Source organism: Cyanistes caeruleus, chromosome Z (assembly GCF_971803275.1).
Source record: "Cyanistes caeruleus chromosome Z, bCyaCae1.hap1.1, whole genome shotgun sequence".
In the NCBI taxonomy this organism is placed as follows: domain Eukaryota; kingdom Metazoa; phylum Chordata; class Aves; order Passeriformes; family Paridae; genus Cyanistes; species Cyanistes caeruleus.
Window position 1 is genome coordinate 20,901,962 of NC_141732.1, and position 139,205 is coordinate 21,041,166.

A 139,205-nucleotide genomic window follows, 5' to 3' on the forward strand; every position below is an offset into this window, starting at 1 on the left:
TCGAGGAGGTGTCGGTGATGATTCTGTTTTACTTGTGCATAGTACAAACCACATTTTTTTACAGATAACAGTAAAGATCATTCTATGCAGAAATACCCCATTCTATGCAGAAATACCCCATTCTATGCAGATTGGGATAATTCACCTGTGGCACAATGATATGTCAGAGAAACCCAGGTCTGGTGCAATAGCAGAGGCCTTGGAAAGCAAAGATGCATAATATGATGCAGAGGAGTTCAGGCATGGGGCGATAGAAAGTGGGGAGCAAGCTTGGCATGGAGAGAGACTTTGCAGCTATAAACAACTCTCCTGTGATCAGTTAAAGAAATGCAGACCCAGAGCTGGCCAGGACTGGTTTTAAAGATAACAAAAAGAACAAATAAATGACAACTGCCATATGTAGAGACCACCATATACAGTAATTTTGGATGTAGCATGATGCTACATACCCCTGATGAAAAAGGATGATGTAAAAAAAAGATAATGTTAGCAAATGTGTACAGGTGGCCTCAAGTGGCTCCTGGAGAGAGAAAGAAGAAACCAGTGATAACAGCATCGTTTTCCTCTTGAATGATTCATGAGGGTGACAAGTTCTGACACTTCTCTCTCTAGGGGCCCAAATCTGTTGACTTCAAGATGCAGGGGAGCAATGTGAAGATGAGTTCTAGGAAAAGGGGGATAAAAACTGCAGAATGGGGTGTTTCAATTTTAATTTTTTTATTATCAAGACTTTTCCATATAGAAGTGATTTGTCTGAAATACTATTAATTCATGTTCTGCAATAATTAGACCTAGATCACAGAATCAAAGAATCATTAAGATCAGAAAAGACCTCCAAAGATCACTGAGTCTAACCTTTGGCTGAACACCGCTATGTCAGCTAGACCATAGCACGAAGTGCTATGTCTGGTCATTCCTTTAATGCTTTCACTGAGCCTCTTTGGTGCTTAACAACCCTTTTAGTAAAAAAATTGTTCCTGTTGTCCAGCCTGAACCTCCCCTGGCTCAACCTGAGGCTACCTCCTCTTGTCCTGTCACTCGATGCCTGGGAGAAGAGGCCTACAACCTTATTTCGTGTAGCTGTAGAGAGTGATAAGGTCCCTCTGAAACTCCTTTTCTCCAGACTAAACCACCCCAGCTCCCTCAGCCATTCCAAAAGAAGCCACTGGCAGACTGTTGTGTGCAAATTCTCATTTGGATATGTCTTCAGTATTGGATGTTGACCACCCTGCACTCATCTTCAAATGGACATTGAGCTTACTTAGGGCTTCCAGCAGGGGAACGCAGCTACCACTCACCCTTGACCAGTGACCAGTATTACTGGGGAGGCTGTCCTCATTGTTCAAGCACACAACACCAGGAAGAACACACATGGAATGTCAAGGAAGAAAGGGAACACCTGCCTAAGCTAGCCAGATCAGTCAGACCAACCCATGCAACCCATGGCATATCAGATCCCACAGCCAGATCACCCTCATATCCAACAGACGATTAAAGATTCGTGAGCTAGTCTTCCAAGATTTCCACCATCCTAACAATACATTTATAACTTCACTCGTTACTTGTGATTCCTCTGTCCCACAAGCAGGATTTTGAGTACAATACTGCAGCAGCTGCCAGGCTGTAGGGAGTGAAGCCACCTCAGAGAGACAGGGTGCTGACTGCAGCAGGGGCGCAGCAGGGCCTGCGGCCTTTGCTGAAGGCTGCACTCTGATAATGGTGGTGGGGTCAATGCCAAGGTGACCAACAACAGTGAGAATGAAAAATCACCAGACCTCAGCAGCCTCCTGTCAGTTGTAAAGAAAATTTGATCTTTTCTGGTTTTTGAAAGCACAGTCAGAAAAAGCTTGTCCTATTAAGTCAGATGGTTTCCTGTACAAGGCTGAGATATAGATACAGCCTAATTAATCAGAAAACAGTACAGCTAGACCTCAAGGACAGGTTATCTGGCCTGCTAAAACCAGTTTTGAAACTGGTTTTTGAAAACAGAGCTTTTGAAAGCCATCTGCAGGGTTAAATTGTGATAATAATGTACCCATTGTTCTCACAATAGTATTTACATTCTCTGTTGTCTGTGAAGGATTTGAGTATTAGCATGTATAACACTGTAAAATAGATTCATAAAGGCAGTTAACACATGCTTCTAAAAGACATTATTTGTGAGGAAAATTTTCTCCCCAGGTGCTCCTGTCTCGAGTCCCTGGTGTATTAAAGGATAAAGACCATTGTGAAGACATAAACAGCAGCGCATTTTGGTGCTGTTGCAGCTGTTTTTGTTAGGCACCTGTTGATTGCTGTGATGGGGGCAGGTAAACCTCAAAACATCCAGAATGTTTTTACCCATGTTCAAAGACTAGGCAAATGCTTAGCAACTAAAAATTAATCACCATTATTCAGGCCTTATGTATGTCACACCACATGTCTGATACTGCTTGATATTCACAGGACTGACTGGCTCAAGACCACTGTGATAAAAGAAAAGAGAAACAAATTTGCCAGGTTTGGCCCAAAGTATTATTTCCTCCTTCTCTAGGTCAAAGCCAGTCTGTTGTGGTCCTCCCAGACACTTGTTATTGATTTTCTAGAAGGGTGTTACCTGTTAGGTGACTGCTGTCTGATTTCTTCTAATAGTTGCACACTGGCTATCTCTGTCTTAGTTCTACTGTTTTTATACAACTGCACCAAATAAACTTTACAGAATCTGCAGATCCTGATATCAGTCCATCTTTTGGTATGTGTGGCTGCCATGCACACAGAACAAAGCCACAAACAGGTCTGATGCATGGGGTAGGTAAGAGAGGGTAAGAGATAAGAGAGGCAATAATTTCAAGTTCATTTAACAAAGCATGTTAAACAATGCACAGGTTTTGGCTGCAGCAACACCATGACTCAAAATAATTTCAAGCTAGTCTAGATCCAACCTCAGAAATACACAGCTCTGTCTGGATTGAAGGTCAAGAGATTCCACTGAAAGAGAAAGAACAGAAATCCTCCCTTTCACCAAATACCTCCCCCACAATCTTTCACACCCCAATTTCAGAAGAGTTTGGTGAAACTTTGGGCAGAACAGAAACATGAAACGTGTCCTCAGAATCTAGCACAGGTTTTCTGAGTTAATATATTTTGTTCTCTGACTCATCCCTTTAAATCCCTTTTCATTAATCAAATTCATCCATGCATGTTTGGTAGAGAAAAACATGACATCACTAATTCAAACACCAACAAAATTATTTAAAATTTTTGGGATGAAGCTAAATACATTTTTTTAAATTATAGATCAGGGAGTATGGCAAAAAAAAAAAGAGGGTTTCTACTTCTTAGAAAAAGGTCTTATTATACATTTCAAAAAATTACTTCAGCTTTGAATTGAAGACGGAGTCTTCCGTCTCCACACAAAATAACTGAAACACCTATAGGCTACAGGATTTAAAATTCTGTACTTTTAATTGTTTTGGGTTTTTTTAATTCCAAGTATTTAATTTTTTAATTCCAAGTATTGTTTGAGTTGTCTTTTGTCAAGTGTCACACCACAGAAATGCTAAAGGGCATGTCATGCATTGCATTTGTTAACTGTAAGGATTTAAAGAACATTATAATCTCCAAAGCAGCTTGCACTATAAACAAAAAAATAAGAAAAGAACTGGAGTTTCAGATGGATGGCCTGTCTCACCTGGCCATCACCTGATCTTTAACTTCTGGGAAGATCAGTGATGACTGTGTCAGGGAACAGCTTAGCCAAAATAAAAGAAGGGAACCAGGCAACAGTAAGTGTTTCTAGAGATAATCCTAGCTTGGGGCTGGTAGGGTTTGACCAAAAGAATGAGACTTCAGTTTATCTCCCTTATTTTATGCAAGCTCATGCATCCTCAGTTTTACTCCACAACATTTTGGGTGTAGTCAAGGAGAGTTGGTCATCAGCTCATTCCCCCAAACCAGTACTCTGCTCATAAGACATATTTGGAAGAAAGAAATCTTCTTTATCCTGACTGGACCCCAAAAGCCTCTTCAGATCCCTCAAAGTCACACTGAGCTCCCCACCATCTTTTCTTACCATTACTTCTTTCTGCTACAAAATTCAGTTTACATTTGCCAGCAGCAAAGGAAGGAAAATTTAATATGCTCCTATTACTACAATAACAAAATACATTTTTTTATCAACAGTCTAGAGAATACCTGTAATATTGTGGGTGTGATTTACTGCACCTTCAGGAAAACATCTTACAGCTAGCAGCAGCATTCCTCTGTTTCTCACTTTCCACCAAAGCATGCTAATCTGGCATTATGTCCAGCTCTGGTGTTAACAGTCACAGCCCTGCAGAGATGAGCACTTTCAGTTTTAAAACTAGATCTGGATTACAGAAACTGGTAGCCTCCATTTCCATTTTGCAGTCACAGTCCAGCAGACACTTAAAATACAAGTTTTCTCCTCAGCTGGGACTTTGTTCCATGAAATATAGTTGAGTGAACTTTTGATCTTTCTCAAAAGAGCTGTACTGAACCAGTTCAAAGCAATGTGTTATATAGATTCACAGTGGAATTACTATGGGATCTTTGTTCCAACCTTGCTTCAGGTTTTTTCTCATTTTTTCAGAATGGGTGTATACCAAAAGTAATTAAAGATCTGGAGGCTTCTTTGCAAACTGATTTTGGAAAATGGTGCCCTTTCTATCTTGATACTTGAGTTCCTTCTTTTTGACAAGGCCTTGTAAGATAAGACATATTTTCAGTTTAACCAGCTGAAACTGAAGAACTAAGAGAATGTATGGTGCTGAGTATAAACACATGCTAAAGTACCTTCTTTACACTTACAAAAGGTACACAACATATACAAGCAAGGAAAAAAAAAAAAAAAAGGAAGATACTTTCTCAAAGGCTGATCTCAGCCCTCATAATGATCCTCATAATGAATCAGGTGGAACTCTTGCTGCTCCAGTTTTCTCAGACAGAGCTCCATGAAGTGATCTATCTCAGTGCACTTCCTGCAAGCAGGGCACCTCACTAGCAGAAATCCCTTTATGGTAAGAATGATCTACGGACATACTCATTTTAAGCTAACACAGGTAATCTACTGATGAGATCTACTCGTCTTTATGTGTTTATAGTGAGATGGAAGATGTGGAGATCAGGCCATGATATTTCATGGCAGGACCATGCACAGTCCAGGTTGATGTACATGCTGTAAATATCAGACCTACAGAAGAACAGTTCTTGGGGGATTATTTGTCAGTGTTAGGGTGATAGCTGATGGTGTTGGGGTGAAGACAGCTCGTGGTACAGCCCCAGACAAAACGAGATGCTGCCCCTCACTGGGCAGGGGCTGCTCAGGGTGGCTGGTGGTGCTGGCAGTGTTACAGCTTGATAGGGCTGGGGGCAAGGGGCTCCTTGCGCCACCAGCAGCCCCCATTCTGTCTCCTCTGGGCACTGACTCCCTCCTGGCCTTTCCAAGCTGTGGTGATCCTGGAGACACTTCTCAGGCTGGGTACAGCCCTGCTGAGCTCTGGCTGACCCTATGCCAGCTGGGTGAGCTGCACAGGCAACAACACTAAGCTTCATGTGTCAAGGAGTCAGCACAGACCAGGCTCCCCAGGCACAGGGGTGTTTTTGAAAGTCTTATCTTACATATGGAGAATGTCCTTTGGACTTCTTTGGTCAGCTCTTTTTTCCCCAGTTTGTCATCAGAGCTGCCCTGTAGACAAGAGATTAGAGATAACCTGCTGTGTGATACAACAGCAGCAGTTTGGAGTTAGGCTGAGCTGCAAGCTTTTCTATTGGCATCACTTTATGAAGCAATGAAGTTATTTTGGCAAGGTAATTCTTTTTGGGGGTTAAGAAGGGAATAAAGCTGTGAAAGGTGACAATCTCAGAATCTGTGCAGAAGTTAAGCTTTTCCAGTCACCATGGTAACTTGCTTCTAAGCCAGAAACAGGGAGGGAATGTATAATTTATATCTTCAAACTGGCCTGCCTTGTTGAAACTATATTGTGTTGAGTTGGACCCACTTCAGTAAAACTGTTCAAAGAAACAGGCCTGCATTTGATGTGAAATACCATAGACATTAATCAGAGTAATTAATTTCTGCACTCTGCAAATAGCAATTGTAAAAAATGAACTTACCAAGTCAGAGTCAAAGTGGGTTTGTTGGGTTTTTTTTAAGGTGGCACAAAAGATGGATTTGATATTTTTCAGAAGGTGAATTAAGACTCCAGTTGTTTGCTAGCACAAGGGCATGAAGACTACTTACCTCTTAAAGCAAGTGTTTTGTGGTGCAAGGAATATTTTCTAGGCCTTCTGCATTGATCTCTTTGACCCTGTAGCTGTGTTTGCATCAGGGAAAGAAATTGCTAATAATGAAGGCAGTGTCTGAAAAATATGATTAGGAAAATGTTACTGAAAACAGTAGGAAAGGACATGATTTCTCTCTTCTTGTCCATTGTCACTGTCCACTGTCTCATCCACTCACCCAAATTAGAAAGGAAAAGAGCTGGTAGTTCTGGGAGAGGCAGGTGTCTCAGCCCATGTTAGAGGGGTTGTAACCAGATGTTTTTAAGGTCCCTTCCAACCCAAATCATTCTATCTGTGTAACTTTATATATACCAGTAAGAGCTTTCAGAAAGAGATTTTCCAATGTAACATACAACTCCTAAAATGTTATATTAGATCTCTTTACAAAACATGTCTTATTCCATATCTACCTACTTTACTTTGTTCCATATATAATTTACTTTACTTGATGACCTGTACCTTTTACTACAGACTCTCTTGCAATTCAGGAAACACTGTGGGTCAAATTCAAGTATTCATCAGAAAAAAACCTGTTTTCAACTTTTACCAGAGATCTAGTCACTACCTTATCCATTTCAGAAAGCACTGGGGATATGCCTACTTAGATTAGGTGTCAAGAATGCTTAGATTTTTTTCTGCTATAACGAATATTAATTTTACCTCATTTAATTCAATATTGGTACTGAGAACAGTATTGTGAAAGTTGTATCTTTCAAGTGTGTTTTCATTTCATGCTCTTGATTTGGTCTTTTATTATAAATGCTCACATTGTAATTCATGATTAAACTATGGTGAAGTCATCAGTTGTGATTGTGACCAGACATTTGATTTTGACACTTCTATGATTTGCATTATTTAAAGGAAGAGCTCTTGACACCTGAACACTGCTGGTGCAGCTAATCCAGTCACCACATTTACTGCAGCCAAGGCAAGTGATTCATGAGCTAAACTGTGAACAAAAATTAACTTTTTGACTGTTGTATCTGCCCTAAAAAGTAAAACAATAAAACAAAACTTCATTTGTTTTAAGCAAATCTTAGACTTTACCTATAATGGTTCAATTGCAAATATCTTTCAGCAGAGAAGAGCACTGATGCCCACCCACAATGTGATGTTTTAAATTTAGAAACACTCTTCTTCTGTTACCATAGAAATCATTTAAGTTTCCAACAAAAAAATTATGGGGGAATTTAGGGAAGATTTAACAGATGCTGTTAAATTTCATCTATTTTGTTTTCAATGCACAAAATACCCTCAGAGTCAAAAAACAGTCAAGGATTAGCAGAGGAAGGATGTTTTTGAAATCTTTAGCTCTGCCTGAGAAAAGTCTAGAAAAAAAGAATTGCTGGTAGCTGTCTTATCCAACTCCTCTGTGTCCACCTGTCTTACACCATTGGAAGATGAATCATTCAGCTCCCAAGATCTGGGTTAGAGAATTCACTTTTGGGATGAACAGGGTAGAATTGGCCTGAAAAGTGTTTTACCCCCAAATCTGCCTTATTTGATACCTTAAGACCTCTTTAGGTACACAATGGCCTTTCCAGCAAGAAAAATTCACATCAGAAATATACACAGCTATAATAGCTTTTCAAAACAGCCTCTGTGTGACTAATTTGGATAAATAAGCATTTGTGGATATGCTTGTGAATCATCTCATTATAGTGAGATTCCATGTGAACCACAAGGTCTTCTCAGCAGGAGCAAGTTTTGATCAGAGTGCCTACAATGCAGAAGGCTTTGTATTCAAAATCACCTTCAGCACAGTAGAAATTTGAAAATGTCAGGTCCAAGCACCATTTTATTTAGTGCTGAGGTTCCCACTGATTTTTATACAGTCTGGATTTGATGCAGTGCTTACACAGGACCAGGTTCTTTTCTGTTTCTCACCCCACCCAGCCAGGGAGGAGGCTGGAAAAAGGACACCACCAGGACAGCTGACCCCAGCTGACCCAAGAGATATTCCACACCATATCAGTATGTGAAGTGGAGGCAGAAAGAGGAAGTGAGGGACATTTGGAGTGATGGAATTTGTCTTTCCAAGTCACCATCACCTGTAATGGGGCCCTGGTCTGTTGGAGAGGGATGAACACCTGCCTGTCCGTGGGAAGCAGTAAACTAATTCTTTGTTTTTCTTTCCTTGTGTATGTGGCTTTTGCTTTACCTTTCTCTTTACCTTTTGCTGTACATTTTACACAGTCTTTATCTCTACCCATGCATTTATTTTTAACTCTGATTTTCTCCCTTATGCCACCAGAAAGTCAGGAAGAAAGAGGAGAAGTGGGAAGAGCAGAATGAGCCAGTGGCTGTTGGGAGCTTCATTTCTGGCTGATTTTAAACCATTTAAACCCTTCTTTCTTTCAAAAGCATAAACCCAAAAAAACAGCACTGTACCAATTGCTAGGAAGAAAACTAACATTAATGCAGCCAAAAAAACAGGGCACCTGAGATAAATGAACAATTTCATATGCCTCAGAAAGTCCTTTAGTACTTCAGAAAGAAATCTGGTGCAGTGCTGCTCTATAAAGCTGCCCTATAAAGCTGCTCTACAGTAATAGATATCTTTAATACTAAATAAAACAACATGCTGGCATGGATTTGAATGCTCTCATGCACATGGTTATCTGCTAGAGATCACCAGTCAAAGTCAGAAATCAATTGTGAAAGAAATAGGGAGCTCTGAAAACCTCTGAGGAGTAGTGGCTAATTAGTAGTTTTCAGGTCTCTATTCTTAAGCACTTATGATTGTACCTTGTCCCTCTCATGACCACTCTCAAACTCAACATTCTCCAGAACACACACCCACACACACACACACACACACACACACACACACATTCATTAAGTGAAAGGACTCAGAACCTCCCAAACAGAAAGAGACAAATTACAAACTCAGATGCTGCTGCTGTTCTCAAATGATTCTAAATAACCCAATCCTAAATATTCAGCACCTTACAAGTATTTTTTGTTGACAGTCTTCCAATTACTGACTAATGAAGAAGGCATTCTTTTTAAAATACTTTTTCAAATCAGTCTTTCAAGGAAAGAACTGATTATCATGCATAATACCCCTTAGTGAACACAGTGAGTTACTTTTAGAGGGAGGCAAATATTTAATTAGATTTGTATATATGGATCCCCAGGTGTATTGTTGATACAGTTTCTTACAAACTTGTTCAGTGTGTGTCAACAAAGGTCTGCACTGAAAGTTTTACAATAATTTATATTTTTGGCACTCAGAGCTGAGTTTGCTGTGACATGGAAACAATTCAGAAAGCACAATCAGTATGTGAATGCATTGGGTCTGGTTGACATGGAGCTGACCTTCTTCACAGCAGCCCACAAGTATTACTCATGACAAAGCCCTGCTTTTCTGGAAGCAGCTAAACAGCTCCTGGAAGTCGCAAGTGAATTCCTCTTTTTTGATTTGCACTGCCCCAACATCCGTTTTTTACTTAATATTTTATTTTAAGGGTTAGGATTAGATTTATGGTTGGGTCACAATTTTCTGTCTCTATTAAGCTGTAATTATCTCACAAGTCTCCTTGCCTTTCTTCTTCCTCTTCCCATGCTGCAGAGCAAGCAGCTAGCAAGCAGCTGTGTGAGCATTTGGTTCTTAGTTATGGCTGGTCCACCATGGTAAATGAGCAGGTGACTTTTGAGAAGGAATTCATTACAGCAAGGCAGACTTTTTTTTTTACCTACACCTTTTCTTTTTTTTTTTTTTTTTTTCCTTTTTTGCTCACTAAAGAGAAAACTAAAAATTGTGTTGGTCATGACACACATCTCCATGTCCTCTCAACTAGCAGCAAAGGTGCAGGTGTGCTCCTGAGAAGCTGCTGTGGAAAATGAGAACTCTCAGTTAAATGTCATTTGCTGGCAGTATTTTCGGGCTTCTTTCTCTCTCAGCAACCCTACACCAGATTCTCCAAGATTTCTGGGGAAATTAATGAGTTGACCTTAGTCTAACTAAATGTAATAAATTGATTTGTATAACTTATTGTTTGTGCAGTGTTCTGTTGGTTGGTTTGGGTTTTATTTTATTTGTGTGCACATGTTCTAATTAATTAAATATTCACATTACAAGAGGCCAACATACAGTATGAGGTCAGTAGCTCTGACTTTTGGAGACTCAGCCTGCTTACTTGTGTTACTGCAGCTGCAGGTGGGTTAGCCAGGTTGGCAAGTACAGCCTTTTAAGCTTTTCCTAAAAACGGACTTCACATAAAAAGCAGGATTTCCAGCTCAGGTATCTGCCCTTGATTCCAGCCTCCTCCCCTCAGGAGCTCGCTAGAAGTGTAGATGGTCTGGGTGTCAGCTCAGTGCACAGATCAAGGGGAGCCTCATCCCTGTGAAACAAAAGCTGGGCAGACAGCTCTGGGGGCTGAAAGCAAAGCCCTTTCGAGACACCCAGCCTGGTGTACCACCGAGCAGTGTGAAGCGAACTTGCAAGAGAACTTTTTCACTTTGTTAGAGTGACACCTGGTGTTGTTGCAAGGTAGCTTTTTCGAGAGAGAAACGTGAGGACGTCGGTAAAAGCAGCAATAGAAAGGCCTGTACTTTGGCTCTGACAAACAAATGTTCCAGTTTGCAAACACAGGGGGTATTTTCAGTACGGCTTTCTTCGTTCCACACTTAGTAAGTGAGAAAAAAAAAATAAGTTCTGTGACTTCGTGCATCTCTAGATGATTTATGCTTGCATTATACTCTGGAGCAAAAACTGTCACATAGATTTGGGGGCCTTCTCTACAATGAAACAGCAAAGCAGTCCTCTAAATGTAAATGAAAAAATTCAAACCTAATTCTTCATTAAAGTGTGTCAAACATGAAGCCCATAGGGCTATCTTGATGTCAAATCAATTGGGGAAGATATATTTAACTACCAGCAGAGTTTACTCAAGATCAGTAAATCAAGCTCCCTTGTAGCATCAGTTACCTTCAAGAAGGAGCACAGCATTCTGTCCTAGTTTCAGCTGGGGTAGAATTAATTTTCTTTACAGTGGCTGTCATGGGGCTGTTTGGGGTTTGTGCTGAACACAGGGTTGGTAACACAGAGATGATTGTCATTTCTGAGCAGAGGTTACACAGAGTCAAGGCCCCTCTGCTCTTCATTTTGTCACAGTGGTGAAGTAGGGGTGCATGGAAGACTGGGAGGAAACAGAGCCAGAACAGGTGACACAAACTGACATCCCCTAAAGGGATGTTCCAGACCATCATCCTCAGTATATAAAGTAGGGGGAAGAAGGAGAAAGGCAGGATATTTGGATTGATGGTGTTTGTCTTCCCAAGTCACCATCATAGGTGATGGGACCCTGCTCTCCTGGAGATGGCTGAACACTGGCCTGCCTGTGGGGAGCAGTCAAGTCATTCCTCACTTGGCTTTGCTTGTGTGTGTGAGTTTTGCTTTCCCTATCAAGTTGTCTTTATCTCACCCCACGAGTTTCCTAGCCTTTCCCCTTCTGATTCTCTCCCCAATCCTGTGGGTGGGGCAGTGAGTAAGCAGCTGCCTGGGGCTTGACTGCTGGCTCAGGTTGAACCACAACACATTCCCCAGATGCAGACAAACAAAACACAGAGCTACGGCTATTAAGCAGTAGCTCTGTGAAGAACAACATTCAACAGGATAGCTAATGTTAAAATGCTTTAATATAAAGAAAACCAAAACACCTCCTGAACCCCCTGAAAAATCCCAAACAAAATCTCACTAAAAGGTTTATCAAATTACAAAGGTAAAGTAGTGATAACAGTGTTTTGTCACTGTGAAGGTCTAGCTTCAGTTCTACGAGTGGGATTCTTAATCTGAATCACTCTTTTTTAGATCATTTCCATTTAGACCCCAGGAACAATTACCGAATGGTAATTACCATCCTTTGTAATGTCTCCTTTAAATTGCTTTCATTTCTACAAAAGTTAAGCTATTTCAAACAGCAACAAGGTATTTAATTCCTTGGAACCTGCTGAAAACCACAGCTGACATGCTGGGAGGCAAGAAACACCAACTTGTTTTCAGGCTAATTATGATAAAGCTCTAGGTTTATTATATTGAATAATTTCCATGCACATTACAGTGGCAGCTGAAGAGTACAGAGATGAAGAGAGGCAGGTGCAGGCTGTGTGAACTTCTGTACTTTCATACTCACAAGTTGTTTTCTGCCACACCCTCTTCCCCTTCTTCCCACCTTCCCCCCACCCTCTGCCTCTAAATGGCATTTTGGACAAACTTGGCTGGACAGCCCTGCTTGACACCATCAGATATTTGACAGAGGCCATTTTCTCCATTTAAAGACTAAACCATATGCATTACCATTCCTCTAGAACCACACACTGTTCTCATTAATGGCACACATTACTGGCAAGGGAAAAGAATGCACAACAGGATTCATTCTAAGTGTCCTGGGTAAGTGCTACAGAAGGGGAGGGGGGATGTTGTTTTGTTTGCTTGTTTTTGGGGTTGTTTGGTTTTGTTTGGATTTTTTGTTTGTTTTTGGTTTTGTTTGTTTGTTTGTTGTTTGTTTTGGGTTTCATTTTGTTTCATTTCAGGTATTGTTTTTTTGGTTTTTTGGGTTTGTTTTTTTTTTGGGGGGGAGTGTGTCTGATGTGATTTTTTGGAAGTAACATAGGCAGCCTCTACCTGTACTTGGTCCTGTAGACCTTAGGTGCAATCATGAGGATGAGAAAGAAGCAACCAGTTAGATGTGGTGACCCAAAATGCAATTCTTTCTTGAAAGGAGAAGTCATAGTTTCAGAACTACTAATACCCAAATGCCACTCATATAGTTACAGAGTAACTATAGCAGTTAATAGTACAAAAACTGAAAATTGAGGAAAATTTTCTGCTGAAACACAGTAAAAATCATAGCTCAGAGGTTCTGGTCACTGCGGAGTTTTGTGATGGCTTGAATCTTGAGGTAACAATTTCTTAAAATGGGTAGATAATGGCAATAGCTTTTTAGTCTTTCTAGACATTCTCTAGACAAATTTCTTGTGATCTTTTTAAAGCATAAGGTAAGTTTTATAACATAAAGATTGTTCCATTCTGGAAGGTTCCATCACTAACTTATTGTCAGAAAGACTAAGCTGCAACCGAAGAGTTATTTTCTTTGGAGAATGAGATATTAGCTATTTTCAGAGATTTAAAAAATCTTTGTCATGTAGGCAATAGTAAATCTGCTGTTGCTTAAAAGAATAGGAGTTGTCTGGTTTCATGGGGCTTGTTTTTCCTTGGATACAGAAGGTTTGGGATTATTCCACCTTTCTCCAGTACTATAAAAACACATTGCAGGGCCTTTTCATCTTTTCTCCCAAGACCCATGGCTTTATTTCATTTCACACATTTCGCTCACAAGCATTACCACTTTGTGTTGGGTTTTCATGGCCGGGTTTTGGTAGTGGGGGTGCTATGGGGTTGTTTCTGAGAAGCTGATCTACCAGCTTCCCCTGTGTCTGATGAAGCCCGTGCAGTCCAACCTCAAGGAGGACCCACAAAGCAGAGCAGTTTGTTTTATGGTTCTGGCATCATTCTGTTCCTTCTCCTGGGGATAACCTGGAGTAATACCTTGTTGCTGACAGTCAGAGGCTGCATAAGCTCTCATGATGGCAAGGAACTTCCACAGAGCTGTGGCTGTTGGAAGATGATACAAAATAACCCTAAAAGGAACAAAATAGTCAAGAAGATTAAGAAAAATGGGGAAAAATTTCAAACTGTTACACATGTAGCTTTGCCACTACATATTATTCAACAAATGCTACAAGTTTACATGCTGATACATTTTAAAATAATTAACCTTTGGATACTTTTCATATTTAGTTTTGATACGTGTCATATTTGCTCACATAAATTAAGGAAACTGCCAGTCGAGTGCAAGAATTAGAGATAACACAATCTTGAGGCCCAGAAATGCAAGACATGCTAAAAAGAGAGATTTCAAGTGAGTGCTGCCATTGTGTAACAGGCATAAACCCTTTTATTGGCTTTGATTTTGTACAAAACATGGTCTTCTCTGTTGCAGTTTGAAAACGAATTATTAAAGTAAGTATTTGGTGCTGTTTCCAAAGCACTTATAAGAATACATCTGATCCCTTCAATTTGGGTTTCTGAAGTTATGTCAGAGGCAAATGCAAGGAGAGATCCAGGTAAAACCTTAATGCTTTTGTCTCCTGTTTTTATGTCCACAAATTCAAGTTTATCATTGATGACTGAATTAGGAGTATTGCCCCTATAATTACAAATAGGTGTTTTCTCATTGACTTCAGAAAAAAAAATAAAAAAATCATGTTTATGTGATTTCATCTTGACTATTTTAGGAGCCCCAACAGAAAAGTCTGCTACCTGAAATAAACCAATATTTTATTTCTAGTCTGTTACAGGTAATTTGTCTGTGAATGTGTCACCAAGCCATAGAAAGAGCTCATTCCAGCTGTTTCAAAGTTCAGGAATCCTACTTTACAAACTCACTGTATGTGATGAGCAGAGTTCATACCTTCTTTTTCACAAAGAGTTTTGAATTGTATTAGCTTTCAGATGCAAGGTAGGCAGGAGAATTAAGTGAAAGGTTGGCAGTTTTCGTGAGCAGCTCCCTAAAGAGCTGATAATGAAAAGCATCTCTCCGTGTCACTTACAAAGCTTTCCTCATTAACTCTCTAACTCAGGCTGACGCTTCCAATAAGTACTTAGTTTTGCGTTTTCTACCGGCATACATTCACTTACCAGAACTCCTAAACAAAGAAAACATACATAATTATAGGGCTAGACGTTTACAAGGTGGCTCACATTGGATGACCTGCTACATTTTCTTCTATTTTCCTTGCTAATGCTATGATTTACATCTCAACATCCAAGTACATGCCCATTATAGGGAGAAAGCAAGCTGTATTTTTCTTAATTAACCGGTAGTCCTTTAAACCTTCAGAGGCTGGTATTACTAGAGTATTATAGAGGAATACAGATTAATCAGTAGCCAAGACAAGAAGAGCCCAGCCCATGCAAACCTGGAGGTAAATCATGGGGCAAATGTTTTTTGCATTACCTGATCCTTCAAAACATTTGATGACAGGATGTCTCAGAGATGCCTGTGAACTTTGAGAGATCAGTAAGGAATTGTGCTAGGACGTCGTACTGTCCATATCAGACTCTTCTCATAATGCAATGAAATCCTTATACGTGGCAATTTGATTTCCAGAAACGTGTACGAGCCAACCATGTTGAGTTCTGGCAGCTCCAGCCTATGATGAGCATTTCCCTTTGTGGATTAAGAATCACCTGGCATGCTACCTCACACATACCGGCAGTCCACTATCTAACTAATTACTTCAGTGTTGAGCCATGACAAATGACACTCCTAAGGGCAATCTGGTAACAGGAACTCAACTGTCAGCAACATCGCTGCATCACTAGTGATGCACCAAGTATTCTTCAGATGACTAATTAACATCTACCATTTTCTTCTTCAGTACTGTATTTGGTGAGGCACTGCAAGGTCTGGACAAACCCTCAACCATTCATACTGTTTAAACTGCAGCTCAGTACCCCACAGGCACTGTGGTATTTTTATTTCCTCTAATATTTAGACACCAATTCATTGCAATTTGTGAAAGGAAGAGGTAGAATGGTTTCAAAATCTCAATTAAAAACCTTTGAAAATTATTCCATTTATATGACTACCCTGAAGATCTAAAAAAACTTTGCTGACTTTTGATCTCCTTTCTTTTTAAAAAATATTCTCATTTATTTATTTTACTGAAGATCAGCATTTAAAGAGATCCCACTCCTGCATTATCCACTGTTCAGTAAGTTCCCCAAAAAGATACAAGAAAACCAAACCCCCACTATTCATAACTCTTATGAGTTATAATAGCTTAAAACAGTTCCAAATAGATCCTAATTTTCAATCGAAATTAAACCAGAAAATTACAATTGTTCCTTTTACTCATGTTAGAAGCGTCTTCAGTAAAATGCAAACTCCTTTTCCCTTGTGACGCTGCCATTTTGTAAGCTGACTCACAACCACCATGTTAAACGGTGTTTAAGATGGAACAGAAATGACTTCCAGCAGTATATCCTTTAACCACAGTTACAAATAGACAGAAGGCTTGCCAGAACCAAAAACAGATAGTTCTTCAGATGAAGATACAGCCTATCTTCAGATAGGCTGGACTAACACCAGCCAGCCACCTCTGTAACTGTGTTCACGCACAGCAAAGTGTCACCAGCTCTAGTACCAGCTCCAAACAGAGCAGCAGGAGTGTGGCACGAAGACCAGAGGACTTTCCCTCTGTACAAACATTTTTGCACTGTGTTGCAACACATCGTTTATCTCTGTTGCTCTGCTCACTCCTGGTACTGACAGGTTGTGTCATCACTATGAGAATTCTTCCCCTTATTTTTTCATTGTACAGCTCCTGCCAGTTCCCTCATATTTTCCTACCATTCCAGGATTTCCTTTCACCTTTTGACAAAGGACAAGGCTGTTACAATTTTTTCCAAGTGGAAGAACACTTCCCATACATATGTAATTTTTAAAAGCCGAGTTCATTTTTGGTAACAGTCATGCTTTCCCCTTCAGAGAGACCCTTTCTGAAACTAAATCCAGATTACTTATTAACTGCCTTCTACCCAGCCTCCTACCTGGTCATCTGCAGCATGTGTGTGCATGGGATATTCCTTGTTTACTCTGCCCTTGTTGACGTCAACTGGCAGGACAACAGATGTGACACTAAGTCAGATGTCACTGCTGTCCTGTTGGGAGGACTTATCTGTCAGTGAAACATGACCTTCAGATTCAACACTTCTGAACACACCTGACAACCTCTTTTTCTGCCACTGAACCCCTCTAGGTGTTTTCCAGCTTCACAGGACAGACATGGGGTGCCTATCTGCACTTAAAAGATTAAGTTTCAGTATTTCTTTAATTCCAGTCCAGGGATGGGTAACAATCTCAGAGCTGAATTTCCTCACAGAGCACTTGAAAAACATAGTTTGAGAAACAAGTTTTTCCATGCTCACTACTGCAAATGAGGCGAAGTACCAAAGCACACGTGGCATAGCATACTGTCACAGGTTAATGTCTATACATACTGTCAGTTAGGTATAAAGAGCAAGAAGATAATATAGAAGGAAACAAACCATCCTGAACCCAGTAAAGACAGTTACTGCAATTTCAGTTAAGTTCTTTGTACAGCTTAATCAACAATGGAATAGAAACTGGGAAGGGAGTAATATAAACTCTGTAAGCCACACTCCACTATGCAAGTCTTTTCATATCAGAGAAAACTACATCAGATCCAGGTGGATCTGGGAATTCTGAAAATGAAAAGAAAGTGTGAGACCAGTTATGAGAAATTCTAAAGTCTGCAGGTTTTTTCTTTACAAAACATTGGTAGCAACAAGGTCACAAATCTGGAATGCATACTTATACATGGTAAATAAGCGTTAACTGTTCATGAACTGTATTGGTGATGGCATTTATGCACTCATTTCTTTTTCGCAGAAAAAAAAAAAAGAAAACAAGGAAACATCCCAGGCATAAGGGAAAGACCCCATTTGGAAACTCATTGACAGAATGTTGCAAGTTCTTCCTTCAGAAAACCATTACAGCTGCTTTAGCTCTTCCTACCTGTGTTTATTCTGGAATTCCATGTAGATTTCCAGGTAGCAATAGTATTTCCAATGGTCACATAATACTGAATTTCAAGCAATTACACAAAGAGGCTTTATTCCATAAAAACAGGAAGCTGTTACATGTATGAAATAAATAACTATGCTTACAAATTACTGAATATTTTCAAAGAAATTCTGTTCCTAATACACAGAAATGTGTATTAATACAAATCCCCACATGCATCATCATCATACACAGTGCCAATATTTTCATACAAGGACCTTAGATGTCAAATCAGGGCTTGGAGCAGTTTAAGGCAGGCATTGGTTGCATATAATCTCTTGTATAAACACAGCTTCTTAGATCTCTGTCGTTTCAAAATTCATACTTTTTAATCGTTCTTCAAGCACATCAGAATCTTCATCACTGTCTGCACTACTGAAATTTGTATCAAAATCCAGCTCATCCTTCAATTTACTGGTCTCTTGGCCATTTTTAGAAGTCTCACTCTCAGTTCTGTCTTGTCCTTTATCAATCCTGTAGAAAACAAAAGGGATGTTATCACCACCCACTTCTGGAATTAAAACAGAAATGGCACAGGGGATAGAATATCCTCCTGGCATTCCATCCCAATGTAGAATGGAAGATAGCAGGAGGTGGGAAGAAGGAAGAGAGGGGCAATAAAAGGCCCTAAAGTTACTTCACACTAAATAGGAAGGACACAAAACACAATAAAGTATGCATTAAAAATTACTGAGTACAGAAGAGACTGTAAAGAAAGAAAAATAAAATTTGAACAGCTTGACCAAGTAAGCAATTGCTGAATTGTTGTCACAAACTAGTGAATTAATGTTTTGTGTATCATGCTCAATAAAGAGAGAATGCCAGTAAAAAAGTCAAAAGCCAGCTAAATATATTGTGGTAACTGTGCTCAATATCAGTCCTTGTTTAGTCCTTCTGTCAGTTATCAAGTGGCAGACAAAATGCAAACAGCTAAGTGGCTTGTGTATATTTTACGATGCTCTACACCAAGACCTGTTTTGAAGAGCTTTTTTCTTAAGAAGATACACAATTTACCCGTTGGTGTTAAAATGTCTTATCCAAGTGGGATGTTTTTTGGCTCAGCCCCACTAACATCAATAAACATTTCACCCCTAGTTTCATCTGAACAAAGCAAAGAAAACAACTCCTACTGACTTATGTTGGGATTATTGAGAATATGCATAAAGTACAACAACTTCTTGGCAGTTTCCAAACAAGGCTTATTACAAGGGGAATTATCAGTACAGGACTGAAACGATGCCCCCCCTATGAGCTACTTACGGAATTACTATTTCTTCTTCTTTCCCACACTTAGCACAGATTTCTAGTTTACTAGCACATGGTCGACAAATTATATGATAAGGATCTTTTACAGTCTTCTGGAGGCACTTCACACTGTGAAAAGAAAGAAAACATGAGTAAAAAAATATCGTGAACACTTACTAAACATTCTGTGTTCAAATACAATACACAAATATACAAAAGAGGAACAAATACTCCATGAAAGAGGAACAACACATTTTAGGCTGGTTTCAAATGAAAGGGTATTTTATCAAGTAGCATTATCAAAATCATTGCAGTTCACCCTTCCCCCATACTTTTCTCAGAAAGAATTACTAAAACAAGTACCAAAAAAGAAAAATTAAATTAAGAATTTTATATTTAAGTTGACAAAAGAAACATTTCCATTCATTTCACTAGGTAGTTTTTATTTTAAAAGTTAACGTCTGGTTTAATGATAAAAGTAGCATATGGCATAAAAAAGTCCATGGACTTCACAAATAAAAAGCTTTCAGTTCAAACACTGTAATGACTTCCTCTTGAACTTCTCAGAGTATAAACTAGTCCGTGCTAGACTTTGTTTTCTGTGAACAAAAGTCTCCATAGAACAGGCTTCTCAACAAATAAATTCTCAATCTAATAAGGCAGAGGGCATGGGCTATCCTTTTTCAAAATAAGATAAAATTCTGTAGACTTAGCAATTTCCAAAATTCTGTGGATTAACATTCAGCTGACATTTCTAAAGCCTTGTATCTCTGGAGAACATAACCCAGAACAATATACCCCATGTAATGCTGCTGTCTTGAAAGTAGTTTTCTTGGTTGTCATGCCCTCAAAAGTTCTTCCCAAACTTTTTCATACCAAACAGGGGGACTACCAATGTGAGGCAAATTTATATATTTTTTCAAAAATAGTTTACCTTCTAATAATTAAATGCTCAAAATACAAGTAAGGTAGGAAAAATTGTGGTTGTACTAACACTCAATCTTAAAGATGTTAAAAAACTAAAAGTTGAGGTACAGAGAAGTTCTCCATTCCCATCTTTTGTGAAATAAAGAATTATTTTTCTTTATTTTCTTTTTTTTTTTCTTTTTTTAATTGTCACATTTTTAATGTCTATTAAGCTTTTCCTTTACCCAGAAGCTTCATCTGTTGAAAATTTTCACAATCTTGTCATCTCAGAACAGTGGCTAACCCAGCCATTGTACTGATGGCCTAGAAATCACCACCTGTAAAGCTAGAATACTCTGAAGCACAGCTTCCTCGTTCAAAAATATGAGGGAGAACATCACATATTCTGTTACAAGCTGCTGCTCTACAGTGCCACTTTTTCTACTTCCAGTGCTTCCATGATTTACATGGAAACTTTGCCTGCTTTCTTCCCTCTGGGAAAAAAACCTAGGATGCACATAGTCATTTGAGAAAGAGTTAAAAAACTACAAAATCCAACTTTGTCTGTGGTGCACAGAATGTGTATTTTTTATTCAACAAGCCTTCTACACAATAAGGTACTTTTTACACAAAAGGGCGAAACATATCACTAATACCAAAATGCAAGCTACTGCGACAAACCTGGGTGTATTGTGCACCACAACCCAGTTGTGAGTTTCTCTGAGTTCAATGTTTCATTGCTGGAGCACTGGCTGTGTCTGCTAGCACAGGAGGGTAAGGACTCCTGCAACTGATCTAATAAGAAGGAAGCAGAGAGCATCTCCTTCAGAAAACTAAAATAATTTATATGTTTGTGATAGGTTGAAATATTTATCATCTTTGTTATACAGTTATACAAAACCAGATATACATACATATTCTGCAGATATACATACATATTCTGTATATACAATACAGAACTCTGTGGAAACAATGGCAACATTTACTACTTAGGATCAAAATTTCTTACAGAAAAGGAGCAAACATGCTAAGAGGTAATGAAATGCATGTATTGCAAACATTACCAAAGCACAGAAGTTGAGAGATGTGCAGATCCCTCTAATACAGACATGAAACAAGACCTTAGAAAATTGTGTTACAACAGGGTCAGGTTTGACTTTTTGTTCAGGAGGACACACTGATGGTCTTGGAAACTTACAGGTCCACAGTTCAACCAGTTTTAACAGCAGAGGGAAGCAGTTGCTTTTCCTCTGTGTCTTCATCCCAAAAGCTTAAGATAAAAGACTTATGAATTAGAAAATTAACATTGCCTTTATGTTGTCATTGCAGACTCCACATTTGAAAAATGTTGCATAATAGCAGCTTCTTCTTGTGAGTTTCCAAAGCCAGAATATTTTCCCAAAGCTCACAATCTACACAATCAAAAATAAAGAAAAAGTATCTTCACTCACCATTTTTTAGGTTTTGTCAGTAGTTTGTACTTTCTGAATTTTACTCGCCACTCCAAGATACCTTTGCAATGCTGACACACTCCATCATGAAGCTTAGCATTTATTTTCTGAATAAGTAAAAAAAAAAATAAATTGAAGATTACCTGCAGTCAAGAGTAAAATCTTGCTTAGAAAGATTTATTATATAATTTATACAGTACTACAAATATGTTTGCTTGATATTAACATTAAGCCTTTCATATACATTTGTCTAGAAATTTTATTCAATAAAGAGTATCTTGAGGTTAAAGACTAGATGATGATTGATGATGATTCTAATGTTCTTAATAGTGGTACTTCTTTTTGTTATTATATTGTTGATAATTGATTACTGTAGGTACTTTATTCTTTTCATCTCTAGACATTTTACAAAATGGATTTAAGGAGAGATAAGCCCTGAAACACACAGGTTTTGTCCAAATAACTTACAAGATTTAGCATTTAACTTACTATTGCTCAAGCTATCTCTATACTGCATAGTTTAAATAGTCTCAGGATTTCTCCTCAGATAACAATAAAGTAGAATCCACGATATGCAGTCAAATTATTCAGTCTCTCTTTAATCCTAGCCTTCCTTTATGAGAAACATTTTTCCTCTCTGCACCTAAGATCAAATCTTTAAAATGGTAATTTAAACCATGCTATATTTTTGAGACAATGAAAAATTTACCTTACTATCTCCTACAACATTTTGTGTTTAGCTTTCTCAGAAATATAAAATATCAATTGGCCAGCAGTAGTTGCACAAGAGACATTATTCTGAGATGGGAAACAGTACCAAACCACACTCTTATTTTAAATAACAAGCTATAACCTTGTATGCTCAATCTAATTTTATTTCTTCTCTATTTAAGAATGCCAGCAGTACTGTTGTCTACCACATGGGTGTTCATATTAATTCAGATATTTAAAAGCAGAAATTTAATGGTTTAAAAAGGCATATAATAAAAAATGTATTCTTTCAGATAGTTTAAAAATGGCTACCAAATCAACACTGCATTAATAAAACCACATCTACTTCTTAGCATACCTAGAAGGAGTGATTCTGAATTAATTTGGATTAAAATTTATGTTATTCTTACACAAGTGAACAGGACAAAAAAGTTATTCTATGAATACAGCATCTTCTGAAGTAATTTCCCGCTTTTGTGACCCCCCCAAGAGCTTCTTACTATTCCACAAAGCTCGATTTCAATACACAAGACCGAAAAGCCAAGCTTTAAAAAGACAGCATCTTATTCGATTCCAAAAAATGTGTATGGCAGAGGAGATGCTACCTTCAAGTGAAACTATACTCTGGGACTAGTGTTCCACTGTCTCCTTTTTTATTAAACTTCCACATCCAGTGTGAGTTTTTCTGTGGTGTGGTTAACTGAATGTGTGGTGCTTTCTGGCTGTTTCAGTTAAAAGAAAATTATTTTCTAAATTATCAAATACAGACTTGGCATATTAAGAAGCCAACCAAGCAATGCTTTGCATACTGCTTGAATATTGAATACAGAAAGCTGTGGTTCTGATGCATCATGAATATATTTTCAAAAATATACAAACAATTGCTTAATGTGCAAAACTTCTCAGAGAAGAAAATCACCAGTAAGCTCCCAGCAGACATCTGTTAAAGGTAGTTCAGTACCCCACAATTCAGTATCTTGCAATTCAAATTGCTCTGAGCAGTACCTGTGTTCAGTCTTTCAAAATTCATGCAGTTCAAAGACAAGCCTTGTTTTCATCACTTGACCAGCACAAAGTAAGGCTCTGAGCACTTTAGCCCACATGAGCTTCCAACAACAACCTGCCTGAAGCTCCCAGTGCTCCCCCCTCGCTCCCCTGACTCACACTGATTGGTAATGTGGGAGGGCAGTAAGATACAAACCGTGTAATTTATTTTTCCAGGTAGAGATACATTTATTGTTAACAGCTAGTTCTAGTGTCGCTAAGGCAGAAGCCAGAGAATGTAAAAAAGACTGCAGTAGCTTAAGCTGAAGGCAGATGGTTGTCTTCCCAAAGAAGTAGTTTGCTTCCTGAATGAAAAGGACAGTGTTTCCCTTAACACATCCTGACGTCAGGCTGGAGCTGGGGTCAGGAGCTGTGCCACAGAGTGATGCAGGGGCAGGCTCAGCAAAGCCTAAGGCACCTGGGATGCAAGAGCCTGTGCTCAGGACTGCACACCCTGAAGAATGAAACAGAAACTACTTCAGAAACTTCTCATCTGAAGCAAATCCAATGTTCATCAAACAGGAAGCCTATTACAAATTCTGCTAAATATTTGCTATGGAACAAGGAAATATGCATCGTTATTATTTATGGAGCTTTATAAAGCTCTTCCCCACCCCAATACTCTTATCATCTGGCTCCTAAGTACACCACAATCACATAGTGATGCATTTCATTTTTCTTTTTCTTTTTTGCAATCAAACTGGAACACTGACCACCCCAAAAGCTGAAGATGCCAGAGAGAAAGGGGCAGTACAGCAGGGCACAGTCAATCCAGGAGGTTTCTAGCATGCACTGATGACAGCTGCCTTCTCTGAGTGATAGAAGAGCCAACAAGGAGAGGTGCCGTGCTGGATTTTCTTCTTACCGACAAGGAGGGGCTGGTGAATGTGAAGCTCAAGGGCAGCCTGGGCTGCAGTGATCATGAAGTGGTGGATTTTAAGGTCCTTGGGGCAGTGAGGAGTATGGGAAGAAGGTCACTACCCTGGACTACAAGACAGCAGACTTTGGCATCTTCAAGGAACTCCTTAGAAGAGCGCCATGGGATAGAACTGTGGAGGGAAGAGTGGCCGAAAAGAGCTGGACAATATTGAAGAGTTGTCTCCTTCAGGTTCAAGTGCAATGCATCCCTACAAAGAGAAAATCCAGAAAGAAAATTGAGAGGCCTGCATGGATGGACAAGGAGCTCCTGGAAAAACTTAAACAGGTAGCTTTCAGAGGGTATAAGCAGGGAAAAGCAGTCTGGGAGGAATACAGGGAAATTGCCCAAAAAGTCCAAAGGGAGATGGTTAAGAAAGCCAAAGTACAGGCAGAAATAAATCTGGCAAAAGACATCAAGGATAAGGAAGAAAAGATTCTTTAGGTATGGCAGCAATCAAAGACAGACTCGGGAAAATATGTGTCATTTCAAAGGGGGATACAGGATACAGAAGACCTGTTTACCCAGGACATGGAGAAGGCATTTAGACAGTGGGATTGAGCGTACCCTCAGAAAGGCTGCCAATGACACCAATCTGTATGATGTGATCAACACACTGGAGGGAAGGGATGTTGTACAGAGAGACCTGGACAGGTTTGAGAGGTGAAACTGTATAAATCTCATGAAGTTCAACAAGGCCAAGAGCAAGGTCCTGAACCCGGGTTTTGGCAATCCCAAGCACAAATACAAGGTTGGTGGAGAATGGACAGAGTACTCTTAAGAAAAGGACTTTATGTTTTGATGGATGAGAAGCTCAACCTGAGCTGACAGTGTGCGCTTGCAGCCCATAAATCTGGCCAGCAGGGCAAGGGAGGTGATTCTGCCCCTTCACATTGCTCTGGTGAGACACCACACAAACATTCAGCTCTGGGACCCCCAGCACAAGAAAGACATGGACTTGTTGGGACAAGTCCAAAGAAGGGCCACTAAGTAGATCACAGGACTAGAGCACCTCTCCTATGAAGGCAGGCTGAGAGTTGGAGCTGTTCAGCCTGGAGAAGAGAGGCTCTGGGGAGACCTTAGAACACCTCTCAGTACCAAAGGGGTACAAGAGAGCTGGAGAGGGACTTTTACAACAGGATGAGGCCAAGGGGGAATGGCCTCAAACTGAAATATTGTAGGTTTAAATCAGATCTTCGGAAAAAAATTCTTTACTGTCAGAGTGGTGAGACACTGGAATAGGTTCCCCAGTAAAGCTGTGGATGCCCCACCATTGGCAGTGTTCAAGACCACTTGATGAGACTGTGAGCACCCTGGTCTAGAGGAAGGTGTGTCTGCTCCTGACTGGGGGTTTGGAACTAGATGAACTTTAAGGTCCCTTTCAACCCAAACCTTTACATGATTCTATCATCCCATTTATGTGTGTCAAAAATCACTTTAAGCATCCTGATCCCGGCATAAAGAAGCCTGGACTTTTCAACATGTTAAGACCACAAATCTTAACACAGCTACTCAAAACGAAATCACATTGCATCTGCTCAGAAAGTCACAACGTGGAAGAAAGACAACAGCTTTGAAGTTCTAATTTCCTCCTTCTAAGATGCACACATACAACATCTTCCTCCTCTTCAGCAATTTTCTGTATTTTTTACTCAATTTTGATAACTCAAGTATGGGGCATTGTAATTAATCATTGGCTCAGCACATCTAATCAAAGAGATGCTAAGACTCTACAACCCTATCAGACAGCTGGTTTAGAAAATCAACAGAGAATGATGGATTGATGTAAAGAAAGCAGAGTTTAATTTGTGTTTTAGATTTATTTTGCTCAGAAAAAAAAAAAAAAAAAGTCATGATATTTAAATGCCGCCATTACTAAAACAGGTTACTAATTCACTGTGTTCTTTTACACTTAATTCAGCATCTCCTCTGACCATAAAAACCCACAAAACACCTCTTTCAAAAGCAATGCAGACTTGAAGAAGAAAGCTGTCCCTAATGAAAGATTTGAATAGTCTGTTTTTTCAGATTTTTGAAATTGCTAAAAACACATGTGATAGAAGTTCTAATAATAATAAATCAGAGACAAACTTTTTTTGTTTCTCAGTTCCCAGTCAAAATGGGGAAGTAATTATTAAAATCCAATAAATCCCTCTGGTGCTTACCTTTCCTATTAATATTTACTTTCTAATATATTTTGTATATTAATTAAACTTTCACAAATTGTATTTTCTTTCTTTTGCCCATTTAATAGCTTGCTTTCCCTTAAGGGTATTAAAAAACCCAACAACCCACATGAAACCCTGAAAAAGGCTCGTAAACTTCATTATTCTTTTCCAACTTTTCTACACAGCTTTTATGCAGGTAGTCAGGCCGTCACACACAAATAGGAGGTAGTGCTTGAAATTAATTTCTTGGTGTCAAATCAATTTCTTGGCATGAAAACTACTCCAACGTGTTAGATTTTCTGTTGTGGTGGTTTCTCTGTGGTTTTCTTTATGCTCACTTCCATGTTTCAGCCAATAGCTCTCTCTTCAGCTCTCTCTTTGCTCCAAGGACAAGTGCAACTCATCCAGTGCTTACAGTATGTCTATATATTCTGCAGGGAAATCACAGTTAAGCAATACAAACACACTTAAGCAGTCTTAGGGTATGAGGCCACAAAATATGCCATGTACATGCTATATGCACAGTCAGTGTACGTCAGTACATTAATGAACCAACATCCTCTGCTCATGTAACCTAATATTAGATCACCTAACAACTTGCCCAAAGCAGTTCAGAATGCATTAAACGAACGCACCTACACCTACTAACTTGGCACACAAAATAATCCCTAGCTAAAACTAGCATTAAAGTGTTCACAGGTAAGATGTAATGACAGGGCTTCAAAGAAGCTTCACCATCTGTTTGTAATCTTCTAATTATGAGTGAACTATGGGTATTTTTATTTCCTCTACTAAAAGCAGATGCCTTCGACAGAGCACACATCAGTGATCTATTCTGTTGTAAATGAGTGTAATGCTAATGCCACCCATAAACTTCCTTACCAGAAACACAGGTGATGCTACTTCAATCAGCAAGGACCAATGCAGCACATGGATGAATGCAAGATTTCCTGAACTGAGAAAAACAAAACTCCACAGGACCTCCAGTGCATGACAGTAAAGCAGTTACAGTAGTCAGTGCAGACTGACAAATGTGAAACTGATGCCAGATTTCAGGGTTCCAACATACATTACACAGGGTGAAACTATCCCCCACAGTTATTGCATCAGCATTACTTGAAATTCCTTTCTCTACAGATATTTTCTCATCAAGTGTATTTCAAAATTTAAGCAACCTATGGAGACAGCATTTAAGCGAGCACTGAAGGACTCTCGCCATCTCCCCCAGAAAGAATGGAAAATACACAAAGACACATAAACACACACACACCAGAAACATTTCCTGCACTTACCCACACATTCTTTCTCTCACTCTCTGCTCCACCTCCAGAGATGGGTTAGTCCTGAGCAGATGTTATATTTGCTCCTGTCCTCCCTACATGAAGGGCTACAACCCAAGACTGAATGTACTTCTGAACCCAGAGTGACAGCAGTGGCTAGAGAGTAGACTTCAGCCTACCAAGCTACTCTACATTGCAGCAAGAACATTATCTAAGAAAACTGCAATACGGTTATCTAACATTTCCAGTCAGCCACCAGTTTATCTTTATCTCCCTTCTGCGCTTCAAAATATGATTACTGACTCAGCATTTAAGCTCTATATTCAGTTGTTCCCTTTCTATTGCTCTCTCACAGTCTCAACCAGTGTTTCCACTAAAACAAGTGATTTATCCATGCACCAAGCTGAAAAAGTAACTGACATTAACACTGTGGTAAAGCTGAGGTTCAGAGGTAATAAAGTTTAGGGAAATGTGGATTATCATCTTAGATGTACTTAATGAAAGGAGAGAAATGTAGAAACTAATCAGTCATTTGAGTGTAAATATGAATCACTTTGTGGTTTACCATCTTACTACAATGGGATTCTAAATGTTCTCATTAAATTATATTTGCTTTCATTTCTAGAACTACTGCAGCTTCCATGAAGACTTATGTAATATACTTTACATAAAATGTATATTCATATAACATAATGTATATTCCTCAGCTTGGTGCTGCAAAGAGCTATTCTGGAATATACCATGTAATGCAAACACCCATAAACAATTCCAAGTTTCAATAACTAACAAGACAGCATCTTACCCTGTCCTGGCTACTCCTTCTTCAGGTCATCCTAAGATGCAAACTTTTCCAGCACTGTTGTAGACTGTTCCCCAAATACAGTAGGGAGGCAGTGTATTTTGTTGCAAGGATATTTCACCACAACAAGCCTATCTCAGAACAATGCTCTAGTAATGCTGTAGTAAAGACTGATCATTAGAGAAAAGACAGATGGATCTTCTAGCATGTTCTCACGTAATCAGACCTGTGGCCTTGAAGATTAGAAAATGGATTACATGGTCAGTGTCAGACAAAGAGCGCAAAACATTTCAAAAAAACAACAAACCAACTGGATAATGACTGCCAGCAGAGAAAACTCAAAATACTATTAGATCAATTTCCTCTGCAGATACTGCTTCACTGAGAGAAACAGCAATAACACTATAATTAACTACCTCAACTCCACCCGCTGTACAACCTCAATCTATTATAGTAAATATTCAACGTTGCTAATGCAGTGCACAACCGCAGCAGGATTCAAATTTTCAGCTGATAAACATTTTGCAGCCTTTCAAGATAATATTGCATTGGACAGTGTACAACAGTAGACAGGCCAAATACGAAATGTTTAACAGTGATTTACAGGCGATCCACCCTGTTTGAGAAGCTTTAAGCATTCCTTTGATCTACTGAAGTAATGAGAGGTAGAAAAGAGTAAGCTCCACTCCTGTATCAGTCTCTGTGGTAGAATTTCTGATTTCTTCCTTTTCCTTATCACACATTGAAGATCCGTGACACATCTGATCATCCAGGACTATAAAAGACAGAGATGCAAAACTGACAGTATTCAGCATAGTCCGTATCTAAACTATGACATTATTCGCCACTTAATCTTTGCTAGTCTAACTTCTTTAAAATTTCACAAACAGCAGAAATGGGGCTAGTCATCATTATAATGACCCCTGTGTATCCCCGTTCCACTTCTGGCCAAGCCAGGGTTAATTTTTCCAGGCTAGGACATTAAGGTTATTCTATACCACCTCACATCATTTTCCAAGAATTGGGGGAGGCATCCCTTCCAGGTCAAATAGCATGGTGTGGGTCTGGTACTGCCAGGGGTCCCACAAAGTGAAAGCTTGTGTGTGAATCATCTCTTCTACACTACTGCTGTTACTGTTTGCTTTCTTATTTCATTTGCTGTTTCCAGTAAATTGTCCTTATCTGAACCTGTGATCTTTGCCTTTTGTGCCTCAAATTCTCTTCTCTGAGGCTGTGCAGGGAGAGAGGTAGGGTGAAGGGTGAGCGAGTGAGGAGTGAGTGAGTGAGTGAGTGAGTGAGTGATGCATGGTTTAGAGTGTTTCGTTTGGAACTGGGGAATGTAATTCCTAAAACATGGCAATACCTTAGGACTTGAATTTGTACATGACAGTATGCCCTAAGAAAAAGGAATGAATCCTTTGCACTTACCTAACATTACCTAATTTTATCTAACCCCAGAACAGGAAATGTGTTCTTCAGGATGCTACTGCCACACGCTCAGCCCTCTCCATGAGCCAGCAGGTATAGAGATAAAATAAATAATTTGCTTGAAATAGAAATAAAATAAAACACAAGTTGATGTCCACAGCAAATCTTGGCTATATAAATAAAAATATATATATTGGCTATATATATAAAAATATATATATTTATTTGAGTGCATGATACTGTGTAGCCAGAGCTATAGGACATAAATTATTCTCAAAGGGAACAAAAACAGAAAAACAGCCATGTGGGTATTAAAGCAATTATTTCCGTTACACAACTGATACCAGAATTCAGTTTCTCTTTGAAAACTTTTTTGATAGACCAGCTCTCTACTGGTTATTTTTTTGTGTGTATGTTTCTACCCAGACATAAAATACTCTCCTATCAGAGGTCATTCAGTGACTCACACAACAAATAATACTGCTTAGAATCCCAGGAAAGCAGCCTGTTCAACTTGCAGAACCAGTCCTAAAAAAAAATCTCAAAACCCAACAAAAACAAATTGACAAAAAACCCCAAACTTCCCTCTTTGGCATCAAGGCTTTAACTTACTAGTTTTTCCCTTCCTCCCAGCTCTTTTTGACAACCCAGTCAGGGATACTGATATGACAGCAATAGCACCAGATAAACTCTCCTAGATTATTCATCCTCTGTTTTGGTTTAGTCACCTCTCGGTTTAGCCTGCAAGATGAAACATCCCACTTTGGTGTTGTTACTATTCAGACACACCGGGTGTTCTTCAGCCCCTTCCACATATTATGTTATCAAAGCTACAAGCACAGATCTTATTTCAAGAATATATTGTATACCATTTCCCTTTGCTCGCTTAGAATCAAAAAAAGACAAAACAGTCTTCTGAAACTGAGTGAAGATGATAACTTTTGTAGCAAAAGTGCTGAAAGACTAGCTGAAGACACCTTTCTATTTAACTAACCAGAAGAGCCCCCGGTTTTTTTTTTTAAAGAAATTAAAGTACACACGAAAGTTATCTCAAAAGTACACAGATAAAAGCTGGTTATTTATGCGTGATAGGAGAAAATTGTTCAAACTACGCTCTCAAAACATCAAGATTTCTGAGTTATGACCACATAATCACCAACCTTAAGAAGGCTTTTCAAGAAGTCATATGGGTAACGCGCCATAGAACATTTAATTACTGCACTTACTGCACAAATGCAAGCACTTTATTTCAGTTCTCCTCTTAATAATTCTTTGGCTTAACTAGTTCCTTTTATGTCATAAGTATGATTGAAGTTTCAGACTACGCATTTGCTTACAGTGACAACTGTCTGAAAGGTCGTGCTACGACTCTCTCTCAGCAGCGCTGTGCCTGGTGCGGGTGGACCCGGGCCAGAGCTGTCCCCATCGCTCAAACCGTGCCTCGGCATCCTGACCTCGTTTGCCACCCCGAAGGCTTTCAGGACCTCACAAGGACCAGGGCACGGCTTCAGAGCCAGAGAGGAACCTGCCCCTGCCTTCGGTAAGAAACCTTTCCCGCCGCTCCGGCCTCAGGCGCTGCGTGGCCCGCAGAGGGGCGGCCTCTGGCGCTGGGAGAGCCGCGCGCCCCCCGGGCCGGCCCGGGCCGGTCCCGCCTACCTTTCGCCGGGCGCTGGTGTCGTACTTGTCGTTCTTGAAGGCGCGCGCGTTCTGGTGGCGCTGGGGCCGCGTGCGCGACACGTTCCCCCGCTCCGAGCTCATCGCCGGCCGGCGCCGCCTGCCCCGGAACCGCTTCCCGGGCCCGCCCGCGCTGGGCGGCGCCGCCGCGGCTGCGCCCCCATTGGCGCTGAGGCCCGCGGGGCCCGCCCCGACCGCCTCCGGCCGCCCCGGCAGCCGCCGCGGCGGTGCAGTCTGCGGGCGAGGCGAGGCCGGCGCCGCTCCGGAGGCTGCGCGGGGCGGGCTCAGCGCTGCCAGGGCCGCGCGTTCTCCGGCCGGGGCCGGGGCGCTGACGGCCGCCTCTCGCCGCGCCGTTACTCAGCACAGCCGGCGTCCCCACACCTCACCGACCCGGCAGTCGGGAGAGCGCGGGGCCGCCGAGCGGAGCTCCAGGTGCAGGTAGGGGCTGTCCTCCGCCGGCGCGGCGGGGATGGACGGTGTGCGGGTGACCCGCTGCCGCGGTGTGTGGGCGAGTTGTTTCCTCCTCGCAGGTCCGTCCGTGTCTCTTCCCCCGCTCGGACCCGCGGCCCGTCCGCACCGCCTGGCGCGGGCGTGTGTCGGCCCCTGGGGCGAGCGGAAGGGCCCGCGGCAGCCACCGGCGTTTCCTCAGAGAGGCGGGCGGCGCGGCTTCGGTCTCAGGCGCGAGCCGGGCGGGGAGCTGCCGGCCCCGGCCACCTTTCTGGCCGCGTCCCTGTGCCGCTGGGCTCGGGGGTGTCTGGGGGTGTCGCCTGCCTCAGGGTGCCCGGGTGCTGTGGGCGACCTGTCCCGGTGCTGCCGTCTCCCTGGTCTTGCCCTGGACTCCTTTGTTGGCAACGGGCGCCCTGACTTGTACACGCTTGCTAAAGTCCGGCTTTTCGCGGCTCCGAACAGTGCCTTTGAGTCGCTGCTGAGGACTTCTGCGGAACCCTCTTCAAATGCGGACGCCTGAGGAGTTAATTTAGCTCCCGCCAGCCTGGTTAAGTTTATTCCTTCAGCTTCTGCTTTTGAGGGTGGGAGTGACGGTGCCCTCAACATTGCTCTCAGGTATTACCGATATAAAAATTTGGAGTATTTGTTCAGTAATTAAGGAGGAAGTTGGCGGCTGCGGAAATCAGAGTAGAACCACCTGAGCGCGGAGCGGTGTGCAGGGCGGAGCTCCTCGCTGGTGGCCGGCTGGAACACAGCGGGGCTTCAGCTCCCACGGCTTTAGCAGGGCAGGTCCGGGCTGTATGTCCAAGGCCTTATGTAATCGACTTCATCCTGCAGTTGTCTATCTGGAACCTTTAGAGGTTAATTTGTTCTTGGGATGATAAAGGATGTCTGGATTTTTCAGTGGGAATTTCCTGTATTCCCTTTCTTTTTTATTTTTTTTATTTTTTTTTTTTTTTTTTTTCAGCTGTGCCCCTAGGTTTTGATATATACGAAGTAACCAGCAGAGGATGTATATTGCCTCTCTATTTAAGAGAGCTAGAAATTGTAAGACTAGCAATGGTGTTTATTTGTTTAGAATCAAATTAACCAAAGTAAAGTTTTCGTTCCATCAGGCTTCTCTGTTTTCCTGCAGTATACTTTGTCCTTTGAAAACTACCTTGAATAGTTACTTCACAGTAATTTCTTAAGTATAGCTTTTTCATAATTGAATTGACTTTCTTTTGTGTTGTTTTCTGGACTTACTATGTATTCTTTCTTAATGTTCTCTTAATCAGACACTTAAGGACACTTTATCAGACATTCTTTCTTACTGAATATTTTATTGCTTTAACTGTTGGACTAGTTAAAGGATGTTCATATCCTTCTGTTCCATTTTTAATATAACACAGATGTTGAAATAAGTATTGGTACTATAAGTATTGGTACTTCAGCAGTGGCTTGAACTCAAATTTTTGTTGTATTGTGTTCAGTCAAAGTGTGAGGGAAAATACTTCAGAATTTCTTGTTTCAGCAGTATATAATGGACACTAAAGATGAAAAAAACCCAATCAGTCAACAAACCCACAATCAAAATACACACAAATAGCAACCAAGCAAAAAAAATCCCCAGCAATTTTAATATCTTGCCCGTTATGGTTTGAACAACACTTAAAGTTCCAAACCAGTAGCTATATTTATGAGTTTGGCTTTGTTCTTGTGAATAGTTCGCATGAAATAGGCACTTTAATTTAAATAAACAATTAGAATAATTTATATTTAATGTAAATATAAGATCTCTAGATAAGTGTTTGCAAGGGTTGGGCTGCTTTTGAGACTAATACATACTAAAGTATTCAAAGGTTCCACTTTCTTGTTATTATGTACAGAGATAAGAGGACAGGAATAATTGCTTATATGAAAAAACTACATTTGTTTTATCCTAGGAATCACAAGATAAATACTTGATCTTAATCTTTAAGATTAAATAGACATTTTTTCTCCTTTTGTCAGCCTTTATGAGAAGGCTAATTGCCACAGAATGAATTAAAATCGCTGTGTGTGGGCACTTTTACATTTGTAATTTTATATGTTAGGTCTTTATTTGTAAGAAAGTTAAAGAAATAAAATTGATAAAATGCTCTGGCTTTCCTTTTAAAAGCTATCCCAAAAGGGTTAAGTAATACAACTTGGGTCTGTTTTATTTCTTAGCCTCTATTGCTGTAGTAGAAGAGTTTCCTGCAGTTTCTTACACAGAATTTTCATACTTAATTCCTATGAAAAATGCTATATAATTTTAAAGAGGATATATGTTTCTTTATTGTATTATTTCTGTGGTTAGTGTATTTTACCAGCTGTTGGAACTGTGCTTGCAGAATAGCACTGATATTTTTATTACTACTGAAAAGTCAAGTAGAAGGTGAGATAGTTTTGTTGTTGGAATGTGTTGATCTCAGGATCTGATGATGCTGTAATGAGCACAGAGATTTACATCATACATGCTCAGAAAGTGTTTGACTGTACCTTAGGTATTCACAACACCTTAGTCAAATGAGTCCCATTAAAGTTACTCATCTATACTTGTGGAACCATATGCTTAAAGTAATCTGGACAAGAGTTGTTTTTGCCTCAGCTTCACTAAGAATCCAGATAAAGCACACATCCAGCTTATTCACACTCTCATGTGAATACAATCCATCACAGTGAGTGACAGACCAGTTCTAGCATAATAAAAACATTGTTTGCATTTAGTTGGAACTATTCGCCTGTGAATGTTCAGTACATGTTTCGTGTCAGATTGGTTCAGTTAGTGACCTGCTGTTTTTCTTAGGTCTTCTGAGTGAAGAAAGTGGCATGTATTTGTTTAAAAGAAAAGAATTGTTGTTAGCCATGATTTAATTGGAGAGTAATTCTGGAATCAGAATCTTTTGTTTCAGTAGGCATATTTTCCATTGGATTAAAAGATCAATATATAAAGCCTGCATTAGTCTAGCACAGGAGAGGAATAATACTTCATCTGTGGTCTTCAGCATGTCATTTGCCATATCTGGTGATTGCCAGATTTAAGCTGTTTTGGGGACAGTACCACCACATCAGCTGATTGACTGTGGTTTACTTCAGTACTGCGCTGTGTGTGAATCCTTGCAGGCTAGTTTCCAGTCTTCTGAAATTACTTTGGCCAATAGCAAATGTTTTCTGAGTGAGATCATATTTGTAGTGTTGCTGGGCTGTTTATACTTAGAAATAATGTAAAATCCTGTTCTAATTCTTTCTGACAAGTGGATTTGGAAGAAATAAGAAATTCTGTAGCTATTGATGTATGCTGGTGTAGAGTGCAATATGCTGTTCCTGGGCAGAACAAATTATTTATGTCTCACTTTTGGATGTACAAATTCTTTTAAATTTTTCACAAAAAAAAAATAAAAATCAGCCAGTAGAATAAAATGTAATATCTAACTTCACCTTCAGCGTTTCTGTAAAGGTGGGAAAACTCACTCAGAACAGATCCATAATAGTCTTTGATCAAAATAGGAGTGGTTTTGAGTATTGGGTCATAAGTACTTGGGGAAAAAAGCATGTTGAGGCATCACAGGAGCTTCTCTGAACTGCAAAGATGAACTCATTCAGTGAAGGTGAAAGAAGGTGTTTCTTTGGTGCTCATATTTATAAGAGAAGTAAAGAAAAAACTGATTCACACCACCACCGCTGCCCACTCTCCCCAAAACAATAGGATTTTTACTTTGCATAACACAATCCAAACGTTTTACTAAGGCTTTCTCCATAGACTTCTTCTATTTATCCTGACTTGTGGGTATAATTGAAACTTAATATTCACATAATCTTATCTGACAGGGATAAGTTATTCCAAATTTGAGTGACTAATTGTGCTGATAAATAAAAAGATTATTGTTACTTCAGCTGGCAGGAATATGGTCTTTTATTCAGGATCTTCTTTAAAAGCCTACCTACCTTCTTATGGGAGCTGATCAGTACTTCTTGCCATATCCTCTAAATGGGTAGTGTTGATCTCCCATGTTTAAGCATCTGTGGTTTCCCTGTGTTTTGACTAAAACTAGGGACCTGGGGTGAAAACTCTAAGCTGGAAGGAAAGGAAGAGACAATTTACACATCCAAAAATACAGATAGTTCTTCTGTGATATAAGGTGTTTTTGTAGCACAGTTCTTAAAGCTTACTTTAAAAGAAATTTACACATGTAAACTACGCTTCTGTACAAATTTAAGGAAAAAAAATTTGAAATATCTAAATATTGTTAGGTATTAAAGTTAGCAATAAGATCTTCTTGTTTTATTGGATGACCCAAATACTTCTGGAACAGCATGGTACTGTTGACAGCTGAAATCTGCTTATTTTGTAGCTTGACTCAAAGCCAGCATGTGAAACTGTGTTTATGTTATAGGGAACTGTGAGGAGATGAACTTGGGAACTGTAGGTAGATTTGGTATGAAAAAGTTGTTTGAGATGAGATGCCTTAACACAAGGGAAGTAGTGTAAATGCTTATCTTTGGGGTGCTGCTTTCCAGCACTGTTCTTGTCAAATTTCATTGCCCTTATCATCTCTGAGAAGTATTGCAGCAACAAAGGATTCCCCCCGCCCTCCTCTTCCCACTGCTCTAAATTAAGGGAACACATTATCTGCTTTAAGGGCAACTGTATCTTTACCAAGCTTGCTTTAGGTGTTAGGGTTTTTTAGGTGTTTCCTTTTTTTTCTCCTCCCCACCCACTGTTAAAACCAATGCATTGGTATTATAGATTATATTATAGATTATATTGCTTTAACAAATATCTGTGATAGTGTTTAGTTTGGATGTGTTTCTTAAAGCATGAAAAGAAACCCCAATTGTGTCTATTATACAATCCAAATTCCTGTGTGCAATACAGCTAAGAATTTATTTGAAGGTTTTCAAAACATTTAGGTCAGCAAGTATGAGGAGCAAAGATAAGTTTATGGTTACATTTTCCTGTACCAAAGCTCTACGGTGTTTGCTAAGCCAGAAGCATCATCATGTTTTGTCTTCTAAATTTTGACCTTCATGCAGCCTTCATACTTCTGATAGTGCTTGCAGGAGCCCATACCTCATGATTGCAATACGTATTCATTGTATTTAGGAATTGCTGTAGTGATTTTTAGCTGCAGAAATCTGCATAATCTTAGTATGCTGCAACTCTGGAACAACTTTTGATTGTTCTTTATCACAGATGTATTTGTGAGTGGGAAGAACACTCTTTTTTAATGTCTTAAGATGAGGAACTTCATTTCCTCCAAAGAGACTCCAAAACTCATTTTTATTCTTTCTGTGGGTAATCGTGTTTTACTTTTGATATCTGGCAGGGCTGTGGAGTTGTCACTCCTCTTTAATAATATACTCATTGTGAAATAACTAATAATATTAAATTAGATATTATATGGAAATACACATATATGTATTTAAGTCTGTGTTTTGTTCAAAATTATGCATGAATGTTCAAAAGTTATGCATTTTCTAGAGATGTTGTGTTTACATTTTTTTAAGTTGGAGATTTTTAATGTCAGATTGTATCTGGAAACTGATACTATTCTCTCTTCCCATTTCAGACTAGAAGATGAATAATCTTTCCTTTAGTGAACTGTGTTGCCTGTTCTGTTGTCCACCATGTCCAGGGAAAATTGCCTCCAAACTGGCGTTCTTACCTCCTGATCCCACATACACACTGATGTGTGATGAGAGTGGTAGTCGCTGGACTTTACATCTCTCAGAGCGAGCAGACTGGCAATATTCTTCTAGAGAAAAAGATGCCATTGAGTGCTTCATGACTAGAACATGTAAAGGCAACAGGATTGCCTGTATGTTTGTGCGTTGCTCACCTAATGCCAAGTACACTTTGCTCTTCTCACATGGAAATGCTGTTGACCTGGGTCAGATGAGCAGCTTTTATATAGGACTGGGTTCACGGATCAATTGCAACATATTCTCCTATGATTATTCTGGATATGGTGCAAGTTCTGGGAAGCCGACAGAGAAGAATCTGTATGCTGATATTGATGCTGCTTGGGTGGCTCTTAGGACAAGGTAAGACATTAGATACTATTTTTTTTTTTTTTTTACAGTATGCTTGTCAAATATTTTTATTTTACATGCATCAGTAGTTGAAACAGCAGTGCTGTGATTTAGAATTAGTGGGTTCATATCCAAGCTGATTGGTGGTGCCTGCTGCTGAAGGCACTGTCAGTATTAAGCAGGCTCAGTGTATGTTGTTTACATACTGGAAAAGTAGAAATGGATTTAAATTTAATAAGCTGTGCTTTAGTCTTGAATGATTAGAGGATCATCCTTATTGTCATAGTTTGGAGTCTTCTCAGCTGCAAAAATTAAAAAGGTGGGAAAAATCCATAATAATTGATACCCAGTAATAAACCCACTGTTGTGATGTGGATGTGAGAAAATGCAAGTTGTTTCTTCAGATAGTTTCCATCACCTGCTTTTTTTTGTAGGGATGGGCAGAGTAAAAGCTGGTACAAGAGAATTTGGTGAGATTCTATTTCTGTATGGTGTTGAGATCACCTTGGTTTCAGAATTTTGACTAGCAACTACAGCATTTCCAAAGAGAGAAACATCTTTTGCTTTATATAGAAAGCTATCTTCACAAAATATAATGTGTGGGAGAGGTTGTAATGGATCTGTGTAAATACCTTATGGTGGGAACAAAAAAGGAGGAATTTGCGGCAGTGGTATTAACTCAAGCAGAATAAAATGGACAGGAAAAATATGCAAATGGAAAGATGTTATTTCAGCAATTTCTGTGTTCTATGCCTCTGTTTTTGTGGGAGATAAAATAGCAACATGAGAGACTCAGAATGCATTCACTGATACAGGTGAGAACCCTTGAGAATCCTGTACCAAATAAGTACAGCTTCACTAATTCACCATATTTTTTTTCATTTAGCTCAGTATTTTTCTCATGTTACAAATACCCAGACTACAAAGACTATTTTTTAAAATACTATACAATCATAAGAATAACTGCTCACCAAAAAAATCCCAGCACACTGCATATTTTACACCAAAAAGGTATAAAAACCTGAAGTGTGTTGTTATGGCTTGAGCATCCTGTTTAATAATTATAGTATCAGGGATATGACTTAGTGTAAGGGCATGTGGACTTTAAATCCTGGATCCTGATAATTGTCACAGTGAGTTTAGAACTTCATCAATGTAGTATTAATGAGCAGATTATCCCTTTTCAGTGTTTTAAATACACATTTAGTCTTGCATTTCTTTTATAACAGTATGATACTTCTTTTCAAATAAGCATATGTTATCCATGTATTAAATAGGGAAAAGCTTATTATCATAAACCTCATTCAACCACAGGAGACAGATTTTCAGCTTAATCTATTCAAAAACATGCATACTAGGTTGTTATATTAGCTCTTGGTGTTTATTTTTATTACAGTGGAAAGTTGAGATATAACTGTTCCGTAAGCTAAGAGCCTGCCATCGGTGCACTGTTGACTGTGGCTTGTTGCTGGTAGGTGTAGGTGCTTGTGGGTGATGTAGACATTGGCTACTCAGTGAAGGACCCAGTAATGGTTACCAAAAGCACGATGTGGCTTATGAACAATGTGAAAGACAGTCTAAATTATTAAAATGTAACAGAAAATGGAAGAGAATTAGATGGTGAAACGTAGTACTTTACAGATTGTCAGTTTACAGACTCTGTTTAATAAACTAATTTGTAATTATTCTCTTCTTCCTCATAATGAATGAATGAATGGAAAATCTGCAAGGAAATGGGATTGCAGTTTGAATTCTCACCTCAATTCTTAAGCAATGAAGTCTACTTTCTCTAAACAAATGAGATTGTTCATAATTGATAGGACACAGTTTAAATGGCTTTAAACTGAAAGAGGGTAGATTGAGATTATATATAAGAAAGAAATTCTTCTCTGTGAGTGTGGTGAAGCACTAGAAGAGGTTGCCCAAAAATGTTGCCAAGAGAAGAACTGGTTGCCCAGAGAAATTGTGGGCAACTTCCTTATCCCTGTAAGTGTTCAAGGCCAGGTTGAATGGAACTTTCAGCAGATTGGTGTAGTGGAAAGTATCCTTGCCCATGGCAGGGAAAGTGGAATTACAGGATCTTTAAAGGGATGCCTTCCAACCCTATGGAACCCTATTCTATGATTGTAATGCCCCATCTGTAATTCTGTAGACTGTAGAAAGTTTACATTGGTCTGCCCAACTTGTGAATTTCACACGTGGGAACTGAATGTGGTCTACTGCTGAGAAAGAGGTTGGTGTTACCAGTTACACCTGTAGTATTTAGAAGAGGTTTCCAATTGGCCAGCCTGGTCTCATCCTTGTATCTGAATGCTGGATGTATCAGGGAGAAACTCAGTGCATGGCTCTGGATATTCTGGCTCAAAGTTTGGTTATCCAGCTATAGTATTCTCTTGAGACCTGAGACATTGCTCAGCTGTGTTAAAATTCTCAATGAATATCTGGATTAGAACAGAGCCTTTGAGCATTTGCTGCAGCCCTGATTCACTTTCATAGCATAGCCCGTTCTGTCAGTTTCACACTGGCACTATCTTTAACATTTATAACTAATTCTGAAAAAACAAATGAATTCAACAGATTGTTTGCAGGATAAATTGAGTATAGCTGCAATTCCTTGTTGATAAGAGAGGGACCTTAGAGTTTGTGCCTCACAGTTTGTGATGTGATGAAGAAAATAATTAATTACCTTATGAGAAATTACCTTTGGAGATTGATCACAGTGACCCATAGCTCCCTGCATTCCCTGTTCTGAAAAATGGAATCATAGAACCCAGCACTGAAAGGTATTTCTGAGGTGATTGAAATGCTGATGCAGGCTTAATTCTACAGTCAACAAAACTGCTTGTGGTAAAGATTTGTTAGCATCCTAAGTTTTGTGTCTTGGAAAGACAATCCATATACTCACCTATAAAACAGCACAGGTGTTCAATGGGGACTGGGCACCTGGGATGAAATAGTCTGGAACTCATACTGAGGGTGATGATGAGATTTTGTTGTGAATATTAATATTCATATAAATTAATAAAGAAAACGAATTTGACAGTCTATCAAAACAGGTAAACAGCAGATGTAGATGCTGAGTTGTGTCTCTATTCTTTACCTTCTTTGAGTATGTTAATAGGAAGCAGTAGCTACTACCTATATGCATGACAGTCATGAAAGAGGGTGCTGTGATTCACTTCCTTCACCAGGTTTGAAAAAGTTGTCCATTGTTGCATATTCATGTGCATGGGACTATATAAAAGCTGCAAGCGAGGACATTCTTTTTCCAGCTGTCATAGCTAAGCTAGCAAGTGTTGAAATACCAGGAGTCATTTTGGGATACGCCTGTTTTCTGCTTTCTTGTCTCTGAAGGCCTTTGATGACACCCTAGCAAGGGTGGAAAGGTTTAACCAGCCCCAGGCAAATGCAGGGCAAGTGGTGCTCATTCAGAAACCTCTGAAGATGTGCCAGATTGCCTCATGACCAGATTTACCTGTAATAAGGCAAACAGTCCTTTCATTGTTGCTTATCATGGACTGCATAATAATTGAAAAATTTAAGGGTAAATCTCACAAATAGATGTTGTGTCAAAGTGGACAGAATGTCCATAAATTGAACAGCCAGACATAGGAATAATAGTGAACCTCTTCAGATGTTGGCCAAAAGTGTTCATTTGGCAATTCACAAATTACTTTTTTATTCAGAAGTAGAACAGGTGGGGGTGGCTCAGCTAGAAGCTGAAGTACTGTAACTTTGTACAGTACTGTGCAAATTTGGAGAGAAATTGAGTTTTTGTTTAAATTCATAGGGAATAGTAGCTCAATTATCAAGGAAGAGAAATCTTGACAACAGAACAAGTGTAGTGGTAGCATTTTGAAGTTTAGAAAAGGCCAAACTGTCATGAAAGAGGCAGAGAAGGTGCAGTTTGTTGATTATAATATGGACCGTGGGCTTGCTTCTCATAAAACAGTTTCTTTCTTCTTCTCCCAATGTAAAATATTGTATGGTGTCTTGGTTTTGGAAGACAGGTGTGTCTGGTAGGGAGGGCAGGGGCCTCCCTTGGAATGGAAATATAGACCCCCTCCCTCCAAATTATTATAGTTTTGAAATCAAGGGGCTCTTAGGCAGAGATGTGGGGATAGGAATAACAGTTCTTTACTGGTATAACCAGGCAAACAAACAACAATAACTACAGTAATAGCAAGAAAACAGAACCAGGGACCCCGTGACAGCTTTTCTCGGCTGAGACAGGAAGGGATGGAGGAGAGGCTTTGTTTCACAAACCCCCTCGGGCAGGCAGTCCCGGTGCTCCTGCAGGGCTCTGAGGAACAGTCGGCTGGAACAGCAGGAATGAGCTGAGATCCTGGGCCGGTGGCTGAGGTGTATCAGCAGCTCTGCGGCGGTACCTGGCACTGCCACATGTCCCAGCAGGACAGGGGGTGCGAGGCCACCAACAAAGAGGGGAGAAGGAGAAGCAGCAGCAGCTCCGTCTGGGTGATGGCGAAATTCCCTTCTCCAAGCCGCAACAACTTGGAAAGAGTTTCTCGCTCTCAAGCCCAAGAAACCAGCCAGCCCTCAGCCGCCCCGCCCTCCTCATCTCCTGCTCCCCTTCCCCCCTGGGCCCAGCCGAACTCCCCGTGTTTCTCAAGCACCCAACAAGTACCAGCAATCAGGTTTCCCCGCAATTAATGGGCAAAAAATTCCATTAGTGAGACGGAACAAAAGGAAGGACACCCAACCCTCAACATATGCACAAGAAGGGGAATGTGCACACCAGTTGAGGAAGAGCTGTATGCTCCTGAATTTTATTCGTGGCCTGGAATGTTGATAGTTACAGGTGTGGATAATGTTCATGTCCTCCATGTTCTGCAACTTGCAGTTTAATTTCATGTGTTATGTCCATGATGACAAAAGATGCTGGATGTGCATTGAAAATGCCCTCAGGATGTTCCCCCTTGTTCTATGTGCCTCCAGTGCTTCATCTGTAAATGTGTGTGTTGCCATAGCTTGACAAGCTGTAGCTTCTCTAGAGCATCTAGTGTAAGCCTAAACAGGTACTATGGAAAATGCACCCTTCTAAGCTTGATCTCATCGATACTTAAGAACAGTAGTTGTTTTGTGTCCTTTATGTATATCTAGATCAAAATGGCAGGTATTTTTTAAGAACTTGACAGTGTAGCATGGTAATTGCTGATGGAATTTGTTTCTTAAAGGTAACTGAAGTTAAAAAAACAAAACAAACAAAAAAGAAAAAATCAAAAACTGAAAGAAACAAAAAAACTCTACCTACCTTGTCACAGGCAGGCATGCATTTTGTAGTTTGCTTATTGCACATCATGGTAACCTGATACATATCCAGTGAATATATAAAATAAGGTGAATATCCAATGTAAGTGATGTACTTCTAATTGAAGTGTTCAAGGAAAGGTCAGATAGCACTTTGAGCAACTTCATTCAGTGAAATATTACCTCCCTATGTCAGAGGCCTGGACTATATCACATTCCAACTTAAATTGTTCTATGACTGCATGAAGAGGGAAAAAAAGAGAATGGAGGGGCAGAGAAAAGGTGGACCCACCAGTAAGATAAGTGTTTAGGAAAGTGCAGAAAAGGTCTTGTTACAAAGACAGCAATATCAAGGAAATAGTGAAACAATTTCTGCTTAATCACATGAAGTTCATTATTAATGGAAATAAAAAGAATATTTCATTGCTGTTCAGCAGTTATTTTTCTACCAGAGGCTGAAAAGATCAGGCCAAGAGTGTTTAGGGTTGCTTCTTTTACAGGAGACCATCCATATCTGGTCAGGATATGTAAGGCCACAGAAAAGATTCTGGCTTTCTTGGTGTTAGGGTGGGCCCTGGTTCCAGGCAGTGGAGCAGTTGGGACAGTTACAACAACTTATTGTCTTGGTCCTTCCTTAGCCCACCAGCGGCATGCTGTTTCCTGCCTGTCACTGAACACAGGCAGCACAAAAGAGCACAAAAGCAGTTGCTCCACTACTCCCAGACAAGATTTATGTAGTTCCTTTTCACGAGCTGATAAAGCCTAATGAGGGGGAACACATTGCTGAACCTGCAAATAGGAAAGTGGTTGTTTTTGGGTTTTTTTTCTGTTTAGCAGTAGCTTAGCTTTGTAGTGACATCAGCCTGTGCCTTTAGTGTGGTGATGAGGCAGAAAGTTGTGAGTGCTCAGACACTCTGTGAGGATGTTAGGAAGCTTACATAACACAGGTTATGTGCTCTTTAAACTCCAGCTGATTTCTGGGCAGGTAAGCTTTAAGAGTGTGAAGGTAGAGGATGAATTGGATGTTGAAAGGAATTGAAATCTCAGTTGCTCTGGGAAAGAGAAAGATGTTGCAGTCAGCCTTTAAACTGTAGAAAATATCAAGTCTTGTACCAGATTTTGCCCAGAATAACTTGTCCACAGGAATAGCACTTTCTCTAAGAAGGTACATCTGTGCATTGCTAGTTTTAAGGTTTTTCTGCCAAGGTCCTTTTTGGTGATTATGGCTTAAAAAAAATCCCCAAACCTAAAAACACCCTCTATAACCTTCAACCCCACACTGAAAGTCTGTCTTTGCTGACACAAGTTATCTAAGATTACCTGAGTGGACAACAGTGTTTACATTAGTCCTATTATCAACATAATGAGCTTCCAAATATACCAACAGTCTTTACAGCATGTCTTTGACCTCTTGTAACCAGAGGAGCTACTTGAAACATATGGCTCTGTAAATGTTCCCCTTCCTCAGAATGGCTTGTACTTAAAAGGCACTGATTAAGAGAACAATGCTAATGTGACTTTTTCTCTTGATCTGACACTCCTCCTTTGGGAGACCAGGTATGTAGTTATCAGATAATTTGATACAAAATTTCTTGGAGCTTAACAGGCTATGAGTCTATAAAAAAAAGTAAATAAATTTCAGTTCAGTAGGGAACTTAGAAACAGTTGCCTTTTTAAGAGATTTTCCTGTTTTAAGTTGCTACTTCTGAAAGATAGCAATAGTTATTGCTATAGATATATATAGATATATAGATATATATATAGATATATATAGATATATATTGTATGTGTATATATATATATATATATGCTTATTTATTTATTTATTTATTGCTATATAAATAAAAGACAGTTAGGCTCTTTATTTTTTCCAAACATTTAAGAAGTCCATTCTATTTGGCTTGCAAGGCTAAGCTTTGGTAGCAGGGGGCTACAGAGGTGCCTTCTGTAAGAAGCAGTCAGAGGCGTCCTCCATGTCTGGCAGAGCCAATCTCTGTCACCTCTAAAGATGGATGTACCACTGGCAAAGGCTGGGCCAATCAGAAATTATGGTAGTGCCTCTGGGATACCATATTTAAGAAGAAGAGCAGGGGAAAAAAATTATTGTGCATTGCATTTCAGCCAGAAAAGAGTGAGAAAATATGATGGTAACATCCTTCAGACACCAGGGTCAGTGGGGAAGGAGGAGCAGGAGGTGCTTCAGGGATGGGGGCTGAGATTCCCCTGCAGCCTGTGGTGCAGACCATGGTGTGAAGCAGCTGCACCCCTGCAGCCCTTGGAGATCCACAGGGATGCAGAGATCCACCCACAGCCCAGGGAGGATTTCTGAAGGGGATCATTAGAGGGATGCCTGAAGGGAGGCTGTGACCCCATGGGAGAGCTGTGGAGAGAGGAGCCCACCCTGGAGCAGCCTATCCTTGAAGCACAGCACCCCATGGGAGAGCAACCCACACTGCAGCAGTTTGAGGGGGACTGTTGCCTGTGGGACAGACTCACATCAGAGAAGTTCATGGAGAACTGTCTCCATGAGAGGGATGCTGTGGTGAGCAGGGGAAGGACTCCTCACCCTGAGCAGTGAGAGAAACAACATCTAATGAACTGACCACAACCCCCATTCCCTGTCTCCCTGCGCTGCTGGGGTAGGTGGTAGAGCTGGGAAGGAGAGGGCGTGGGGGGGAGGTGTTTTTAAGGTCTGTTTTACTTCTCATTATCCTGCTTTGATTCTGTTAGTAATAAAATCAATTAATATCTCTAAATCTAGCCTGTTCTGCCCATGATGGTATTTGGTGAGCGATCCTTACAGTCCTTATCTCAGCCCACAAACCCTTTACTAGATTTTCTCTCCTCTGTCCAGCTGTGGAGCAGAGTGAGAGAGCTGCTTTTGTGGGTGCCTGGCACCCAGGCAGGGTCAGCCCACTAAACTTTTTCAACAGAAAAGGGAAGACTGGAATGGGTAGATGGAATCTCTGCTTTCCAAGCTGCTTGGACTTTGTTACTGGGGAGGTGGCGGATGATTATTTCGGTTTTCATCCTCTTCAGGCCAGAATATTCAGAGGTCTACCTTGAGCCTCCACTTCTGGCTATTGACCTCTTTATTTCAGTTTACAGATTGCAAAGCATGTAGCTTCTGCTGGGCATTGTGAGGCAATCTATTTGACTGATGGAATAAGGTTTAATCCAGATACCATAAATACTTTTCTTGGTTTATTTTTTTGTAGCCAAAAATCTACCTTCACACTGAAGGAATTTGATCAAAAAATATGAGAAAGAATAATGAGAAAGAGGAGAATATATGTTTCAAAATATACTTTTTAGGTTGTTGTCCTAGGGCAACCCCTGAACTAGGACAGTAGTACTTTAAATTCCTGTATAATGGCCTGTATATCTTGTAAAACTCAACATCCAAGGAAATGTAAGTGTGGTAATTGGCAAGGCCTGTTTGAAATTATTTATCATAACATGCTGTGCAAACTGCATGCCATACTAGTGATGAAATGTGTCAGGTATTAATGCAAGTTTTGTTTGGGTTATGTGGGAAGAAAGGAAGGTGGCACAGTACTTTCAGAATAGACAAAAGTGATGTGAATTGGGAGATGAATTTAAAAGGATGGGTGCTAAGTTCTCAGGTATTTCAGAAGAGATGCAGAAATAGTGAAGGCATTAGATTTGTTTTTTGTTTCAAAGCTTTAATTTATTGTATTTATGTGTGCTGGAATTTTCAGAAAATCTTGTTAGTGATTGAAATTGCTTATTCTTTGAGAACTGTCATGAGGTGAAGGGCCTGCTAATAGTTCCAGGCTGATGATGAAGACTTAGTTTTAGAAGTCTTAATTTGGTCATGATCTGATTATGACTAGAAACTCTTTCTAGGAAACACTGACAGTATTTAAGTAGTCATGATGTAGCAAGATTCCTGTGTCAGGCAGTCTGTCTCTATGCTAATACTTAAAAAGCTTTTACATTTCACTCTATCAGAACCCATTTAAATAAATAGGTGAGTATTAAGTAGACAATGTTAGATGTGAACAGTGGGTTTTAAACCAAATTTAGCAAGTTGTTGACATGCCTAATGAATTCAGCTACTGATACATAACATGTAAGTAATACTACAATCTTGAAATCTTCCTAGATAAATTTTTTTTAACTGTTTATTATATACTAATGCAACTTAGATGACATTTTTTTCTAGCTTATTAAGAAGGACTTGTGGATTTGGGGAAGCTGTTTTGTTGGCTGGTATTTTGAATGTCTTGATACACATGAAGCATTTTTTTCCTAATGGTCCTGATTTTTTAGTCTCTTAGACTTTATTGATTTTAGTGTTTGATTGCCTATACAGTTATTTACCCATGTTTATAAGACACTGGAGAACATTTTTGTTACTTCTGCTGTTCTGACTTTATTGGAGGCATTAAAAATATATTAATTTGATAACTTCTTTACGGGTCTGGATGCCATTATACAGTGTTGGCAGAAAATATGCATACCTTTATTGTAGACATAGTAACAGGTACGCTTTTCTCACTTGATTTTCATTCCTTTTAAAGTGTCAAGAATCAAACTTACCTCATGCTGTTCTACAGTGACATTAGGCTATGCTGCTCTTACTTAAAAAGTTGACCAAGTTTTTAATAATGCATGAGAACAATGATTTGGGTTTGGGTTTTTTGGTTTAGTTTTGGGGCTTTGAGTTTTGTTTTGGAGGTGATGTGGAGGAGTTGGTTTGTTTTATGGGGCTTTGGGGAAGGTGGTTGTTGTTTTGGGTTTTTTGCATATGGGGTTTTCTTGGGTTTGGTATTGATGCAATGAAGTACCTCTTCCTGTTCAAGGTTCTTCCTTTCCCAAGTTTAGATGTGTGTGACCTGTTCTAAGAGTACAGGGCAATGGATCAGCAGCTCACTTTTGTTGCAGACACTGTTCTTGGCCAATTTACCGTTCTCTTCAGAGGCTTTTCCTTTGTAATGGATAGCAATTGCTTTTTTTATTCACACTAATGCTGAGAAATATATTAAACTGACTTGTGTAAGTGTTAACTAGATGTTTCTTTTGTTTGCTTCTGTTTATTGCACTAGGAGGGAAGCTTTTACTTCAGTTCTGTATTCCCTGTTGGGCTGTCTTGCTTGTGGATTAGGTGGATAAGAACAAGCATCTTGGCTATTTCATGGAATGCTCAGTATTGTTATACTGATCACTGTCAGTATGGGCATGCCTTTAGTCTCACTAAATTTATAAACAATGTTACCAGCTTGCAGGTTTTATCAGGTATCAGAAGAGTAAAGCTGACCAAATTTTTGCAGGCTTGATTATGTTTCATGTGATGATAACCAAAGAGCTATTAAGGCTCTAATCAGTTTTGTGTTTTAGGCCCACTGGAGTTAATAGTAAAGACTTTAAACTAGTATATAAGCTACACTACATTCATAAATCCATATTTTAAAAATTAATTCAGTATTTCAATACCATTCAGGCATAAGGAAAGAAAGTACTGCAAACAGAGAGTAAACATAATTGTGTGGTTTAGTCAGGAATGCCATAGAACAGATTTGCTTGTTCTTCTACCAGCTCCTGTTTCATAGTTGATGCCCTTCTGAAAATTTTCATCTTCAGACATGCTTTTTTTGCCTTGCTCTGTAGATTTTTTTTTGTCTGTTTCACTTTATATGACAGTTTTTAAACATTTCTCATTTTCTAGATATGGAATTCGCCCTGAAAATGTGATTATATATGGCCAGAGTATAGGAACGGTGCCATCTGTGGATCTTGCTGCTAGGTATGAAAGTGCTGCTGTAATTCTTCATTCTCCACTGACCTCAGGAATGAGAGTAGCTTTTCCTGATACGAAGAGGACGTACTGCTTCGATGCATTCCCAAAGTAAGTTGAAGGATTTTTTTTTTTTTAATTTAGCATACATTTTCTCTATTACAGAAGCTTTCAGTTAGAAAAACAAATAGTCTGGAAAATTCTCTGAATTTTTTTCCAAAGGCTTAATAAAACAACTGGAGAAAAATTAGTGAATAACATCAAAGAGGAACATTTGATTTGAAGAAGTTTACAAAACTTTATAAACCTTCTAGGCACTTTGCATCTCTAATCATTTTAGTGGATATCTCTAAAGAAGTAATTAATTTTCCTATACATTACATGTAAATCCCTAGTTCTAATAAGTAGTTCTATCCAGTGAATTGTTAGTCTGGATAACTGTGATCAAAGTAATTTGCAATATATTTCTGTAAGACTGAAAAACTAAGTAGATCTTAGTTTAGATCTTAGAAGAAAATTCCTGTCATGTATTTCAGAACTGTGCCACAGTTTTCATGGATATAATCTTTTCCTTACAGCATTGACAAAATTTCTAAAATAACATCTCCTGTCTTAATAATCCATGGAACTGAAGATGAAGTCATTGACTTTTCACATGGCCTGGCATTATTTGAGCGCTGCCAGAGACCTGTAGAACCGCTGTGGGTAGAAGGAGCGGGCCATAATGATGTGGAACTCTATGGACAGTACCTTGAAAGATTAAAACAATTTGTGTCACAGGAACTGGTGAACTTGTAACTTCCGTTGTGTATTTACATGTTTTTTTTCATTTCACTGCAGAACTGCACGCCTTGATAAATATGTAACTTAAAACCTGAATGTTGTGTTTTCAAATCATCTCGGTTGCCTTCATTAAATTTACAGGTAATGATTTGTCAACATAATTAATGAAGGTTTTAATGCCAGCATTACAAACTGGAATTACATCATCATACAGTCAGACTTGTCAGTTCATATTTCTTTGTGTCAGGTTTTTTTCTTCTTAGATGTTAAGGAAAAAAATCACAATGAGTACTGTAAGAAAATTTAATTATAAAAAACCAAATGCTGTAAAAGTGTTGCCAAGTGCTTTAGCATATCAAAAACAAGTTTATAAATATTTTTTAAACATCTCAAGGTGTACTGTGACTCACTCTGTTGCACAGGTGTAATTAAAAAACAAACTTTAAAGTAGTTCTTCTGTGAAAACGTAATAGCCATGAAATTTGAGCAAATACTAATGTATGTAGTAAGAATAAACAGTCACTGGAAATTACTCATGCCCTGTTATAGGGAGAAGCGGGCAAAATAGATATCTTTTTCCGTATTTTTAATTTCTTTTGTGCTTAGTTTTCCTTGAGTTTTGTACTCATGTTGTCCCTTAGCTTTCAGAATAATAAAATGTACCCACTCATGTGCTCAGGAGTCCTAATCTTGCCAAAATAGTGCCACAAGTTATCATTGTTGTAATGCAAATATCATTCACACAATTGCTACTGAGGCCACAGAATACCTCTTTGAAACCAGTAAGACTTTTAAAATCTAGAAGACTTCTTGAACACTGATTTTCTAGAACCACATTGTGTCTTTAAGAAGAACTTTGAAGTTCATTGTAATAAAGAGTTTGCAACTTAGCAATTAACTGATTTGGCTTTATTTTGGATGTTTAGTGTAAAAGCTTATTTTTTTGAGTATTGTATTGACATTTTACTAATAAGGCCTGGGTGGGATGGGAGGAGTGGCAAGAAGAGAATTATTGACATTTTTCTATTAACTCATGGTAAAACAAAACTTAATTTGCCTTTCCTTGAATGCATTTTGGGTGAATGACACTATGAAAAATAAACTTAATTATATGTAGCCTAATTGTAAACAAAATAATATTCCAAAAATACACACTGTGCTTTTAAGGCCTTATGTAGTTTAATTGTTCTGCTTGGTTTTTTTTTGTGATTGAGACTCTTGTATACTTAAATGTAGCTTTGAGTATTATGAAACTTTGGTTAAGATGTGTTGATTAACAGTAAACAATATTCACAAACTTGCATTTCTTTCTTTTTCTTTTTATTCAAAGAAATAGCAGCAGTTGCTTGTAGTATCAAAATACTTAGCAACTCCCCATTTTTTCAAAGAAATCTGACATCTAAAGCAATAATCCATTGTTCTGAATTTCTTTATCAGCAGCTACTGTTCTGATCACCCTCCCACCCTAATGCCTCACCTTACTACACTTTAGCTTCCTGCTGCAAAGCTGCTTGTAAACTTTTTTTCTGTGATGAATTCTACTATCTTCTTTGACATGAAAAGGAATTCTTGGCTTGTGCACTTTGGTGAGTTAATTGAGCAGAAAGAAATTTGTTCTCAAGCAGCTTGGTTAATGTCTGATTTTTTTGATCAATGATGCTTTAGAGAGCTCTAAAATTCAGAGTGTATTCAGGAACATTACACTTGTAGATTTTCTTCCTAGTTCAAGACTAGTGGATACAGGTGTGTCACTCAGCTTTATTACATCATATTTAATGATGTAATAGTTTGATTTCCTTTTCTTACTACCTTCTAGCCACTATCTCCGATGGAAATCATTACATCATTACAATGTTTAAGTGCTTTCTTTGTGATAAATGAAGCCTGTTTTGAGATTCACCTTCAGGAATTCACAAATAAATAGTGTGGAAGTGCAATGTTCAGTGATATACATTGGGTGTATTTTGGTTGCCTGCCCATTGCAGGCAAATGATCAGCTGCCATCACAAGAGCTGATTGTGCTTGGGGATATTATGGCACTCTGCAATTGAAAAATACAGAAAAGGTGTCATAGCAGTTTTGCTGCTTTTGTTTCTGTGTTTTGTTGAAGCAGAACAAAAGATCTAACAGTGTTTTGTCTTCAGTATGTGCAGCTGTGCTGGATTGCACTGGTGAGTAGAGATTCTGGTCTCTTTTGCACCATTTATGCATGGTTAATTATTGCCAGTGGTGATTTATGTTTTATACCTGTATTTTTCCCAATGATTTGGACATGTGAAGGAATTTAAAAGGGTTTTAGGCATAGCCTAGCCTGGTAGTGCAAACTTGTTAGTGACAGAAAGCCACTCTAGGCTGTTACAATGATGAGGAAAACATTTGATATCCTGATTGTCTTATCCTTATACCATAGTTTTGGTGAAATTGACAATGGGCTGTTGTTTAATGTTACAGATGTAATTGTCTTCTGATAAATAAAGTTGTTTCAGCATTCATTGAAAAGACAATGCCTGTATTTTAAGGGGAAAGAAAAGAGTGGTTTGTGAGCCTTGTGGTGTCATTCCTGGTTTGTTTGGTTTTTTTTCTTTGAAACGTATTTGACAGTAAACTGTCCTTTTCAGTTCTGAAAATCTTGACAAATCAGCTTTCAAAACAAGTTTATATGCAAAATATGTGATTACCTTCTAAAGGTAGGATCTATTTGGGACATGTTTTCCTTTTTATATTCACAGCTTCATAAAACTCCTCTCTCTTTACTCTCCACCTCTGGCCGCAAAGAATTCTAGTGTATGTTCAGTTTGCTACTCTTATTGATGGATTTTAAACTTAGTTTCCTTTTCAAGATTTTTTTTTTTTTTTTATTGGGGAAAAATATTGCTTGTTTATTTTTGGGCTCCTTTAACTGGGAGTCATTGACATTGGTCAACAAGGTACTGCTCATACAAAATATTCCATGTCCTACAGATACTAATTTTTTTCACTACACTGTTATTATCTTCAGGTTAGAAATAAGGAAAATAATATGTAAGTAGCATGCTGATTGGTTGAAAACATAGCAGAAAAGGAGTTGGGAACTCTGCTGGGACAGGCTGCACAAGATCCAGCAATGTACCCTTATGCCAAAGTGGGGAGCAAGAGCATTCTGGGCCTGATATGGAAAGATTTGCCAGCAGGTGAGGGGAAGTGATCCTACCCCTCTTGAGTGAGTGCAGACGTGTGTGAAATGCTATGTCTAACTCTGGGCTTTTGCATGAGGAAGACGTGAATATACTGGAGAAAGTCTAGTGCAGGGTCACAGCCATGACTGAGGGACTGGTGCATCCAGCATGGGAAGAGATGCTGAGGGGCTGCAGCTATTCATCCTGGGGAAGAAAAGGTCTGGGATGATATCTGTGGGATATGGGATTATAATTGTCGGAGATGTTAAGGCTTATGCTCACTAGACCACCCTGTGGGAAGGCAGAGCTGCAGGCTGGGCTGTTGGGGGGTGAGAGATAGCTGTGAATCGTGGACAGCAGCACTGCAGCTGAGCCAGCCAATGGTGCCCTTCCTCTGCCAAGTTTGGGTTGAGATTTAAGGTATAAAAGGGAGGTGATTTCTACAATAAAGTGATCTCTTTTGGCTGCATAAGTGGGTCTGTGTCTCCTTGTTGCCCATTGCTAAAGATATTAACTGTTGTGTGTGAATATTGGAGGGAGGGAATGGAGAGAGCTGGACATTGCTCCGTACTGCCCTGTGCGAGGCAAGAGTCATGATGGCACACTAAAAACCAGAAAATGTAATCCGAAATTATAGAGCATATATATTTTTTGTGAGGCAAATCAAACATTGTGACTGACTGTGCAGTTCTCATATTTACATATAGTCAGAATTTAGCTGAGCACAGCTGTAGCAGACCCTGCTCTGAGCATACAAGTAGATGATCTCAATTGATTCCCTTCAGCCACTGTCATGCTGCATACACCAGCTCAGAAGTGTAGACTATTTAAAATAATTGTCTTCATTTGGTGTTCCCTCCTTTTGATGTTTTATTTTAAAGCAACAGAAAGCAACAAAAGAGCCGTTTTTCTCTTAGTCCTGAGACCCATTGCTGTTTGATGCACTACTGCTGAATCAGACTGATACCATATTTTATACCATAGTGTCATCAAAGATCAGAGATTGCTACAGTGTACTTCAAAAGGGAAGTTGGAAAGCTAGAAGGAAAGTATAAGCATACTTGAAAAGATATCTTAAACATTGTTGTATTCACAGCTACTATTAAGTTATGAGATACAGTTGTTTTGGGTTGTTTCAATAAAATCAGGTAATAAAGTTGGTTCTACATCACCTGATTAGTGTTTGTAAAACAGAAATGAAAAATTGTTTGTGGGGAAGTTTGTCATAAACTAGTAACTGTGTCAGTCTTGCTCACCATCACTTTTCATCACCATCACAGTTCAGATAACTCTAATTGTTAAAATCCATTCAGCTTGAGTACCACCAGCTTGAAATGCTAGCATGATACAACCTTAGAACACTTGACATATGGAACTTCATAACCAGTTTGAGTTATGAGATTATAAAAAGAAACAATGACTCCCTAATAAATTATATTGTATGATGACAATAATTTCTACATTGTATCTTTTTTTTTTCTTTTTTTTATCTTTTTTTTCACTTCAGGTGTCTTGTTTCAGTGAAAGGAAATAAAATCCTAGCAAACTTCTGGTTAAATAGCAAGGGAAATATTTTAAGAATGAAGAAAATTTAAAGGAAATGGTCTTCAAAACAGATTACTCTTCCAGTGAGGAAGAGCCAACCATAACAACTTACCTCAGCATTAACTTTTTCCCTGGAGCATTAGTAAGGTGTCTTGTCTAATAACGTCTTTCAAAATAATGAGAAAACCTCAAAATGGTTGCTTAGAAGAGGTTTGGTGGCTGGTAAAAGGAGTATGGTTTGGTAAACCACACAAATGGTTGTCACTTTAATGTTTAATTTTCAATTTTTTTTTTTTCTTAAAGAGGGCAAATAGCTTTCTAACATTCACTGAGCACTGCAGAGAAGACATGAGATGTTGATGAGACAGTCAATATAGATTGATATTAGGTTGGAGGCTGTGTGCACCTCAAATAGGTAACTGTGCCTTGTCTCCTAGAGCTTTGGGTGAATGTAATGTGAAAGTAATGAGGCTATCATACTGAGACATTTGTAATTTCTAAAGACACAAAAGTTTTTGCCACAAGTTTTCTTCTGTAGTCAGGTAAATGATGGCTTTAGTAAAACTCTGAAACTGAACTATGCCAAAGATCCGAACAAGTCTTAAACTAGAACAACATTTCAAGTAATTTGAACAGTAACTCATATAGTAGCTCAAGGGCATGTAATGGCACTGCAACCTTTCTCCAGCACCTGAAGTATTGCAAAAGTGCTTCATTGGCCAAGTCATCTGCTTTTAAAGATTATATGGTCTAAGAACACATTAAATGTAAATGTTGTCTGCTTATGTAAGTCATTCTAAGGAGAGCAAGGATAAAAATGTGTGGATAAAAATCACCAGCAGCTTTGTGAGAGAATTACAGATTTGGAGACACATATGATGCATTCCAATATATCCCCAGGTATTTCTTAAAATAAGTTTGCTAGGTCCATTTGGTAGATGCTGCACACTCTTCCAAACAGGAACAGAAATTTCTGGTCTCTGGTTTAAAACAGCCTCCCAGAATGGTTCTGTTTTGTTGCATTGATGGCAGTGCTTTAATTCATTAGAAACACATTCATGAAATATTTGGGTGGTAAAATCTAGGTGCTGATGAATCATTGCAGTTTTCAGCCCTTTCTGCTTCTCAAGGTGTACTAGTTAAATACTAGTTTATTTCTATATTTTGTATTTAGCCAAGTGTATCTTAGTGTGCTGCACAGAGAAAAGCAAAGTAATGCATGCCTTACTTATTAGAATTCTCTTTGTGTTGTAGTATCATTTGTAGTTAGAAACAAGATTTAATAAAAGTTACTTCCTGTCAGAGATTTTGTCACCACCGAAGTGGTGGAACACAAACTACGTGCTTGGAGCCAGAACAGGAGGGTAGACCAAAAAAATGCAGACTTGAAAAAATGTTCCTCTTCTGCTGTATTTGTAGAGCCCAGCACTGCCTCAGTTTGCTCTTCAAAGCACGTGTGTAATAGATGCTCTGTCATTATGTTACTTGGGATTCCTAAACAAAAAGAATTTGTGTCTTGATTTAAGACAACTTGAAAAACACTCTGGAATGATCTACCTCCATTTGTAGGTTCAACCAATCCCTTTCCACCAGTTAGTGATGAATACAAGTAGATGTAAGTGAAAAGGTAAGTTTACTGACAATGGGGACAGCAACAGTGAAGAAATAACAGCAAATACCCACCAGATACAAAACTGCTAAACCTCACAGACTCCACAGAACAGAGAGACCCAAAATGCTGTGGACAGCCCCTCAGGATGACGCTCCACAGCTGAGTGTGTGTGAAGGACAAAGGGAGAGGTGGTGCCAGTCTTCTCTCACCATTCCCCTGTGCCCTGCTCATCTCCAGCTGGAGCTTTGCGGATCAAGGGCTGGAAATTTACGGAAGGGCTCTCCCTTTCACTTGGTAGGAGCAGTAAAGGCAAGGTGTCTGGGCTGGGGTGACTCCGTAGTCTTCTCTCCTGGAGCGGGGACTGATGGATCCGGACCAGCTTGCTGGAGCAGGGCTGCCCCGCTCGGTGCAGCAGTACAGGCGACGCGTGGAATTCGCCTCCATGGCAGCTCAGAACTGCCAACTGCAGACTCCTCAAGACGAGACAAAAAAGCCGAACAAAAATCCCAAAAGGAAATGGCTTTGCCTGGGCAAACACCAGTTAGTGAGCCAAAACCCCCATGGAGAGAGGGCATGAGCTGCTTGTGAGAGCCAACTTTAAAATCACCGATAGCACCCCACCCCAGCCCAGCTTCCTGGCTGCAGGGTCAGAGGAACAATTTTGGACACAAATAGATATGGAATGCAACAACATTTTGGGTTACCGATGACAATTTGAGTTATCTAGAAGTTAGGATGATATGTATTTTATCTGTTTCTCTGTAGTAACAAAATCTTGAGGGTTCAGTTTCAAAGTTGAGAATCACTTGTCAGTAACTAGACCTCTTCAGGGACATACGATAGCATAAGGACTAGCAAATCTGAATATGCAGTCCTGGAGGCAAGTCCAGAAAAATGCAGGTGAGGTAAACATTAAATTTAATCCATGGTCATTTCAGACTGATGGTACAATGCATTACTGTCCCACTATATATTCTCTTTCTAATGTAAGGAAATGGATTTTATGCAAGGCACTGTTCATGCATTACAAAATCACATTGTGTTTTCCCATGTGTGTCTGATCTGTGACATTTAGGGTTGCTTTCCACAGAAGTTTGCATCAACAGGTTGTTTTTTTTTTTTTACACAGTGCAGTATCTCTTTCAAAGTAGCAAGTGATAGAAAAAGAGAAAATGGCCTCACATTGCACCAGAGTGGGTGTGGATCGGATATTAGCAAAAATACTGTCACCAACGAGACTGTCAGGGATTGGAAGAGGCTGCTTAGGGAAGTGATTGAGTCACCTTCCTGGGGGGTGTTTAAAAGACAAGTAGACACAGCACTTGGGACATGGCTTGGTGGGAGACCTAGCAGTGCTGTGTTAGTGATTGGACTTGTTGACCTTAAAGGTCTTTTCTAGCTTTAGCAATTGGATGAATTCTATGGGGCATAGCTATTTTAAAAAGCAATCATATATAAACAATAGCATTCATGTGCGAATAAAGCATTTTTACTCACTTCTGATTATTACTTTGTCAGTGTTCCAACAGCTGCTCTGAGTAAAATTGTCTCTGTGGCATGTGAGGATGTGGCCATAAGAATGTGTGTGTTTAATGGTAATTTTTTGTCCTTTTATTTATTTGTTTTTCCACTTGTTCTGAATTGTATTTAGTACTGTCTGACTTCAGTAAATAACTGGATTTTAAAACTAACCAGGAATCACTAAGGTGTGTTTGTTTATGAATTAATGTTTTGAAATATGTCCTGACTCTGATAGACATACAGCTATTCAATAATTGTATAGTTACATTGTAGTCAATCATACGATCATTTAGGATAGCAAAAAATCAGATTTTTTTTTTTTTTATTTTATTAGTGAATCATTTGGTTGGCTGCAGTGATTTTCTATGCTTCCCTTTTATGGTTCACAGGAGTTTTTCCCTGTTACAAAAGTCTAGTTAAAGAGCCAATTTGGTTATGGTGGTGAGAGCTGATCCACTACAGGAAACATGGAGACAGTATGTTTCCACATTGTTAATTGTATCACATTTTCACTTGGTTTAGAATACACAAACAGATCAGGAGCTAATGCACAGAAAATGCTTTTCTTGTAGTGAATTCTCTTTGAAAGTGCTGTAGTATGTCAATTAAGTTATCCATCTGTCCCAGTGCTCTGTCTGCAACATTGCTAGTCAGAGATGTGATTTAGGAAGAACTTTTAGACTGCATACTCTGTGTTGTCAGATCTTGTGCTCCACTGATGTCCTAGATTAGAGAACTAGAAATGTTAAAGACTATATTCAAACCTATGCTCTTTAAAATCTGTAGTGTATGATAGCATTTATTGCCTTTTTGTACTTTGATACTCTTGTTCCATGGCTACAAATCCAACAATTTCATCACTCTAAAAGAAATACTTTATTTTCTCTGTTTTTAAATCCATCTGCTTAAATTTTCACTCCTAAATGAATGTCCTCCCTTTTGTGTTTGCAGGATTTGGTGAACTGTTCTGCTGTCATCTTGCCCAACTCTTCTCCAGTTGATTTCATTATTTTTCTTGGTAAAGGAAATGCTTCCTCTCCTTAGACATTTAGTTGTCCTAAGGTATGTCTTGTTTGGGAAGTAGTGCACACTTGCTCATTCTTTAGGGTACACTGAGAAACTGCATTACTGAAAATATGTGTTCATGTTTTCAACTAATCTTATAAAAAAAGACACAATATGTATTATCTATTAAAAAATATAGCGTAAAAATATATAATCTAGCCATTACTATATTTTATGGAGCAGTATTTCTATAGATACTTCTACTGACTTTTGACACCATTGGTGTAGAATAGGGCATGGTATTTATGGGATAGTGGGTAGGTGCTGATACTGTTTCTGTGATAGAATATTTTTAGAAAAAGTGTTATTAGAAGAAACCATATCTCCAAAGCACTTAGATATTTTTTAGCATAGTTAAAGCAGTGAAATTAGGTACCAGCAAATACCTTGAAAACTAATTTAAATGGTCATCTTTAACTTGTTAGTAATGTTTTCTGATATGTACTGTAATACAGTACATATCAGAAAATACCATTTGACATGGTATTTTTGACCAAAAAAATAAGTGCATATACATTGATAATTCCTGTACTGATAATTTCTTTTAACTCTAGTAAATTTCTAGGAGGAAAAAACCATTAAGTGTCATAGGTATCTACATTACCTTTTTTGAATATTCTGCCGCCGTGTGTCTTGAAACACCCCGGTTAATGATTTTTTGAAAAGTGCAGCTGTGGAGAACCAACTAAATTAATAATGTCAGACTTCAAAGGCTCTTGATCATTAAATCATAATGCCAAGCATATTGCCAAATTGCTTATTGTGATGTTTGCTGCTCTAAGAGTCTGGAATTGCAGCAGTCACCACCTGCTGATGTGGCCAGTCCTCCCTTGACTTTAGATTGTTCCTCAGCTTCACACACCCATTTCTTCCTGCAGGCTTTGTTGTCCATGGCACTGCCTAGCTGCCCCTGTCCTAGTCTCAGTGCTTCCCAAGCCCATCTCAGAAACCTTGCAACCTGCAGCCAGAAATGGATGAGGCTCCATGGACTACATGCCACAGTGGCACAGAGGAGAATAGATGAGAAGAGACTTGCTGCAGCAGATGTTCAGCTATTCCTGCTTTCATAAGCAGAGGTTGGTTGACAGGTAGCCAGAAGGCCAGAGGAAACAGAACACTATAAAACCATGTGTCTGCTCTTAAGTATTTCTCTTCCATCTTTTTGCAGGAAAAGAAAATACAGGAAAGGGAGGATGTGGAAAAGAGGACATTCCACTGGGGAAAAAGAAAAAAGGTTAAGGTAAATCTTTGGCCTGGTGAAAGCCCAAAGATGGATCTGCAGATCAGATGAAAGGAGTTTGTGGTTAGGTAGTGGAAAGTAAAACCAACAGACTGAGACAGAAAAAGGGGAGATGCTGGGAGAAGTGAGAGATTTTAATAGAACTAGGCAAAATGAGGAAAAAGAAAAATTAAAAGGAAGATACAAAGGGAGCTCAAAGCTTTTGTCTTTTCAAAATAAAATATTTTTTGAAAGAAAAATGTAACTAATCCAAATGAGAGTGGAGCAATTAGTAGATGGAGAAGTGCCAAATATAATGAAACATAGTGAGGAAGAAGGAAAATGTAAAAATGAAAGGAAGCGGAAAAGGGGAGGGGGGGCACCCTACATTACTTCTATTTTTCCAATTCCTTTGTTTTATCATATGTCCTTGGGAAACCAGTTTATTGTGATAAAAGAATTTATGTCTAACAATGGCATATCCTCTGCTTTTACTCACTGATACTATTATTGTACTTGGGCTAGACCGGTGACCTCCAAAAGTTTTTGAGCATGCACCTTTATCGGTAAGACGTTTTGGAGCATGCACCCATAATAGAGGCATATATATTTGTTCATAAATTGTATACACATACAATACTATTAATGTATTATGTACATTATAAAACATTTACCAAAATAGGAATTGAAACAATGTGAGATAAAAATGAATCAAACACCCACTATTTTGAATAATTTATTTTATTTTATTTTATTTTATTTTATTTTATTTTATTTTATTTATTTTATTTTATTTTATTTTATATTTTATTTTATTTTATTTTTTATTTTATTTTTAATTTATTTTATTTTTAATTTTATTTTTTATTTAATTTATTTGTTAATGCTAGAACCCATATTTCTTCATTCCAGCAGATTGTCTGGCACACATCCTGAGCTGTACATTTCCCTGCCACTCATATACTTTGGAGAGCACTGGACTAGACCCTAATGCAAAGCCTAAAGCTTTGTGATGAGCTCTCTCTAAAGCTATTGTTAGATTTCTGATGGCCTTGGTGAGGAGGTCCTCCTCCTTGTGATAAGGAGGCAGCCTCCTTATCATGAGGTGCAAAGCTGCCTCAGCTCTTCAGAAGTGTTTTACAGTACTGCACAAAAACAGATTCAGAAATAGCTGAAATAGTAGGACCAGTCAAAATCATTGATGGAAATAATCATTCAGCCAGACCACACTTGATTTTTCTACATTCTGTTGTCTTATGTTTCCCAGCTACAAGGAAAAAAATTAGAGTTTCCAAAAATAAAAGCACAACTTACAGAAAGCAGTGGGCATGACTTTAGAAGCTTCTAGTCCAGTTACAGCCGAAATAGGCCTATAGCTATTTGATAAAGACATTGAGAATTCAATTTAGTTTATTATATTTTCCTAAGTTTCTTTTCCAAGTTGGATCAGTGAGTTGTGTGCATCCTATGACTTAGATCAGCTATCATGCTTTCAGTTGCACAGATAAGATTAGACCCATTTCTTCAAGCACAACTTTATTTATATATGCTGGCTCTTGGTTTTCAAATGTGTTTGACATAATACATTTGAAAATAGTGTGGCATTCAAAATTTCAATAATAAATTACACTGGGCTTTCTTGAGAAGGGTAAGCCCACAGAAAACCCATTTGTTTTGCTGTTTTCCCATGTGCTTTCCTGTGGAAATTCTTATAGCAAAGGTTTTGGGAAGGTAAGAGCTGTAAGAATCTAAGTATAGACATTGTATTTAAAGAATATTTCTTTACACCTGTTTAACAACACTTATACTTAATATTTGTATAACTCATTTTCTTATGTCTAGAAGAAGCAATTTGAAGCAACAACAAAAGGCAAATGCTGATAGTGAAACAAAACTGTGATAAAACTTTGGATTATTTATAGGTATTTTCAGGTTAGTTTGCATTTGAATGCTTTCTGACCTTCTTTATGCCCTCTGCTGATGTATACCTGAATTACCAGACATTGTTACATTTAACATCCTAGCCTAATCTTTGTTACCAGCAGATTATCTAATGCAGTCTGCAGTTCAGTGGAAAGGCTGGTCATGAGTGCTCTAGAAATGTAGGAATTTATGCCAGCACAAAAACTGGCAAATTATCTTAAGCCCTTTAGTCAAATTTATACTTCTACTTCAAATATGTAATTGGATTTTAGTGTATGGGAGGAGGTTTCTGACTTTATATGTTTCCTTGTAAGAGTCCATCAGTGCTATTGACTGGTCATGTTAAAAGCCAGAATGGATAGATCCCAAAAAAAGTCTGTTTAATCTTCCTGGGACTGACCTTCCTGCTGGGAATATTAGAAAAGACAGTAATGGTTACAAAACAGACACCATTTTGCATTGCCTTGGACTGAAAAGATTGTCTTCAGTGTGCTTCCCTATGGTGGCATCAGGCAATTCCTCTGTACTTTGTTTTCAACTCACTTCATAAACACAAATCCATCATTCTTTTAATCTGCTGGAGTGTTGGTTGAAGTTGACTCAAACATAAAAGGGTCTGTATCCTGTGTTGGGTCTTTGCTATCCTTTAAGTAGTATTTAATGACTGTACTGTTTGTGAGACAATACTGGCAGAATTGTAGGAAGATCCTACTGCATTGTGACCTAGATCATTATCAATCAGATAAAAAGGAAAAAGAGGCCTACAGAGCTGTTTTTTAGATTTAGTTGTAAATAGAATGCATTCTATAAAGTTTTGTACAAGATCTGTTTTACAGAGGATGTTTGAGTCTTTTCAACAAGGAAGGGCCAGTAAACTCTTTAAAATACCAATCCAATATATCGAAAACATATGTTGGACCACAAAAAGTCGAGTTTATCCATCTCCCACAGCACAAACTAACCTAAGCCTGGTCCTTTTAATTTACCTCCTGTGTTTTGAACTGTCAGTGGACACAAAAGTTAAATTTCAACTCCAGCTTCAAAACAGAAGCTAAAGTACTTCATTATAAAAGAAATCTTAGATTCTGATGTAACTATAGAATTCTAAAGAGAGTAAGAGGATATAGAGCCCGTAAGGCAGATGTTATTAAACTTCAAGCTAATGAAAGAGTCATGAGAGCTGACAACATTAAATAACCTTGAGTTTCCACATTGGTTTATGGTGCTGCTCCTTGCAGGACCAATATGAGATTCGGCAAGCTGGGTCTTGAGGATTATATTTTATCTCCTGAAGGGTGTATGATTTAAAACAGTAATGTAAAAAGTGTTAATTATATAACAAATGAAGTAAAATAGCAACCTATAACCACAAAATAGTCCTTTCTGCATAGCAAGAAATTTGACTTAAGGCATCCGTAGGTTTGGGAAATGACTGTATCCTGCTCTTTGTCTTTTTGGTTAGCCAAAATGTAAATGTCTAATAGTTTATGTCCAATTGCTGAGTGCTTCAAAGAGAGGACACAAATTTTCCCAGTCTCATTTTTTGTTCTGACCAAGCTGTCCAGCATGAATCTGGTCCATGTACATATGGAGGTTTAGTCCAAAGCCTACATGAATCTTACCCCTGCATCAGGGGCTGATGAAAGGCACTGCATTGTTTTGACCTCATATGAATTTTAGTCTGGACCCATGAAAAGGTCTAATCACTGTATAAGTCAGCACTATTGGTGATTCCTTATGCTTGTAAAAAGTGTAAATATATGGTGAGAAACACCAGACTTTATGAAAATATTGTCCAAGTGAGTCTTTCAGACAGCCTCTATCATACATGAAGTCAGCAAGAGCTTTTCTGTGCCGTCATTTCCTCAGAGTCTCTAGAGGCTTGTTTCTGATTTTTTTCTTTTAGACGCCCTTCCCCAGCTCTGGCATTTTTTTCTCTCAGGAGTTGACTTCAGTTAAATTTTTAATCTCTATTGAGTCTGTGCTCTAATTCAGAATGGAGAAAATTGCTTGGACAGATATTAAACCTTCACTATGCTCAGCTTGAAGTTTCAGCTGAGAAATCATTGTCTAAGTTATTTTTCTGTCTGAGTTTGTTGTACAAACATGAAGCATGTTTCTATATGTAGTTTTTTTCTTTCTTTTTTTCCTGTGCTCTCTTTTCCATGCAGCTAAAATTCCATGGAATTTTGCAGAGGTAGGACTTAACTATAAAATGTTGGTGTCAGTCCAACATGTACATCTGCCTAGCTTAGTAAATATGCTTCTACTGCAGAAAAATAGGAAATAGGCTAAGGGAGTGGAACCAGAAAGCAAGAGAGAAACATTAGATTGGTAGCAAGAGAACTTAAAGGAAAATTAAAGGGTCAGCAGAAAAGAACTTCCCTGACTGAGTAGCCTTATGTATACAAAGAATGGCAAGCTTGCGCTGAGAACATTTTCTTGCCTTCAGCATGTTATATACTGTGTTAGGTATTTTTTTTCCTGTTTTTTTTTGTCCCTCATTGCTTACCTAAAATCAAATGATAGTGTTTGAGAAGACAATAGGGAACTGACAGCCTATTTTTTTCAAAGGTCTAGTTTATGGCAAAGGTTATAATTTTTGCGTGGCTCCTATTTTGCAATTGACACAGAACAGGAACTTGCTGTTCAGAACAGAACGTGAACAATCTGAAATGCAGCTCCTTCTTAAAAGCTTGCTGATGTGATTGTGATAGCATATGGTACTTGCAGGTTGTTGGGAAATCCAAAGTAAAGTTTATGTACACGATTACAGGCTCTAAAGAGTTATGTTCAGAAATGCTAAAGAAACATCAACTCAATATTCAATGGTGACCAACAAAGCAAAAATATTTTAGGTATGATTTAGGGAGAAAATACAATGAAAAGAAAACACTTTTTTTAATCTAAGGTACCCATATTCTGGAGGATACTTCAATTGTCTTCCTGTCTTCTTTAAATAAATGGTCAGCAAAATTGGCAAAAGGAAAATAAAGACGTTGAAATATGAAACAGTTTCCATGAAAGTGACAAATAAATATATTCCATTAATATATTTATTATTATCTCAAAAGAGATGAGCATGAGAGAACCTGGTGGAGTGTCATGGAAAAGTCATTGAATAAGGACTAACTTTCTTTCAATGTAAGAACTATGGGGTATCATTTGAGATAAGCAGAACGTCTGAAAGAGATATTTCTTGTTGCAAGATGTGCTTCTTGCAACTCGTATGCATGGTGTAGTTGCTGCAGAGGTCCTTGTCACAAGACATCATGGATGTTAGGAACTTACATGGTTCAGAAAGCAACAGATTCTTTAATAGAAGCTGGTAAAAATAAGCATATCAATGGTGACACAGAGCTGCAAGTCACTTAAAGAAGAGGAAGTAGTCTATCAAGTTTTGATGTACATTTACTCAATTTTAAAAATACATTCTTGTAATCAACAACTGTTGGAAAGAGGCTACTTTGCTAGGTGAATTTCTGCTTTAGTACAGAGAGTCCTAATTTAATGTTAATTTACATTTTTTGTAAAGAAACATCTACAAAATTATCACAGTGCTTTCACCTCAAGTTCTTGTTTAAAGAATTGAATTTTAAAAAGTTGCATGGTTTTTAGGATTATTGAATATCTCAGCCTGAACCAAATGTTTAAGGACCATATTCTGCAGGATTGCAAATGCATCTCAGAGAATCAAAGTATTCACTTCTCTTGGGCAAACAAATACTTCTTGTTTTTACATTTGGCTGTCATTCATATTAGACACTTCAGTTCCTGAGCTTTTTCGTAAAAAAAAACCCAAAAGGTCAGGATGATATACTATGCATGGAATCCAACAGACAACTTTTCCTGTAAGTGTGATGTGCATTTGTATTTGTTCTTCCAAAAAGGAAAAAGGTTCAGTTCATCATTTGGTGACACACTGTGTTGGCAGAAAACGGAAAATTTACTGGAAACATTCCCCCCTCTGATTTTACATATGCATGTTATTGCTTTGTTGCAAAACAAGGTAAGCATAAGTGCCTCATTCTACAATATTACTTAAACATGTGTCAAATGTGTTTCTGCTGAGTTTTACGCAAGTTTTTATAGAAGAATGAAATTTTGAGGATTATGGTCTAAATGTGAATTGACAAGCTCAAAGCTTTGTAAGAAGATTTGCATTAGCAAATCATCATGTGCAAGAAATGTATCTTGTTGTGTTTGATGGAGAGTTCTGTTCTAAACTTGGTTTTAGTGCCATGGAAAACAATGTTATCTTAGTGTCCTAATGTTGCAGTTTGCCTTTTATATGTTCAAATACACAAAGTGTTCCTACCCACATATATCTCTTCTGGGATGAAAAGAGGTACCAGGGAATACAGGTTTTTAGAACTTCCCATATCTGCTTTTGGCACTAATTCAGAAGTATTACAGTTTTATAATTTTCCAAATGTTTTAATGCTTTTTGAATAAGTATTATTTCTGATCATTTCACCGTGTGAAAGAATTTATATTTCTCTTCAATCAGATACATAATAAATAACCATAAATAATAATATATACATGCAGATGTTATGTATTATACATAATAAATTAACCATAAGAGCAGATCACTTAAAAGGCATTTCCCTACAGTGGAAGTCAGTCTCTGACTCTCAAAAATTAAAGGAACACAATTTTGTCATGTTTCTGGCTTACTAGCATGTGAATGCAAATCAGAAATCTGTGCTTTAAGCTCTGCTCTTTTTCTTGTAAAATTCACAGTGTTTTAACCAAAATCATTCTCTGTTATGATAAAAAACCAAAAAATTCAGGACTTAAATTAATCACACAAAAACATTTTGTGATGAATTTAAAAGCAAAAAACCAGGCATATGAAATGAAAAGCAAATGATCACAGATATTTCAAAGAAACTCAACCAAAGCCTAGAAGGCAATTTGTAGAAAATTATGCATTTAACAATTTTTTGTCTGCCTTATGGATTATGGAATGTCTCATAATAAAAAAATTCTGAAAGATGTTAAAAGGTCTGTAGATTGTGGCTTGTCTCACGAGCACAGCACTCCAAATTTGACTGTCATGGATCTGACTAGCCTAACAGTATATGTGCTTATATATTGCTTATGTTTATTGACCAAACAAGCAACTAGAACCAGTAGTCCTTACGTCTGTGTTTCTGGTCACTCATTTACCAATCAGTTTCCATAAATATTTACCTTAAATGCAAGGCAAATTTACTGTTGCACTTAGCTTGTAAAATCGACATAAATATCAACCCAATTCATATTAAAATAAATATTAAAGTGTCTTGGAAGGTGGACACCTGCCGTGAGAACCTTTCCCAATGAAAAATTTTTTAAATATGGAAGATGATCACAATCAAATGTTTTTAATAATGTTGAACTAAAATCTAAACACAATGAGAAAATAGTATCTGTGTTTCCTAATGTGACTGGATGAATTGATATGGTAGAGACTTTTATTCTGATGATATTTAAAATTAATGCAATATGGCTTTGTTTCATTTTGTCTTTTATCAAACTGCACTACGGAAGTGTAAAATATAAAATACAGTTTTCTGGTACTCATATCTGCTTTGTGATTTTGTTGCTTTTTCTTTCTTCCTTTTGTCTCAGTTATGTGCTCCTCTTCATGTGTTCCATCTATGTACATCTGCTTCCCACTCCCATTCTTACTTGTTCTTTACACTTATTTTCAACTATTCTTTTATAAATTTGATTTATTAATTCTCCTTTCACCCTGCAGTGCAGTCTATTAACACAATAAATTAACACAAGTTTTTTTTAAGTATTTTACTGGTTCACTATCAACATTTGATTACTGAGGAGGAAATGTAAAAGCCACTAAAAAGATTACAAGTTTTGTTGTTGGTTTTCAACAGTTTTTCATCTTTATATGACCCAGAATCTTGAAATTCTGAAGAGTTTCTCCACTGTAAAAATTTTGGGAACACACAATCCTGTAAGAGTGACAGAGGAGAATGACAGGTAGGATTTAGCAGAACTCAGAAATAGGTAACGCTTTTTTGTAAAACTGCAAAAAGTAAATGAGTTGCATATGGGTTGTCTTGACATACAGAAAAAGAAGGCATTGTCTCTTCAGTGAGCAGGGGAAGATGATGCACTCCATCTGCTCCCAACTAAATTTGGTTTAAAATGACCTCTACATTCTCCCAGTATGCATTTTGCACTCTTGTCTTGTCCCTTAAACTGTTGCTACATTTTGTTAACTGCTGTTACCTTTGGTTGCAGCAGAGTAGGTCAAAGTTAGATCAGGCTCTTACCAAGAGCAAACCTTCCCAAGACTAGGCAATGTTTGCATTATTTTAATAATTTGACTTTTCTTATGCCACATGTGCTATACTCTCAGAGAGTTAATTTAAAATCTGTGTGTTTTTTTATGACCATTTAAAACATAGCTACTCTACGGAAAAGGAATTACTGCAGAGTACCTGGGACATATGCCAGAAAGGCTTAAGTAAGGAAAGAAATAGGTCCATTTGCTCTCTTATCTCAATAGACCACCAGCAATATTTTCTAAGGATCTGCATGGGAATTGAGAGAATAGGGCATAATTTTAACTGGTAACAGCCTATATTTACTCCCACCTGTTGCTTCCTAACTTGCTCCCTCCTCTCTCCTAGTACCTCTTTTTATTCAGAAGGACAAAATCTGCTTCCGTCTTGCTAATTTTGAAAGCGTTAGACCACAGTGATGGCGTCAATCATTTCTTTCAAGTCCATCTTTTGTAATCTTTAAACTTTGGTTTACACACTTTTTGTCTGCTGAAACCAAAGCAGCATGAAGAAATAAGTGATACCAAATGGAGTACTAATATGAATACTTTTAGTATTACTTTTTAGTACTAATACTAATGTTTTTGTGCACCATTTGGGTTTAGTAGAGAGATTTCAAATACTCAGGAAATTTCAAAGTCCAATATTTTGCATACTTAGTGGATCTAGAGATTGTTTTATTCAAATGTAACCATCATTTAAAAGCATTATAGTTGCTTGGTGATATTCCATTCTGTACGAGATCTACAGCTACAGTGACCTGAAAGGATGTCATGGTGAGGTGGGTGTCAGTTTTTTCTTCTGGGTAAGAAGTGGCAGGATAAGAGGAAATGGCCTCAAGTTCCACCAGAGGAGGTTCAGATTAATTTTTTTTATTTTCTTTTTTCACAAAATGGAGTCTCTCTCCCTGGAAGTGTTCAAAAGGCAGTGGATATGGTGCTTGAGGACATGGTTTAATGGTGAATGTTGTTGTAGTACTGAGTTGGCAGTTGGACTTAATGATCCTAAAGGTCTTTTCCAGCTTTAATTTTCCTGTGATCCTATGATCTAGTGCTTTTACAGCTCAAAGGTGTTTGTGATCTGCCTGAGACTGAAAAGAATGTATTATGTGGATTGTCTAAAACATACACAAGTGTACACTCCTACACACACACATACCTAATGCAATATATTTAGTTTCAGACCATTTAAGTGTGTAGAAATGTTATACTTTATGTCCCCATGCAATAGTACTGGCAAAAAAATCTGCATTTGGGTATCACTGAAATGAGCTTTTTTTCAGCTTCTGGCTGAGGATGTTGATCAGCAGTCTGTATTTCTTCTTTCTTTAGACAAGTGTATAAAAAAATAAATACTATCTGTTCCTGGACTAATATCTTTCTGGTAGATAAGCAGTGCTTACCTTCAAATTAATTTCAGTAATTGGCAAATGTGAGTATTCAGTTTGCATATGTTTGTTGAAAAGAGGCAAAGTTTTACAATTGCACGTGTTAGAACGATCTTGCTCCTGGGCTAACAAAGAAAGAAGTACAGATACACCAGCAAAGCCAAGATGAAATCATCTTATTTGTACACCTAAGGGCTTTCCTCTCTGTGGTTTAGTGACAAAGGCAAGTTAGGAACTGTCTCAACTCCTTTTGGGGCTAAGCTCTGTCTTGAATCATTGCTGTAAATCTCAGGCCTGAAGCTCAATCTGTGCAGCAGAGCTGCAGTCACAGTCCTCTCCTGAGCTAGTGCAGCTGCTCATTCCATCGCGGTCCCTGCCCACGGGCAGCGATGGTTTGTAGCAAAAGTGCTCTGCACCCTGCAGTCCTGGGGAGAAATACTGCAAGCCGTGGATCCGACTGTGATCTCCCAGATTTCAGATTAATGAAGCAGATTTGCAGTCTATTATTTAGGCGCTAGATGTCTCCATGTGCTACAAGCACACCACACAAGCTATGCTTACTGTGCTTTAAACAAAGAGGAAATCGCTAGAGGCAAAGTTAGTAGGGCAGTGTTCATAGACATACAAGTGAGTTATCACTTTGACTTCATCTGTTTGGAATATTCCCAAGGAAATAGCTATGTTGGGAAATGCCTGTGTTTCCCGAAGCATTTCAATGAAGCATCTTGAATACGATCAGGGTGCTTTTTTTTTTTTTTCCCACTGGCTCATTAGTAATGAGTGTGGCCCAACCTTGCTGTACGGAAATGGTGGGAGGTCCCGAACTTAAGAGAAGCCCGTTGTCAGATTTACATCAAAGCTGACAGCCTGAGAGGCTGAGGTGCCCTGAGGCTTCACAGTCTCTTTTGAATGTCTACACCAACTGATGCCCTTTGCTGTGTAACAGCTACAGGCAGGGGTTCCCTGACATTCAGAACGTTTTGGGGGTTAGTTTGATTTTACTTAAAAAAAAAATTAGAAACCTAATTAAACATTTTGTTTAATTAGGAGCAAAATTTTTTAAAAAAAACCAAAAAAATCAGAAAGTGGAATCAGGTTCTCCAGTCGGCTCTTTTCCCTGGTCACACTGCCCGGACTACACCGCCGTAAGTAACTTTGTTCAGCCTGCACGTACCGACAGCCGCCGCGTGTCTCTGCCCTCTGCTACTGTCGCCTCTCATGAGCTCCGGGTGTCCCTCCATCCCTGCCCGCTGCCTCTCCGGAGACAGCCCGCTGTGTCTTCCCTCCCTCGCTGCCGCCTGGCTCTTCAGCTGCCCTCGTACCTCGCACTCATTTCACACCGCCCAGGCAGCACCTGCGCGTTTATACTGTGGAATTATTATTATTATTATTATTATTATTATTATTATTATTATTATTATTATTATTATTGCTATTATTGCTATTACTATTACTACTATTACTACTATTGCTACTATTGCTACTATTACTATTATTACTGCTCCTCTTGTTACTATCACTTTAGCACGGACATCGGCATCTAACAGTGTGTCCAGTATTTGAGCTGCAAATCAGCTCTGCTCCACGCTGCTTAGAGAAGAGCCGTAGGTCCGTAGGGCACGGATATAAATTCACCCTGTGCCTCCTCTTGCCCCCCCAGGCCCGGGGGCTGCAGGAGGCGGCACCTGGTCCCGGGCAGCAGCGGGAGGGCTGCGGCTCCGCGGGGCAGCGGCCCGGGAGCGCGGGCAGCGGAGCGCAGGGCGGCGGTGCGGCCGGGCCGGGCGAGGGGCGGGCGGGCGGCGCGGGGCGGCCCCGCTCCTCCCCCGGCGCGGAGGCGGCGGGAGCGCGGGAGGCGGGGCCGCGGCTGCGGGGCGCAGCCGCCTCCGCTCGGGGCCCGAGATCTGGGTCGCCCCGCGGGGGTTGCAGCCGCTGCCAATTGCGTAAGGGCGGCAGCCGAAGGCGGGGAGCGGCGGAGTTGGCGAGCAGCCGGCGGCCTCCCGCCGTGTCCGGGGCGGGGAGCGCTATGCCGCCGCCCTGAGCGCGCCGCCGCCGCCCCGAGCGCGCCGCCGCGCCGGGCCCAGGTGAGAGCGCGCCCGGCCCGGCCGGGGCCAGCGCGGGGCCGGGCCGTGCCGGGGCGGCCGGGACGCGGGCCGGGCCGCCGCGCCCCGCCGGCCGGGCTCCGCCGCACTGGCCTCTTTTGTTCCCGGGGCCGGCGGGAGGGGAGGGAAGGAGGGAGCAGAAGGAGGGAGCGGGGGCGGCAGCAGCCGGCGGCTGGGCGGGGAGGGCCCGGCGGCAGCCGGCGGCGGGCGCGGCCGCCCTGAGGAGCCGCCCGGGGGCCGCGCGTGCCCGGCAGGTGTGGGCCTCGCGCCGCTCCGCGGGGCCGCGGCAGGTGCGGCGGCGGGGCCGCGCTCACGGGGCCGCGGCTTTGTTGGCGCTCCCGGTCCAATGCTGCCGGCATCGCGGTGGAGAGCGACCGGGCTCAGGTCCGCATCGCGGCGTGGCTCTGCTGGCTTGTCATAGGCATCCCCGAGTGCTGGGGCTCTCGTGGAATGCCGTCCTGGTGACTGATATCCAACAGCTGCTTTACTTGCCTAGAGGCACGTGAAGGAGCAATGAGAGTTGTACATCAGCGCAGCCCCTCTAAGAAAAGAGGGTGTGCAGCGATTAATACTGCATTTGTGCTACATCACAGCTTAGATGAGGGCTGTGTGCTGAAGATACTACCCTTGTTTGTATTTTACATGTGTATTTAGTGACACGGTTTCCTTAAAAGGGAAGAGACTTTATATTTCTGAGTAGTTCTAAAAACAAAATAGCAGCTGTGGCTCGACAGAGACAGTGGGATAGGGTGGATAAAGTAGTACTTTGTATTATTGTGTGTCACTATTCTGTTTTCTTGAATCACAGAAAAAAGATTTTCAGCAGCTTAGCTACTGATGTGAAATCACCCATGGGTAGCAGTAAGGAGGAGGGAGGTTCATCTTTGTTCTTAGGAATCTACAGCTCTTCGAGGTGCTTTGTATGCATGGACCCTGCACAAATGTGAAGTCTTCTGCCAAATCAAGCTTGCTGGCCTGCTCCTCCTGCATTCTCTCTGCTAATACAGCATTCAGCAGACTGTATGCTGGGGACCTGAGCTAGGCAAAGAGGCCAGGGAAATAAATTTTATGTAAAGCACAAGCAGTGCCCCCAAATACAAAGGGATTCGGGAAGAAGAAAGGAGGGGAGGAGGACAAAGACAAGAGGTCTTGTGAGGTCCATGCTAAAATGAGAGTGTCTTGTGGAGTTCAGAGTATGATCTCAACAGGAGCTGTGATGTGTGCTGTTTTGAGATGGGGTTAGATGTTTTCCAGTGGCACACTGTGGGGTTTTTTAATGACAAATATTGACACATTAGCCCCACAGTATTTTCTGGGGAAAGTGGTGTTGAGGATTGCTTGGAAGCTTTCAGCCAGTTCGTCTGACTTGTTGCTAGTTAAGAGACTCTGACTAGTAGAAGATGGTGGTGTGTAAAAGCCATTGTTTTCAGAAGGCCCTATAAAATGCACTAAAGGTTTCCTAGCTGTTCCTGTGACTGGAAGTTACCTTTTAGTGCTACAGTTCACTTCTCTTCCAAGTTGACAAACCAGAGGACCAAAAAATGTTGTTTTTCCTCTAAGGCATGAATATAAAAATAGGTAGAAGACAAGCTGTGGGACTACCTTGGTTATTTTGCAGCTTTATTTTTTTTTTAATTGAAGTTGATACATATTTGAGTAGCTTGTACTTCAAAGGAAGTTAGAAGGTTTTATTTCCTTAAGTAAAGACAGAGTGCAGTGGGACAGGTGTTTTTCAGTCTTATTTAAATACTTAAAAACAACATACCACCAAGGCTGCAAAGAAATGTCTGCATGCCTTGGACAGTCAGGTCTAGAAATGTTTTTTAATTATGGATAACTGTTAATGTGCTTTAAATACAAAGCACAGTTATTAACTTCCTTTATTATATGTCCAGTGTGTTTCAGAAACGTTTTATTAAACTGTTTTTGTGTGTTTTGAGGTAAGTCAGTTCAGCTTCTTGCTGTGGAAGTCTTGTTTGCAGAAAATGAGCACTGACTCAATTTTGTTTATCTTACCTGTAGAACAGGAGGGGAGCTGTTTGTTTCTTTACCTGTGGGAAGGCTCTGACTACTCTCTGTGCTAGGATTGGAGCTCCATCTCCTCTTGATTGTTTCTTGCACCAGAGCTGGGGGGAACCAGAGAGGAGAGGGAACCTGGTCCCCGTGGTCTGCTGGAGGCTGATGCTGCAGCCTCCACAGCTGTGAGGACACAGCTCTGCTAGCTCTGCCCCACCCTAAAGGAGGTCCTTGGCCGATGGGCCCCATCATGCACAACCTCAAGGAAACTTGTCCCACAGTTCTTCACCATCTGTGTGTTTGCACCACACAGTGATCTAAAAACTCTGGACAGAAATTACTGGGAAAATTGTCACCTATAAATTTCGCTTTCTGTTTATTAAAAAATTAAATCATAGGAGTATAAGCCGAAGTCTTTCAGTAAGGTTCATGCTTTGCATTCGTAAGGCTGTTCCGTAGAATCACCTACGGTATGCATCAAAACGTGATTCGTCTGTGTTGTAAATTGCAGTTTTTTGTTTGGAGTCAAATTGTGATTAGGCTTGATACTTTCACAGCTTATTTTTACCAAAAGGGATTTCACTATTGCTTTAATAGAGGTATTTTTGGCAAGACAAATGGGAATTATTTGTAGATGTGGGTGTAGAAATCTGCAGAAATATTTTCCTGGAATAGTAATACTGAGAAAGAAAGTGGAAAAGGGGTAGGAAAGTTGAGCAAAGATGTGAGGGAGAAAAATGATGCATTTGCCAACATGGAAAGAAAACACTGAAGGCATTAAAGAATGCATACTTTAGAACTTGTAACTGATTTTATTGCTTTGTTGTGAAGTAGGTTAACGGAAGGGTATGTGCTAGTAGCTCTTCTATCTTTTTGGCACATGGGATTAAAAAGAACGTGTAAAAAAGAGTAGTGCAGTCATTCAAGATGACTAGCTATACCTGGCAGGATGTTGCAGTACTTGGCAGTAGGGTGCAGAGTTCCTGGAGTTTCCTAGAATGGAATTCACTGTAGTAAGCCAGAATGCGAGTGTACCCACCACCTCAGCAGAATGCATACTTAATAGTGGATTACAGGCCTTTGTTTTGCTGTTTGAGATTTTGCAGTTTTTAGATATCCCAAATATGCTGTTCATGTTTTTTATAAAAGGAGAATTGTAGAATTTTTTTTTTTTTTTTTTTTTTTACAAAATTGTACAAACATATCATAGTCACTGTTCCTTTTTCACCAAAAACTCACTCATGTGGGTCTGTGATTGAGATACTTAGAACCATGGGTTTGCATTCAGATATACAGTCAAGTTATTCTTCATTAGCTCATCAGTAGAAACTCTTTTCACAAGGCTTTGTGCCCTCATGCATTACTGGTGTGTGCTGTGCCCTTCTGCTAGATTGCCACTGTTCCTACAGTAAAATGAAAACTGTACAATGTTTCAGCTACCACGTATCAGTTTGGCATGTTAATCAGGTTAAAGTGTATTTTGTGCTGCTGATCTCAGCAGAGAGTTGCAGTGGCTGAGTTGGGGGGGATTTGCTCCTTAGAGGAAAGAGATGATTTTGGAAAAGTGAAGGTGAAAAACAGTTAAATGAGATCTTAATGTGCAGTAGAAGAGTGACCACATCACATCAGGCAGGATGTCCATCCAGGCTGTTATCCAATGTCTGACAGTGGTGAATAATAGTCATCTGGTGAAGCTACATTGTTATGCTACTGCTTCCAGCTTGTGTTTCAAGGACTTCCTAAACTCGGGGTAGTGTTATTGATCCAAGAGTCCCCTACTCACTTCTCTTCTGCAACCTTGTTGCTTTCTGAACCTACATAAATTCTTGAAGTCTGAAGCACACAGTATTGAGTCAGGTTCAGACACTTCTGTGTCAGCTTTTTTTTTTTAACTCCTTGGAAGAGGCATAAAGTATTGTTTGCATTCTACCAGCTACTTATGACTCTATGGACCTGTGTCATATAGCCTCTCTCTTAGTCATTCATCACCAATATGAAGAGTCCTTTGAGGGTTCAAAGAGCTAAGAGGTGGTGATGTCACAGCTGTGTTCTCACTGGATGTGATTGGATGTGATTTGCAGCTCTTAATTGTTTTTTAATGCAGACTCATTTAACTTGGCTCATACAAAGGCAAGACAAAAGAATGCGGGTGTGCAGCTGCAACAATTCAGTTTTTCAAGGAGCATATTTTTTTGTGGTTGATGCACAGTTAAAATCTGCAGAGACAGTCCTTCAAATATGCAGAAAAAGGGGTAACATATTTTCTGAAGCTTGAGTTGGACTAGAGAAAAAAAATTCTAAAAACTTAACAGCTTTGCCTAAGAAAAAAAGAAATTCACATACTGATATAGAAGAGAGTGTGTCATTACACTGATTCATATTTTAAATATAACTTAAACATGACAACCCTTTGATGATTAAGAGATTATATGTGTACACTCAGGAGTATTTTTTGCATGTATCAGTTTGCGAAAGCTAAATATCAGATCTGACTCTTTTCCCCACTGCCTGTTATATCCTGTATTTTTCTATATGCTTATAATATATTTATAAGAGCTTTTCTAATTTAATAATAGATATCTAATCTTATTATCTCTCTCTTTGGAGGAGCATTGTAGGCCCAGTGATTCAAGGTAGTGCTAGAACTCAACTTTACCCCTCTGAAGTGTATTACCATTACACAGAAAATTCTCTGCCTTGAAGTCCTAGGCTGCAGCTGTTTGGTTAGGATTTTTGTTTTTCTAGAGTTATCTGTACACTACTTCTTATTGTCCATATGAGAAGTAGTTTAAATGCTTTTCCCTGTGTTTTTTTTTTTGTTGTTTGGATTTTTCCCTACCATCATATTCAGGTTCCCTAAGGTGAATGTGGCAAATCCATCACTTTCGTGTGAAAGTTGTTGACTTAAGTGTAGCTATTTATTTACTTAAAAGTAGGCTTGTACTCAAATGCATCACTGAGCTGAGGCCAAAGCGTTCTCTAAACTAACTCTCACAATGTCCTTGTGAGGCTTGTGACCACTTCTTTTTCTCATGTTACAGGCTTGGGGCCCAAATAATCTGTGACTCATGCAGCAAGCTAATGGCAAATGGGTGACTAAAATGCAAGTTTCCACTCTTGATCTCTTTTACAAATTATTAAACATTTAATTTCTGAAAGTGAGCAGTAAAAATTATTCCATTCATTTTGCTTATTTCAGCATATGCCATATTTCCTGGTGTGCTCTTGGATGTGCTGTATTTAAGTTGTCAGTAATTCACTTGTTTCTACATGTTTTCCTCCACCAGAATATGCTGTTTTTTAAACAACGAATGTAAAACAGAATAGACCTCCCTAGTTTATAAGTAATTTATAAACTGTGTCAAAAAAGAAACAAAGGACAGGAAAATAGAATTCACTGGAAATGTCACATACCATTTTGCCCTTTTACCAGTGTCATTTGGTCAATATAGAGTTCTTGAAAGATTATAGGATGATGTTTGGTGTCTAGAAACTGGAAAAAACTTGTCCCTGTAGTTTCTGCATTAAGATGCATCTTTACAGCACTACAGAAATCCTTAAATTTTGTATATAAACTTTCTGCAAGATCAGATACTTCGTCTGCTCCATCAACTGCTCTGTAAGTGAAACCAGGTGAGTGCTGCAGAGTTTGTTCACACAAACTGTATGTGAAGGTCAAAAGCCCAGCTGTCATTGGAGCAGGGAACCATTTCTCATGTACAAATACCCTCTGGTTTTTGCCTCATCCTTATTGGTGATCTGCCAAACACCTGCACAAGAGGGTAGAAATGAAATTCATGGCTCTCGTGTATGCTGTCTGCCATGGACACTAGAGTGGTTTTACTTGACCATAATTTCGTATTTATTCTCACAAACAAATTCTATTCCAGTGTCTATTTACCTCTTTCCCTTGGAATGCAATCTTCTCACCATCCTCTCCCCCTCACCTCATCATCCTTTCTAATCCATAGATAATAGCTTAATTGTTTTGCATATCACCTAAACATATGTAGTCCAGCTTTCCCTACTTGTTTGTAGGCATAGAAGTTTTAAAATATAAATTTGAAATTTCTTCCGGAAAGAGGCTTATGTTCTCAAAGATTTCATTAGACCAGCTGATGAAGATTATTTCTATCTAAAGGTCTTCTCTTGCACTGTAAATATGATGCATGCTTTCACTTCTATCTCTTGATGTGTGGTACTGAAGTGGTTCTGTGGTTTGAAAGATTTGGTTTAAGACATACGGACCTTGGCTCAGGTGGTTTCCATTGGTTGTGTATCATGCAATTTGACGTGTTTTCTATGTGCCAAGAAATTTACTAAAAATTATTAGTTGCTACACAGGAAACTCAGAAAATCTAGTGCAATAGAGCTTATCTTAAAAGTTTTGTAACTTTTACCATTCTTTGTTTCTTGCTGATTTTTGCTCTGATTTTCTTCTGAAAGTACTGAGCATGGGAGAAAACTTGGTGGAAGCATTCAGAAAACAGCATATATATGTCTAGATGACAGTAGAGTTTTTACAGGGTTTTTTTTTGTTGGGTTTTGTTTGTTTTGTTGGTTTTTTATTGTGTGTGTAACTCAGCTGAGATTGTTCAGGCTGTTCTAAATATTCCATGTTCTAAATATGTGATTTCCAACAGTTACTTAACTGTAGCAGTCCATCTTACTGTGCACATATTCCTTCCAGCTTTTGTACATGGGTGGAAAAGTAGGTTGCTTTCAATATGCTGTCTGTTGTCTTAGTGAATAGGTAATTTCAGAATGAGGCAGGAGGAGAGGATGTGAAAGGAAAGGACCAGAGGGATGTGAGAGGACCAGAAAGGAAAGCATGTGGGCACCTTATTTGGAATTGTTCTTACTGGTGATGTTGAGATTTGTTGAACTGGAGACTTCCAAGGCATGTGAAGCATTGAAATTTTTATTTCTGTTGTAGTTGACCAGCTTGAAGGTCTGTAAAGGTGTGCATGTCATGCTTTAGAAGCTTGCCTGACATCACATTCTGTTTAGTAATTGTGTCTACTTAGGAGCTTTTTAATTCTGAGTTCTTGTCCCTTTCATTGGTTTTTCTCTGCCCTTTGGTTTATACCAGACAAGTTCCTCTACCAGGAAAGCAATTATAACTTTTGTGGTACAGAATCACTAGGTTGGAAGAGACCTTCAAGACCATTGAGTCCCACCCATGCCCTAGCACCTCAACTAGACCATGGCACCGAGTGCCACATCCAGTCTTTTTTCAAACACATCCAAGGGTGGCGACTCCACCACTTCCTCAGGCAGACAGTGCCAGTACTTTATCACCCTTTCTGTGGAAAACTTTTTTCTGATATCCAACCTATATTTCCCTTGGCACAGTTTAAGGCTGTGTCCTCTGGTTCTGTTGCCTGGAGAAAGAGACCAACCCTCACCTGACCACAATCTCCTTTCAGGGAGTTGTAGAGAGTGATGAGGTCACCTTTGAGTCTCCTTTTCTCCAGGCTAAACAACCCCAGCTCCCTCAGCCATTCCTCACAGGGTTTGTGTTCCCAGCCCCTCACCAGCCTTGCTGCCTCCTCTGGATGTGCTCAAGTGTCTCAATGTCCTTCCCAAACTGAGGGGCCAGAACTGGACACAGAACTCCAGGTGTGGCCTCACCAGTGCTGAGTACAGGGGGAGAATGAACTCCCTGCTCCTGCTGGCCACACCATTCCTGATCCAGGCCAGAGGCCATTGGCCTTCTTGGCCCCCAGGGCACAGGGCTGGCTCATGTCCAGCTGCAGTCACCAGCACCCCCAGGTCCCTTTCTGCCTGGGCACTGTCCAGCCACACCATCCCCAGCCTGTAGCACTGCAGGGGGTTGTTGTGGCCAAAATGCAGGACGCAGCACTTGGACCTATTAAACTTCATCTTGTTGGACTCTGTCCATCCATCCAACTATTCCAGGTCTCTCTGCAGAGCCCTTGTCCCTTTCAACAGATCGACACACGTTCCCAGCTTAGTGTCGTTGCAAATTTACTGCTGTGTTGCATGGGGAAATATTATTTTTGTGTATGTTGTTTTTCTCCAGTCTTTTCCTTAGTGGGAATTATAGTCTCTGAAACTAGACAGTGTGGTAATAGGTCAGCACTGGGGCTGGTGGTGTTTGATGGCCCAGATCAACGGAAGCGTGTCATTTCTTCTGATCTCTCTTTTATTTTTAAGGCCTGTTATCCTTAAAATATGCTTAAAGAAAAGCATTAATTTCTTTGCACTCTAAGTAAGCAAACTTTCTTTACAACGTTTTCAGATGGTGCAGGTGTGGGAGGTTTTTAGCATGTTTGATATGTTTTATTACACTTAGCATTTGACAACATAGAAGTGTAAAATATCTTGGTATTTTTCTCACTTTTTGGGTGGTGTCATGTGATGTTCTGAATTATCTGGTAAAATAAGCCAATTTCTTTCCAGGAAACCAGCCCCAAAATGAGTAACGGATAAGCATGCTGCTTGCTTCCGAGCACAGAGTCGTGTCTCAGGAGGTTCATGTGTTATCCCTGGGTTGTACAGTGCATATGTTTCCAGTTTCTGACCGTGTGGAACAATGTGGGCTTGTATGAGAGTGTGGTAGTGGCACAAGTTAAAAGCGGTGAAGGAATACTTGAGGAGACAGGAGATGTTGCAGCCTGTTCAGTGGCTCACTGCTGTCTGCCTGCTGGGGTTTGCTGTCCACATCTGTTTGCTCAGTAGCTCTGTAGACGTATCCAGGCTTGCAGGTATTCACTGTTTTCACTTGGAAGCTGTGCAAAATAAATATTTTCATTTTCTTTGTTTTTTTTTATTTTTTGAAATTTAGGGTGGTTTAAGCTGGGTTGGCTGATGTGACCAGTATGAGAAGTACTTGTTTTCTTGCCCATGCTGTAGGAAGGGGTGCATGAGCAGCAACCTGGATTGTGTGGAGCTGTGCTACTCTAGCAAAAGAACGATATGCAAATAGTGCAGTCATCCAGCAGATGGGTGGCAATGAAATATCTGAGATACTCCAGATACATCGTGGGCTGAAGCATCTGAGACACTCCAGCTGAGTCTGTGCATTGGAAGCTTCCCTCTTACTGGTGGGCTGGAAGCACATGCAGTGTGGCTCTGACTAAAAGCTGTCTTGAATAATGGATTTCAAATCTTGCATAATAGTCTGTTGAAAGCTGACGTGCAAAAAAGTTTGGGAATAGTGAGACAGCAGCATTCGTGAATGGCATGACAAATAACACATTTGTACAGATATAGCTCTTTATAAAAGTTAGGTAATTGGTGTATGTAGTGTGAAAACTTGACTATTACTGAAAGCACTCTGAAGCAAGCTGTGAAGCAAAATATTGCACCATGCTGTGTACCACAGTATAATTGCAAAAGTAGGAGGTGTTCTTTTCTGGGACTGACCATCAGGAAGATATGCCTAGATCATGATCTCTTTTAGGAGACCTCAGCGTAGGCACAGGTCAAAGGGAAATGCGGGAAAATTCAGGTGCATAGGAACTTTCAAGGAAAAGTGGTTCAACAGTTTTGTTATTTTGTCCTGCATTTTACTCTGTAAATGCATTTGCAGAGTAAAATTCATGCTGTATTTATGACATACAAACCCTTTTTGTGCAGCCAAATTATTGCATTTTCTGGGGCAAAACTGGCCATACGTACAGTTATTATACATGCTTATGTGTGGTTCTCTCTAAAGGCTTCCACAGAGTGGAAATAAACCAATAATTTGAATCAGATTATCAGTCTGTCCTTCAAAAAAGCTGGTAGCTGCTCTACAGGATAGAAGAGATCCTTATTCAGCTAGAGAATTTCAAATAACACATGAAGAGGGAAGGAAGTATTGCAATGGTTACTCCTGTTGTAATGGAAAAACTATATGGTGAGTCTTTAGAATGTGCTGAGTATCTCCTTATTGGCTTAGTTTAATTATTTTTATTTTGTAAGGAGTAAGACAGCAATTCTGCTGTCTCTTTCCCACCCATCCTTGGGGTAAGCTGTGTTTTCACTTGAGTGGGATAGTTGAAAACCTTTTATGATTGCCAAGATGAGGTTTGCAAACAAAGCAGAAAGCTTTCTGCAACACAGAATATGCTTGAAATATGACACAAGTGTTTCCAATGGCTGCTGTAATGAATATTTTCTGGGGTTTTTAAAATTATTTCTTTAGAGGTCTGGCAGTACTTTAGAAGGCCTTGGTGGGAAGAATTGTGGGAAAATTATTCTGTAAAACTATTTCAAATCTTGCATAGCCAGTCTGGATTCAGTTGATACAGCTGAGTAGCTGAAAAACTTTTTAACTGTTGATATCACACTATAATGAACACTGTAGTAATTTCCTCAGTGTAGCAGAAAAATGTCCTAACTGAAAAATTAAAAGTTTAAGGAGTTGGGGTTTCAAACCATAAAAAAAACCCAAACCAACAACCAAACAAAAACAAACAAACAAAAAACCTAAAAAAAAAAACCAACACCAAAACCTCAATCCTGGATCAGATTTCTTAAAATGTTTAATTAAGAAGCTAGTCATAAATACTGTTTTTGAATCAGATGAAAAGCTCCATCTCTATCCAGCTTTTAATACCACATCTAAAACACAGAAATTACTTTCACTGCTGAGCGATGATGAGTTGAGTGTTACACATGAGGTTAAAGCAAACTGTTCCACAGTGCACATAACAGATTGGGCAGTTAAGTTTGAGACCCTAGGATTAGGTTTGTCAAAGAACAGGAAGAAGAATGCTGAAAATTAATTTGTTATAATGAACAGGTGCAACAAGCACTTCTGGAGGACTTGGAATAATTTTTGCACTCTGGGATAGCTTAACTCCAGTTAATGTTTCAGTGCCTTCATTGTCATTGTGCATACAGCTGGAGATGCATTGTCTTTCCGATGAAAGGGTAATCCAGCCTGTTCAATAGTAACAGCTCTTTTTCCTTGAAACAGTGAAGTATCAGATTTTGCAGCATGTGGGACAAAAGGCTCCTTTGCTGCTTCTCAGAATAAGATTACAGTTGTCACATTTCTCCTTCATCAGCGTGCCTGACACATCAGAGTATGGCTCAGACTTCCCTTTGTTAATAGAACAGAAAGAGGACCTTTATACTCTTTCCATTATTATTAGTTTTTATTTTTTCTATTTAATGCACATGACTTATGCCTAAATCCCCTTCAGGATATCGCTTCAAAAGTTCAGTTTCAGTTAACTCAGACTTGAGCATCCTTCTGAAAAGATTTCATCTGCAAGAAATATTACTTGTAATGAGAGAAAAAAATTATGTCAGCTTTGTGAATACTCCATACAACACTGCTGACTGGAAAACCAGAGAAAACAGTCAAATGCAGGTTTGTCTCTTAAACTAGACAAGTGTGGTGAGTTAGAACTGCTGCTGAGGATGGGACAGGCAGTGATGACACTGGTATGCTTTCCTCTTGGTGTGCTTCAGAAGAAAGACAGAAACAATACTAGTAACTGAAATAATAGCAGCGCTCATTTCTGGGCAATAGGTACAGAGATCTGGAGCAGTCATGTTGCTTCCAGGCTTTGGGTCCAAATCCAGGCATGTCAGCAGAGAAAAATCACAAGGTTTGCTAAGTAAGGTGCAGGTGACTTTCTTACAGAACCATTCCTGATGCACCTCTACTAGCAATTGCTATGAGTAAGTTAAGAGTTTGCTGTCTCTGTACACCTCAGCTTATTAAAAGTGTTGCCTAAGTTACATCAGCATAACTAGAAATAAAATAGTATTTGGTATTTTAATTTAAACAGGTTTTAGGGCTTCCAGTGTAGAAGGCAGGCTTGTTTTTTTCAGCTTCTTTTCCATAAGGGAAATTGAGGAGTTTGTTCAGCTTCTGTACAGAAAAAATACATTTAGACATTCTTTGCATAACTGTGGGGAAGCAAGGGTTGCTTTGCTGTCTCATTGTTCAGATTTCTTAATCTCATAATACAAGTTAACTGTGAAAATACTCTGAAAAATAACCACTGGAATTATGAAGAAATGGTCTGGGCCGTACTGGGTTCCCACACCACATGTTTTTGAGTTAAATTTTGTCAAAGACACATGTGCTATTGTTCCATGCAGTTATACCACTGCAAATGACCAGTAGCAACTGAGTAACAGATACTTTGTAAATAGTCACAGCTTCAGTAGCAGTTCTTGACACACGTGGCTTAAAATTGCCTTTTGTTGTTGTTTCTTTTTTTGTTTCATTTTATGTATTTTGTTCTGTATTCTGAAAGCCTGTCTCTTATTTTTTCCCCCTGTGTATGTGTGTGTGTGTTCCAGTGACTTTATAACATGCAAGGCACTGATACCAGGGGGAGCTCCCCTGCATTCCTCCATCCTCAGAACGGGAGCAGTCACAGGTCTTCGGGGTATGTCCTGGGGAGAATTGCCCCTCTCCGTCCCCCGCCACCTTCGCAGAGCCATGCTGCAGCAGAATTTACCTCGGCAAGACAAGAAGCCCAGACAAGACTCCCGTCCTTACCAGTGGAGCAGCACCGCCGACAGGCAGAAGCCAACAGGCATAAAAATACTCTTATTTGCTCTGCCATTTCTAGCCTTTCACTTTTTGTTGCACTGGGGATTTTTTTGGGAATAGCTTCAAAATATGCTCCAGATGGTAAGTTCATTAAGAAACTTATCCTAGAAGTTATGCTGCTACCTGTGAACATAACTCAGTAATTCAGCATCAGGACTAATGTTGAAAGTTAATAGGACATCCCCTGCGATTTTAGCAATGAAGGAGGCAGAGACTGGGGGAAAAGATCAGCTCCTGGTTTTGTTATCAATGTTGTTTTTATTACTTATGGTTTGATTTACTTACATGAAACAGAAAGGCATAGCAGTAAATAAAGATTATTGTTGAGGGGCGAAAGAGGCATGAATGCTTTATAAGCATAATTATTTTTATCTGCACAACCAGTCTCATAGGTTCACAAATTGTAGACAAAACTAAATCCTACCTGTTTCAGCGGTAACTGAGGAAGATGGTATAAAAATGTTGCAGTAAAAATAATTTTAAAATCTTTGAGAACCTGTGCTACTAGTTTTTTAAAATACAATAAATACAATATTGTTTAAAAACAAACAGTAGTGTTTGTTTTGTTTATATGCAAATTGGACAGGGACCTTTTTTTAACTGTTAGCCCTGATTTTTTTGTTTTCACCTCATTTTAGAAAACTGGGCAACTTTTTTGGAATTTGGAGACTCTCTGAAATGTGTCAGTAATTGTAAAGCATCAAAAATGATGTGATTACAAAGTGTACATCCCTCTAGCCAGTCACTCATAGAGAATGCTATGAGATGCAGTTGTTAAATATTGGTAGTACAATTTGGAGTGTGGGTTGTTTTGGCGAGTTTAGAGTTTTTGGCTGTTTTTAAGGCAGTAGTCAGGTTTCTAAAATCTAAACAGGATTTTGAATTTAAACTGTTGGCTACTGTAATAACAGACTTCTCAGTGGCTTTTGACATAGTCATTCAAAGGATGTTGCTTCCAAAGTCAGTGCAATGCAGGCTGAACAAATCAGGTAACCAACCGAAGATTTCCAATGACAGTACAAAATAAATGCACATATACAGCTGAAGTGCTCTTGGTGGTAGCTTGCTGAGATACCTCCTGGGGTGAAGTTACTGAGCTTTCCTAATAATTATGAAGGAAAATAACAAAACCTGGGAAAATAGAAGATTATTTCTTTGCTGTGATACAGATTGCTGGTAACGGGTACATATGCTGTAAGTACTTTTCTTACAGACAAATCCAGAGGATACTGGAGGGTGACTTACCCAGTTAACATTCTGAAATACTTTGGAGTGCAGCCAGGCTCTTGGTTCTGTTGTGCAATAAGACAAGAGTTAATAAGAAGCTCCACCTTAATATGAGGATGAACTTTACTGGGTGAGTGGCCATGCACTGGAACAGATTGCCCAGAGAGGCTGTGGAGTATCCTTCACTGGTGTTACTCCACAACTGTCTGGACACAATTCCATGCAATGTGCTCTGGGATGACCCTGCTTAAGCAGGGAGGCTGGACAAGATGACCCACTGTGGTCCCTTCCAGCTGTTTTTATTCTATGATACTGTGAAACCCTGAAACAAGAGAAACTCCTAGAGGCACTAGGGAAAGCCTGGCTGATGTTTTAATCTTGCAGTATGGCTGTTGCAGAAACTCCCCAGAAGTTCCCCAGCAGGCTGAAATGTTAGTGTGCATTAACACGTGTACAATAGCTCTGACCTGAGCAGGTCTGGTAACTGCAGCAAACAACACCAGTTCCAGTTAGGTGTGCTTTTCTTCAGGGCTAGTTGGAAATCCATATTGTCAGGACTTTTAATAGCTGTTTAAAAGGCAATGGAAGGAATGTAACACTTGGTAGTAAATGCACTTAAGTTCTAAACCTCCACCATGCTTTCTCCAAAAGGAAAATGCTGCTTGTCAGCATTTCTGTTCCTGCTTGTCAGCTGGTTTCTTTTTCCTCCTTGCATCTGTATTCCTGACATCTACTCCTGACTCATCTAAGGAGTCCTGAACACTGGAGATCAGGGACAGCAATGGAAATGCAATTTCCTTCCCCATTTCCCCGGGCTTCTGATGTGGGGTCAGAATGACAACCTAGGGAGATGGAAAAGTTCTTTTCTCTTGCAGCTCTCAGCTGGACCTTTCCCAGGGTAAACAGGATCCTCAGAAAATTTAGCTGCCAAAGTCTGATAAACTTCTGCTGAGCATAATATAACACTGATAACTTTTTCCCAGAGTCCTTAAAAGTTCCAGACATGTCTAAACAAGTAGAAAATAACTATTTAGTTGTACCTTGAAAACTGTTCCCTGCCTGTCTCTTCTCTCAAATTTCATGTGCTTGCTCTATGAAAGGTTCTAGCACTGGGGTTTTTTTTGGGGTCAAGATGCTTTCTTAGAGGTGGGATGGTGTATTTTTCCTCCACCACTTGCAGAAATTTTACTTCTCCCCCCCAGCTCTAATAGAAGCCATTAAACCTGAAAGAATGCTGACCCATTTTTTACAGAAATGTTTTGAAGCAGAGGCTTGACTTGAAAAATTTTCAGCATGAGTGGCTAAATTTGGCAAGGTCATCACTACTTAACGGTTTCTGGTCTGTGCTTCTGTTTTTATTTAACTTTTAATAAACTTTAAAGGCAGTAACTGTTATCTAAAATCTACTTGGTAAATTTGGAGATAACATACGGTGAAGTTCTAAATATTTGATGTTTTCATGCAGCCCACCACAACTGCTAAGGGAGAATTTCAAAATACTTTTGCTAAACACATCTAATCTGCTTGCCAAAAAGTTGACCCACTGTGCCCCAAAAGCATGTTTGCATTACAGGGATGCCTGTTTCTGATTCTGATGGCTTTCTTGCTGGATTGTAATGTACAATAGATTTTAAAATTATAGATTTTTTTAGTTGCTGTTTTATACGTTTTCTTTCTGATTCAGTAGAAAATTATATGGTCACTAGGTCTGCTCTTCCGTGAATCACAGTAAGCAGAAGTCATCAGGTTGCTGACTCATGGTTTCCTCACACTGCCCTTTGCTACCAGCCAGGAAATAAGTGTTTCTTCACAGTGCTTGTGTGTGTGGTGTCTGGGGAAAAGGGATTAGGGACTCTGCATGAGTCAGGCAGTAGACTTGCCTTTATCTGGTGAGTGCTCAGCAGTCTTGCTGATTGTAGTTCTTGTGTTTTGGCTTTCCCTCATATTGAATTACATTTTCTGAAAGCTGTCTTTGTAGGATCGTCCCAAAAGATTTTATTTTGTTTTTATTTTCATAATGCTTGTATGCCTTCTGCCCTTTGCAGTTTGCTAATTTTTCCCCACTGGTAGTCAAATCTTGGTTCATGTAGCTTTCCTGAGTTGTGAGGGGTTTGAAATAAGGAGAGTTAATACTAAAGGAAGAACATTTCTGTTAGCAAAACTAAGGCTGGCTTGTATTAAACCTGTGGTTTGGTTTCTGTTTCTTTAGACATTGCAAGGATGGATTATTTCTGATAGCTTTTTGCATCCGAAGTAGCACTTTAGAAGTGTAGGTGTATTTCTTCAGAACACAAGATGTGAAAAGGCTGTTTTGGCTGTTAACCTCAGTTGGCACACTAACATGTTTATTTTGGCAACTTCTTTATTGTCTTTTACATAGGAAAAATATTTTTAATATTTAATTTTTTAAATATTTATTTTAAATTTTGATAAGATAATCCAAGGAATATATTTTCCAGTTTTTATAGTATGTCTATGCTTCCACATTACTCAGGTGCTTAATTTGCTGAAGAGGTGGGTGGTATAAGTACTGCATTGCTGTAACTTACTCTGAAATCCTACAAGCTGTCACTTCTTGCTGTTTCCTCTCCTTCTCTGGCCTTGTAGCTCAGTTTATAGCCTGTGTAGTGCCATGGCTTTCAGCAAGGACTGTGTGTGTCTCTGCTCCTGTGTAGTTTGTAGCCTGATATTTAAACTGAGTTCCTAAGGTATGCAAGTGTTTAAGCTAGACCCAAATTTCTCATCTCCCAGGAAACTGCTCTAGCTAGTTAAGTTTTATACTAAGTATGTTAAGGGTGTCTTGTCCATCCTGCAAGCTTCCACTGAAAGAATGAATTTGAATGCTTAAAAGTAAGAAGGGATCAGCCTTTCTGACTGCGTTGAGACTTGAGGAGGTGAGATGCTTTGCAACCATGTTAGCCTACTTAGGCTAACCTAAGGCTTCCAGTGCACAGTGTGATTGCTCTCTGACTGCATTCCACTTATCTTTGACAGGTGACCTAGCAAATAAAAGAAAAATCTGTTTGGGTTCAGAAGTATGGTCAACAATGTGTGGTCAATAGTACTTTAATTCAGTAAAATAAAATGCCTTCCTACTGCCGAGACTTTAGCTGTTTTTCAGATGTCTTTTTGGCTGTTCAAATACAATGACTGCAGTATTGAAAGCACAGAAGGATGTGGGAGTCCTTTGTGGGTGACTGACCTTTTCTTACTTGTGTTCATTCTAATGCCGCCTTGATTGATGTGATGATGTTTGTTTTTTTAAAGTTGGATTTCACATTGTATTGCAGAGAATTGTCCTGATCAGAATCCTCGCCTTAAAAACTGGAGCCCTGGCAAAGATCCTGAAAAACGAGTTATTATCAAAAAAGGGGATTTGTTTCGTCTGAACTCAGACGCTACAGTACACTCTATAGTTATACAGGATGGAGGTATGAAATAGAAAAATGGATACCTTGCTTCAGTGTCCTGCATATTTTTTATGCAGATTTTTTTCTGTGATTGCATAAAAATATGTTGAAACTTCATCTTGCAGCTTACTGACCGGTTCCCATGCTTTTGTACTTTTCAGCCTGCTGCCAGGTTGAGTATGTAATTCGAAAGATGAATTCTCTGTGATGATACTCTAGTATCTTTTCAGTGCAGCATTGATGTGGTTTTCTGTTTCTACTAAACAAGGTTGTTTAGTAGCCTGTGTGGTACTGAATCTGTTTGTCCTCCAATGGTAACTGTTGTATATTAGTAATCCTACCAAACAGGCAGAAAAAGAATTGGAATAAATCAGCAAATTCTTAGAAAGATAAATCACAATTGGTAGCAGTTACTTTCCCAAGCATTCTTAAATATGTGTAAGAACATAACAGCTTAATTCGTGGGTGTGAAAAATAAATCTGTAGTTTTTTCTGTTCTTACTGCAGAGCTTGGCTATTTGAGTCTCTCCGAATTTTGCTTTGATATACAGAAATACTTCTTTTCCTTTAGGTTTACTTGTTTTTGGTGACGATAAAGAAGGTTCTAAAAATATTACCTTGAGAACTCGATTTATCCTGATAAAGGATGGTGGAATGCTTCATGTTGGAGCAGAGAAATGCCGCTATAAATCCAAAGCAACTATTATTTTGTATGGGAAGTCAAACGAAGGTGCTGATGTGCCAGAATTTGGCAAAAAATTTATTGGCGTGGGCCCTGAAGGAACACTGGAGTTGCACGGGCACCAGAAGGTATCATGGACTCTTCTGTCAAAGACTATGTATTTCTCAGGGCTGGCCTATGGTCATTATACATTTAAAAAGAATTTTTCCCGAGGACTAAATGTTAGGGTGATCGATCAAGATACAGCAGAGGTTTTGGAAGTGCTGAAGTTTGATACTCATGAATTTGCAGAGGAAAGCTTAAAGCTCCAGAACTTACTGAAAAATGGGCATCCTGGTCGCATTATTGCTATTGCTGTAGGAGATTCAGCTGCTAAAAATCTTTTGGAAGAAACCAGAGTGACTATTCAAAATCTTCTGGGAAGTAAGTATGTCAGAGGATTAAGTTACAGGTAAGTAATTTATTTTCTATTTTGTGCTGAGTAAAGATGACACGCAGTTTTGCTGTGGGGATTTGTTAAGCTTTGACATTCCATAACGTTTTCAGAGAGTCCTTGGTGCTGTACATAGTGCTGCAGTAATAGTGTTCAATTAGCAGTACAGTGCAGAGACTGGTGTCTGTGTGACAGACTTTTTTACTTGTAATCACTTGCTTTCACTGTTCTTTCTAGAAATTAAACTAAGACATAGATAACAGTTTCTAGGTGAAGCTTTTAATTTGTATGACTTTGGAAGAGCAAGGAATGGAACTAAATGATCTCTAAGGTTCCTTCCAACCCAAAACATTGTTTCTAAGGAATACTAATCCCAGGTATCAAACAACTTATTCATACTCCTGTGCTGTTGACATAAAAGTACATTACCTCTCCACTGAGATCTCAAAGGACCTGACTTGTAAAATTATTTTGTGATTGAAATGCAGTTACAAGGTGTTTCTATATCTTTTGGTCATTCTTTTCAGTTGGTCAGGATTTGGATGGTGAGACTGTAGAAGAGATATAACAGGGATTATTAAAGCAGGAAACTTGCACTGCTCTTCATTGCTCTTCATTTAGTTGAGTTCATTTAGTGCACGTTCTGAACTTGGCTTTCTGCTGCAGAGGGTTGTCCACACTAGTCTGGGCAACGCAAAGCATTGTTCCCAGGCCATCAAGAAGGTTCTGGCTACTATCAGCAATAATGTGGCCAGTAGGACTGGGCAGTGCTGTACTAGCACTGGTGAGGCCACATCTTGACTCCCGTGTCCAGTTCTGGGCCCTTAATACAATAAAGGCTGATGTGCTGGAGCGTGTCCAGAGAAGGGCAGTTCTTCTAGAATGTAAGTCATATGAGGAGCTGCTGAGGGAGTTGGGAATGTTTAGCCTGAACTAAAGGAGGTTCAGAGAGACCTTACTACTCTCTACAGGCCAGGTGGGGGTCAGCCTCTTCTTGTAAGCAACCAGTGACAGAACAAGGGGATGTAACCTCAAGCCACATCCAGGGAGGTTTACAGTTCAACATAGGAGGAATTTCTTAATGGAAGGGGATATTAAGCATTGGCACAGACTGTCCAGGGAGGTGGTGGAGTCATCATCCCTGGAGGTGTTCAAGAAATGACTGGATGTGGTACTTTTTAGCATGGTCTAATTGACAAGGTGCCCATCAGTCAAAGGCTAGATTTGATCTTAGAGATATTTTCCAGCCTAAATGATTCTGTGATTCTGTGTTGGCAATACAAGTGAAAAGTATACCCAGTCTCCTAACTGCCTGTCAGTCTGTTGTTCTATTAAGATGGTTGTATAACCTCTTCATATTGTCCAGTGTTTTCCAGGAAATTGGTCATTTGGTTTTTCCATTCTATTCTTATCCCTCACTATCCCCTGACATCTGGATTCCAGTTAGTTTCCTCCCTGTGCTTTGGCAGAGGCAGGCTGGCGTGTCAGTCAGGATGGCATGTTCTGACCTCAGTTCCTGTCAGGAGTACATTTGTGTCACTGGCTATGTAAGCACAGGGGTGTGGGATGGAATGCTCTCTCCTCTGAAGCAGTTTGGCCAAAAGTGTCAAGACCTGGATGTCCTATAGTAGAATACCACTTCCTGAAAGCAGCAAAGCCTGTGTGGCTTCAGATTGCTCAGGTTCTGGTGTAGCCAGCCCAGCCTGCCCTGGGAGGTGCATGTAGGTTTCTGGTATTTGTCTCTGCCCATGACCTCCACACCAGTTTGTCTGAAATGAGGAACTTCTTTATCCTGTAACTGGGAAGAAACAGCCTTTTTTCCCTCTCTGCTGAACTGATTCTTGTCTGCTTTTCTTAGTCAGTAAAGGCTCTGTAAGCACATAAAATTATTTTGTTCTTAGTGGAAGATAGGCAAGAAGCTTTCCCTGATGGCTTGCTCAGGAAAAGCAGGGGCCACTGTCTTAAACCTCTAAAGCTGGTGAAAAAGATGTCAGCATGGAGGTGAATACTCCATTACAGCCCTCTCCCCTTCTACTTCTTCCTGCAACATGTGAAATCCAAAGCATGCATCAAAATAACTTTATTTTAAATGTCGGTATGTGAAATGTTCAATTTGTTTGCTGCTGCTGCTACCAAAAAGCTGTTCCAGTATGTACTATTTCTGTGAACATGTTAATGCCTGAAGTATTGTTTGGCTTTCTCATCCAAATCAACAAAAACTTCAGGAAGGGTTAAAATAAAGGCAACTGGGTTGAAGGTAGGTTTAATATCTGCCTTTGAATTAATCATTAACAACAGCCTGCAGTCCAGCTAGCTGACACTGTTTTCACTTGGGATGAATGATTCAGCTTTAATGATGCAAAATTGTCTGGCTTTTTAATAGATGATCTCGACTGCTTCCTTTGCATTACAGAGTAGTAAAGGACACCAAAAGAAACTTGTTTTTTTTAACTTGGTGGCAGTTTTCTGTGGTGCACGCTTCGCTTTTAATTTTCAAAGACTCACACATCAGTGGTATATTGTACAAAGGTTGTGCATGCATTTCCTTTTCTGGGTCTGAGCATCCTGAAAGATTCAAAAGCTATTGCCCGTCTAGCACAGGGGTGAGCACCAGTGGCTGTTGCTGGTTGTGTCCATCCCTCCTGGCCTGAGAAACACGTGGTCCCCTGGAGTCCTGACTGCTCCTTTGGGGTGTTGCTGGGGCTATGGCAGGAACTTTGGCATTGACTCCTTCTCCTCCTGGGCCCTGCTAAAGCTGTTTGGGAGTAGAATCCTGTGTGGCTTCTGTCACACATCTCTAACAATTAGCTTTTGGAAAAATGTTGTGTATCAATATCTATTGAATGTTTTACTAAAAATATATATGAAAGTCTTCCCCAGTAAGAGCTCTTGTATTTGCCAATTTGTGTATAGGACACCCAGTTATTTTAAACTATTTTAACTTAATTATCCACTGCCCATTTCCTTCTACATTTTGCATTTTAAAATTAATTTGGAAGAGCAAGCAAAAGGTTTTTTTATGACTACTATGCTCCTTGTCTTTTCCGGGTTTTGTAAAGAATTTTTAAAGGGCCATTATATTTAAACATTCATTTTTGATTTTCACAGGCAAGCCTGGGCTTTAGTTGGTGTCATAGGTGGTGGAAATTCTTCCTGTAATGAATCAGTGAGAAACTATGAAAACCACAGCACTGGTGGGAAAGCTCTTGCTCAAAAAGAGTTTTTCACAGCGGATGGTCAGAAGTTTGTTGTGAGAGCTTACAGCGAATGGAATGATGGTAGGAAAGTGTTTTGTGAAATCCTACAGTTGGGGAAAAAGAAAAAAAATACTTTATATGCTTTTTTTTCACTAGAACTTCTCATTGCAATTTAAATTTTTGAGTGCTTCTATAAGTTGTTTTTTCTTGCTATGATTGAAATAGGAGGACACAGTTCTTCAGTACGGCCTGTTTTCTCACTCAGTTTGTATATAGTATGTGAGCAGCATAATATTGACTCTTAAATTCTAGTATATTTAGATGAAGATAGTCTTATAGGTTCTGATGCTTTTAAAATTTATTTTAGTAATTTGGCAGTCACGTATATTTTAAATTGTAAGCTTTTGAGATGTTGATCATGGTACTAAAAAAACACCTACAAAAGCCAAAAGAAATGTTTTATCCTTGTTACAATTTTTGGTTGCTGTTAGAGTGCTGAACTTTAGGCAGCCGTTCTGATACAAAATTGAGTATGTGGTATAAAAATATAGAAGACCCATCACTTGCTTGCTTTTGTCCTTTATTAATTTTTTTTAAAATTTAGGATATCTTTGATCTGAGTTTCTATGGGTAATCATCTCCTTCTGTTTTTAGAATTACTAAATGCTATTGTGTTTTCCTCAAAAATTTTTTATGGTAGTCATAAATTTATTTGGGCAGTTGAGCTATTTGGTATTACCCTTTTACTATTCACTACCACGCCATGAAAATGTGTAGATTTACATTTTATAAAAGAAATCCACCAAAATACATCTTTTACTTACTGGTGCTTTAAAGTTAGGCTCAAGAGTTAGCAAAAGCAGCTGAAGTTATGCAAATTCATCGTAAGCCAATGAAATTCTATGTGTGTGCAATTTAGTCTGCCAAACTGTTCTATTAGTTGTTCTTAAAAAACACTTTGTTTTCCAAGTCCTTGATTACATCTGTAGGGTTTAAAATGGCAAAAAACATGTCAGTTGAAGCAAGCAGAAGTAGCTGCTTCAGACCTACAAATTACTGCCATATGATAGCAGGGTTTTTTGAAGAAAAAAAAAAAATCATAGTTTATTCCAGTCACCATTAGTTTTGTGTTTTCCCTTTTTTTTTGTTTGAGATTCAATAACTAAACAGGCTGTAAAGGCATCTCCCACTGGCATGTTTGAAGCCAGAGTTGGACTTTAGAGAGCTTTGGGGCCTGCAAAATCTCATAGGTGTTTTATCAGTATCTTCTTGGGAATTGTTTGATATAAAGGTGAATATAATCCTTTTCTTTTTTTTTTTTTTTTTTTTTTTTCCAATTAGGTGTCCCTATATCAGGCTTCCAGGTGGAAGCAGTGGGTGGAGTAATACTGAATCTTCTGGATGATGTTAGTAGTTGGGAGCCTGGAGACAGGATTGTGGTTGCGAGCACAGACTATTCGATGTATCAGACAGAGGAATTCACTCTCCTTCCCTGCCCAGAGTGTACCATGCATCAGGTTAAAGTCAAAGGTATGAGAGCAGTCACCACTTGAAGATCTGTGTGAGATGTGTATTTGCTGCTGGATAGGCCCTCGAGTGGAAGCAGTAAAGAGCAGCCTTTTCTCAAATTGCTGTATGGATTTGTTGCCACATACGTTGATGTGTAATTCTCCTTGCTATAAAGGAGCAAGCTCACCATGCTAACTTTTCTTTCTCATTTCTTCCCAGGCTCATTGAATGCCTTATTTTTTTTTTTTCCAGTAGGGTTAGGCTTGTTTTCCCTCCTTGGCGTCTTTCTGTCTTTTCACAAGTTCTCTTTATACATGCTTGAATAGCTGTTGCAGTCATTACTTGTTTCCCTTGCTTTTAGTGTCATTCTCATCTTTTGAACTATTATCATTATAATTTTTTCTGTTTCTTTTGTTATTAAAAAAGTAGAAATAAAAATAGGAAATTCTCTCAGACTCCTTTTTCTTCCCAACAAAATGATTATAAAATAGGTGGCCCTTCCAAGATTCTGCTCTCACAGGATGTCCCTGAGTAGTTGCAGTCTGGTTTTCCTTTGGGTGTGATGCACAAGTAAATGGTCATGCATGTTGTTGACCAATTTCTTTTTATTATGTGAGTCATTCTGCTTGACATCACAAGAGCCTCCCAAGAGACTGGCTTGCCAGCTATGCTGGCGTCTCTGTTTTCCTTCTGCTGCTCCACACCTGCTCCATGGTGCCGCCCTTCCCCTTGGTGTCCTCCAGCTTCTGTTCTGGAGCTTCCCCTCTCGCTCCTGGTGGGCTGCAGTGTCATTCCATAGCGTAAACTAACGAGTGTTGTTCTGCAGTGTTAGTTTGCAGCAGCTCACGGGCGCTCTTCTCCGTCTGGTTTTGTCCCACTAATTTCTGCACAGCGCAACTTCCTCTTCTGCAAACTGCTCTTCTCCTTCTTAATTCTCAGAAGGTTTCTGTCAACACCCTCAGATTTCCCTGTCCACCTGTGCCTTAAGGAAATGCCAGTTTGTCTGTCCCTCTGGAGGTGAAATTTGCTTCTCACACATTTCTTAGTATGGGTCATGTATGTTTTACTGCATTGAGAAATCTCAAACATGAGGAAAGCGTATCTGTGCTTACGCCATCAGAGAATACCAGTTTGAGTGAAGCTGCAGAGCTAACTTGGTGCTATTGTACATGATATTTCTGGGCTTTGTTCTTAAGCGTTGTGTTCTGTATTTTATTTGGTACAGTGTTTTAAACAGCAAATTTAACTGGAAGGTTGCAGCCTGAAGTTTAAGAAGCTTCATGTCACCACTGAATAGTGTGTGTGTAGACTATTTCATCCTGGAAATCATGTGCTATGAAAAGGCAGCTGCTTTTAAAGGTTAAAAAAATTAGTTTTCACAAGATTTACAATATGGCATAAAATACAAAATATTGGCTTTTTTTTTTTTTTTTTTAAGTAAATCCTAGCTAAACTACAAAGATATTAAAGGGGGTGGACTTAGAGTCAACTTTCCCAGTTGGGGTTCTTTGCCACCCTCAATATAATTTTCTTTGACATAGTAATTTATACAGTTTCAGAAAATCCCCATACCACCCTACATAATTGTTCCACAGAGAATGAATTTTCTGTGTAATGATAAACTTGACATGCTGAAGAACATACCACCCTTTGAAATTATTTCTTGCATTGTTTTGATAGTTTTTTTGCTGGTTTGACCTTTCTGTAGTAGGGAAACAAAAAAAGTGTTGTGTTGTAGGAGCCCTGGTTACTCTGTCTGCCCTTGATTTCTTGAGTTGCTAGTCAAATACAGGGAAAAACAATAGGCAAGCCTTTAGGGAGAGGAGTGCAGTGCCATTTACAGATGTGTCTGGTCTTTTTAAATCCTCAGAGGCAGATACAGTGTTGGTATCACTCTTAGTTCTGCTTCATGTTGTGGTAGTTTAGGCTTATATCCTTTTTTTTAAGGCTTGGAGGGATAGTGATAGTCTGTATTCAGAGTATCAATAAATACATAAATGCATTTTTTAAGGTTTACAGAACCAGATAATTTTCTCAGTTTCAATGAGAATTAGATTGTGTTTTTGAAGAAGGGTGTAAAACTAGACTATCTCCTTTTCTCTAATTTTGAGCCTATGCATCTTCAGAATAGCTACCTAAGAAAGAGGGGATATAGTTAGGAAAGCAAGTCCTTTTTTCTTTAGGAGGAGATAAATACAGCATTTTCAAACAGTGTTTTGGCTTCACTTTCAGTTCTTAATTTGTCTTTGAAACAGATTAAGCAGCCAGCATCTTTTTTCTTTTAAAAGCAAGTCTGCACCTGTGTTTCACTAGAAGTTTAAAACATTAATACATTAAACTTTTCTTACTTTTTCCCCCATTCTGTTCACAAACTGTTGGATCAAAACTGTAAGACATACTTGAAAATAAAATGTTGATTTTTTTTGAGGATTAGTTTCTTATTAAAATGAAAAATATACCTACCACAAGAGAAGCTAAGAGAGACCAGCACATTAAGGAAGACAAATGCACAGTTTTTGTTGATGCAGTTATCTTGCTTTTTTTTTTTATATATATGTTGATTCTGGTTTTAATCAGTGGTGACTTTTTTTCTTTTTTTTCCCTTCTGCTACAAAACATGTTGTTGGACAGAAAACCCTCAGTTTCCTCATGTAGGAGAAGTAATTGATGGAGTGGACATGAGAGCAGAAGTTGGAGTTCTTACAAGAAATATCCTAATAAAGGGGGAGACAGAAAATACCTGCTATCTTGAAAAGGAGTGTCAATTCTTCAGTTATGATACATATGGGGGACATATCAAGGTTTGAAAAACATTTTAAATTAACTTTCTGTCATATAAATGCATATTAACGACAAAAAGATTAATGTTTAACTTCAAGGGATTTGAAAACTTAAAGAACATTAACTCATTCAGTTGCTTTGTGTGGAAATGACTTCATTCTCAGCTTTACCCAGATTAGATTTAACTCCATAAGTCTTAGTCTGCAAAATTTAAGGAAGGGATATAATGCATAAACTGTTCTAGAAATGTCTAGCAGGTATTGGGACATTGTATGGCAGGGATTAAACAAGTGACATCCATGCATATGCATCCTATAATATTACAGAATAAAGCTTGATCTCTCCTTTCATTGCCTTTGTACCTCCCCAGCTACAAAGGTGAAGAACACTGAATCCTAGTTCAGATTTCCCATCTGAACCTGAACACTAGAGAGGCAGAGAGGGGGAAGAAACTGACTTGTACTATGGGGTTTTATATTTAGTTTCTTAAAAATATGCAAGTACTAAGGTAATATAAAGGAAACTGCTTCAAATTTCTTGTATTATAGTTATAAACAAAGCTGAGAGGAAGGAGTGTTCTAGAAACTAGTATTTAAACTTGGGTTCACTTACATTTTTAGATGAAAGATTTGAGCAGCAGTGCTTCAGTGATGCTAGAGAAGTCTGAGGCCTCAAATTTTAATAGCAAATATATATGTGCTCATTATGTGGTCATCATGTTTAAATCTCTTTCTAATGTATTTTGGTACAGATTTTAATTTCATAGCAGTGACCATAATAATGGGAAAGAAAATAAGCCTTTTCCTACTATGTTGGCAGCTTTTGTTTTGTGGAAGAAGGTAGGTGCAATCAAGATAATGTAATGAAAGAAGATAATGGCAAGCTGTGAATCTTGCTAAGTGTGACCTTGATTGCCACAAAAGTGTACATAGGCAGACCTTCAGTTGTCTGGAAGGTAGAAGAGAAAACAAACATTTTGATTCATCAAAGTGAAATTGTTCCCAGGAGACTGAGTAGTGGTTTCTGCTGCCAAATCTGGATTTCAGCACTGAAAGTATTTTTGGTTTATGCTAATCTTACATGCTCAAGCAGAGGGATCCTAGACGTTAGGAAATGCAATAGCTTTTGAACATCCTATATTTCCTACTGGTTACTAGTTCAGTAGCCTTAAAGGGGGCTTAGTGCCAGTGAGGAGAGACATTGGCTTGCAGTTGTGATGCTGTTCAGTAGTAAGAGCTAGAGATTTGGGATGCCTAAAAGATCAGGTTTTTACCATGTTAGGTATGCAAACCCTAAGAATTCAATTAGAAGAGGAGGAAAAAAAATATTGATTTCCCTATGAAAATTGGTATTTTTGATAAATACTCAGTACATGTAAATTAATGAAATGAAATTAAAAAAAAAATAAAAATAAGTAGGGTTTCTTTCGGTTTGGTTTCTGGTTTTTTTTGTTTGATTTTTAACTCAGGTTGGTTCCTTGCAGTTCAGGTGTTGCACTTGTTTATGCTTTTATAGCAGAGTAGGTGGAAGAAAATACTTTCTCTTTCCTGCATTTCTAGTACAACCCAATTATGACTTTAATTCATACACAGTAACTTTACTGTGAAGTTGCATGATTGTGAGGATAATTTCATGTATTCTTTAGTAAAGACATTTCTCTGAAGTGCAGTGTCCAGTTTTGGGTTCTCACTGCAATGAAAACCTAGATGTACTGGGGTGTGTCCAGGAAAGGTGGTGTGGCAGTGTGTGATGATAAGTGACAGGGAGCTGAGAGGAGGGATCTTGCTGCTATCTTCAGGTACTGGTGGAGGTTCAGAGTGGCCTCCAGCACTTGGAGGTGCACAGCAGTAGGATAAGAGGCGATGGGACCAGGCTTCAAGAAGGCAAATAGTGCTCATACACTGGGAAAATGAAACCAATTGACATCATGAGCGTCTCTGTGACGGGAGGTATTCTCTGAGCAATTAGCAGCTGTCTTATGAAGCTGACCTAGCACCAAGCTCTCAACTGGACAAGGTATCTCAACAAGTTCCTTTGAATCTGCATTATTTTGTGCTTTTTATTCAGCTAAGCCTCTCCCAGGTGGACTGTGCTGGTGCAGCTTCATTACAGACACACCCAGATGTGGGTGACTTCTGCTTGGTTGGAGAGTACATGTAAGAATATTTAATGTGCCACCTGGTAAAGACCGAACAGTAAAGTGTGGCAGTATGCCTGGTGAAAATTCCTCTGTTGTAGCCACATGGAGATACACATTTTGAACTTATGTATGAAGGATACAGTTTTTTAAGGCATCTTGTAGAAAAAGACAGTAACATTTCTTCTAACTTTTATTGTATTGGCCTGTGGCAACTGTGTACATCTAGCTTCTGTACATCTGGGGTAGATGATGTATTAACTTAAAATTTCCATTGGTTAAAAAGCAAATTGGTTATTCACTCTGGACTTCATTTTTTTTCTTTTTTTAGATTTTGAAGAATTTTACATCTGTTCACCTTTCCTATGTGGAATTGAAGCAAATGGGCCAGCAGCAGATTGGAAGTTACCCTGTTCACTTTCACCTCTGTGGAGATGTGGATGAAAAAGGAGGATATACTTTTAAAACTTACCTGGAAGGTCTTTCCATTCATCACTGTTTTTCCAGATGTGTGACTGTTCATGCAACTAATGGTTTACTGGTAGGTACACAGAGAGTAAAACATATTATGTTTGAATAAATATTATAAAGAACATTTAGATGACGAAATAATCCCATCCCTTCTGCAAATCCAGTGCTCAGCAATGGTTTTCTTATTTCAGTGGATAAATAAATTACTGCAAGCAGTAATTTAGCAGTTCTCACCATTCTGTTTTTTCAGACTCTTAGAGGAGCTAACTGTATGACAGCTGTAAGGCAGCTAAATTCCACAGACACAGAAGTGTGTTTGTAAGGGATGAATAAAACTGTGTGCTTGAATCTTCTGAGTATCTGCTGATACTGACACTTCACTCTGCAGCTGTGCCAAGATAGTAAAACTAGATGGTATTTGTCAAATAAATCTCAGTAAATGCTGTTACTACTGACATAATGAACTTGTATTTCTACAGATAAAGGACACCATTGGCTACGACACACTAGGTCACTGTTTTTTCATAGAAGATGGCATTGAGCAGAGGAATACTTTGTTCCACAACCTTGGGCTAGTCACAAAACCAGGCACTCTTCTACCTACAGACAGAAACAGCAGCATGTGTATTGGGATTAGGGATAAGGTGTATGGAAGTTACGTCCCAGTGCCAGCCACAGACTGCATGTGAGTATGTCATGATGAAAAAGTAAAACCCACCAAAAATGGTCTCTTAACAAAACACAGATGGAAACATTTTTATCTATAATTTAATGAATGTAGTTCACATAGTAATGGTATTTTAAAAATAGCAAGAAAAATTAACATGTAGTCTTCTATTAAAGAAAAAAAAAAAGGAATATTATATTATAGGAATATTGTTCTTTCTTGTGATACTAGGGATCTTAAAAGTCTGTTGAACATCTTCACTACTGCATAAATATATGCATATTCTCAGGTTGTCACCACTATTTTTTCTGAATACTACTTGTTTATTTTGAAAGCTTCTTAAAACAGTTTAACATTACATGGGATCTCTGCACAATATTAAATACAATACTGTGTACTGAACCAAAAAATAAAAAGGCATTTTGACTTCCAATGTGGGAGGTTTTGTGATTTGTATTTTGAATGTGAAGCAGTTACTTCATCAGTTGAGACTTTTCTGATGTGAATGTTAAAAAGGGAAGTTATTTCTGTTGGAGATAGAGGTTTTCTGTAGTAACTTGTTTCTGAATAATATTTCAGGGCTGTTTCAACATTCTGGATTTCTCATCCCAACAATCATCTTATAAATAATGCAGCAGCAGGCTCACAGGTAAGGCATATGGTGTCATTAATGACAAACTGCTTATGTCACTGGCATTTGTAAAATCTGTAACATTTACACTGCCAGATATACATGTATTTTTCTTTTTTATATATGAATCATTTTATGTTTGGCAGCATATTGGCACTGAAAGTGCAGGGTATGTCTAGTGGTGCATTTAAGTCATGCCAAAAATCTTTGTTGTGGCTGCAACAGAGGAGATCTCTTCTTTGAATTTAATTGACCTGACAGTGTAGAAATGTAGTAGTGTCTATGAAGAAATCCCTTTATTTTCATGGAATTCGTGCATTTCATATTAAGTCTACTGTATTTTCTATCAGGTTGTCATGAGTTTAGTGACAGCTCTGCAAGAGCAGTAGTCAATGGAATGAAAAATTACTATAAAAGGGTGTTCGTTGCATAAGAAACAGCTAAAACACTTCTTTTCTGTCAGTGGTTAGTCAATTGTTTCCAGCCAGTGACTGTTGATATGTTTTTGCTTATTCTGAACCTTGTGCAAATGTCTTGTCATAGCTGCCTGTGATAGGAAGATCTGTACATACTGTGGAGGAGGGAGGGCTGGAGTTTGTTCTGTATTGGATGAGAGGCTGAGATATGTAAAGTTTTTAATTGGATTTTTATGAAGAGATCAATGGAAATGGAAAACAGGAAAGGCTGTTGATTGTTGTTGCAAAGGCTCTAGTGTTGGAAGAATATGAGCCTGCGTATTTTTAGCCACAGATAATATTTATCTATACCTGATAACACTTACATAAAGAAATGATTTATTTATTAACAGGTGACTTATTAATAAATAGAATAGAATTCAAAATACTTAGCTGAGTTGAAATATCTGGAGTATAAAAAAAAAATCAGAAAATTTTGTTCTGTTTTTTGTGTGATCTAATTCTTGTTGCCTTTATTGTAGTGGGTTTATTTCTGTTTATTTTCTACTTGACTGTCTACCGTTAGGAGGAATCTGGACTCACCTCCCAAATTAAACCAGTTCTTTTCTGTCTCAATGTCTTAACATTTTGCCTGCTTAATGTAATATATCTAGTTTAGGCAGTGCAGGCTAAGTTAAACAGCTTCTTTCCTTCTTTGATCTGGTGCTTAAGATCTGCAAGGTCTTTTTCTGCCTGTCTAGCTCATCCCAGCAGATGTTACATCTTTTTGTTAGTAGTATGTTCCTGGCTGGAGCAAGCATTTGTCTGTAACAAAGTCTAGCCACTCTGATACAGATCCCTTGCATGGATGTAAGCACTTTAGTATGAAGGGACCACAGCTTATTGTTTCAGGAATAGAATAATTTGACTGTATTCATACAGACTCTGCCCTATAGAGCTTTTGCTGTTATGAATTAGAGCAATTCACAGCCAAATAATTCCTTTCCTCCCCCAGGTCCTTAATTATGTAGTGAAGCCTATTGTAAGGCTGTATAGGCAGTAGATGTTTCTTTCTTTTTGGTGTGTATGAGAGAGAAGAGGAAAAAATCCCCAACCTTATTCATGTTTCTGAGTGCTTGCAGATGTTTAGCAAGCTTTTAAGTTTATCTAAGTCCTATTTTTCAAGCATCAGGGGGTGTTTTGGTTAAAATTTATTTGAGTCTGCCAAGCACAGAGCGCAGAGCTGTACTTAATTATATGTGAGGTAAGATTTTGGTATTTTTATTAATGGAACATCCATATTTGCTTTGTAATGGTTAATCACCAGAAATGTCAGTGCATCATCATTACACACTGGGATGGGAGCATTACTGTAAAGTAGAATTTCCAGCACTCATTGGAAAATTACTATATTCTTGGCGTGAAAAGCATAAAATCTTTTAAGCCAGGGTGAATTGGCTTTATCCATGTTTCTTGAAAAGGCTGATGACTTTTTTTGTGACATGAAGCACTCAGTGTTTCTTTAGCTACCTTTTTATCCTTTAATGTGCCTTTTTTATTATTTTTTAAGGGCACAAAACTTATGGTCAGGCAAAAGTTTTGATGTCTGTAGGTGTTTGCAATACAGATGTTGTCATGATGCCACCTCTTGTGAATGCAAATGGAGCTAAAAGTAAAATTTTGTGGGTCTTATTTAGCAGATAAATCCAGGTTATGAGCAGAGATATTAAAGAAGTATAGAAAATGAACAAATACTAAAATTATTACTGCATGTCATTGGCACAGTGCCCTGTAATAGCCAGATTTCTTGATGTGTTTTTTTTCCTGTCTTCTGAAATCTCTTGAGGGCTTTTTCGGTTGTGCCATTTAAAGTTTTATGAACCAGCCTTAACAGACTGGAACAGTAAGGACAGGAGGAATGATTTTTGCGTATCTTACTGTGAATAGTATTATCTGCTAGTAAAAGAAAATCTAGTGTGTTGGATTACATAACTGAAATGCATGAATTACATTAACTTGGACACTTTTCTACTTTGAAATATTATAACATCCTAAATATGTGGTGTTGAATGGCTTTACTGAGAAGCAAAACACTTTTTAGTTGATACTGTCCACTAAAATTTAGCCCTATTTGCAAAATCCCACTCTTTCAATGATTAAATTGTTGTTGGGAGACTTTATTTTAAAATTTATATCAGCACCAATAATAGTATCAGAATCACTTATAAGTAATATTTTCCTCTTATGATTTGCAGGATGCTGGAATTTGGTATTTGTTCCACAGAGTTGCTACAGGAGATTCTCATAGTTTAGGCATTGAAACCAAATCAGAGCTTACACCCCTAGGAATCTTCTATAACAACAGGGTTCATTCTAATTTTAAGGTAATGTAGTATGCTATTAAAAAAATCTGAAGGTTTTATTTCTCAGTATTTTATATTAAAACTTGTCTGTTCCCATTATAAGCTGGGTAGGATATAGATTTTTGTGCTGTGTTTGAACTGTACTGTAGAATAATGTATAATCATCGTGGGTGTGTTTTCTAGCTACATCTTGAGTATTCACTGTTTCAGATCCTCATAAGATGCAAACTACTAAAATCAGTTAATACTTCTAATAAACTACTTTTTTCAGAAGTAGTATTTCAGATGCTACTTTTTGCAGTTTTATTTCCTACTCCAAAGAAAGCTGACCCTTGAAGAATCAAAGTTTATTATAGTAGTGATTCATCTCATAGCTTGCTGCAGTAGCTACAACTTACTTTTCTGAGTCTTAGGTGTTTGCACATGGTGACAGCCTCTGGCTAGATATTAAGCTTTAATGTTGCCTTCAGGAGCTCACTTATTTGCAACAGTTTTCTTACAGACTTCTCAGCCTACAGTTATTGAGGAGTGTTGTGTTAGTATGACTTTCAAATCTTTTCTACATCTCAGCTAAAGCTTCACTTCAGCTGGAGTCCTTACAGTATTTCATTTGGAATCTAGTTGCCGTGTGTATTTATAAATATAATGATATTTACAAAGCTACCTAACTCTAAATAAACACTTATTTGTGTTTGGTTGCTGTGGGAGATTCTCATAGTTTAGCTATTGAAATCTCATAGAACCTTTATCGATTATTCTTTTTTTTTCCTGAGTGAAACTGATTTTGCCTGGCAGCTGTCTGGATACTAAGAAATGTTTGATGGAAGTTTTGTTATCACTGTGTTTGGGATTGTAGGGCATTTTGTTCAGATTGGAATTGGAACATACTGAATGCAAAAGTGCATTGTCAAGAAAATACTTCCACCTGTATAGTTATTATCATCTTTAAATAAGGGTCACAATTTGTGTGATAAAATTCCATGTTGCAAGAGAACTCCACTAGCAGGTCAGAGAATCTGCTTGTGTATAAGACTCAGTTCTAATCGTAACTTGGATCCGAGGTGAAAGTAGTCACAGGTATTTCTGTGTAATTCAGGTAAAAGAGCACAAATGCTTCCTCATGCTTTTATTTTCTCAAGTAATTTATTTCATACTGTATTACTAAGTTTCAAGCTTATTACTGCTTGGACCAAAATAAATTTCAGTAGTAAAGGTAGTTTAAATTAAAGTGAAATACAAAGTATTTTTCACAGTGTGTTTAGGGTTTTTCTTTTCCACTTATGACAATAATTTGAACTCACCAAAAGACTGGCTTCCAGATTTTCCAGAACAGCATGTGGTAATAAATCGAAAACCTCAAATACATCTTGTGAAAGAAATCTGAAGTGAACTTTGATCATTTTCCATTACTTTTTTTTTTTTTTTATAAATCACAAATAATTCATTTTCTTTTAGCATAGACTGTTTTTTTATATTAATTAGCTAGTTTTCCTTTAGACAATATGCCAGTTGAAGCTGAACTGAAAGATCTAAGAGTTTCTAATATGTGTATGGAATGCAATGCTTAAAATTCTAGAATTTCATTTTTAATCTATCTTTCATTTTGGATAGTATGAAATTTCTTTCTTTGCTTATTTCAGGCTGGTTTGTTCATTGATAAGGGTGTTAAAACAACTAATGCTAGTGCTGATGATCCCAGAGAATATCTTTGTTTGGACAACAATGCAAGGTAAAGGATATTTTCTTTCAAGTGAGTGAAAAACAGCAAAGTTTTGAGACTGCTCTTACAGTCACATGGGGAAAAATCCTTTTAGAACAATAAAATGAGTTATAAATTATAACCAAACAATAAGCTCATATACATTCTTTTCCCTGATTTATTCATCTGTTTTGGGAACAACAGAGATGGTGTCTCTTAAGGGATTTGGGTTTCTTCTAAGATTTTGTTCAGGATAATTTCCATCTTAGAAGACATTGTTTTAAACATGCTTAACTGTCATGCTTAAAATGTTCTCTGGAATTGCTGCTAATATAAAAATATTCCTTTAAAATCTGATCTTTTGATTTATAACTGAGTTTTAACTAATTGATAAAAAAAGGTTTCAGTAGTGCATCCACTCACCTTTCCCACTGCTGAATGTTTCTGCTGTTCCTTCTAGACTTGGGAGTCGTAGCTCGGTGGTACAGTTCTACTGAAGGCTCTTTACAGAGGTGGTACAATCAACCACATTTTCTTCAGTTTACAAAGTGAGAGAAAGTAATGGAGAGTCTAGGAAAGTTCCAAGCTATACTGTGCCTGGTTAGTCTTCTCCTGAACTTCAAATAAAATAGCCTGGGATAGTGGTTAAATTAATACTGGATAACTGTATCTGTCAACATTTTATTATGTCAACAGTGCTTATACTTATAAGCACTGAAAATTATTGTCAACTGACCTGTGTTTTAGAAAAGGACATTTAAGTGACTGCTACAGATGCAAAGAGGAAAGTTCCAATTTTTTTTTTGGTGATACTCAATACCTCGTAATTTGGAAAAGAGCCTACTAGTTCCATATTTTGACAGAAAGCCCATATAACTTCTGTGGTTTACCTCAGTCATAATAGGTTATCATGAGGAGCTTGAGAAGGGCAAGATGCCCTCTGAGAGCCTGTAGTGTGTTGAGGATGCAAGAAACTCAGTGAATGAAACTGCATGTTTCACAGCAGAAAGAAAAGGAATGAGGCACTGCATAACTGTGTGAGGTCCCCAGTCATTACACATGGAACCAGACTGGAGGGATTCAAATGTTAATTGAGAAGACTGGGACTATCAAAACCTAACATTTACCTATCTTCCCCTTTTTCCCCTTTGATAGGGAGGGGGCAGATGCAAATCTGAACACAAGAGTATTAAGGTGACTGGGATAGCAGACTTTACCCACTCAAAATACCTGTTTGCAATTTTTTTAAAATTTATTGCCTTTTGTCTGGGGTCCTGGGGGGTAATCAAGTGAAAATGTCACCAGTTCTTAATCAGACTGTTTCTTCCTGTGACTTAAACTAGATTCTAGCCATAATGTACTGTAGAGGACCATCTTGGTAGCAGTGCAATAAAAAAATCTCAGGCCTGCCCAAAGAAGCAGCACTGCTGTATGTCAGAAGAGTTTGAAACATTTGAAAGACCAGTTGGACAAATGTTCAGACTGTTCTTGCGTAACTTGTGTCAGCCCTTTGTGTCCTTCCAAGGAGCTTATAATTCCCTTCACCAAACTTTCACATTAATGCTTCACTACAAATAGGGAGGGCAGAAAGAAAAAGGTGACAAAGGGTGGCTAAAGGCAGCTAAAAGAAGCTTAGAGAGAGTGAGCAAGAGTCTGTGAGAGTTACTGGAAAAGAGATGTTTCATGTTCCTGCTTCATTAAACCCCAAAGACACTTTTCTAGTGCTAGAGGGCCGGAGATGTAACTGCTTTTAGCTTCTTTCACTCCAAACATGAAGCAGAGTGGAATTTGCCCATCAGATGAATGTTTATCTTTCAAGTTTACTCAGTGCAACATACATGGCACATGTAAAATAAAAAGTTTTCTTGTACTGAGTGTTTGTCTCTGCCAGGTTTCGACCTCATCAAGATGCAGATCCTGAAAAGCCCCGAGTTGCTGCCCTGATTGACAGATTAATCTCTTTCAAAAACAATGATCATGGAGCCTGGGTCAGGGGAGGGGATATCCTCATTCAGAACTCTGGGTAGGTATTTGGAAGCAAACAGCTGCATGCTGTTAAGAAATTTACCCTGAAGCTTTGTTTATGAAAGAGCATTACAACAGGATTATAGGAGAGGATTGATGGTTGATTTTAGGAATTTCTCAGTATGATTAGCTTTCATACTGGCTCACAACTTCAAGTTTATATGTGATTAGATGAGAACCTGCCTTACACAGGAAAAAAACAACTATGATAAAAAGAAGCTTAAGAGTTGGTAGAGACAGTAAATTTAGACTAGAATTTGTTGTCTCCTTGAAGCTCTCCAGTCCTGCTTAAAATGTGTGGAAAATTATTCTACTACTTTTTAACAACAATGCTTTAGAAAAGTTAACTGTGTGGTGGTTTTAAGTTCCATTAATAGAAAAACTCAAGATTTTTCATTGCATTTTTCATGTGTGCTTACATTAGTCAGTTGTAGGATAATTCAGAAAAAAAACCCTGATGTTTTGGACTTTCTTGTAGGTTTGCAGACAATGGAATAGGTTTGACATTTGCTAGGTGAGTACTTTGTTAATAATTTCTGTGTTTCCTTACATAGAAGCTTAGAAAATCCACATGCATCTATTAAAATTAATAGGTATGCTTTCATAAGGCTGTGGTTTCTGTTTGGGGCCTGGTTGTATTTCCAGTCGTGCAGATGATGTTATAGGTGCTGTAAACTGGCACAGCTGCCTAAGTTTACACTTTAGTTCAGCCTGTGCTTGGTTTACACCACAGTTTGCTGCCTCTTTACCAGAAGGGTTATATTTATCCAGGTATTCTTGGTACTGTATGATTCCTTAGGCAGTATTTTATTTTCTTCCTGAATAGCTGAAAGTGAGTAATGGAAAAGAAAGGGGTTGAGCATTTAGTAGGGGTAGATCTCTTTCTAATGAAAAATATCGAGTAACTTAGGTAGTGAACTGAAATTGCTGCTATTTAGATTATAACAAACTGGTTCTAGGATTGGAAAAGTGAGCTGTAAATAAAAAGGTGCTGCACTTCAAAGGGAGTTAGAAATTTTAATGTTTGGCTCTGGTGAACATTTCAGTGAGTTAGTCTCTATTCATGTTAATGATTAAATCTATTGTTCTGTGTATTGTGCTTGAAGTCTACTGCTTTGCTTGAGGAGGATTTTTACAGAAGTAAAAGTAGAGCTATGCCTTGATATAATCATCTGCTGGGAGTCTTGGCTAAAGACTTATCTCTGATGTACTTTGATAGTGATGGGAGCTTCCCAAATGATGAAGGTGCCAGCCAGGAAGTATCAGAATCACTGTTCATAGGTGAGAGCAAGAATTATGGGTTTCAAGGTGGACAAAATAAATACGTGGGAACTGGAGGAATAGACAACAAGACACGCACACTGCCTAGAAATCGGTAAGTATGTCATGAATGAAGTAGAAATATAAGAATAATTCTCTCAGATGTAAACACCCTTCTTGGTTGAGCTATCAGAGATTAAGACTCCATTGAAAGTGATGCTCTCTTTTTCTTTTTAATGCTGTCTGTGCCGCTGTGTCACTCTCACCTTTTTGCTGAAGCAGGTTCATCTGATACTTCCACAGATTGCTTAATTCTATAGCAATTTAAGTTATCCTACTTAAATTAAATCTTAAAAAGTATTTCAGTGTAGAAGAGAGCTTTCAGGTAAAAGTATTTCAGACATCAGTTTGGGACTAGAGACTGCAATCTGTCTGTGACAAGCCACAATCTGTGACCATGATTCTTCTCTTTTCTCTTTGACTTGCACTGATGCTTGTTTAACATAGCATAAAGTCCTACTGTTGCCACAGAATAGGAAAGAAGACTGTTTTGGTTTAAGTTCAGATGGAAACTGAGCCCCATGTAGCCAGTCTGCTTTCCCCACCTTCTCAGGAGAGAGAGAGACAAAAGACAGAGATCTCAAGCTGAGACAAGAACAGTGTAGAAACAATAAGATTAATAATATTTACAGTAATTGCAGCAATATTAATAACGAAAGTATATAAAACAAAGGTGATTTATGTACAAAAAATTGCTCACCACTCAACTTGGCACTGGATGACCCCCAAGACAAAGAACAAGATGGCCAAGAGACTATCAACACTCCAAAGTGTTCTCTCTGGTCAGGACCAGTGTTACCCCACTGCTTCCCCAGAAGAAGAAACGCTCTCCCTTCAGGAAATGAAAGTCCCTTCCCCCAACTTCTAGCCATGATGTAATATGGTATCAAGCAGGACAATGTCTTGGCCATGCCCACATGGCTCCAGGTTGTCCCCACACATCCTTGGCCAAGTAGGACAAAGGGTGATGTGGGCCCTGGCCACCCTAGTTTTTTGCTGTTTAGCCATTTAAAGAGGAGAAGCTAATGTGGTGGTGATATGAGATATTCAGTCTTGAGTGGAGTCATGTAACTGAGGCTGGATGGGGCCTCTGGAGGTCCTCTTAACTCCCCTGCTCAAGAACTGTCACCTAGGGCTCCTGTTCAGGACAACATTCAGGTGTCTTTACTATATCTCCAAGGGTGGATTCTCCACAGCTTTCCTGGGCAACCTGTGCCAGTGCTCAGCCAGTGAAAATGTTTCTCCTGTTGCTTAGCAAGGACTTCCTATTTTTCATCTTGTGCATTGCTCCTGCTCTTGTCACTGGGAATAGCCTGGCTTCATCTTCTTTGCACCCTCACTTCAGATATACATTGAGATTCCTGCCTTTGGCTTTTCTGCTCCAGGCTAAACATGTCTCCTAGTGTTTCTTCCCGTGAGAAATGCTCCAGGGACTTAATCATTTTTGTGGCTCTTTGCTGCACTTTCCAGTACCTCCATATCTGCCTTGTACTGGGGACAAGCACCCTACTTGTCGCTTCACCAGTACTGAAAAAATGGGAAGTATCACTTCCCTCACTTTGCTGGTAACACTTCTCACAGTGCAGCCCTGGATACCTTTTGCCTCTTTGTGGCAAGGGCACACTGTTTGGCTTATTGTTAATTTGGCTTCCACTAGGACCCATAGGTCCTTTTCACTTGCACAGAGGGTTGCTGCTCCCTATGTGCAAGACTTTGCATTTCCCCATGTTAAACTTCATGAAGTTCCCATCTGCCATTTCTCCTGTCTGGGTGGTGGCACAATGCTCTGCTGCATCAGCTGCTGCCCTCTGTGTTGTGCCCTCTGCAAACCTGGCCCACACACTGTTCTTGGCCTAATCATCCAGATCACTCATGGAGATAATGAACAAGGCTGGACTTGGTGCTGACCCCTTGGGTACATCTCCAGTCTCCAAGTAGACTTTGTGCCATCGCTTTTTGGGCCCAGCTGTTTGTCCTCTCATCCTGCCCATACTTCATGAGGATCTTATGTGACACAATGTCAAAAAATCTTACTGTGGTTTTGGTAGACCGTGTCCACTGCTCTACCAGGCCAGTCATTTAATCACAGAAGTTCATCAGCCTCTCCTAGGTGAATCCATGCTGATGATTCCTGATGACTTTCCAATCCTTCAGGCACCTAGAAATGGTGTCTGGGATTAGCTGCACCATCATCTTCCTGGGGATCAAGCTAAGCCTATCATTCTTTGGGTGTTCCTCAAGTTAGAAGTAACATTTGCTTTCCTCCAGTCTGCAGGCATTTCCAGTTGCCATGATCAATCAAAGAGCAGGTGGTATTAATTTTCTGCTATATTTCTCATATTGAAAAAGGGGCGCATTTGCAAATGGACGAGGATAGCTCTGCTAACAGGAAAATTTAGGAGTAGGGGATTTTTTGACTCACTGGAGAAGTGCAGAAACCATATTTCCTTTACTAAAATCTATCATGTGAGTCATTGTCTAATTATTGCTTTATTGATTTCTGTGAGAGGAAATGTATTTGACACAGATTCAAGTGTATCATGAGTTTTGTTACAGGATGGTATAAATATTTGCTTGCATCAACAGGACATTTCCAATCAGAGGCTTTCAGATTTATGATGGACCTGTTCACCTTACCAAGTGCACATTTAAAAACTTCATGCCAACTCCAGACAGATTTACCAGTGCAGTTGGATTCTTGATGAAAAATCCATGGCAGATGACTCCAAAAAATAACATTTCTCTTGTGAAGTTTGGTCCAAACGTAAGTTTATGACAAGTTTTCATTAAGTCTTGCAAATGTTTTTCTTTTCTTGTATTTAACATATGCAGACAAGAACTGTAGGTCATCCCTTCTACACACACCCACTTCAGAGTTTATCTCCTGGCGGGAGGTCACACAGATATCCTTCATCTCCTGAGCAAAAAAACCAATACCAACAAAGATGTAGAATATGTTACACTAAATGATTCATGGCTTATGGTAAAACTGAAAAGATTTTTTTTTTAAATGTTGTAACATTTGGTATATTCCTTAGTAACGAATTTTCTGCAGCAAATATTAACACTGTTCAGAAGTAAGAGCTGGCCTGAGCCTATTACTAAAACCCAGCATGTCTGTTTTCCAAGAATCTCCCATCTTTGCCGTAAAGTTTTTAATCAGCTATGTAAAATACCAGTGTGTCTGCACAAATGCAAATGTTAGTCTGTGTTTCAATTCAGGAAAAACAAAAACTTTTATTGTTGTCATCAGGTTTCTTTGAAAGCCTTCTTTGGAAAGCCTGGTCCCTGGTTTGAAGAAGGAGATCTGGATGGTGACAAGAACTCAATATTTCATGATCTAGATGGTTCAGTCACTAATTACAGGGATACCTATGTGGGCCGAATGGATAATTACTTGATTCAACACCCCAGATGCATTAACATCACAGAATGGAGTGGAGTGATTTGCAGTGGGAACTATGCACAGGCTAGTACTTTTGACTTTCTGTTTGGTGTAAATCTATAATATGAACTACTTGTGGAGTCAGGTAGTGTAAGATATGCACAATTACTTGTCTTTCTATTTCAAAATTTTTTGACTTCTAAAAATACTTCAGCCAGTATTGTATATATCATGCTTCCTCTCAGCAGACTGAGGGTACAGTATCATATGCTGCAAGATAAAACTAACTGAGTTTGCCAAGAGTTCAGTGCTGGAGCTTTATCTGCTAAATATCTTTGTCTTGAGGGTGTCTTCTTCCACACAAGGTCTGTCTGCTTTTTTTCCACTGAGTGGATTCCCATTCTGGCTCTTGCTCTGTGTGGCCAGGTGTTATAGCTGTATTTTTTTCTCCTCCATACACTTCTTTGTCTGTAAAATAGGAAAAATCTATAATAGGTATTTTAATAGGACTTTTATTCAGGAGAGACTTGTGTATTACATAACTCAGAACATCAAATTGCAGCATTTTGGTTAATAATGCACTCATTGGGCTTCTCTTTCATTACAAAGAGACTAAATCTTCCTATTTTCACCCTCTTAAATACCATATAGGTTTATGTCCAAACCTGGAATGGACAGAATCTTTCCATGACTATTGTCCGAGATGAATATCCAGCCAATCCCATGGTTCTTCGAGGTATTAATCAGAGAGCAGCTGCCTTTCAGCAGTACCAGCCAGTGGTGATGCTCCAAAAGGGCTATACAATACACTGGAATGGAAAAGCTCCGAATGTCACCTATCTGTATCTCATTAACTTCAACAAGTATGTGTACTTTCTTTTGTGGCTTTGATCCATAAGACAATACTGAAGTTATGTCCTGCAAAATTACTGTGCATGAGTTTGCAGCCATCTGGAAAACCAGAGCCTGGGTTTGGGATGTTTTTTTCATGATCACAAATAGTAATGTATGAAATGTAAGGGATTAAACAACAGACCTGCACCTGAATTTAAATACTTTTCCAGTACAGTATCTTTAAGAAAAAAATCTTTGGAGAAGAAAATGTAGCAATAGTGAAGTCAAGCAGAATTGCAGTTGAATAGCTTATCATACTTTTTGTTGGCAGATAAACTTACTAAATATCTCTGAAGTATATAATCAAATATATCCTGAGAGAATCAGAGTTACTAAAATATTTAACGAAAGACTGTGCAGATTTGATCATCTGGTGAGGGTTTAGGAGCTTTTTTTGTTCCCGTTTCTCTTTTTTTGGAGTGTTTTGTTTGCAAGTATTGACACCTAAACCGTTCCTACAAGGAATAATACATTTATTTTGGTTTTAGGAATGACTGGATTCGTGTTGGTCTTTGTTACCAACCAAAGACAGATTTTCTTATAGTATTGGAAACCTTTCAAAGGCGGTCATCTGCTCTGTCAAGCAAGGTGGAGCGCTACATGCCTGTATCTTCAATGATGGAGCTTGAAAAGAGTCGATCGGACAAGAGGTTTTACTTTGACAACAGTACTGGGTAACTCTTGTCATTCGACTCTCCTGGAAGATGTTGTTTAACCTTGAAATGTCCATTTTGATAGGGCTAAAAGCAAATGGTTGAGACACCTGCATAAGAGGGAAGCTGTTGAGAAGGACTCCAGAACCCTTTGGAAGAATATTTATGTGTCTTTAAATCTCCAAACTACCATCGTTGTCATTGAAATACTTTTCAAGAGCACCACAGCTGCCAAAGCTATTTCCTACTCCATAGGTCTGGGGAAAATATAGTATCTGGTGTGCTGCAGAGCAGTGCCTTTTGGGATTTAATTTCTTAGTCTTCAGAGAAATTAACTGTTTTCCTGTTAAACTGAAAATTCTAGGTGTTTCCAAGAAGCTTTCTCTTCCAACATTTAAAAATTATGTTTTTTGAAAATCCTAATTTGTTTTCAGCTGTCTCAAAAGAACTTAAAAGTCCTAGGTTCTCTTTCAAAAGTACTTCTCACAGAGGCCTCTAAGATTCTTCTGAGAGGTTTTAGATGTGGTCAACTTCATTAAATTATATCCTATATACATTTCTTTTGAGTCTTACAAATATTGGTTCTAAATTTATAATTTGTTCTCTTATTTATTTTTTTGGTAGTGCTGCTACTGTCCCTGTCTGTAGTAAAAACACAAATTAATGTAGAACAGACGTTTATGTTACTTTGTGTAAGAGCTGCTCTGGTAACAGTCTAAAATGTAATAAAAACACTGCCAGTCTTCTGTGAATATTATTGACCACTACACCCTAAATTACATTTCCAAGCATTTGAAGTAGCACAACTATCTTGTTCAGTGCTTGTGGGTGAAACTGAATGTTTCTGCTGCATGTCTGCAAAGATCTATGAGCAAAGAAAAAAGTCATGCTCTGCAATTTGGTTTTTGTTTCCTGCAAGCCACTGATCTGAGGACTGGTTCTTCTTTGCGAAGCATCTACATTTATATTGACGTCTCCTTTAATTGTGGGGAATTTTAGATAAGTTGTTAGATATTTTCTAACTGTAGTGAATTCTAAATATTTTGAAACCTTTGGATAGTGGTGCAAAAGTGAATACTGTATTTTGTCTGCTTCTGAAAATTATGAAATATAGCTGCTAAGACTGAATATAAATATCTGTATTTCACCACTTAATATAGATTATTTTTCCCCTTTTTGTGTAGATTACTGTTTTTATTTCTTCAAGCCAAATATAATAGGGATGGTCACAGTTATTGCTCATCTCAGGGATGTGAAAGGATCAAGATTGTGACCAAAGATTCATCAAAAGGGATAAGTAATTGCATGGCAAAAGCTTACCCAAAGTACTACCAAGTACCAACCGTCATAAAGCAGATGCCAGAAAAAACTACTGTACCATGTACAAAATGTGGCACAACTCAGGTAAAATAAAATAAACAAAAAGTTTCATGAGCTGTAGAACTGGTGATGCTGTCTACTCAATTTCAAGTCCAAATTTCAGTCTTTCAGCATAGAACACTGCACTTACCAAATTGCAGTGGTCAGCTGGTTAATCTTCTTGGACTCCTTGAGAGGTTGGAGTCCTTTCTGTAGTACAAAGGTTTCAGGGTTTTCTTTCTTCTTTTGTGCAACTCTTGTTCTAAGTGCTGCAGAAAAGGGACATAGTTGGATTGATGTCTTGCACTACAGTATTGTCTGTGCTACATGGAGAGCATTGCTGCAGACATGTGCATGGCAAACCTTCTCTCTGTTTGGATCTTTATTTATTGGCATGAATTTGAAATTATCTCAGCTATACAAGCTGAGAAAATCACTGAAATTAAGAGGTAAAATAGATTACACTATGTATCATTATATTTTATTAGGATTACTAGTGCCATAAATAATGCCACTGACAAATGGATGCATTTGCTTTGGAACATAGGCTGTGTGTGGTAAACTGGCATGAAAAAGTGTTGAAGAAGCATTAATACGTGTACTTTACTGTTTTGTTTGATATCCAGATGGTGTTCACCAGTGACCCTCACAAAACCTACCTCCTTGTGCAGATCAATTCAGCTGATGAAAAAGAGTTAAGCAGAGGTCAGCAAGCATTTATATATGTAAGTGTTCTTTATGGTTTTCTTCTTAAATATCACTATAGCAGTTTGTATTATAACAGTTGTACAGTTCTACATAATGCAGACCTCAGTTTTCTTCACTTGAATGAAAAGATTGGTTTGTTGTTTAAAAAGCCAAGTCAAAAAGCTTATGTTTAAACATCAGAAAGTGAGGCTTCAAAGCTTCATTTTATATTTGAATCTTACCTGCTGAAGAGAAAAATGTTCCCATTAGAGTTTAAAATGTTCAGCTTCATGTTTAAATCTGTGTGGGTATATGTTTTTAGCTGGTTTTGGAAGTAAACAGAACACGTAACCTAGCGATTTGTCAGTTAAATCCAATTTGTTGAAATTGTTCTTGTGCAAGCAGATTAGTAAGACAGTGGGATGGGTCACACAAGCCATTAAGCTTTACTAAAGTCTTCTAAATGGCAATTGCTAAAGAATCAGAAGATGTCTGTATTTGTTCTGATGTGGCCCAAATAAGCTCAGTGACGTGATACTGTATAAAATGTAGTTTAGTTTGACTTTTCTATTCAGATGCTGAAATAGACTTGCACATGATGGTGAAACACCATTTGCAGATGTGCTCCCACCACAGAGCTTAGTCTGCACATGCCTTACATTCTGCAGTGTCATTGTTGGCCTGGCTGAACTTTCACTTGTCCAGGTAGACAAATGGCAGCTGAGCAGCTTAACCTTTGCAGCTGCAAACTTCTTCAGGAATGTGTGTGCCATATCCAAAACAGGTAAGCACTAGGAGGAAACTGGGCTGGAACTAGCCTGCTGCAGGGATCAGTTAACTGTATTGCTCTCAAGGACTACAGGGGGTATATGAATTTTAGCTTCCCAAAGCAGGAATTGTGACTGAGGCAGCTAGTAAAGTCACCTGGAACGTGCAATATTCCTACAGAAGCTGCAGGCTTCAGACTCCCATGCAATTTCAGAAGTCCTATTAAGCTCTGTCCTTTCAAGGGGAAAACTGTAGAGATGCTAGGGAGAAGGAAGCATTTGTAAGGAAATGACTGTGTCTAAACTAGAGTAAGATTGATTAACACTGGGTGCAGTAGAATTGCTGTTAGATTCATATTAACTTCTTTTTCTCTCTTTTTCTTCCCATTCAGGTCAATGAAACCATGTTTTCCTTCAAGGGTAATGGAATACTTATTGTTGTAGTAGATGCCTGCACTGGCACAGTGTTGGGAAACAAATTATTTTCTGGAGTAGACATTAGGCATGTTGATGGATATTTAAAATCTGGAATTCCACAAAGGTATGTGCAATGACACTCATTTCCAGTGTGTTCTGCAAGCTGTAGCTCTGCTCTCTGACAAGGATTTAAATAATGATGAATAGGTAATGATACACGAGCACTGAAAGTGGGCAAAACATATGTCTCAGTTCAGGCCAAAGGAGAAATATAGGAGCAATTTATTGGACAGTGTAGCCTTATTTAAGAAAACTAAGCAGATTTTGAACACCTAAAATTTTTCTGGTTTTGCCTTTTTCCTCAAAAATAATTTTTTTAAACAAAACATCATGTAGCATCATCTGCTTTGCTTAAAACAAGAATAACTTTTTGTTTAATAAGGACAGTGGCAAGGACTATGTGAAAGATATACTGTTCTCTCCATATAGGGAGAAGATATCACTAAATAAAGAGTTGATGTTAGAAAATAATCCGCATTTTAATTTTGGATCAATATCTAAACTTGATTTTTTTGATACAAGGCACTAAACGCTTCCTAATGATTTTGAAGTTAAAGTCAGTTTAAAACCAAGAAATTCTAAGTACTGCTTTCAGAAAGGATTGACTATTTCCATGTCAAAAGTACTCATAAGGAATTGGACTCTGAGGGCAGCTAGCTGCAAAGGAGTATAGCAGAATATTAAAAAATAGGTATTTATAACAGAATTATAAAAAATGTGTTACAACAGCTGCTGTGTCTGTGCTGTTCCTGTTGCAGGTCTATCATTCTACTGAGCACGAGAGGTGATGTAGCAATTCCTAATAATTTAGCTGAAGCCTTAATGTCCCTGGGGACAGCGAAACCACCTTATCTTCAGAGCAACGGTTGGTGGAAATGTTGCACATTTCTTTGACACCGCCTTGGTCTTTGTGTTTATGTTGGCATGGTGGGTTTCTCATGGGGTGTGTGAGAAGGATGCAGCTGCTGCAGGGTGGTTGCCAGTTTGCACTGGTGTGGCTGCTGTCTGTCAGCTCTTGTTGAGAGGGGAGGTGGGCTGCTCTTCAGCAGATGGGGCAGAAAACCCCTTTATCCCATTGTGTGAAGCTTGTTGTAAACAGAAGTAACTAGCAGTTCTTCATGGATCATGCAAAAGGAGTCCCAGGCTTTTTTCCTAAAGCTTGTATTTTGTGCCTCACCCAGCAAATCTGTCTTTAAGTAGTCTCCTGTTCCTGCCTAGTATTTCCTGTTCTAAAATAACATGAAGCTAGAAATGAGACGCTATTGGTATTTTGAGGGATGACGAGTTTATAGGTTTCTCATCTGTTCAGAGTGATGCCACAAGTTGTGGTTGAGAAAGCCCACTTTATAACTGTCCAATTAGCTTCTTTTCAAGTTAAGATTTCAGGGTATTTAATACTAAGTATTGAGAAAGGAAATTGCAAATCATTATTTGTGCCTGGTGAGGTGCATGTCCTGAAAAATGTGGGAGAAGGAATTTTGGGGGAATGTGACTTTTCCTACCTAAGCAGTCCTGTATTGTGCTGCAGTGAGCTTGGCTGATTTGGTAATGCTGAGCTTTTTCTATCACAGGAAGCTTGGCCTTTCTGGGCTTCAGAGGAAGCATTAAGCCATCCTGGATTAAGCTGTTTACCAGTCCTGCTGGGCATGGGCTCGTTCAGATAGAAAAGTATATCCCTCTGCAACTGGAAGAGTATGGCTGTGCCAGAGTAACTAAAAGCCGTCGGAAAGACCTCGAGCTTCTGAAGAAGGCTGCACGATCTCATTAAAGACTAAGATGTACATAAAATCTGGGGGAAAAAAATGTGAACTAACTTATTTTTTAATTTATGGCATTTTAAACTATATTGTTATCCAAGTAAATCATGTTATTGTCTGACAGATGTTTGCCAGCATTGACTGCTTGAATGCCAATCTGTGCACCTTCTAGTTGTACAAAATATTAAAGAATTTATTAGTATTTGTATAAACAGGTTTCAGAGATTTTTTCAGATGTTTGTATTTACTGTAAACAAGTTCCTTCTGTTTAATACTCCTTTTGTATGTAAGAGGGTATTCATAAAAGCCTTAAGTTTTTAATAACAGGTGTTGGAGTGCATTTTGGGTTACTTGAAAGATTAACATCAATGCCTTCATAAACAGCTTCAATTGGTCATTACAACTTAAGCATTTTGCCTTCAGCTGTTTAGGTGTTTCCTTGGGAGTTTATTTATCAGTCAGCTCAGTTACATTCTCATTCTGCTTCCCAATGTGTTAAAACCCAATTTCCCCTATGCATTCAGCTGACTGAAGGGACTTTAACTGCAGTAAAAAATTTTGCTTTCCTGTGTGAAAGTTGGAGGGAGGAATTCAAAGATCCAGCCTGGGGCTGGGTTAGGATTGTGTACCATTCAGCAGAGTTTTACAAGGCTATGTGTACAAGCATGGTATGCAGAGCCGGAAATTACTCCTGTTCTTTAGGATCACTGCTTATTATTCCCTCTAAATACACAGGTGTGTCTGTAAGAGTTACTTTAATAAACAGTCTAGAAGTTAAGGCTGCAGTCTTGAGTACAGCTTGACTTCAGCTTAGTCTTTTAAAGCTTTTAGCCAGAAGGCCAAAGCTGAGATACTGTTACTCTCAATTTGTTAGGAAATTAGGCTTCTACTCTTGCAGTGGTGGGGTTTTTTTTGTTGTTGTTTTTTTGGGGGTTTGTTTTGTTGGTTGTTTGGTTTTGGGTCGTTGTTTTTGTTTGTGTTTTGTTGTTGTTTTTTCTTTAATTATTTTTAAGACTGTCTCAGCTTTAACTTCTAAGTGAATGAAAAGTGCTCTCAGTTCATTAAGTCATACCTTCTGCCTTAACTTTGATTCTTTTAGTATACACATGTTAATTCCTGGTGACTTTATATTAGGTCTGTTGATTTCATCTGGTTTTGTTGCAATTACGTGACTCTGACAACAGAGTGAAAATCATTTAGAATAGTGGCACAGCTGCTTTTTTTCCAAGATCCTCGTCTTTGAAATTAAATTTCAGGGACTGCAAAGATGCATTTCATATTAGGGAACAATAGGTGCCATAGGGCTAAAATGTAACCCTAGTTCTAATAAAACTGACATGTTTCCTTCTTCTTGTATATGTTCTCATTCATTCAAGCTGGTATAATGTATCCACCATTCAGAGATGCTTTGTGCTTTGAATTCAGAATAGAGTGACTGTTGGAAATGGACTATATGCCTGTCTTCTCCAAAGATGTTGAAAAACTGTGGGGATTTTTTTTGTGCTTTAAAGGAGAGGAGGCACAATATCAAATGTATTACTCTGTTCAATTAAAATATGCTACCTCAGTGCTACAATTAAACTGCCTGATCTAGTGTAGTTTCCTAAGTGAGAAGGGAGGGAGTAAGGAGTATGACACAAGAGTTCAAGTTAACAAATAGATGACCGATATTATTTTTACTGTAAAACCAAGCCAAATGGATGATTGTGTATTTCGCAGTTCTGATGCACAGTTCTCTTGTAATGTTTAAAAGAAAAGTCATTTTGTTAGGGGAAGCTGTGATAAATCTTGAAGACTCGCTGTAATGTTTGGTGTTATTAATGCAGGGCAGTGTGATTTAAATGCTCTGAGTGCAGTAGTGGTAGTGTTTGGGGATTAAAATGGCTTTAAGGCTTCCTCTATTCTGTGGGTTATGCTCAGCAGAGAAATAGTGATGAGGTAGTGACCCTCAGGCTTGTGAAGCTGGCCATTATTTATGATATTCTGCTGTTCTAAGTGTCTTGTAAAAGTTGTCCTTGAACATGTCAAGGGTATTCTGATGTAGGGCTTACTGATGAACAATTGGACCTGAAGTTAAAGTGTTTGTCTTCTGTGTAAATTTAAACACTTGATAAATAGCATAAATAAATTTTTACATCTGACAAGGCAATAAAATTTTGGGTGTCTTCTGTTGTATCAAGTCTGTTGTCTGTTGTATCAAGTAATTTTATTATGTGTGCTCTGTGAATAATACAAACTCTCTTATTGCAACACCAGTTTACTTGTGAAGTTTGTGGAGAACATCCTACTCTTCATTCAGAGACAAGCTAGCAACACTGGAAAGGTGAAAGTCACTGATGGTGGCTGAAGTTATGGGACTGTCTTGAAAGCCTGGTATCTCAAAGCCTGTCTGAGCTGCTGAGTCCACAATCATTTCAGCTCAGGGGAGCAAGGAGCAGCATTGTTAATGTCTCAGGGCTATCCTATCTGTGTCTTTAACTACCTGTGTGGGGGAGTAAAGAAGGTGAAACCAGCCATTCTCAGTGGTGCCCAGTGGCAGAGAAAAAAGAGGCAGTGGGCACACATTGAAATGCAGTTCCACAAAAACAGAAGGAAAACTTTTATTGAACAGGTGGTCAAGCACTGGAATTGATTGCCAGAGCACCTGTGGAGCATTTTTCTGTGGAGGAGAAAACTTTAACTGACCATGCTTTGGGACAGCAAATATCCTGGGCACTCTCCAGGAGTGATTACCAGCCAGGTGATGCTGTAGTTTTGGGTAGGTAAAGCCACTGATGTACCTAAGCTTCTCTCTCCAGGTGCCCCAGCTGCCACAGCCTGCAAGGGCTGATCCAGACACTTCTCATGACTGAAACTTGGTGAATCCCCAGACCTATTCCAAAAGATCTTGTAGTTGCTTCTTCATGCTCAGGATTTGTATACAAATAGACTGATTTCCATTCCTTGCTCCAATTATGTCATCCTGCAGTAAAGAAATTTTAAAAATAAAAGAAGAAACAAATTCCTTGCAGCCAGTAGCAGATCAAGTGTACTATGAATAAGACCCTCTCTCTGGTCAAAGGCACCACTGGAAATCCAGTAAGTGAGGGACAAGAGACCCACCCCAAAGAGCCCGGATGATGGCAAGGACATGCTTAGGAAAATACAGACTTAATTTTGTGTATTGTGGGACAGCAGTGACAGCTGAGGCCCCAGATAACTTCTGACCCAGGCCATGAATTTCCTGTTCAGGGCAAGTCCCATGATTTCCTCTGCTTCCCCTCAACTCCTTTTCACCTTACGTAGGAAGGATGTAGATCTAACAATAGGTATCCAGCTCTGAGAAAACTCAAGTCAGCTGGGTTTGATGCTATCTGGATCTGTAGCTACACTGGTCAGTGAAGGTCTTATTGTTTGTCATGGTTATATTTGGTTAAGGTAATCCTGATGTCACCTTATTGTCAGAATATCTGTGGAAAGCAGTAACTTTTCTACTTCAAAATGTGAGCTTTTCCCAGTCATTATTTTTCTGTGTCTTCTGGTCTTACTTGTTCTAGCACTTGTGGGAAGTTTTGACCCTTCCTGGAGTTCACAAACCTATTTTTCTTTCCTAATGCCTCCCCTTTGCCCTGTGTCTTGGGCTATTTAAAATTCTAAAATAATAATCAGTATTGAAGTACCTAAGGCCATCTCTGGCTTGAGAAAATTCATGAGCTTTTTAATTGTATAGCTGAGGAGTACTACAATTTTGCAGATTTAATTTGTACTACCAATTGTTACTTGCTAAATGAGAAGTGTCTGGCCACTGACTTGCATGACTGGGAGTGATGGGACTGGCAAGTCATAGAATTCCTCTTCAATTTTTTTTCCCATGATGAAATCCCTGAGAAAAAAAAAAAGGAAGAAAGTAGTTTTTGGATATAATGGGAAAATTTTAGGCAGAGAAGTCACTACCACTACCTCCTAGTATCTGAAGGTACAGGATTGCAGGAGAGGGACTTTTTATAATGTCTTGTGCTGATAGGATTAGGGGGAATGATTCAAACTGAAAGAGTGTAGCTTTAAGTCAGCTATTAGAAATAAACTCTTTATGGTGAAGATGGTGAGTGAGGCACAGGAGCAGGTTGCCAAGGGAAGCTGTGGATGCCTTATCCCTGGCAGTGTCCAAGGCCAGTCTGGATAGGGCTATGAGCAACCTGGTCTAGAGAGAGGTGTCTCTGCCCATGGCAGGGGGTTGGAACTGGATGATCATTAGGGCCCTTCCAACCCAAGCCATTCTATGAATCTGTGAATTTTAGGATAGAGCACTTGTAGCATCATCTGATATCAGCCTAGACTTTTTGGTATATCATCTTGTGCTCTTTACCTGAAATGAAAAAATTCAGAGAAACTTTTACTTTTCTTGAATGGTTTGTAGCTGTCACATTTGATATATTAGTGAGAAATTGGCTTGGTCAGATTGCAGAGAAATTTCGAAGTTATCAGTCTGTATAAACTTTCTCCCTACAGACAAACTTTTAAACTTTTTCTGTTGCATTTATGAGTACAAAGCAGATTTAACTGCCTTGCCCAGAGAGTGAATTCTTTGTTTCATCCTCTTCCAAGTTAGATAAGTTATTAGGTGAATATTCTAATTTATAGTATTTTTTTGAGGTATTGGTTGTAGAATATACAAAGGCCTGACTTTTTATGTAGTTTATTCTAAATGGGAAATAAAAACTAAGTGGTGTTTCAAGATTATTTTGGTGTGTGTGATTATTCTAAGTAGAAAAGTTCTTTGCTAGAACTGCTATAAGCTGCTGGAAGCACAACTGTCTCTTTCCATGCAGCATTTCCAGTGACATTTTCAAAAGATGCCCCAAAGTTAGTTCAGGGTGTGTTTTGTGTAATTGGTAGCTTTTGGGGATGGATCTCAGATGATATCATCTTTTTAATATCTATGAAGTTCATGAGCAGAAGATGGTTTATTCCATCTGTAGGGTGTGAACCATGATCTAATAGTTTTCCTTCAGCTCTGGTGCAAATGACTGGTGTATGTTTGTAGTAACAGCAAACAACACTAAAATTATCTGTGGTCTCTTTTCTGCTTCTGAAAATTTATTCTATTATGGGTATCACAATAGTAGATACTGCACATTTCTGCTTTATAATGGTTTTTAATAGTTGAATATAAATTTCTATATGCGGCATGTTTTGGTTACGTTCCTCCTTTTAACATTCTTCTGTTGAGATCAGGTTTTCCTGTCCTTCACTACAGTGGATTCAGTCTACAGGAATACAAAGTGTTGGAAGATACCAGTATCTATAATCCTGTGAATCACAGCAGTATGCACAATTGCCACTGGGTTGATTCTGCTACCCAGCAGACAAACATACAGTAAGAACTGATTGTCAGGCTTTAATAGCTGAATGTGGACTAAAATGAAAATATAAGAAAAGATGGTTTGCCAGTCTTTATTGCTGTCATGGTTTTAAAGCACTAGCTGAAAAATCACAAGAAAAATTTACTTATTTCTTGCTGTGAGATATGGATTAGGAGAAGGGCAAAACAGGCTTAAAACTTAAAAGGCATAAAGAAAGTTTAAGTAAATTTTTCTAGTGATATTCATATCTAGTGCTTTAAAACCACTACAATTGTCTATAAGCTTTCTCTTTTTGCTTTGTAGGGAATCTCACCACTTTCAGTCCTTAAGGGCTGCGATGCTGCTCTGGTTGAGTATCTTATTCCCATTTCCATTTCCATTTGTGATATTTCCAACAGTTTGCCACCTGCAGATTTGTCTTGAGACTCAGTCTTCCTTTTCCATTAAATCTGTTAACAAAGTTTCTTAGAGAGTGGGTTGGACACCCGTTTCCCCACCCTTTCAGAATGCAATCTGACTCTGTAGTGGCGCATCTCTCCTGCTGCCTCCTGGAGCTGCGCTGGCTTCAGAAGCTGGCCTCATTAGGCCTTGGCCTTGATGTGGGAAGTTACTGTGGCTAAAGCAAATTCTCTTATGACCCTAATAACAGTGGTGCCAAGTGAGACCCTTTGGACTCCCCTGGACCACTGTGGGGTGTGACCAGAAATCTCCCTTGGAGAGCTTGCTTGGGCAAGCTTGCTCCCTTGGGCACCTTTCAGAGCCAGTGAAGGATTCTCTGGAATTGCAGAGAACACTGACCCCATCCTCAGGGCTCAACCCTTCACCTATTGAGAAGGCATGAAGGCATCCCATGTGAGTACTTCACTGAACTTGGGGGCTGTTTTTCACAGGTACATCCTGTTTTACCTTGTACATCCTCCTCTGTGTCCGTGTGCATACAAGTGTGAACATGCCATAGCAAATGTGCTGTGCATGTTGCTCTCTTAGATGCTTAGGTACTTCAGATTTGTAATTAGTCTTGTAAGTTACTATTGTGCTGCAGTAAATTCTATGTAATCTTCTGACAAATTATTTAAGTCAGGATATTGATTGAGTGCTGTTAAGTTTAAGTGATGTTAAACCCTTTAGGCCTAAACCTTTGGTCAAGACCAAGGCTCAGTTTAGCAAGGGCATCCACTCTAAAGCTTGTGATTCAGTAGGAGAGTCTACCTTATTTCTTTTAATCCTTACTCTTTCCCATCCTTACCTTTTTCCCATCCCCAGCTTCTATGTATATGATTTTAAATCGACTTTATTTTTAGACTGATTGATTCAGATTTTAGTCTGACTTTTCTGTGCGCTCTGTCCAGTAAATAATAGAGTGAACTTTGCCAACAAACTTCTTTTACACTTTCACTTCTATATTAAACCTGCTTTACCTTTGCCAGTGATTCCTTGAGCAACCTAATACACTCATTCATGATTCTGTTTAAAGAGCCATCACTCAAAATATACCTCTTTCATAAAATTCTCTGCTCCTTGTCATTCACATTGTAGCAGCATGTCCAAAATCAAAGAGATGCATAGAAATGTCTTGGGTGAATAGGCATCAGGTGTGGGGACACTGCCCATGTCACAGAATCACAGAATCAGTCACCTTGGAAGTGGTCATGGGGTCCAACCTCTCTGCTCAGGCAGGGTTGCTCCAGAGCACATGGCATTGTATCCACACAGTTCTAGAGTACCTCGATTGAGGGAGGCTCCACAACCTCTCAGCCTCAGACTGAAGGAATTAATAGCACAGAACTTGTATAAAAATGTTGATTTCCACTCCCTATTTTTGTGTACAGTGCTGCTTGCTGGGCACCAGACAGGCCCTTTGTGGGTCAGGGTGGGTTTGAATTCTTCCATAAGCACCACGTTGAATGAACCAAGTTAAACACTTGGTGGTGCAGGTTATGGGATTAGAATGAGTGTCAATACGAAGCTTGGAAATGTTGATAACCCCTCTTTGTAGGAATAATTGGTTGGGTTTTCTTATTATTCTTCAGCTTTCTTCCTTTCACTTCAGTCACTGTGCACTCTTTATCCCCCACATGCTGGGCAGTCCTGCACGAGTAACATCACCAGTGACACACAAGCTCAGTTTCTAAAATGAAGCTAATAAATATAGTTCACACTAATACACATATGTTTAACAGTTATTGATTATACAAGTAGCAAACAAGGATCCCAAGTGAATTTCAGTTTCTAAATTTACGTGTCTTTAATACATAAGTGCGTAAACACCATTTTCCAAAAAAGATCCTGAAATTTACAATAATATTTCTGCGTGCAAACAGTTCCCCTGTTTGCCAGTGAAAGCTGGATCAGTGAAAGAGTAAATGATATTACAGATTGCCTAGAACTGAGGTTGTTAAGGAAGGTCACTGCTGGATCCCCCCAGAGCATGAAGTCTCAATACAGAGCATAACAGGGAAGCAAACATTCTGTTAGGAGCACAGTGTACGGTAAATTAGAGTAAAAATCCTGTTTTATCTCTCACAGGTGGCTAGATGTACACTATAACCAATATGTGAACCCACACCTACAATTAGCCAAATTCTGGCCGTGTGTTTAAAGGACTGAAACACTCTGTATCTTGACTGTAAGCATTAAGGAGTCTCAGAAATATTATGCAAAAATAATGGAGCTGTACAAAGACACGTCATTTGCTAGAATATACCTGCAAAACGAAAGTACAAAGTGAGATGAAGTTTCTCACTAGGCAGAGATGTGACAATACAGGTACAGGCAAAGACATCAATTATCCTGGCCATCTTGGTAATTTTTTTTAAGTTCTCATCCCAAAATGCTTAATTTATGAACAATCAACAATGTGAGGTTAAGATCATAGGAACAATTGTTTGAATGCAAGTGTGGAGTTCTCTTCATAATTGTTGGAGAAGTAATTTGGCCATTTGTACCTAAAGTGAGAGTTTAATTCTGGTTTTCTTGTTGAAGTCCTTTAATTCTTGCTTTAAATTCTACTCCTTGTAAACCAAGTTCTTATATTGGACCTGTGAACCTTCTCCTTAAACAATTAATTAACCCAACTCCCTCCAGAGAACCAACTGGTAAGATTTTGAGAAAAGAAAGTCAAACAAAACCCACCTTTCTCCATGTAACAGTGGGTGGCAAGGTTTGGGGGTGGGTTGTGTGTGTGTATTTTCACTGATTTTCACAGATTTCTCTGCCCTTCTTTGGCATTGATACATTTGCTGTAATAATTGCTTATTTTTCATGTGACAGGTAAGTTACAGGAATGCAATTGTACATAATATTTTGGAACATAGGGAGCTAATTACACTGATACCAAGAATATACAGTCCATATAGTAATCCACTAAGAAGAGTATATGCAGATTTCAAGTCTGGTTTTGAAATCAAGTGCAGTAGTTATATATAGAAATCTTTTAGTTCCCAGCAAAGTCACCAAAGCTCATCCCCAAAGCTTCTTTTGCTGGGTATGTAGAGACCATCCCAGAAAAAAATGTGGGGGGATCACAGGATAGAGAAAGAGAGTTGATTCATCACTGAAGGGAATTAGTTTAGGAAAGAAATGTCTACAAATGTTGGCATGATTTTTCTTTTTCAGATAAAGTATGTCACAAACAGGAATAGGTTCCTGTGCAGGAAACAGCCCTTCCGTAAAAGGGGCCAGGGAACAGAGTGTGTTAGGCCAAGACTGTGGCAGAGCAAGCCAAACAAGTACAGTGGCTACTGATTTCCTTCCTCTGCCATGCATAATTCATTGCAGAACTGCAGAGAAGCAAATGCTCCAGCTTTCAACACAGTTATCACATCTGATTCAGACAGAGTAATGTATGCTCTCACCCTAACAGATATTTAGATCAAAAGGTAACAGATATGGAATAGCAAACAGGGGAAGATGAATACATTTCCCAGCAAAGTAATTTTCCCAGGAATATTACCAGAAAAATGAAAGTTCTTTTCTGAAGAAAGTTTTTCAAGAACAGATTAGCATCAGGCTATCGACCGCTTTGACCAGTAAAATTTTCATTTTTGTGTCTCCAGCAAGGTAATGCCTGTGAAGCAGGATGTGCTATGATCTGCAAAACTAAAATTTACTCCTATTGATCTTACAAGCACTGCCATCAGATGGAGAGAAAACCCTTCATGCACTGTGGTCTCATACTCAGAGAAACCATGGACAAGCTCACAGACGAGAAGGAGAGGTGGCACACCTGTCTGGCTGGAGCCAGCAGACAGAGAGAGAAAGGATATGGCTGAGCACCTCAGAAATTCAGAAGAATCTGTAGCCAAGTATTTCTGGAGTGAAATGTTTTGGGGTGAGGCTTCTTCGAAACACAGCTTTTCTTGAAGCTTTCAGGAGTGTTAGCTAGTGCACGGTATCTCAGCCCCTGGGAGGTTTGTGATTGTTTGCAAAAGGTGTTTTTGGTGTGTCTCAGCTACAGCTTGTAATGGTGAGGGGTCCCTTGCTGGAGTATTGGCAGCTCCAGTGTGCTTGGAGCCAGAAGAGGCAGTGCCAAATGGCAGGGATTGTGGGTTGCTTTACCACTTGGCACCTGTCCAGCAGATACTGCAATTTCAGGAGATCTCGCTGCCAGGCAAAACAACAAAGACTTGCCACCACATTAACTGGTTAAGATTAATTTGCTGTAATAAAAAAAAGGTCACTTTAATTAATAGTTTAGTGTAAGCCTCTAAATTGAAATCTTGATTGAGAGAATTAGAATAACCTTTGAGTGAACTTAGGTGGAGTTATCATTTGAGCACCAAAATGAGAAACATAAAGTGTGCATTGCCATGAGCGCAGATCAAAGAGTATCTTGGATGGGAGCACTGGGGAAATGAAGGAAGAATTAAAAGAGACAACACAAGTTATTGAAGAAGAGATTTTCCTTGTGTCTTAGCTCCCACTTGAACCCAAGCCTTAAACTCACAGAAAATCTCCAGCACATGTCCATCCTCAAACACAAACCTGAAAGCAGACTGTTGAGTAAATTCTGAGGCTAACTCTTAGCATGACTGAAGAACATGGTTTAATTAACCAGCAGAAATGTTCTCAGATAGCTCTGACATAGCTCTTATGCCATTTTACACTGTAATTACAAAAAGCAACAACAAAACATCAGAAGGAGTTGCCTCTTGTATAAAACATGGCAACAATGCACTGGAGACAGGAGAAATTGAACTCATTTGGGAGACAGGAGATTTCTGATCTTGGAGTTTTTTCTTTTAAAGCTATGCTTTCACCAAACATTAGGGTGTGGACTCTGATGAGCAGATATGCATGGCAATAGAGAGCTTCTGCCTTTCAGTAGCAGATTGAAAGGTACAGATGGAGACAGAGGACAGCAACTGCATTGGGATATTTGATGCCAACTAATACTTGCAACAACAGCCTGCTCCAAACACACTTGCAGCTGAGCCTGTGGAGTTGTTTGTTCCTAACCCACTGCCTACACATCCTCTTTATATACTGTGCAGGGGGTCAGGCCCCATGCATTGCCCAGCACACCATATCAGGAGAGGCACTTGAGTCCTTTTATCCTTGTCCATTACAGAGCTCTTCCTTCCGGATCAATTATTTTTAAGAGGTATCAAATGCATAAAGCTCATTAGTTGACATTAGTTGACATTAGTTCAGACTTAAGCACCTATTAGATATTTTTCTCTCTCCTGCTCTTAGCCATAATTTTCTCCCTCAGCCACAAAGGAAAAAGGCTCAAGAAACAGCCAGGAAACCTGGGCCTGTGAGAATGTGTAGGAGTGAGGTCGGGTCACTGGAGAGTCCAGTGCAAAGGGGCTTTGGTCCCAGCAGTGACAGTCCCTGGTGCTGGGAGTATGACTGCCAGGGTCTCGTTCTGAGCAGTCAGGCTGGGAAGGTAGATCCCTTAAAAAGGCTTTCTGGTTTTTGTTGTGAGTTTTGCTGTGCAGTTTTCATAGCAGAGCAGCAAAGTTGGAAACTAAGTATTTCCCAACAAAGTTGCTGTGAAGGGTAAGTCTGGAGTCCCAAATAGCTTTCCAAAAGTATTTTACCATTCATATTTGAATAGGAATTATATAGTTCTTTTGCCTGTTTGTGTTTTTTTAACATTGTTTATTTTTCATGTAGAGCTTTATATTTCAGCAGAGGGCAGTGTGACCATACTTAGAATTCAGTCCATTGATTGGGTCACATGAAAATGGAAAAATATTATTCTGTTTTTCCTCAGGCCTTAAACCACTGCGCTATACATGTAGGGTTTACTTATTCTCCAGTTTAATCACTGCCTCCTCATCATAGCTAAAAGACAGAAAGCAAGTGAGAAAAACTACTTGTTGAATTAACATATTTAAAAATAATATCATCTCCTCACTTCTCTGTAGGGAAAAGTTAGCTAAGTAAAGGCTTGGACATTTTTCCTCTGGGGTGCCATATTTTTCCACAGTACAAGGATGTACTGACTAGGCATTTTCACAGTACAATGTAGGCATTTAACAAAGAATTTACAGAAGCTACTGTGTCAGAGGATATGAACACAAAGGGCAAAACCAGCAGATTGTCCCTGCTGTAGCCCAAGGTAAACTGGGCACGGCACCTCCAGTACCTCCAGCTGCCAGGCTGCCCCTGCTCTGTCAGGTGCTGTGAGCTGAGCAGCTCCTGTGTGAATAGGAAGCAAAGGTGTTGAAACAATTAGGTCAGGATAACAAAAAGAAAATAATACAGGCTAGTAAAACCATCCTTTATATTTTCTGCGTGGAGTCACTACTGCCCAAAACTTAAGTTAATTTAATGCTATTTTTTCCAAAAGTGATATTTGTATTTCTCACAGATCATCCATGACTTGGCAGGATTGCTTTGAGTTCCTCAGATAGGAAATCTCACTCAAGATATCTCCATTTGGTTTGGATGGTAGCGTATGTCTCAGGAAACACAATTTGTTTTTTTAAGAATGACCCTCTTCTTTCCCTTCCTCTCTGGATTAAACATGATCTTTTTGCAAAATAGAAACACTAGAACCTCATATTTTAGACATTGGGTTTTTAATCCTGGGTTCTGCAGGGTGCTGTGGTGATAGATACCTATTACTTTCTGTGGCACGTGATCCACTCCATTTGGTCCTGCTGGTTGGTTCTGATCCATTATACAGGGCAAAAAGACATTGGGAAGGTTGGGAGAGACCTGGGGAGACCCTGGGAGGCTGTTTGTAGTTTACTGCTATCTGATGTCAGTACTGGAAATAGGTAATACAAAAAGAGGGCTTTCCTGTGGGCTCTGTGGTAGAGCCCTGCCCTGCTGGAGTCATATGTCCTGAGAATTTTTTTCTAGCCCCATGGATATGCAATACACCTGACAAACACTATAGTTATGCACTGTTTCTAGGCAGAAGTGTATGGCATATTTGCCCACCACCTTGTTGAAAGTTTGCCTTAACAAGAAGCTGTCAGCAGGATCCTTCTAATGAGATAACTTTTTTCTTCAAAATGTACTAAATAACAAATCTACCTGTTTGTAGAAGTCAAACAACAGTGACCTCTATCTAATTATTGTTCCTATTCCACCCACAGGAAGAGTTGCAGAGGTACAACTTGTCTGAAATTTTTTATGTCTTTGATTTGGGGGTAAGCATGACAGCTGAGGCTAACAGGATCCTCAGTGACAATGTGAGAACAATGCCTGTTGTTTTCACTTGTGTTTTTCATTTGACATGTTACCACCCTTGTTGCTTTCAGAAGATTGATGGCTTTTACTGTGTGACTCCACTTGTCCCCCAATGCCCCACAGAAATAACCTCTGTGGCCATTCTGCCCTGTATGGCCAAACCAAGCAATTTAAAAAATGTGCTTACCCCCATTTATGATTCTAAATGATGCCATTCCCATTGCATTTAAAAGCCTCTCTCTGGTGTCTTCTTGTGAGCCTGTAGGTAGTGCAGGTCTCTAAGAAAGCAGTGTTGCCTTTGTACACTGACATTTACAATATAGCTGCCACTTACTATTCACTCTTTTTGTCTTATAAAATACACAAATAGATGCTACAGTACCTTTTATTTGTCACCCCCAGGCTTGTATAAAATGAGAAGCATGGAAAATGAGGTTCAATGTTTAACTTTTTCAGAATTTTAAAAAATGATTTTACATAATGTGAGAAGAAGGAGGAAGAGATACACTGTGCATTTGTATTAGCCTGAAAAGGAACAGGTGATGACCAGAGTGATGAGAATAAACTATGGCATGGCTGGCAAACACCTCCCTTCATGTGCAGATGGACTTTATGTAGCCATGTTGTCATCTATATCTATGGATTTAAAAAAAACCCAACAAAATGGAACAAAAAAAATTTAATTGAATTATAGTAATTTTTAGCACATCCATTGCAACAGAAATGAGTTAGAAACTCCAGTCTGCCAGTGCAAATAGCAGTTCAGTCATGTAAGATCATCCCCACATATTTCTTGTGGATAAAACTGCAAATTGCCCCCATGAAAGCTCAGCTGTGCCCTGTCAAGCTGCATCAGACTGCAGAAAAAAATCGGTTTGCTATAGTTGCATCTCATGGAGGTTTGTCCTAGATGACGAGCTGGTCTGAGAGGGGACAGTATTAAAGATGAGAAGCTGTGATACAGAGCAAGCAGTGGAGACATGGGAAACACAAGTGCAGGTTTGAGGAGTCCCATCAGCCACAGGAACAACTGGGGGGCCACAAGCAGGAGTGGGGGAAACAGCATTGCTCACAGTGGTCATGGGTAGCCGTGGCTGGCAGTGGAACTGGTTCTCCCAGAGCCAGAGCAGGATGTCCAGATGTCCCCAGGGCGAGCAGATTTCTGAGAGCCACCCTCATCCACACACTTGTGGCACACTTCTGCCGTGGCCATTGGTAGACAAAGGAGACCCTGCAGGGCAGAAGAGAGGGCAGGGAGATTAAGGTAGGGAAGTAAGGAAAGAGAAACATGATCTGGTTTGTCATTGGTCCCCCATCAGGTCCTTTGCTCAGCCCATTTCCTTAATTTCCTTACATACTCCTCCTTGCAGGGGTTGCCTCTCTTTCAGTGTCCAAATCAATCATGCTAGTTAGACTGATGACTCTGGATAAACAATTTAATTTAAACCATCAAGCCCATTTGATTCTTGCCACACAAATGGTTTAAATGGCTCCATTCTGAGCTTAATGCTCTTCCCTTAAGAAATATTGCAGATTCTCTGAGCATGTTTTGATTTAAAAGGGATACAAGCATGTTACTAGATTGTAATTATTCATTTCATAATCAATTTTACCTAATTTAGATCTGATACCTGTGAAGATGATTTCTTACCTCACATTTAACATAGGCTGTGGTATTTTAATTTGTGCACAAATCCAGAAATTTTTGCTGACTTTATTCTGGTCTTCTCCATCTTCCAATCTTTGATGCAGATTTTTTGTTAGCCCGCTCAGCACTGTTTTTTTGTTGCAAATTTTTGTAGCACCTGCTGCTGTGTACAAACACCTAGTCTAGTTGTTAGAAACTCTCAGGATGAGCACACATACATTTCACTGTAAAAGGGAGGTAGCTGAAAATCACATACCTGTTTTCTTTATGATGAGGTGCTAGTAAATGTTGTCAGGCCCTGGATATTGTGATTTAATATGACTTGATTCCCCAAGAGTATTTTTACTTCTCTCAGTCTAAGCTGGTTACAAGGCAATCAAGTCCTTATGAAAATTTGTTGAGATGGATGAAGAGCATTGTCTTTGTGCTTAGGCTTGGAAACTTTGACCTGAAAAGAGTGGTGTGGTAAGGAGAGTAAAATCTTGAGTCAGCCCAAGATCAGCTGCCTATAAAAGCATGTCATTCAAACCCATCAGTTTACAATCTAAGCACATGTTTAGCCCAGCAGGCAACACTGTATTATAAACACTCTCAAACACACTGGAGAGCCAAGAGCAGCAGACTATGTTTACCTCAAGACTCAGCTTTGCTACTCTACAATGCTGATGGCATGAAGATCTCCAGGCGTGTTCACAGGGAATCATGGAATCACAGGACATCTCAGCTTGGAAGGGACCCACAGGGCTCATTGAGTCCCACTGCCTGGTCCTCAGAGAATTACCTAAAACTAAACCATATGGCTCAGAGCATCCAGGTCTTCCTTGAGCTCTCTCAGGCTTAGTGCTGGGACCACTTCCCTGGGGAGCTTGTTCCAGTGACTCTGTTTAGTGCTATCAGGATCTGACGAAGGTTTTTACATTTTGAAAAAAACCTTTAGGTGGAAAAGGCATCAATTCTAACATGTGCTGCTTTTTAACAGCTTAATTTCTCAGCTTGTTCTTGCTTTGCAATTGGTGTTTTCATGTTCCAAGCAAGAGTTTTGATGGCTACTTTTTTCAGGAGAAAACTCTTAGGCGAGTAGTTATTACAAGACAAATATTTTAAAACAAGTTATTTCCTGCAGTTCAGATTCTGAGATACAGTCCATAAGACAGAGTTAAAATGGATGCAGACAGATATATAAAGTTACAAACACTTGTCAGGATCCTGGTGGAAACTTTAGCTCTCAGTCCTCACATTCAGCATGTACCACAGTGGCTCTTTTGGGCCCTCATTTGCTCTATTTTAAGTATCATAGGATTCATGAAATTATCTCTTGTACACGGGAGATAATTACATGAAAGGTTTTGCATCCAAACTCCGATTTTGGTCTCTTGTTGGTGCAGAAGGCTCTTCTCTGTTCAGCTCAATCCTCATGTATCACATAGAATGTTGATAAGAGGACTTCCTTTCCTGGAAAGAAATTTTTCTGTCAAATCACTCTCCATCAAGTAAATAAATACTGAATGGAGATTTTGGGGAAAAAAATATTTTGAAGCAAGATTTATTTTTTCATCAGCTATGTTCAAACTAGTCAAGTCAACCATGCATGTCACTATTCCATTGCCTCTGTTAATGCTGGACTTCATAAGTAACTGAAGTTTCCATATGATATATTTCTGGGGTACTTATGGAGCAAATATTTTTTACTTTTTCTGTCCTTAGTTTTTTTATTCTTGTCTCTCAGTTTTCCATTATTTTTCTAATGTTTTTCCTTTCTTCTTCTTTGCCAAATGCAGCCTTATACAGAAGACTGCATTCTATACCTAAAGTCTGACCTACCAACAAGATTATTGGATTGCAGATTCTGCAGGTATTTGCAATAGACAGGTCTTGCAAAGAGCAGTATCAGCAGCCCTCATGTGCTAGGATTCTTCTAATCAGGTAATCTAACCTAATCAGCTGTAATTGAAGCCACTGCTCTGATATTTGAATAAGAAAAGGGAAAAAATGAGGCTCCATGCTGAGGGGTTTAAAGGCTGACTGGCCTTTGCTCCTCACTGATTTCCATAGATGACTGTCAGACAGCCCTGTGGGTTTTACTGGCAGCATCTCCATAACCATCTTCTTTTCCTTCTGACATGGGTGTCCACCACATGGGTGCTCAGCTCCTTGGATGTTCTACCTGCAGCCCCTTTGCAGCTTCTTCTAGCAGCTCTGCACCCTTTGACCCTGTGGGCTGTGGGGACAGTGTTTCCCAGGGTCTCCAGTGCAGTGTTTTACCTGTGCTGTGGCCACACTGCTGTTGCTGTGCTGTAGGCCTCACAGCCTTCTCCATGGCCAGCCCTGTGCTGTTGTTACAGCAGATTCTCCTGGGAAGCTGTTGCCAGTGGGATGAGATTCATTCCTCTGTTTCCCTACCCTGCAGCTGCTGCTCTGGCTTCCATTTGGAGCCCCAGGAGATCCAGTAACACACCAGCACAAAGCTCAGCAGAGCTCTGCCAAATGTCCTTGTGGCCCATAAATTCTGCATTCTTTGTGTCTGATATGATTGATACATCCTTCTTCTTAAGCTTTGTTAACTCCCACCTAGGTCTGAGATCATCGAAGCATGTCAAGCCCTAAACTTTAACAAAGCGGTTCTACCAAAAACTAATTTATCTTTTGAACACTTGGACATCAAAAGCACCACCACCCAGCAGAGACTTCAAACAGGCCCTGATGAAAACCGGTTGTGTTAGTATGGGAAAAAGCTTTGAGGCAAATCACCTGCTGCATGAGGGAGGAAGGACACCCCTACTTGGCAGGATGCTCCTCTGAGGACACCACAACACTTTTTCTCCCTGCACTCCCCCCCTGCTCCTTTTTTTGCCTTATTTTCCTCTAAAAGTAATTTTGACCATTAGAATCACTACAGACTCTGCCAACATGTTTTTGTGCATGGAAATCTGTCTGGAGAAGTTTTGTATAGCAACTTTCTCCCACTATTGTGAACTGTTGTGAAGAGGTTTTTCTTGATCACTTTGTGAGAGGTTTTACATAAATTTTATGAGAAATATAAATATTCAATATTTCTATGGCATGCTTTTGCTGTAACTGCAAAAGAAATACCGATTTTTTGAAGGAAAATAAGGTACACCCATTGGAAATCTGTCACATTCAAACTTGTTATCTAGTTAATTTACGTACTGGGCTGCTGCCCCCACTAGCTAGATTTAACAGGTTTTTGCTTTGTAGCAATGCTTCTGCCCTTTGTCCTATCAGGTGCAGCTATCTTATCTATTCCTATGTGTTCCTTCCTACCTGTTAGAACACTTTAATAATTAGTACTTTAATCAGTGCTAGTGAAACCTTTTGCTGTTCAGTAATAAAAAGAGTAATTTCATTTAAATTTTGGTAGGTTAATCTTTTTTTTGTTGCAGAGCATCCACCTGTTTTTATATAAATTAAAAGCTACACACAGAAAAATACATATGTGTATTTTTACATATGTCTGACACTTCAGATTTTTTTCCTCAAGTACAAATATACATCTTAAAAGTTTTGCAGTGCAGCTAGAGAAACCCTTCAAAAATGTGGCACCTTGGCAGAGATAATTGAGCTATCTTTCTAGATAACCTGAACATGTTTATATTGGAGAATGCTTAAATTTTACAGCTCATCGCAGTCTTCTGGCTCAGTCTGAGGCTTATTTTAGAAACTAATAATATAATTTGAGGTTTTGAGTGAAGACAGAAGTGTAACACACACATGATAGTCTCCATTTGTTCTGATTGCAAGGCAGACTTTAAACTTAACCCCAGGAGGAATACCAGGCAGAAGCAGCATGGATGGCTTCAAAGATTGAAGCATGAATCAGAATTTCCCAAATTTTTTTTCAATAGTTTTAAATATCTTGAATTGCTACCTTGCACATGGCTTTTAGAACTTTTCACTCTAATTAAAGCCATGAAGTTTTTCAGCATCATTAATTTTTATGTGGACCCAAACATTGAGTATGTGGTGAAAGACTCATGCATAAATGTTTCATGCATAAACATTAAATCAGAGTTAAGTTGGCAGTCCAGTTCCTCCAAATCTTTGTTTTGGATTATTTTTCTCTCTTTTAAAGTAATTTAACAAAACCTGGAATGCTGCATGTAGTGTCACACAATCAGCACCCACTGCCTTTGCTCTAATCTTACCACAGAACGTTGATATTCACAGCTGCATCTTATGCACAAGAAAGTTCTGGTTTCCTGAAGAAATCCATCACTAGAAAGAAAATGTTGGAAATGAAGCAGCCATAATAGTACAGGTCCAGGAGTGAGGCAAAATTTGTGGAGAATGGTGAATAGTTTTGGAGAGGGAGAACATAAACTCTGAGTAACATAGCCCCCTTGGGAGTCAAGGTGAGAGCTAAAAATGTTTGCTGTCTCTCAAGAAATCTTTGGTTACCTGGAGATGTAAATTTCTCTTCCTCCAGAGGTACTCTTTGAATAGAAAAGCATGTGCTGCACATCTCCTTGGGAGGGGATGAGAGGCCTTGTGGTGCAGCCTGCACATCTTCACACTGCACCACTTCCATCACTCTGCTCACTCCCTCTAAGGATGGTTTGTTTTCTGCAGAGCTCCAGAGGTTTGATGCAACTTCCTGACTTCCTAGTCTGCCTTTTCCACGCTTACTTCAATCTTTCATCTCTGTTTGGATATTTCATTAGCCATCTTCAGTAATTTTATCTATTGGAGAAGAAGGGATCTACATTTTTGGGAAAAAAAAGTAGCATTTTGAAAATTAATGAAGTACAAAATAGAAACATCTGAAGACAAAGATCTGATATATTTCTTTATGCATTAAAGCATTTCTATATTAATGGCAATTTTATATAGAATACTCTGTTGTGGGACCCTTAATGTGGATCCAACTTTTTGTCCTCTTCTGTCAGCTGCTTTTCATGCAAATTAACTGTATTTTCAACAGTATGGTCTAATTTTCTCCTTTGGGTTTTTATTCTACATTATCTGCAGTGCCAGAAGCATCAGAAGCACCCTCTGTCCTGTGACTAGATGCTGGAGGAGGCCAAACCATTTCCAATCTGTAATTAATCTTCCCTTCTCTTTGATCATTTCATCAGCAGAACCCACAAATGGAAAAGAAACTATGTAAATATTTGTATTCATAGCATGGTCATGACATAGGGGATCTCTTATCACACTAGTAAAGTAGAAGCAGAGGGAAAAGAATGAGAGAGATACAGCATGGAATTCACAGAAGCCACACATTCTGGCATGCTGCTGAATAAAGGAGTGATCTTTGTGACCTTTACTGCATATGTGAAGGGTGATTCAGACACCTTCTGCTAGATGACTGACTTTCCAAGTCCTCCATAGTCAAAAAGTAGTGTCAGGGAAGGTTCTTAAAAACATACAAAATTGATTGATTCTCTACAGAA

At 39.1% G+C, this 139,205-nt stretch overlaps 3 protein-coding genes and 3 long non-coding RNA genes across 14 annotated transcripts; 2 read left to right on the plus strand and 4 right to left on the minus strand.

Moving 5' to 3' along the window:
- Window positions 1–17,963: 17,963 nt before the first annotated feature.
- Window positions 17,964–31,727, minus strand: CZH9orf85 (chromosome Z C9orf85 homolog). Of its 3 annotated transcripts, XM_023944787.2 has the most exons (5): window positions 27,673–27,756; window positions 27,263–27,335; window positions 21,542–21,648; window positions 19,200–19,313; window positions 17,964–18,413 (listed from the first exon to the last, which is right to left on the minus strand). In XM_023944787.2, exons 1-5 carry the CDS (start codon window positions 27,678–27,680, stop codon window positions 18,236–18,238), a joined length of 480 nt encoding a protein of 159 aa, XP_023800555.2. In that variant the 5' UTR covers window positions 27,681–27,756; the 3' UTR covers window positions 17,964–18,235. The 3 variants fall into 3 exon arrangements, with proteins under 3 accessions (XP_023800555.2, XP_086725475.1, XP_023800554.2); XM_086869349.1 differs by lacking the exons at window positions 27,263–27,335; window positions 27,673–27,756 and adding an exon at window positions 31,544–31,727; XM_023944786.2 differs by lacking the exons at window positions 27,263–27,335; window positions 27,673–27,756 and adding an exon at window positions 31,225–31,548.
- On the minus strand, window positions 23,454–24,858 carry LOC147648197 (uncharacterized). Its single transcript, XR_015281066.1, has 3 exons — window positions 24,737–24,858; window positions 24,162–24,423; window positions 23,454–23,750 (listed from the first exon to the last, which is right to left on the minus strand). It is a non-coding gene; the product is annotated as an uncharacterized LOC147648197 (long non-coding RNA).
- LOC147648198 (uncharacterized) lies at window positions 29,192–29,975 on the minus strand. The gene is made up of 2 exons (XR_015281067.1): window positions 29,888–29,975; window positions 29,192–29,234 (listed from the first exon to the last, which is right to left on the minus strand). It is a non-coding gene; the product is annotated as an uncharacterized LOC147648198 (long non-coding RNA).
- A 26-nt stretch (window positions 31,728–31,753) lies between the features above and the next one.
- Window positions 31,754–52,355, plus strand: ABHD17B (abhydrolase domain containing 17B, depalmitoylase). Of its 2 annotated transcripts, XM_086869347.1 has the most exons (5): window positions 31,758–31,999; window positions 32,471–32,623; window positions 37,582–38,056; window positions 49,005–49,184; window positions 49,652–52,355. In XM_086869347.1, exons 3-5 carry the CDS (start codon window positions 37,590–37,592, stop codon window positions 49,869–49,871), a joined length of 867 nt encoding a protein of 288 aa, XP_086725473.1. In that variant the 5' UTR covers window positions 31,758–31,999; window positions 32,471–32,623; window positions 37,582–37,589; the 3' UTR covers window positions 49,872–52,355. The 2 variants fall into 2 exon arrangements, with proteins under 2 accessions (XP_086725474.1, XP_086725473.1); XM_086869348.1 differs by lacking the exon at window positions 32,471–32,623 and having other exon boundaries at window positions 31,754–31,999.
- Window positions 52,356–58,640: 6,285 nt separating this feature from the next.
- On the plus strand, window positions 58,641–121,308 carry CEMIP2 (cell migration inducing hyaluronidase 2). Of its 5 annotated transcripts, XM_086869345.1 has the most exons (26): window positions 58,641–58,751; window positions 59,633–59,830; window positions 59,923–59,994; window positions 83,973–84,309; window positions 88,746–88,886; window positions 89,437–89,998; window positions 93,089–93,258; window positions 94,519–94,707; window positions 97,318–97,487; window positions 99,936–100,145; window positions 100,555–100,760; window positions 101,322–101,391; window positions 104,024–104,152; window positions 105,772–105,860; window positions 107,722–107,853; window positions 108,334–108,369; window positions 109,075–109,230; window positions 111,762–111,939; window positions 112,429–112,644; window positions 113,212–113,423; window positions 113,943–114,128; window positions 115,292–115,511; window positions 116,093–116,191; window positions 117,313–117,461; window positions 118,156–118,262; window positions 118,969–121,308. In XM_086869345.1, exons 4-26 carry the CDS (start codon window positions 83,985–83,987, stop codon window positions 119,163–119,165), a joined length of 4,149 nt encoding a protein of 1,382 aa, XP_086725471.1. In that variant the 5' UTR covers window positions 58,641–58,751; window positions 59,633–59,830; window positions 59,923–59,994; window positions 83,973–83,984; the 3' UTR covers window positions 119,166–121,308. The 5 variants fall into 5 exon arrangements, with proteins under 5 accessions (XP_086725471.1, XP_023800464.2, XP_086725472.1 ...); XM_023944696.2 differs by lacking the exons at window positions 58,641–58,751; window positions 59,633–59,830; window positions 59,923–59,994 and adding an exon at window positions 70,401–70,727; XM_086869343.1 differs by lacking the exons at window positions 58,641–58,751; window positions 59,633–59,830; window positions 59,923–59,994 and adding an exon at window positions 71,428–71,663.
- Window positions 121,309–132,854: 11,546 nt separating this feature from the next.
- LOC111941684 (uncharacterized) lies at window positions 132,855–136,439 on the minus strand. 2 transcript variants are annotated; one of them, XR_002870202.2, is made up of 5 exons: window positions 136,057–136,439; window positions 135,131–135,246; window positions 134,051–134,242; window positions 133,798–133,971; window positions 132,855–133,377 (listed from the first exon to the last, which is right to left on the minus strand). It is a non-coding gene; the product is annotated as an uncharacterized LOC111941684 (long non-coding RNA). The 2 variants fall into 2 exon arrangements; XR_015280920.1 differs by having other exon boundaries at window positions 133,798–134,242.
- Between the last annotated feature and the right edge of the window lie 2,766 nt (window positions 136,440–139,205).

What these genes read in the sequence shown, in the direction of transcription:
- CZH9orf85 (XM_023944786.2), bottom strand. Translation starts at nt 31,335, where the DNA reads ATGCCGAGGCACGGTTTGAGCGATGGGGACAGCTCTGGCCCGGGTCCA. An exon ending in CTGACAAAACCTAAAAAATG is followed by an intron (nt 19,314 to 21,541) that starts GTGAGTGAAGAT and finishes TTCTTTTCACAG; the next exon opens with TGTGAAGTGCCTCCAGAAGA. An exon ending in GAAGAAGAAATAGTAATTCC is followed by an intron (nt 18,414 to 19,199) that starts GTAAGTAGCTCA and finishes TGTTTTCTACAG; the next exon opens with GATTGATAAAGGACAAGACA.
- ABHD17B (XM_086869348.1), top strand. Translation starts at nt 37,590, where the DNA reads ATGAATAATCTTTCCTTTAGTGAACTGTGTTGCCTGTTCTGTTGTCCA. An exon ending in TGGGTGGCTCTTAGGACAAG is followed by an intron (nt 38,057 to 49,004) that starts GTAAGACATTAG and finishes CTCATTTTCTAG; the next exon opens with ATATGGAATTCGCCCTGAAA. An exon ending in TGCTTCGATGCATTCCCAAA is followed by an intron (nt 49,185 to 49,651) that starts GTAAGTTGAAGG and finishes TTTTCCTTACAG; the next exon opens with CATTGACAAAATTTCTAAAA.
- CEMIP2 (XM_086869345.1), top strand. Translation starts at nt 83,985, where the DNA reads ATGCAAGGCACTGATACCAGGGGGAGCTCCCCTGCATTCCTCCATCCT. An exon ending in TATAGTTATACAGGATGGAG is followed by an intron (nt 88,887 to 89,436) that starts GTATGAAATAGA and finishes CTTTTCCTTTAG; the next exon opens with GTTTACTTGTTTTTGGTGAC. An exon ending in ATCCTCATTCAGAACTCTGG is followed by an intron (nt 107,854 to 108,333) that starts GTAGGTATTTGG and finishes ACTTTCTTGTAG; the next exon opens with GTTTGCAGACAATGGAATAG.